Source organism: Malus sylvestris, chromosome 9, assembly GCF_916048215.2.
Source record: "Malus sylvestris chromosome 9, drMalSylv7.2, whole genome shotgun sequence".
NCBI lineage: Eukaryota > Viridiplantae > Streptophyta > Magnoliopsida > Rosales > Rosaceae > Malus > Malus sylvestris.
Window position 1 is genome coordinate 33,195,736 of NC_062268.1, and position 143,291 is coordinate 33,339,026.

At 37.6% G+C, this 143,291-nt stretch overlaps 11 protein-coding genes, 1 long non-coding RNA gene and 1 pseudogene across 18 annotated transcripts; 7 read left to right on the plus strand and 6 right to left on the minus strand.

Moving 5' to 3' along the window:
* The first annotated feature begins 2,805 nt into the window (after positions 1-2,805).
* Positions 2,806-13,139, plus strand: LOC126583058 (homeobox-leucine zipper protein HDG11-like; annotated as a pseudogene).
* A 9,886-nt stretch (positions 13,140-23,025) lies between these two features.
* LOC126583974 (uncharacterized) lies at positions 23,026-23,990 on the minus strand. The gene is made up of 2 exons (XR_007609899.1): positions 23,878-23,990; positions 23,026-23,389 (listed from the first exon to the last, which is right to left on the minus strand). It is a non-coding gene; the product is annotated as an uncharacterized LOC126583974 (long non-coding RNA).
* Positions 23,991-25,163: 1,173 nt separating this feature from the next.
* On the minus strand, positions 25,164-27,399 carry LOC126582158 (transcription elongation factor SPT4 homolog 1-like). The gene is made up of 5 exons (XM_050246169.1): positions 27,229-27,399; positions 27,027-27,118; positions 26,864-26,919; positions 26,572-26,633; positions 25,164-25,527 (listed from the first exon to the last, which is right to left on the minus strand). The coding sequence occupies exons 1-5, from the start codon at positions 27,325-27,327 to the stop codon at positions 25,477-25,479; spliced, it is 360 nt and encodes a 119-aa protein (XP_050102126.1). The 5' UTR covers positions 27,328-27,399; the 3' UTR covers positions 25,164-25,476.
* Positions 27,400-28,196: 797 nt separating this feature from the next.
* LOC126582157 (UTP--glucose-1-phosphate uridylyltransferase) lies at positions 28,197-34,366 on the minus strand. Its single transcript, XM_050246168.1, has 21 exons — positions 34,072-34,366; positions 33,922-33,969; positions 33,678-33,772; positions 33,485-33,575; positions 32,837-32,897; positions 32,630-32,707; positions 32,501-32,551; positions 32,314-32,387; positions 31,789-31,861; positions 31,643-31,700; positions 31,462-31,508; positions 31,316-31,381; positions 30,619-30,651; positions 30,370-30,422; positions 30,222-30,297; positions 30,095-30,151; positions 29,891-29,974; positions 29,710-29,808; positions 29,062-29,166; positions 28,511-28,582; positions 28,197-28,418 (listed from the first exon to the last, which is right to left on the minus strand). Exons 1-21 carry the CDS (start codon positions 34,137-34,139, stop codon positions 28,392-28,394), a joined length of 1,416 nt encoding a protein of 471 aa, XP_050102125.1. The 5' UTR covers positions 34,140-34,366; the 3' UTR covers positions 28,197-28,391.
* Positions 34,367-49,070: 14,704 nt separating this feature from the next.
* LOC126634620 (protein REVEILLE 1-like) lies at positions 49,071-52,249 on the plus strand. 3 transcript variants are annotated; one of them, XM_050305153.1, is made up of 6 exons: positions 49,071-49,545; positions 49,851-49,973; positions 50,200-50,311; positions 50,512-50,573; positions 50,731-51,129; positions 51,234-52,249. In XM_050305153.1, exons 1-6 carry the CDS (start codon positions 49,519-49,521, stop codon positions 51,966-51,968), a joined length of 1,458 nt encoding a protein of 485 aa, XP_050161110.1. In that variant the 5' UTR covers positions 49,071-49,518; the 3' UTR covers positions 51,969-52,249. The 3 variants fall into 3 exon arrangements, with proteins under 3 accessions (XP_050161110.1, XP_050161109.1, XP_050161111.1); XM_050305152.1 differs by having other exon boundaries at positions 49,074-49,545; positions 51,231-52,249; XM_050305154.1 differs by lacking the exons at positions 49,071-49,545; positions 49,851-49,973; positions 50,200-50,311 and having other exon boundaries at positions 50,512-50,622; positions 51,231-52,249.
* Positions 52,250-56,449: 4,200 nt separating this feature from the next.
* LOC126634624 (expansin-A13-like) lies at positions 56,450-58,614 on the plus strand. Its single transcript, XM_050305157.1, has 2 exons — positions 56,450-57,099; positions 57,867-58,614. The coding sequence occupies exons 1-2, from the start codon at positions 56,465-56,467 to the stop codon at positions 58,174-58,176; spliced, it is 945 nt and encodes a 314-aa protein (XP_050161114.1). The 5' UTR covers positions 56,450-56,464; the 3' UTR covers positions 58,177-58,614.
* Positions 58,615-60,126: 1,512 nt separating this feature from the next.
* LOC126634621 (protein ALTERED XYLOGLUCAN 9-like) lies at positions 60,127-61,776 on the minus strand. The gene has a single exon (XM_050305155.1). It carries the CDS (start codon positions 61,542-61,544, stop codon positions 60,435-60,437), a length of 1,110 nt encoding a protein of 369 aa, XP_050161112.1. The 5' UTR covers positions 61,545-61,776; the 3' UTR covers positions 60,127-60,434.
* Positions 61,777-65,601: 3,825 nt separating this feature from the next.
* Positions 65,602-66,606, plus strand: LOC126634625 (probable glutathione S-transferase). Its single transcript, XM_050305158.1, has 2 exons — positions 65,602-65,919; positions 66,262-66,606. The coding sequence occupies exons 1-2, from the start codon at positions 65,602-65,604 to the stop codon at positions 66,604-66,606; spliced, it is 663 nt and encodes a 220-aa protein (XP_050161115.1).
* A 3,069-nt stretch (positions 66,607-69,675) lies between these two features.
* On the plus strand, positions 69,676-76,206 carry LOC126634617 (PH, RCC1 and FYVE domains-containing protein 1). Of its 3 annotated transcripts, XM_050305147.1 has the most exons (9): positions 69,676-69,794; positions 70,365-70,451; positions 71,146-71,235; positions 71,352-71,438; positions 71,541-71,735; positions 71,893-73,950; positions 74,216-74,362; positions 75,030-75,313; positions 75,666-76,206. In XM_050305147.1, exons 1-9 carry the CDS (start codon positions 69,744-69,746, stop codon positions 75,772-75,774), a joined length of 3,108 nt encoding a protein of 1,035 aa, XP_050161104.1. In that variant the 5' UTR covers positions 69,676-69,743; the 3' UTR covers positions 75,775-76,206. The 3 variants fall into 3 exon arrangements, 2 of the variants coding, with proteins under 2 accessions (XP_050161104.1, XP_050161105.1); XR_007627400.1 differs by lacking the exon at positions 75,666-76,206 and having other exon boundaries at positions 74,233-74,362; positions 75,030-75,144; XM_050305148.1 differs by lacking the exon at positions 75,666-76,206 and having other exon boundaries at positions 75,046-75,213.
* A 2,017-nt stretch (positions 76,207-78,223) lies between these two features.
* On the plus strand, positions 78,224-83,236 carry LOC126634619 (NAC domain-containing protein 54). Of its 3 annotated transcripts, none has more exons than XM_050305149.1 (7): positions 78,224-78,392; positions 78,485-78,765; positions 80,436-80,719; positions 80,836-81,192; positions 81,452-81,913; positions 82,122-82,209; positions 82,325-83,236. In XM_050305149.1, exons 2-7 carry the CDS (start codon positions 78,609-78,611, stop codon positions 83,059-83,061), a joined length of 2,085 nt encoding a protein of 694 aa, XP_050161106.1. In that variant the 5' UTR covers positions 78,224-78,392; positions 78,485-78,608; the 3' UTR covers positions 83,062-83,236. The 3 variants fall into 3 exon arrangements, with proteins under 3 accessions (XP_050161106.1, XP_050161108.1, XP_050161107.1); XM_050305151.1 differs by having other exon boundaries at positions 80,436-80,713; XM_050305150.1 differs by having other exon boundaries at positions 78,577-78,765.
* Positions 83,237-89,607: 6,371 nt separating this feature from the next.
* Positions 89,608-101,052, minus strand: LOC126634622 (putative ALA-interacting subunit 4). Its single transcript, XM_050305156.1, has 8 exons — positions 100,631-101,052; positions 100,149-100,207; positions 99,969-100,043; positions 99,747-99,863; positions 99,560-99,630; positions 90,548-90,845; positions 90,157-90,446; positions 89,608-89,867 (listed from the first exon to the last, which is right to left on the minus strand). Exons 1-8 carry the CDS (start codon positions 100,695-100,697, stop codon positions 89,804-89,806), a joined length of 1,041 nt encoding a protein of 346 aa, XP_050161113.1. The 5' UTR covers positions 100,698-101,052; the 3' UTR covers positions 89,608-89,803.
* A 14,895-nt stretch (positions 101,053-115,947) lies between these two features.
* On the minus strand, positions 115,948-120,637 carry LOC126634136 (sucrose synthase 5-like). Its single transcript, XM_050304630.1, has 15 exons — positions 120,305-120,637; positions 119,912-120,066; positions 119,506-119,698; positions 119,294-119,412; positions 118,998-119,214; positions 118,806-118,901; positions 118,543-118,716; positions 118,322-118,438; positions 118,069-118,235; positions 117,748-117,972; positions 117,087-117,653; positions 116,829-116,967; positions 116,642-116,724; positions 116,295-116,324; positions 115,948-116,201 (listed from the first exon to the last, which is right to left on the minus strand). The coding sequence occupies exons 1-14, from the start codon at positions 120,536-120,538 to the stop codon at positions 116,297-116,299; spliced, it is 2,514 nt and encodes an 837-aa protein (XP_050160587.1). The 5' UTR covers positions 120,539-120,637; the 3' UTR covers positions 115,948-116,201; positions 116,295-116,296.
* A 5,410-nt stretch (positions 120,638-126,047) lies between these two features.
* Positions 126,048-132,914, plus strand: LOC126583428 (polyamine oxidase 5-like). The gene is made up of 10 exons (XM_050247774.1): positions 126,048-126,611; positions 126,725-126,840; positions 126,987-127,075; positions 128,075-128,188; positions 128,564-128,651; positions 128,751-128,836; positions 128,932-129,034; positions 129,377-129,474; positions 131,813-132,242; positions 132,427-132,914. The coding sequence occupies exons 1-10, from the start codon at positions 126,572-126,574 to the stop codon at positions 132,739-132,741; spliced, it is 1,479 nt and encodes a 492-aa protein (XP_050103731.1). The 5' UTR covers positions 126,048-126,571; the 3' UTR covers positions 132,742-132,914.
* The last annotated feature ends 10,377 nt before the right edge of the window (positions 132,915-143,291 follow it).

Consider the following 143,291-nt stretch of genomic DNA (forward strand, 5'->3'; position numbering starts at 1 on the left):
CGTCTCGACTTCAAAGCTCCCCCTCTCATAAATTCATGTAACAATTTTCGAATCCTCTCCTTCCTTGAAAAATGTATAGATTAAAAAAAAATCCATTCAAAAAATGAAAAATGAAAAGAAGATTTTTTTTTTTTGGTCAAACGATAGGTTTTGTTAGATTAGATATTAGATTAGTCACCAGTGTGATTTGAATCCACGCTGTCATGCAAGGGCTCAACTCCTTTCCATATCTGTAGTAAAGGGCCACTTGCAAAAAAGAATTCATTTCTTAGTGAAAAATGTTTTGTTCATAATTAATGTTGTCTTAGAAGAATTCGAGCAAATGACTTTTAACAACTTTGCCATTTGGCAGGGAAGTTAGGAAGGTAATGTGAATTATATATTTTTAAACAAAATATATTTGGCATTTTGTTGGAATTAACTTGGCTACTAAACAATTCAGCAGCCACTCCTGCTTATACCCAATCCCGTGTGGATACGTGTCCAAGTCTTGTCCACATCTCCACACGAGATTGGGTATAAGCAGGAATGGCTGCTAAATTGTTCAACAACCAAGTCTTGTTCCATTTTGTTTGCTCCTTGGATTCTTGCTAACGTCATCATTTTCCATTTTAGTTGTGCCATTGTGTAGTTAATTACTAATTAAGTACTCAAATGTGAAACCAAAATAAATTTAAAAAATTTCACACAAGTCGGTGGCTAATATAACATCTAACATAACAAAATCTTTTCATTGTGCAGTTAATTACTAATTAAGTACTCAAATGTGAAACGAAAATAAATTTAAAAAAATTCACACAAGTCAATGGCTAATCTAACATCTAACATAACAAAATCTATTGTTTAACAAAAAAAAACAAAAAAAAAAAATTTAGGCCAACTCTGGACCATAGACTCTAAATTAGCATATTATCTCTTTCTTGATTGGATTCATTTGGTAACAATTTGGGGTCCTTATCTGAACTTAACATAAATTCATATACACCAATTAATATTAATTAAGATTTAGTGGCATTTATCTTCACTTGTAAGTGAGAGGTCTTAGGTTCGATTTTCTCCAAATGCGAATTTGAACCACATTATTACTAACTCATTGTGAGGCTAAACCTATCCCCTGATCCTTAATGTAGATATATCGTTTGTTAAAAAAAAAACATAAATCCATATACATTTTTGTTTAATTTGTATATGTGAGTTCAAATCTTCTGCACTCATTTTGTGTGCGATTTCTTTGGTCTCTATCATTGGTTGATACATGTCCACAAATTTAAATTTCCTTATATTTGTTATCATAAACTTAACACGTTTTCAATCAATAATAGATGTCACAAAGAGGTCACAAAAAAGGTACAGAAAATTTGAACTCATATATTGTTTGGATGGATTATATAAATTAATTGTCATACTACATGTGTGTGTGAAACCTTAAAGAAACCTTCGTCAACTGAATGAAAACATTCGTCGTGAAAACTGTTTAATGAGAGAAACCTTAAAGAATGTCGTTTGCCCAACTTGTGTGGTGCATCGATTCCAGAAAAAGAGCGACAACTCGGTTTATAAATACTTCGACAGGAGAATGCTGATAGAGTTTTTAACGTCTATGTAAATAGGGTCAAAATCACATGAAATACTTGCAAGAATACAAGGATGTTGTAGTATAGATGCTCATGCAAGGTTGTTTTCCTCAAGAACTATTTGGATAATTTATGTAGAAATAATTCCTAATTAAGTACTTAGAATTAAAACTTGAGAAAAGAGAGTTTGAGAGTGGGTAATATTAAAAACGAATTTTAAACAAAAACTAATATAATGGAAGAAAAGAGTTTAAATATCAATTTATAAAGGCACTAGGGTTCCACCATCACCTAGCAATTCTATGTATTTTTACCAATTAGTTATGATTTACATATGCCACTTCGAAGGTTAGGTTTTCCTAACACATATTCTCCTCGTGATATGCAAGCAAGAACATATATCTAACATGTAATCCGTTTGTGATATTCAGATCAAATATAAACATGCAAGACTCATTAAGTTTTATGAAAACCTTTTGAAGAACCTTGCAACCCCTAAGAACGTGATGTTCGCCTTAGGTGAAATTACAATTATTAATCACAAGAAGCAATATTTAATCCTCCGGTGATATTCCGACCGAATTACATCCAATTACTTGTCTAAACATCCTCATGGTGGCCAATCATCAAGAGAATTAGATAGTTTAAAACAGTGATCAATAATTCAAAGTGCGCATGCAATCAATCATAAGCAATTAAATAAAAATTACATATTCATGCTAAGACTCAAGGTTTCGCCCTAGCAGAAAAGAATTAGTTATACATATTCATAATTGAAATCATAGAAAATATTATTAAAAATAAAAGGAATGAAAGCACCTTAAAGTAGAAAATCTCCAAGAACCCTAGCCAAATTCTTTGTGTCTAAAGTTGAATAATAATAAGCGTCCTGTAAAACTATAGACAGCCAAAGCAATATTTTTGCCCAGCCCTTACAAACCCTAAGACATAGGTTTCATATTCCAACTAGGAAACTAAGAAAAATAATAAAAATATCTTAGAAAATAAAACCCTAATTAAACTAGGAGAATCTGCCAAGTACTTGTCCAGCCACGTTTTAGCCTCCGATTTCCTCTAAATCCGGCCCAAGATAGCTTGTTTTAAAGATAAGGACGCTCCAAACACATCTCCAGAAGGCCACGAAACCATCTGATGTCATCTTGGGCTCTAAAAACGTAATTTAAGCTCAGAAACGTTATTTTCCAGCACCGCACATTGCTCCTTTATTTTATCGCCAGAAAATAACTGCTTGATGGAAAAATCCCAATTTTTGATACGATCAAGCTAAGTGACTCACGAACGTCTTCCAACTGGAATTACTCCAAAATTAGTCCATTTGACCACGTTTTGCTCCAGATGAAGTCGAAAGTCCTATATTAAAAATACAATTCAAAGTATCAAAATTCTTCCAAAATATTAACCAGAACATACTAAAAATAGGGTTAAATATATAATATAAAATTCACTTATCAAATGCCTATTTGAAACAAGAGGTAAATATTTGGAACATAAACTGTTTCTATCTATTCATTCTATCATTTAATATAATTTTTTCTTCACTACAATGATGTCTGATTAGGCATATATTTTTTTTGGGGTGTGATATCCACACAACCCATTTTACTTCTCACACACCTTTTTAATTTTTGGCCGTCGGATCGGATGAATTGAAGAAGATCAATTGATAGAAATTATCAATGGGTGTGTGAGAAGTAAAATGGGGTGTGGATAGCACACCCTTTTTTTTTTTTTTTTGAAGCATGATAAGGTAGCCAGCCTTTTTTCTAAGTATAAAGGGAAACCACTATCACAAATTAAATCGTTGGCGCCTGTACTTGGATCGTCGCAAAAATTATCACCAGGATGTTCCTCGAACCATGTGATCGCCAGAAGTCCACCTCTTAATCTCAATCTTACCAATACCGCAATAGCTTACCAATTAAACGAATATGTTCAAATGGAAAAGGCACTCATGAAAGACATTCCGGCCAGTGCCATGAAGAACTGATCAAGCTTTTTCAACTCGACAAGCCTGTGTGGATGAAATCCCTAACTGATAGCAGATATCTCCTCAACCGGGACAACTATGATAAGATGTTCCCAAAAGCCAATCACTTCAGAAACTCTTGTGCTCATGTCGAGTCTTCGAAGGATTCAGGAGTAGTGCACATTAGTGCAGCATACTTGGTTGACATGTTTTTAGATTTCGTTAGTTCTATAACTCGAACTTTTCATTATTTCCTATTTACTGACATACTAAATTTAAAATGCTGCAAAGATCAGAGAAGTTTAGAAAAACCTGCTTCGTTTTACAGAATAAATGGGAAGAACTCTTTCCCACAATCGTAACAAAACCAAGGACAATTGAAGTTCTTGAAAGTGGAATGATAGGAAATCGGAGTGGTTGCTTGCAGTTGGTACATAAAAAGCAATTGTTTGGTTAAGCATGCTAATTATTTACCTGTATCTTTTCACAATTATTCATACATTTCAAATCTTTTAATGCAGATGTATGAAGAAATGCACATTCTCTCACCCTTGGTGCTGTCGGGGGATTTCTACTTTCTTCGCCATTGTCAGCAAATTGAGCTAGGAACTTGGGTCATCACTGATGTCTCCTATAACTTTGCAAAAGGAAGTTTTACGAGACAGCCTCAATCTTGGAGGCTACCTTCTGGATGCATGATGGAAGACATGCATAACGGATACTCCAAGGTTTGCTTCATCTAATCTTCAACCATATAAATATGTCTATATTGTAAATTACTGCTGAGCTATGCTTGTAATCTAATGGGGAAAAGCACTTTAGCATCAATTGTCAATCGTTACTTAGAATACATATCAACATCACAAGTAGATAGTACACGATTATTATTTTCATGGCATTACATGCTTCATAAAATAGCACACATTACAATATTTCTGGTTTGTTTTTAGTTGGTAGAATCGTTTTTAAGTATTGAGTTGGAAAATTACTTGGATTGAGCATATGGCGGTTGACCACAAGACACAAACTCATCAGCTTTATAGAGATCTAATTTGTAGTAGTGTTGCATATGGAGCTGAGAGATGGATTGTTACTCTTCAAAGGATGTGTGAGAGATTCCATTGTTTAATGAACGATTGTGTGTTTGGAGGTAAGCATTCATCAATCACCTCCTATGTTTTCCAAAACTAGAAAATAATAATACAAAGATGGCAAGAGGAGCCTAATTTTGAGTTTTGATGAACATGTTTTCCATTTTTTAGTGGTTACTTTGCCTGAAGGCAAGAGAAGCTTAATGAAGCTTTCCCAGAGGATGGTGAAGAACTTTTGTGGAATGTTAAGCATGGTGGGAAATCTTGACCTCCCCCAATTATCAGAAGTTGACAATAATGGGATTCAAGTCTCTGTTCATAAAAGCACAGAAATAGGACAACCGCATGGCACGATCGTCAGTGTTGCTACTTCTCCCTGGCTTCCTTTGTCGACGCACACTATCTTTAACTTCTTCAAAGATGAGAAAACAAGAGTTCAGGTTTATATATATCTTGATTTATCAGTAATTAAGGGTTGAAATGTGACCTTACTTGCAGTGGGATGTTCTCTCTAATGGAAATCCAGTGCATGAGATTGCCTACATTTCAACAGGAACTCATCCCGAAAATCGTGTATCCATCATTCGGGTAATTTTCTTTCCTTCTTCAACTTTTACTTGCAGAAATCTTTTTGACAAGAAAAGTCCAGAAACAAGAGTTGAACTATTGCTAGTTTGAAGTTTGAGGAAAACATATCAGTCTAATGGTGTTCATTTTTACTAAGTTTAATGCTTTATAAACAGTTTAGGTTAATTGTTTGGAATGGTTTTTATTGAGCAGCCTTTCACCCCGACGGAGGACAACATGTTGATGCTTTAAGAGTGCTACATAGACCCTCTTGGATCCTTTATCATATATGCTCCGGTTGACATGCAAATTCTCAATGTAGCAGTAAGTGGTGAAGACTCTTCTAACATGTCCATACTCCCATCGGGGTTTATGATATCCCGCGATGGTCGTCCTGAGATGGGGGATGCATCTGGTTCACTTCTTACAGTGGCTTTCCACATATTGGTTTCTATTGGAAGAAGCAGGAAGCAGCTGCGGCTTGGAGGTCCAACTGCAGCAAATCAATCAAGTCATATCTTTTGTTCAACGTAGAACTCTTGGCTAAGGCTAGGGCTTTATTCAAGATATTGTTTCTAGCTTGCTTTAGCCTAGAATTAAGGGATTGTGTTTCCTTGTTATTGTAAATAGTTGGTAGCCCTTGTAGGAGTGATTTAAGGACTGATTGGAGGTTGCTTTCTAGCTGCTCCCTTTCCTTTCCGTCCCTTTCTCATATATATGCTTCAACCTTGTAAATGTTAAATATGAAATATACATCCAAAATTCAACATGGTATCATAGCAGGAATTTTAAAATCCTGACTCTGAATTTTTCCATTGCATTTTCTTTTTTCTTCACGCTACGATGGCGGAAGACAATTCCTCTGAAGCTGAAAGCTCTATGGCTATTGCAGTAGGTTCCGACGTTGAGGTTAATCCAAACCAACGTCTCAGTTTTGTCTTGTTGAATGAATTCAACTATCTTCCATGGGCTAGAGCCATATCTCTTGCACTGGGAGGAAGATCTAAGCTTGGATATGTCAATGTTGACACGTCCCGACCCTGATATTCCCCGAATACCAGGATAGACACGTGTTGGCCGACACCTGAGGGTGACGAAAGCCATTAATTAAAAGCTAAGAATAAGAAGTAAATAAGGGTTATGAATTTAAATACAATGAGTTAAAAATTTAGGAACGTGTTCAGAGCATACAACTAACTAGAGCTCTAAAAGAATTAATATAAAATTTAATAAATAAAAGGATGAGGGTCCTACACCGAGAGGACTCGAATATGCCAATGCGAAAGCGTTGAAGTCGGGATCGTATGCCTCAATTCTAAATCCTGAAAGGGGGCGCAAAACAAGGGTGAGTGGACCAGATTTATATATATACATAATACGAAAACAGTTATGAACCATACTAACCCCCAGATTTATATATAATGAAAACTACTAGCATAAATAAGTGATAGGTTTTCTGAAACTCTAGCATGCCATAAAACATCTCAACAGGTATAACGCGGAAAAACATCATATAAATCATCGCGTGTATCGTCTCGTAGATCATCTCGTAAGCGCGGTGTGCTGCTAGTAAGATCACTGAATAATAATATATCTCCCCGCCCTATACCAGCACCGTGGTTTCTGCGCTCGTAGCCAGAGATTACCAACTCCCGGCCCAATGCCTGCTCCGTGTCCCTCAGCCTGTAGCTAGGGATTATTTCTCCCAGCTTATCTGCCAACACCAGATCCTCGCCCCAGGCGGCATAGTGTCCACTAGGTATGCACAAATAGTTATGCTTCTCATAAATAATCATTTCATAGTATAAAGTCATCCATCGTCTATACTATAAAGAGGGGTTTCGAAAACATGTTCTAGCATCCTATCGTCATCCATCAGATAGTCTACCAATTCATGGTTTTTATAGAAAATACGATATATCAAACTATAGCTCAATATAGGCTAATAATTAATTCCTCACCAAAAACACGAGACGAAAATCAACATTTCAGTAAACATGCTTAACATAAAATCAGTTAATAAATTCGTAAGGCATGCATTTCATTTATGCAAATAAACTATAAAAATTATGCAAATTTTAGAAGAGGTCCACTCACAGTACTTCGCCTTCGAAAAGCCGCGCAGCTAGCGAATATGCAAAAGCCACAATAATTGCCTCTAAGCACAGAAATAGCACATTTAGTCAAACTCTACTCAAACGATTGAATTTGGGAAAACGGACTTAAAAAAACGGGTCCAGGACGTCCAAATTAGCCTATGAGAGGTCCCGGACGAAACCTCAAAAAGTCAACTCTAAAAGTCAACGTTGACCGATTGACTGGTCAAAGTCAAAGTCAAAGTCAAAGTCAACTCTGACCGTATACCAAGTCAACAGTCAGAGTCAACGAGTCAAAGGGTCAGATTGGGCTTAAATTTAGGTTGGGCCCTAAGGTTTTTTAAAAACAATTTAAATGAAAGAAACTAAAAAGGAAATGGGTTTTGGGTCTAAAGGGTTTAAGGGAATAGGTTTAGGATTTTGGGTTTTTAGAGTTTAGGTCTTAAAGCCCAAAGGTTTAGGGTTTTGCTACACGAGCTGAAGGCCCTAATTCTCCCAAGGCCCGAAAGCCTGTTCTAAAAGGGTTTAGGATTTCGTGGGGTCTCTGGGCTCGGCTCAGACCTACACGACCCTAAGGCCTGATTTTTGAAAAGGTTTTGGGGTTAAGCAAAAATGGGCTTAAGGCCCGTGGCCTTTTGAGAACGGCCTAAAGGCCTGGTGCTCACCGGAGAATGACACCAAAGCTTCCTAGCTCCGGCTGACTGCAAACCACGACACTAGACTCCGATCTAGGTATCAAACAAAAGCACAAGATGAGAGGAGAAGTTTACTACCTTTGGTTTGCCGTAGAGCGGTCGGAGGTGACCGAAAAATCCTTCCACACCCACGGTTTCGCCGAAAATAGGTGTGCCTTCCCCCGAGTCGATTTCATTCTAAAATCTTGTAATTTAACGAGATAAACTTAATAAATCTCATCTAAACTTCACACTAGAACGAAAAGAAAGGTAAAATCGAACTTACCTAACCGGAAAATCGAAGGAATCTCGGCCAGAGAATTCCTGGGTTCCACTGCTCCTCAGAGTGACGGGAGAGAGAGAGATATGAGGTTTGATGATGATGGTGGCACCGTTGATGTCGGGGAGGGTAGTGTGGAGCTCTCGGGTGTGGGTTGAGGGGTGAGAGATCGGGGAGTGAGGAAGAGAGAGACGGGAGAGAAAGCATAGACAGAAAGAAGAAGAAGAATAGGTCACGGGGGTAGAGGACAGAGAGAGAAATGTGAGGTTTGTTAGGGTGCCACGTGGCAGTTTGAGGGAGTTTAGGAAATCTAGATAGAAGGTCCAGATTTAGTCTAGCTAGGGGACCAAAAACGAAATTTCATTAAAAATTTTAGGGACTTACTAATTTACACAATTATTTGGGGGTTGGGTGTAACAAATGTTGCTATACAAGCGCCTACAGCCACATCTCCTACATTTGAGTCATGGATGTGTAAAGATCAATTGGTTATGTCTTGGCTACTTAATTCTATGGAGCGTAGAATTGCTAAAAATTTTAGTTATTCAGAGTCGTCCATGCATCTATGGGATCAAGTCAAAGAAATGTATTGGAATCAAAACAACACTGCTCGTGTTTTTCAGCTTAAGAAAGACATTGCAAATCTTCAACAAGAAGGCAAGTCATTTGTTCAACTTCTTGGCAGCTTGACGAGTATGTGGAATGAACTTGATGTTTATCGACCTCATACCACTGATGCTACTGTCCTAATCAAGAGAGCTGATGAGGATAAGATCTTTCAACTATTGGCAAGCTTGGGCCCAGAGTTTGAATATCTTAGAAGCCATGTACTTATGAATTCCGAGCTGCCATCTTTCACATGTGTGTGCTATCATTCAAAGAGATGAAGTAAGCAAGAAAGTGATGAACTTGGAGACCAAGTCAAATATGCCTGAAACTAGGGCTTACGTTTCTAATCATAGTCGCACTGAAGGAAAGCCTTATAAAGGTAAAAGGCCTGACTTGAAATGCAACTATTGTGATGTTGTTGGACACACTCGAGATAGATGTTGGATTTTGCATCCAAAGTTGAAGCCAAGCTCATTAAAAGATAGCAAGGGCCCCTAGAAAAGCTTGAATCATCCCTCTTACCGAGCCAACCATGCAGCTAGTTCTTCAACTGAATGAATGATAAACTTTACAGCAAATCCCATTGTATTGATCAACAAGTTCGCAGCCTATCTTCACAAGAAACAGTTGCACAATGACTGTTTGGAAACCTCCATGTCTGAAAGCAAAAATCACATTGCTTTATTGGCAAAGTTCGCTGGATTTCTTGTAAAGACTAACTGTGTTCCACAAGATGATATTCCAGGTATCTTAAGTTCCTTCTCAACTGCTCTTAATGCTAGTTGTGTGCATAATTATTGGATTATAGATTCAGGAGTTACGGATCATATGGCAAATCAACTCACCAAACTGCATGATTTTAAAACAATGTCCATTCCATCTCAAGTGTCAATAACTAATGGGAAATGAGCCTCAGTTGTAGGAAAAGGAAAAATCAATCTTCTTTCAGATCACTTAGAGTCAGTAGCACTTTATGTTCCTTCATTTCCTTGTCAACTTTTATCCGTTGGAACCCTCAGAAAATCTTTAAATTGCCTAGCCATTTTCTCCCCTCACAATGTTGTTTTTCAGGATATCATCACCAACAAGACGATTGGTGAAGGTTTCCTTTTGAATGGACTTTATTACCTAGCCAAAGATTTCAAGACTTCCAAGGTTTTTCAAGCTAGCTCCAGTATACCACAAGTCCAACATCTTTGGCACCAATGGTTGGCTCACCCCTATGAAAAAGTGATGTCTTTTTTTGTTTCCAAACCTGTGCAAAGACAAGATTCAATGTGATGTTTGTCACTTGTCGAAATCTGTCAGATTACCTTTTGATTCATCCTTGTCTAGGGCTAGTAATCCTTTTGAAATCATTCATTTAGATATTTAGGGACCAGTTGTTGAGTCATTTGATGGATATAGGTATTTTGTAACCTTTGTGGATGATTATACAAGGATCACTTGGTTGTACCTCTTAAAGTTTAAAAGTGAATTTGCAAGTGTGTTTCAAGATTTCCATAAACTTGTTGGCACTCAATTCTCATCCAATATTCACATATTAAGATCCGATAATGGCACTGAATATATGTCCAACAATCTGTCACAATATTTGAGCAATCATGGCATTCTTCACCAAACAAGTTGTGTCGGTACTCCCCAACAAAACAGGGTTTCCGAGAGAAAAAAATCGAGACCTTCTTGAGAAGACAAAAGCTCTTATGTTTCATATGCATGTCACAAGGGGTACTTACAGCTACATACATCATCAACTGACTCCCTACTAAAGTGCTAGGTTTCAAATATCCTTATGAAGTGTTGAAGGAAAGAAAGATTGATCTATCTCACTTAAAGGTCTTTGGGTGTATATGTTTTGTTCACACTTAACCTACACACCATGACAAATCTACACAAAAGGGTTATAAGTGTTATAATCCAGACACTAAGAAGCTTGTAGTGTCTAGGGATGTTAGATTCGATGAGTCAACTCCCTACTTTACACAAAAATTGGTTGATACAAATCATGGGGAGTTTCTGCATGATTTCTTTCCATTACCTAACATCCCTTCTTATCAAGAAAAAGTACCAAGGAATGACACTCCAAGCCCACATACAGAGTCTTTATCTCAAGTCTCCGAGCCACTGCCTCCACCACAAGTTTCAACTCGGAGAAATCCCACAAGAGATCACCATCATTCATTTAGGCTTGTTGATTATGTTACCTATACTACAAGATATCCCCTTGCAGATTTTGTCACTTACAAAAAATGTTCATCCTTTCATGCTACTTTTCTTAGTGCCCTAGATGATACTCATGATCCACAAAGCTTTTAAAAAGCAAATAAGCATGATATTTGGAAAATTGCTATGAAAAAATGAACTTCAAGCGCTCCATGACAATGGAACCTGGAGTATTATTAAGCTTCCTCAAAGAAAAAAAGCAGTGGGCAGTCGTTTGGTGTATAAGACAAAGTTCAACTCTGATAGAACTGGTGAGAGACACAAAGCTCGTTTGGTGGCTGGTGGTTTTACTTAGACATATGGAGTGGATTATAAAGAGACTTTTGCTCCAGTTGCCAAGATGAACACAGTGAGAGTATTGTTGTCCGTTGCAGTTAATCAATCTTGGCCTTTATATCAAATGGATGTGAAGAATGCATTTTTACATGGTGAGCTAGAAGAGGAAGTGTACATGAAGTTACCCCCAGGTCACCCTCAATCCCATGATCCTGACATGGTGTGCAAACTTCATAGATCTATCTATAGTTTAAAGAAATCTCCAAGAGCATGGTATTCAAAACTTAGCTCAGTACTTAAAGAAGTTGGCTTTCACATAAGCAATGATGATTCCTCACTTTTTGTTCCAATCGGTTCAGTACGCAAATAGGTTGTTTTGATTTATGTTGATGATCTCATAATGATAGGTGATAATATTGAGGAAAATTAGTCCGGTTTGCTCTCAAAGATTTGGGAACTCTCAAGTATTTTCTTGGCATTGAAATGGCCACATCTCATAATGGGCTATTTCTAAATCAAAGGAAGTACGTTCTTGACCTTCTAAAGGATGTTGATATGGTGGATTGTAAGCCTGCTCGGACTCCCCTTAACAGTAAACTCCAGCACGACATGCAAAGTAAGACTCCCACCAATCTCACTGACTATCAAAAGTTAGTTGGGAAGTTGATTTATCTCACAATCACACATCCTGATATTTCTTATTCAGTGAACATTGCCAGTCAGTTCATGCATGCTCCCACCATTGCTCATTTACGCATTGTTAAAAGAATACTTTGTTATCTCAAAAGCTCTTTTGGTTGAGGTATATTGATGAAAATGAATGGTAACACTGCCATCATGGGGTACACAAACGTTGATTGGGTTGGCAACCCTCTTGATCGTAAGTCAACCACTGGATTTTGCACATTTGTGGGTGGAAATTTGGTTACATGGAAAAGCAAAAAACAAAGCGTCATAGCTCGATCAAGTGTTGAGGCTGAGTATCGAGTAATGGTATCCACTGCTTATAACCTCATTTGGTTAAATGGTATTCTCTCATATTTAGGGTTTCCAAGCAATCAGCCTATGTCTTTATTCTGTGACAATCAAGCTGCTATGCACATTGCTTCCAATCCAGATTCTCACAAAATGACTAAACATATCGAGGTTGATTGTCATTACATTTGAGCACAAGTTCAATCGAAGGTTATTAACATTCATTACACACGCAGTCATGATCAGTTGGCTGATATTTTTACGAAATACCTTCCTACTGCTCAATTTCAGCGTTTATTGTTCAAGTTTGGCTCAACGAACCCCATTGATCCAACTTGAGGGGGAGTATTGGAATAAGCAAGAAGCAGCTAAGGCTTGGAGGTCCAACTACAGCAAATCAATCAAGTCATATCTTTTGTTCAATGTAGAACTCTCGGCCAAGGCTATGGTTTTATTCAAGATATTGTTTCTAGCTTGCTTTAGCCTAGAATTAAGGGATTGTGTTTCCTTGTTATTGTAAATAGTTGGTAGCCCTTGTATGAGTGATTTAAGGACTGATTGGAGGTTGCTTTCTAGCTGCTCCCTTTCATTTCCGTCCATTTCTCCATGTATATGCTTCAACCTTGTAAATGTTAAATATGAAATATATATCCAAAATTCAACAAGCCCCACAACTCCAAAACAAATGAACACGGAGTTAGTGGCAATTGTCAATACTCTTATCAGTTAACGTTGAAAAAATAAAAGTTGCCCTCAACTGTTCTGGCTTGGATTAACATATGCCAAGCTTGTTAGTGGTGTGGTCATCTAATGTGTATAGGCCGTAGGATATATAATCTTAACGGCTTAAGCTACAAGCCCGTCACAATTGGTCGGAGACAAGCTCGTTATTTTGAACCTTTTGTATCAAAAAAAAATTTTGAGACATTTTAGGTAGATGAAGAATCAAGTTTGACAATAAAGGTTTAATATCTTCTCTTGTAAGAAAAAACAATCATTTTTCTTATGTAGCTAGAACTTGGAGGTTTTTTTTTTTTTTTTTAAGTTTATTATTATTAAGGGAAGTGAGAGGACTCGAAAATATTACAATAATTTAGAAGATGAGGAATTTCGATTCGGTACTTATGAGTGAAACTTAACACCCTATCCACTGGAATATTTAATCACATGCAAAACTTGGAGTTATTAATTGGTAAATATTGAGATAAGTTGGCTAAGTAAAACTTTCAAATGTTATGATGTTTATCCAAGCAAAAATAAATTGCATGTGGTCCGATATTCAAGTGGATAGGATGTTACGTTTCTATCTATACGTCTCAACTCCAAAACTCCCCCTCTCATAAATTGATGTAACAATTTTCAAATCCTCTCCTACCCTAAAAAATATATATTTAAAAAATACAAACCATTCAAAAATGGAAAGAAAAAAAAGAATTCATTTCTCATTGAAAAAAGTTTTGTTCATAATTAATGCTGTCTCAGAGGAATTCGAGCATGCATCAATGACTTTTAGTAGCATTGCTATTTGGTAGGCATGTATTTTTAAACAAAATATATTTGGCATTTTGTTTGCTCCTTTTGGACCAGGAGGATCCTCGCCGGATCCTTTTTGTGAGGATCCTGGACGCACAATGTATAATAAACGGATGTGATCGGATGATCCTCAGGATTCTCACAAAGAGGATCCGACGAGGATACTCCTGGTCCAAAAGGGGCAAACAAAATGCCAAATATATTTTGTTTAAAAATATATAATTCACATTACTTTCCTAACTTCCTTGCCAAATGGCAACGCTACTAAAAGTCATTGATGCATGCTCGAATTCCTCTGAGACAACATTAATTATGAACAAAACTTTTTTCAATGAGAAATGAATTCTTCTTTTCTTTTCATTTTTGAATGGTTTTTATTTTTTAAATATATATTTTTTAGGGAAGGAGAGGATTTGAAAATTGTTACATCAATTTATGAGAGGGGGAGTTTTGGAACTGAGACGTATATGACACATAGGACCTAAATCATTAGGCTACGTTTGGTATGCAGGAATCAGAACTTGGAAATGGGAAACTGTTGTCTTTCGCTCCCATATTTGGTACCTTCAAGCTTGAGAAATGATTTCCTGGCACATGGAAAAAATAGTGGGGCAAGTGAAGCCCTCCACCCTTATTAGTAATCACTTTTCTCTATGGGAAACCAAAAAATAGCATTAATTGCTATCATTTTATGATAAATATGTCCTCGCTAATAATTAAAAATGACCAATATATGTGGTTTAGGAAAGAAATTTTGCATTTTCCTAATTAGACATCGTTGTATTGAAGAAAAATTTATAACGACGATATGATAGAATTGTATTGAGAGAAATAGTTTATGTTCAAAATATTTACCTCTTGCGGCTTAGGTGTAGGCCTTGAGGCTTCCAATCAAGAACTAACCCAGTACTCGAATATATGATGTCTGTTTTATTGTTTGCAGAAGTGTTATAACCATTATACTTCTTATTATCTGCGCCTACAGAGCAGAATGAATCCAAATAGGTGCCTTTGTAAGGCCTTAGATGTAGGCCTTGAGGCTTCCCATCAGAATTTCTTCTATACTCAAACGTTCTACAATAATCATAATATAATAGAAATAAAACTGAGAGATAGGTCGATTACTTGCGCCCCAAGTAACTTCGGACTTCTCGTTATCAAAGCTTGTCGTGAATGGGTTACGTCCACATAAGGTTCTTTTTATGCCTTGAGGCCAAGGACTTTTAAATGATCAAAACTCGCATGCCCGAAAGCTTAGAACTTAGATCTGGTTTGAACTGTGAAGACATATTCAAATCGGATTTAAGAACTGAAAGTATCTTTTAATCGTCATCTTACTAGAAATAACTTGAGTGCAACTGGAAGTATACAACATACTGCTAGTTTAATGAGTGAAAAGACATAAACAAAGAGGGTCGAGCAAGGTTTAACCTTGTCGGGCAAGGCTGATCGTCTTGCAACTTCCTATCTTTGTGGTCTATCAAGGGGTTTGAGAGCTTTTAGAAAAGGGGGTAGGGAGATGAGTTTACAGAAGAGATCGATACTACATCAGGCTTAAGACAAGGTAGTAGAGCTATTACAAAGGGATTTTGGTAAGGGTTTATCCCGAAAGGAATGAAGGCTTGGGCTGACTACAGTTTCGTTTGAAGGTAAATCTGGCTTTGAGCAGAGTTTGTGCTTGTATTTGTTTGTTTGATTGAGTGTCCTTATCTCTGATTTTTCTTTCTTCTTTTATAGACACTTCGGCCTGACCCCCTGTAGCAGTAATCTTGCCCGAATGTATTTTGAAGGGTAGTGACTCATCAGCTATTTTACTTTCACTGCCACTATAAAGTACTTTTGGGCTAATTAACTGGCTGGTCTATACCACTTGGTCTTTGGGTAGGTGAGTAAGTGGTGCAAATGACCTGCACCTAGTCGGGAAAGGCCTTTTCTGCCTTCTAGGCTTCAGCTAGGCTTCAGGCTTCTCTCATCATTTTGGGCCAACTTCCTTTTGGGCCAACTTCCTTTTGAGCCCAAAGTTTAAGTTTTAACCCAAACAATGACAAAGCTAATATCGAGTATCCTAATTCATAACCGATGATCAATTGAAAGATCAACACTTACCCAACGTCTAATGTATAAAGAACATTTTTTGTATGCCATATGTAGGTTTGATTATTGAATGAATCATATCTAAATCGCCATATTCAACACTTAATCAGCCATTTAAAGTAGTTCAAAGTTTAAAAATCCAAGGTATTTCAGAGTTTTATGATGCATTCTGCATTAATCTTAATTTCTTTATGAATTTTGAATTAAAATCAATAAAATAGATGCATAACAAAGAATAATGCACAGATTTACCAATTCAAACCATCAATTAATATTCTTTTATTTTTCAGCGCGGCATAAAAACAAACACCAAATGAAATCATGAAAAAACATAATAGATATGATTTAATCAATTCGTGACAAACACTAAATCAACAATGTAGAAATCATGAAATTTTAACCATGACTCCAAAACCATATGCAAAGCAAAAAATTTAGATCTTGAATTTCCTAATTTTCCCAACAATATAAAGTGGAAATTACATAAATATAAAAACCATACCTCGATCCATGAGAAAAACTCAATCAAGAAGAAGATATCAAGTAGAATATCTTTGCTTTTTAGAGACAGCAATAAATATGTTTTCCCCTCTTTGCTTTCGAAGTCCAATATTTATAGACGAAGGAATGACCAGTTTTCTAGTAACCCTAATCACAATAGTGATATTATATTTGGGCCTCACGATGGGCCTCACTTAGTTAATAAAAATATGTTAAATGGGAGGCTTGCCCTTGACCTATAAAAAAGGATAATGATAGCGAGATCAAAATTTTTAAACTAAATTTGCAAACCAATTGACATGATTGTTGATGATTGAATTATTACTAAATATTGATTAACCTGCTTATTTGTTATTGATGACACATTATTTGATTTACAAATTTGGTTTAAATGTTTGGTCTCCTTAGCATTATCTAATGAAAAAAAAACACCCTCATTTAAGAATCACTCTCCAATTCAACCTTGAGGTTTTCTCACTATCATGGTTCAATTGAATTTTACAGCTTAAATTTTCGTATATTCCACAATTCTAAATAAAAGGTACATACAATCCTTGTTACAAAATAAAACAAAAATAAAGGACATAATATCCTTCCTAAAACATGACTCTAATAATTACAAAATATTTACCTTCATTTTCTCCTAAATATTGACTTATTCCAATACTCCCCCTCAAGTTGGAGCATAGATATTACTCATGCCCAACTTGACAAGTGAGTCATCGAACCTCCTACTACACACACCATGGGTGAGAATATCTGCAAGTTGTTCCTCTGAGTTCACAAACGATATTGACACAATCTTCTTCTACAACTTTTCTTGGATAAAATGTCTATCAACCTCAACATGCTTAGTCATGTCATGTTGTACCGGATTCTCAGCAATTTCTCTAGCGGATTTATTATCACAATACAACTTCATTGCCTCCTTTTGTTTAAAACCGAGACTCCAAAGTAACTTCCGTAGCCAAAGAATCTCACACATACCATGTGCCATATCCCTATACTCGGCTTTGGCAAAGGACAGAGATACCACGTTCTATTTCTTGCTCCGCTATGTAACCAAATTACCTCCAACAAATGTAAAATACACAGATGTAGACCTTCTATCATTCGCATCACCTGCCCAATCAGCATCAGTAAATCCCTAATCCTCCTATGTCCATGACATTCATACAAAATTCCCTTACCTGAGGTAGACTTCAAATATGCCAAGATTCTCATTACCGCCGCCATATGATCCACATTTGGTGAGTGCGTAAATTGACTAGCCACACTTACGGCACAGGCAATATCCGGACGAGTGTGAGACAAATAAATCAGCCTTCCCACTAGTCTTTGATATATAACTTTGTCAACTGGTTCCTTATCTGGATAAATCCCCAAATAATGTTTCTCTATGATGGGAGTGTCCATAGGTTTACATCCTAGCATGTCAGTTTCTTTTAATAAATCCAGAACATATTTATGTTGAGACAAGAAAATACCTCAAGATGACCAAGCGACTTCCAAGCCAAGAAAATATTTCAAATATCCCAAATTCTTCATCTCGAACTCGACGGCAAGGTTTTGTTCTAGCTTCATCATCTCTTCATAATCATCACCCGTTATTATCATGTCATCCACATAAATAATTAAGGTCATCACTTTACCACCTCCCCGTTTCACAAATAATGTATGATCCGAGTGACTTTGATAATACCCAATCCTCCTTATAACTTGAGTAAATCTACCAAACCATGCACGAGATGATTGCTTAAGTCCATTAAGTGACTTTCGCAACCTACATACTTAGGTTTTCCCTCTGGTATTGTACCCCGGAGGAAAATCCATATATACCTCTTCTTCCAAGTGCCCATGAAGAAAAGCATTTTTCACATCAAACTGTTTTAGTGGCCAATTCAAATTTGCAGCTAAAGAAATCAGAACTCGTACTGTATTCATCTTTGCTACTGGAGAAAAAGTTTCCTGATAATCAACACCATAAGTTTGAGTATAACCCTTTGCTACTAACCTTGCTTTATACATGTCTACCGATCCATCTGCCTTGTACTTAATTATAAAGACCCATCTATGCCCAACACGTTTTTTCCCTTTAGGTAGCTCTGTTACCTCCCATGTATCATTCTTATGTAGTGCCATCATTTCTTCATCCATTGTAGCAGCCCATTTAGGATCCTTTAAGGCTTTCTCAACTCGGGTTAGTACTTGGATTACTTCTACATTGTTTACCCAAGCTTGGCGCTCCGGGACAAGGCTTGAGCATGACATATAATTAGTTATTGGATACTTCACTTTTCCTTCAGGAGAAAACCTGTCAGGAAGAACATCACGATTTTGCCTTGGCGACAACTTATATGTACTCACAATATTCTCTGGATTAGTTACATGAGTATCAGTGGTACTTACCTCAGGAATATTCAGAGAAGACACATTGGGTGGCCCTATCGAGCTCGAGAAAAGGGGTGTGGATTTGGTAGCTTCTGGTTGCTAGGATGGCATTACTGGTTCGGCATCATGTCGACATTCTGCATCATACTCAGTAGGTTGTTGTCAAGAAGACTCAGCTAGTTCGGCGCTCAGTGGCTGAACTGTACTCCAATTCTCGATAGCTTCTTACCGAGAGCCCTGATTGCCTCTTTGCCAAAAGCTTTCACAACTTTGGTTTTCAACAGATGCCCCCCCCTGAGCTACATATTTCCAACCACTCAAGACCACCAACACTATTTTCCCCTTGGTGATTAGAAGGTGATGGAAAAGTAAACATCCATGGTCATGTACATATGGTGAGTTTTAGGATGGTAGCACTTATACCATTTCTGTTGATGAGCAAATCCAAGAAAAACACACCGGTGAGCACATAGATCCAACTTACTACGATGAATTTTGTGAATATGAACATAGACGACACAACCAAACACACAAGGAGTAAGAGTATTGGTGAACACTACAGGAACAAATTCTGTCAACACTTGGAGAGGTGTACGGAAGTCCACAACCTGGGATGGCATACGGTTGATTACATATACGACATAAGTGACAGCTTCAGGCCAGAACCATTTAGGTACAGACGCACCAATGAGCAAGGCACAGGCTGCCTCTAAGATATGACAATTTTTTCTCTCAGCAACTCCATTTTGTTGTGAGGTATAAGGACCAATGGTTTCATGTAGAATTCCTTGATCCCGAAGAAGGCCTAACAACTTGAAACCAATATACTCACCTCCATTATCAGAGCGGAGAACCTTAATAACGGAGGAATATTATGTGGCAACCATTTGAGAGAAGGACCACACCATACTAACATCACTTTTATTCTTCATCACATAAATCCAAGTAATATGTGTGCAATCATCAACGAAGGTAACAAACCATTTAATTCCAAACAAAGTAGTAACAGGAGATGGCCCCCAAACATCATAGTTCACAATATCAAAAGGAAACAATCTTTTATTCATACTAGGAGAAAACGAAGCACGATGACTCTTCGCGAGAATACATACTTCACAATGTAAGTCTAATTTTTTATTTCATGAAATAAACTAGGCAACATACACCTTAAATACCAAACAAAGCATGTCCTAACCAACGATGCAATAACCAAACTTCTTGTAAATTATTGGTACGGGATGCTCGAACTGCATTAGCTCTGCCAGGAACGACGTCATCCACATAGTATAACCCATCTCTCTTAGTGCCATGCCCAAAAAAATGGATACATAAGTACAACACAATCTAATTGGTCAGTAACTTGAGGAATAGATGAAACAACGAGAGAACAAGCAGACAGTGATGAAGGGGAAAAGCCGACGTGAGGTTCACTGTGCCGACGCCCAAAACCGGTGATGTTGTTCCTTTGGCAGCTGCAATACACTTCCGAGAACTTGTTGTCATACTAGAAAATAAATTCTTATCAAAAGTCATATGATCGGTTGCACCCGAGTCTAGAATCCAACATGTATGATGTTCCATATCAAAGGCTAAAAGAACACGCCCAATACTACCTGGAGTGGTCGGGGTTTCACTAGGAGTGGTCCTAGTCAATAAGCTTTGACTCGGATCATTAGAGGGGGGGCACGGCAGGTGCGACATCCTTGGTGGCAATGGCAACGGATGAACGGCCTCCATTTGCTCCATTCGGCTCATTCCTTGGCACATATCTTTTTCTTTAATTCAAGGAACCATTCAGGTGCTCCATGTTCCTGAAAGCATATATCTTTCGTATGACGGGTTTGCCCACAAAAAGTGCACTTTAAATCATCCTTATTTTCCCCGAGGGAATGGTCAAGAATTGACAGATGATGATGGGTTAAAGGGACGGCTACCCAAAGGTGGCCGTAACACCATAGCCATGGGGGAGGGTCCTCCTTGGTTCATAACACCACTACTTCCCATCATAGTTGCATGGCATTGTGCTTCCTGCCTAACAATGGAAAACACCTCATCCACATATGGTAACAGTTAAGTTCTCAAGGTATCACTATGTACTTCATCAAAGATATCATCAAGCCCTGCTAAGAAGGCATACATACGGTCCAGTTGGATCTCTTCTCAATGTGTCTTCAAGTCAATAGCACATTCCATCTTGATTGGTCTTCTTTGATCTCATTCTTGCCAAACAGCTTTGAGATCAGCATAGTATACACCGATCGGCCTCCTTTCTTGTCGAAGCCGGAATGACTTCACCTTCAACTCATAAATCTGAGAAATATCATACCCATCATAATACGTTCGAGCCATTTCCTCCCAGACTTCTTTAGCGGTACAAAGATGAATGAAAAATCACATGATGGTAGGATTCATGGAATTAATCAACCACCATTTTCACAATTGCATTCCATGTCTCCCAAGCTTCATACTCGACATTGTCCTCCTTGGGCTCTTTGATGCTCCCTGTCACGAACCCTTTTCTTACCATGCCCAACGATATGCATCTCCAACACCTTGGACCAAAGAGGGTAGTTTGATCCATTAAGTTTTACAGTACTCGGTACGGCTGAAGCATCACTCTTAATAACCACCAGATTCACGATTGAACCGTGGGTAAAGCCATGCGCCCCACCCTCCAACTTCAGCCCTAACTCGCCTTTGTCACTTGCCATTGGTCATGGTCATCACACGACACACGTACGTTGCAACAAAAAACCACACAGCACACACGCACAGCAGTCATTTTTCCCTACAGGTATGCAGCGGAAAAAACAACACTTGCAGTCTTTGTTCTCCTTTTTTCCCCAAGACACCAGCAACACAGCAACACAGCGGGATTAGGGTTACAGTTTGGCTCTGATGCCAAATTGAATTTTACGGCTTAATTTTCATATATTCCACAATTATGAATAAAAGGTACATACAATCCTTGTTACAAAAGGAAACAAAAATAAAGGACATAATATCCTTCCTAAAACATGACTCTAATTATTACAAAATATTTACATTCCTTTTCTCCTAAATATTAACGTATTCCAATAGGTTCACCCTTACTCTCTCAAAGAAAGTTATGCCTCTTGTCCAATAAAATAATTCCAATCATATAATTGAACTGAAAGTACACTAGTGTGAAACCCAAGTTTGGGTAAGCCGCGATACACATTGTGTTCTTGTGTTAGATTTACGATCCCATTATGTTGGTACACACAATATTATCAAAGGAAAGTGTTTTCTTCCTTTTGACCGATAGAAATCTCCAAATCATATTAATATTAAACCCCTTTAATTGGAAGTAGGGCTAATTATATTATACTTCTTTGAGGCATTTAATCAAACATATAAGGTGTGTATAAAGACAAGCAAAAGCAGTACGAGATAGATGTAGGAAGACTATCAAACACTTGAGGAGTGATTCATCACCTACCTGTTCCGGCAAATTCAGAAAACATGGGGTTGTTCCTCAATCTCAGTGATTTCTTACACTGAAGATGCGGATGCACCTCCTTACACCTACGGAGCTTCGCCAGTGCCTTGCACCCATATGACTTGGGAACTATAACAGTTTTCTCTTTGATTAAAATTTTTCAAAGGCCCCTAAAGTCACAAGTCACTGCTTCATTGACCCTTGTCGTCCAACTCCCAAGTTACTACATTTTGATGTGGCACTTTGGTGGGCCTATTTTTGCATGGAAAACATATTGATGTCACGTGGCCATTTTTTTAGTTCCTTGTAACTCAATTAAGCTTATTGTTTTCTTAAAATTGATTTTGGCATGCGGTCTTGGATTTAGAGTAGTGCGTACTTTACCGTCAGTACTCAAGTTTAAATCTCTTTTCCCATACTTCAGCTAAATTTAGTTTCATTATTCAAACAAATATTTTGGCCGTCTCCTATTCATCCAAATATGCCCTTCAACTTTTACTTTGTGAAATTTATTCCAATAATTGCAAATTTTGTTACCATTTTGTGCTAAAAGCCCGAATGAGATACTTTCCCAAAACAAAATAAGGCCTTTCACTGTTGTTCAGGTGAGTGATACTTACGAGTATAGGAATCAAGTATCCTAAGTTTGATTTTTATAGCACTATTGCTACACTAGTGTGAGCTCAATATATTGATACCACACTTATTAGTTTGATATATTGAACTCATGAGTCTAATATTTCTAGCTTACTGTAAAAGTGTGATTACTGTATAAGTTTAACATATTAGTATCACACTCACTTTTTCCGACCTACTGTGAATGACCTAACATTACAGGCTGCTATTCTAAGCACATTAGCAGAAAGTTCCTTCACTTCCGAGTTTCAACAACCGTCATTAAAATTAAAAAATAAATAAATAAATACTAAGGCATTTGCTTCTAGTCTTGTAAACGTTTCCGACGGGGTTTTGTTTTTTTGTTTTTTGTCCGATCATGAGGTCGCTCATATACACTTTGGCGGTACGTATTGCATCTGAGCATCTTCGCACATGTTCTGCAAATATATGAACCAAATAAGTAAATTAAAACAATGGAGACAAAAAAGTGTAAGAACTTCTAAACATCCCAGTACAAGCAACTTCTATGGATTTGGAAAGTACAATCGAGTAAAGAATCAGCCATCTAAGGTAGTTCAAGATTAAAGAATCCAATGTATTTCAGAGCTTTATGATGCATTCTAAATTAATCTTAGTTTCTTTAGAATTTTTTAATCAAAGTTGATAAAAATAGATGCATAACACCATTTAGACTGCGAATTAATATTTTTCAACTCCTCAGAAAAACAAATACCAAATCAAATCGTGGTAAAAGCATAATATGTATGATTTAATCAATTCATAACGACACTAAATCAACACTGTAGAAATCATGAAAGTTTTAACCATGACTCTGAAACCACATGTAAAGCAAAAATCTCTAATTTCCTAATTTTCCCAAAATATAAATTGGAGATTAATTGAATATAAAAAAAAAAAATCATACCTCGATCCATGGTAAAACTCAATGGAGAAGAAGATTTAAGATAGAATATTTTTGTTCTTAAGCGGCGACCATATTTATGTTTTCCTCTTTTTGCCTTCGAAGTTCAACGTTTATAGGCAAACGACTGACCAGTTTCCTAATAACCCTAATCACGATGCTGATATTATATTTGGGCCGCACAATGGGCCTCACTTAGTCCATAGAAACATGAAAATGATTGGCTTGCCCTTGGCACTATAAAAAAGCAACCTCACCCTCTTTTAGGGGCCATTCTCCAATTTAACCCTAAGGCTTCCTCACTATCACCACCTTTACTCTCTTAAAGACACTCATGCCTCTTGTTCGATAAAATCAACCCAATCATATAATGAAACTATATCAAAGTGAAACCCAACTTCAAATAAATCACGATACATCATTATGTTCTTGTGTTAGAATTACAATCTCATTTGTGTTGGTACACACAATATTTCCAAAGGAAAATATTTTATTCCTTTTGACCAATAGAATTCTCAACTAGTATTAAACCCTTTTAATTGCAAGTATTTGCACCACATATGACTTGGGAGCTATAACAGTTTGGCTATTGTCTTTTACTGAGATTTTTCAAAGTCACAAATCACTACATCATTGACCCCTTTGTAATCCAACTCCCAAGTTACATGCTATTTTTTCATTTGACACTTTGGTAGGCCCATTTTTGCTATATGGATAACGAATTCAAATTCTCTCAGATCTCGCAGTCCGATGTCGACAGATTACGAATTGGACCATTCAAGAGGAAGAGAAAGGTTCGAACCCTTAGGTTTTGTGAGATAAACCAATGGAATGGACTAATAGAGACCATTTGAATTGAATGTTTCGGATTACTTTGTCAATCAGTTCCGGTCTAAAGAGATCTGGAGAGGATCTCAATTCATGGATAACATATTGATATCACATGTTGATTTTTTTAGTTCTATGTAACTAGAGTTCAACTGAATTTTTTTCTTAAAAATATGTAATATGATAGATCTCTTATTTGCTAAACACTCTATAAGTGATTTAGGTTTGTTGACTTGAATTTAGTCAAGTCAACTAGAACTGTGTTCTCAACCATCTGCACCCAAGATCAAATATCTCTCTCGTACTTCTAAAAAAAATAATTTTGGCCCTCTCATAAACATATCAAAATATGCCCTTCGACTTTTACTTGGTGAATTTATTCCAATAAATGAGCCTGCCAAATTTTGTTGCCATTTTGTGCTAAAAGCCTTTATATAACACTACCACTAAACTAATGTGAGTTCAATACAAGGATACCACATTCATGAGTTTGATATATTAAACTCATGAGTTCAATAAATTGGAATCACACCCAAATTTTCGGTCCATTGAAAGTGTGATTCCTATACAAGTTCAATACATTAATCACACTCAATTTATCCGTCCTACTGCGGAAGGTCTAAGTACATCACAAGCTGCTATTCTAACCACGTTAGCAGAAAGTTCCTTCACTTCCAAGTTTCAACAATCAACTGTTTTCATTAAACCAAAAAAAAAAAAAGGCATTTGCTTCAAACGTTTTCTGACAGGGTCTTGTTCCGATCATCAGGTCGCTTATATACGCTTTGGCGGTACGTATTGCATCTGAGCATCTTCGCATATGTTCTGCAAATATATGAACCAAATAAGTAAATTAACCAAAGAAAAACAATGGAGAATAAAAGTGTAAGAACTTCTAAACATCCCAATACAAGCAACATCTACAGAATTGAAAAGTGCAATAGAGTAAACAAAGCACATGGAAATCGTCCATAAGTACCTCCACACCCAATTTAAGCTCCAAAGCGAACAATAATGTAATGGGACGAAATAGTTTCCAAAAAAAAAATGTAATGGGAAGAAACAAGTTTGCCATTGATTTAAGGGAACTTTAACGAAAAGCACCCGGTACTGTTCACTTTAACGAAAAACCACATTTTTACACTAAAAAGTCAAATCCTGATACTATTCACTTTACCCTTTATTTTGTCCTTATCATTAAAACTTAAAGTTTTCAAACCCTTTTCATTAGTTTTCCTTTGATTTAATTATCCTACTACATCAATCAACGTAACCATCCATGCGAATGGGGTTACCACAGAATTGATCCTCGGGAATGGAACACAAAAAAAAGAAAAAAGAGCAGCTTTTCATGATATACCAAGAGTTTTGAACAGGTCACTACGGAATAGATCATATACCAAGAGTTTTCAATTTTGATTAACGCACTAATTTACACCTTATGAGAAGGAAAAGAAGATGGAGAGCCCAAACCATTAAATCTGTTGCCTCCAACAACAACATTGGATCCGAGGATTCTTTCTTCTAAGGACGTGCTAATATGACAATCTACTTCAGGTTCAACCATGCATACACTACACACATAGGCCATCCATATCTGAGTGGACCATTAAACACTCCACAATCTGCAATTTTTTACTCCTAATGTCAATTAGGGCAGACTTTCAAGTTACTTGCAAATTTGTTTGAAATATATGGTGGCAAAACTGGCTATTCGAAAACTATCCCAACCAAAAACAATCATGGCTCAAATGGTATAGTTAACATATTCGATGAAATAACTATAATACAAAAGACTGGCCAGTGTGGCCACTAACCAAATTTATTTGAAATTGTATAACAATAAAATATAAAAAAACATAGTGTTACCTTCATATCCTCCGAAAGAGCCTCTGAAACAGCGAGTGTGTAACAACCAGGGACAAATTTTGCTGCCAAAAAATCAAAATACATGTTAAAATTTCACAGCCAATTTGAAAATATATTATCAAGTGTTAAAAGAATGCATAGGCGACTCAAACACTGTGGACAAATTCCTAAAGAAAACTGAAATTGCACAAATTACAAAAAATTAAAATTGAAAATGGTGGTCGAAAATCAATGCATCATTCGGTCAATGCAAAATCTTGGTATAAACAAAATTTGTTTGAACCATACATACCAATTCGGAGCCACCGCGCAGCCCAACTCCTACTCGGATCCATTACTGAGATGATCCTAAAATACAAGCAATGCAAATTATGCAATTTCCAATAAACAAAAAAAAATCAAAAATTAAAGAAAAATCAAAATCATCTCAGAGAACGAGAGTACAGAAGACCAACCCGTTGAAATTAGGAGTGGTGCAATCGGTGATGCGCTCGTTGTCGTCGTTCATCTCGAAGAAAGGGCAGTTCTCGCATCCATGTTCTCTGAACTGCATTTGCATTTGAATATTTACTCAGCCAAAACCCTAAAACCTCTGTAATTTAAAACAAAAATTTTTAAATAAAATAAAAAAAGGAAAACGAGATGTAAAACCCTAACCTGATCGTAGGTCTTGACGAGGCGGCAACGGAGGCAAGCCCTAAGCTCGTGGCCGAAGCTCGTCGGAATCTGGGCTGGTTCCGATTGGGCGTTCCTCATCTTCTCTCAGCAAAAATAACAACCACCGGTGTATATTTTTTTTCCGACCCAAACAAAAATCCGTATTTATAAAAATGTATTTAAAGGAATTTGCACAAAAAGCCTGAAGTTTTTTATTTTTGTGCATTAATCCTTCACATTAAATATTGTTTTGAATTAACCACTTATAATTCGAACTATTTAACTAAATGACACCTTCCTTTACTTTCCAATTTCCATCCACAATTCCATTAAAATTACTCGATGGCCCCTTTATAAGCGTCCTAGACCTTAATCCAATAATATATGGTTATTTAACGTTTGTTGTTACAATTTCTCTTTATTGTTGATTAAGATCAAACGGTTGATGATCACAATTTTCTTGGATGAAGTCTAATAGAACACAACTCTTATTTTATTAATTTACCTTAAGAGAAAATATTAAATTTATCGTGCAATCATATTACAACGCTCAAATTAATAACATCATATAACGATGTCACGATTACTCATAAATTTCTCCAACATAAGTGACTAAATCTGGGGTGGAAATTGGAGGGAAGTACCATATTCATAACGGTTCAAGGCTTGGAGTGGAACTTAATTGTAAAACTTCTTAATCTGGGAGTAAAATGCACAAAAGTGAATATTTCAAGGTCTACGTGGAATTTCCTTTTTATATATTATTATTGTAATTTTTTTATGAAAATATGTTTGCTCACCACCTTTATTCAGGAGATAATTTGAAATTATTTAATAAGAGCGGTGTTATCCACAAACCTAGACAAACTATTAAAATAACCTTTGGCGACAAATAAAACACAGAAGATTGCCATGACATGGATTAAAGGGACAAAGAACTACAGTCGAACTACGAAGAACCAAAAGCGTAAAACTAAAAGTTTATGCAAACTTTCATTCACAAACAGTAGGGTTTAACATGGAACCTGCAAACTTCACCAAACTCATGCAGCAAAAATACAAAAAGCTTTTATTTCCCTATCACAGTAACCAAGCACGGCACAACCATAGGGCCCTCGTATTCAACCCGAGGGCACTCTCCGATACATTTCAGGACAAGAAACTTAGAGATCTTCAGGGCCATTGATATCCTGCGCAAAAAGTACAATTAGCACGTATAGAACAGCGACGAATATCAACATAACTTGTAACATATGATGGTGTAGATTGATTTGTGTTTTACCTTGTTTGCAATCACGGCGTTGTCAGGAATTTCTAACTTCACCCCGGATTTTGCTGTGATAGTTACTTTCCCCTTCATTGAATGAAAAATATGGCAGACAACATTACTAGACTTAACAGCACGATAGTATGAAAAAAAGATGCGAAATGAATAATCAAGGTCGAGGTTGGGCATAGACCGAAATAATCCTTCGTGCTTGCCATTGTAATTTGCTGTCTATGTGAAGGGGAATGTGTTTGGTGAAACTTACAACAGGATTTTAAAGGTTTCCAGAACAAATGAAAAGAGATAAATAACGTGCATGGATAGCTAATAATCTATGTTGCAGTCTTGTAGAAATGGACACAAGACGAGATTAATTTCGGCCCACGAATGAGCCAACCAACATGAATTTATATCAAAGTAAACAAATAGTATTTTCCTTTTTTAATCTCCCCATCCAATCTATTGCAACTTAACTAAGATTCAGATATCAATCTCACACTGACGTCAAATTCTTAACCATGAAAAAGACAATTGATGAGAAACAGTTTTTGGCTGTAAGTGCATACCTTGAGAGCAACACCAGCACCGAACCAGACATCACCAGAAACCTTAAGGCTATCAAGCTCAAGGATGCTGGGGATTGACTTGAATCGACTCAAGTAACTGCCAACCTATAAGGAAAGAAATTATCACAATTATCATCAGGTAGTTGGAATCATAAAAAAGGATTAGCTAATTTAATACCCGATAAATTAATAACCTCAGCTAGCCAGTCCGACTTGGGGTTAATGTGCTAAACTAATAATTCATAAAAATTATAATATAATAAATTATAAAATAATCATATAGGTCCAACATAATATATGAATTAATATTTCCTATTGCTATGGCTTATGTTTGTTTGGTTAAATGTTCACAAAATGGAATAATGTAGTACATTGAACAATGTACAATCTATTTTTGGGAAAAATAAGTAGATTCATGAACTTTACTTGGTTTAACAAATACATAGAATTGTTTGTTCATAAAACGAGAAACTAAATACAATGTACAATATTGAATAAAATAAGGAATACCTTGCTGATTAAAGCAAGTTGAGCCTTGTGCAATGGGTACGACTAATTTATCGATTATTTAATATTCTGCTAAATTAATAGATTTCCTTGGTTCCATGGCTATTAATGTATAGATGTTTAACTGTATTAAATATTCACCTTCTTAAATTCAGGCCCCAATTCAATAGAAGGATTTTCTGGATTTTTTCTCGCACTGTTCCGGGTAACAAAGCCGTCTTGTAATGTATAAAGGTCAGACTGCAAAGGAAGATAAATGCATTAGACAAGCCTCAAGTCATTATTAAAGATTCAAAATCGAGTAGTGAGAAAAGGAGGCTACCTGGACAAGAAGCAAATCGGAAGTTGCCTTCACAGGAAGGAATCGAGATCTCGGTACATTGATGCCAATAGCATTATTAAAGAACTGGTCATAGGTACGGATGAGTAAAATTAGTAATTAAATTACTAAAAGATCAATTTCTATAGAAATAGAACTTCAAGCTTTAACTTTTGATAACATCCTAAATGAGTTTTAAAGATGTACCCTGATTGCTGCACCAGCTGCGGTTTCTAGTTGAAGAACTTTGACCCCATCCACTTCCTATAAACAAATCTACGCATCAGAAAACCAGAATCTTGGAACAACCAGGCTTCATATAAAAAAAATATACCTTTGGGTTTGGGATAATTTCCATCTTCAGTGCATCAGCTTCTACTAGCCTTTTAATTGCATTCAAGTTCACCCACCTGAATGTTACTTTGTTAGCACATAATCGTATTCCATGAATGTTCTACAAGATTTGGGTTAATATTACTTACAAATTATTTGTGTTGAAAATTTTGAACTTCTCTATTGACTTGAATTCATTGACCTGTTTCAATGAAAGCACTGCATATCATCAACAACAAACTGTGCAAATGTAATTATCGAAACAGAATGTACTTGTATCTGCAATCTGGGGATTCTAGCTATATTTTACATAGCTGCTATCAGCAGTGAGAACAAGATGGCAGGTTAAATATTAAAGGAGGAGGTTGGGGGAGTGAAAGAATAGAAACAGGACTTACATGTTGATCAGGGACTTGAGCAATTTCCAGGAGCTGCACAAGAACATCAGGTAAAAGAAGAAAGGTCATGCATAGAAAAAGTTTTCAAGGATTTAGCTTCGTATGGGAAAGGAGGCGCTTTAACATTGAATTCATTCCATTGTAAAGAAAAAATAGATTAACCAGAAGAATGAGCTTGGTGGCCGATTTGGTTTTCCTTTGACATTCACTTACTCAAAGAAAAAGGTACAAAACAGGGGAACTGGCTTATTCAACCTTGAACTAGGTCAACTAGCTATCCAGCCAGTTCGACTAGTGTCTTGCACATTGACATTGTTTTTGGGTGGTAAGTTTGAAACCAAACCCTATATGTGAAATATAAGATCATTTACAATTTCATACTACCTCTTTATTTCAACCAACTACTTAAAAAGATATGACTTTACTACGAAGACTAAACTTCTTATTTGAAAACAACGGCTAATTTAAAAAGAAGACAATAAAACACTAATTAAAAATCATAACCACAACTAACCACAGACATAGTTGTCCAAGATAAAAGAACACTTCCTAAAATAAAAGTGGCTTGATAAAGCACACATTATAGAGATGTGAAGTGCCCACCAAAGTTTACAAAACATAGAAAGTTTTCAATATATCATAACCTTATAATTGACACACACAAAAAGAGTACTAGCAATGGATAGAAATCTCATACCTGAACCCTGCCCTCATAAGAAATAAGAGTGCCGCCCTTCACATCGGCCAATGTTTTCGGTGTCACCTGCACAAATAGGAAACATATGTAGAAACAAGTTTAAAAGAGATAAGGTAACTAACCGATACTGGTAACCTTTTATATACCTCCATACAGTATTCATTCTTTTTCTGGATCAAATGCTGTAGAATTTCTATTGTAACCAGTCAGGGACAACAACATCCAAAAGGACTTCTTTTCTCAAACAGCGAATGAGGCAATAATATATCATAAAAATGAAATAACTATAATCTAGAAATGTGCCAATCAGAACAAAAAATAGGATACTCAAGTCAACAACAGCACCCAAGTTGTCCGAGTTAGCAATAAACACGTACTCCTTACCCTGAAAAATAGAGACAAATGCACGAAAGAATTATACCTGGGCTATGAGAAAATAATTAAATGATCACAAAAAGCATCAAGTGACAAACCTGTGACAATAACAGATCAAGTTTTCCACTGTTCTTAAGGGATGGAAACACATCACCGTGGCCAGGAGGATACCTTCATGTGCATAAAATAATCATGAGTAGAAAGCAATGGAATTTGCATGAAACTAGATAAAAATTGTATTCCTACGAAGTACAGGGCTTAGGTGTTTCTTATCTAGACCTCTAAACCAGAGTGCCAAGCCAACAGTCACTCCCATGCCTTATAGAATGGTAAAGAAAAATGATAAAATCATACAAGTAGGATGTCAATTAACTGTACAAAAACACATAAAAAAAAGCTAAATTTAAACACAACCATTTGAACAATAGCAGATACAAATTAAAGGAGACCAATAAAAAATGTACACCTAAAATTGTATGTCTGTACGTATATGTCTCATCTATTTCAAATGTATGTCTGTATAGTGTACACCTATTAAAAGTCCTGCAGTCTCCATAGTCATAGCACTAAATCATAAAGAAAAACAAGTAATATCAAAGGAAGAGAAAAGGTATAAGTTATACCATCCGTCCTTGCCAGTCTGTCCTTTGGATGGAAGTGGCGAAAAATCTTCAACAACCAGACGAGGATACTGACTCTGTACACCCAAAAAACATATAGTAAAAGGTATAAGTTCATTGATTTAAGTATTTAATATGCACACATATGAAGTAAACAAGGTGATCAAGATTCAAGAAAGGTGCCACATACCTGGTTAAAAGTATGAATCTGAACATTTGACTTGGAATACTTCTCTACAATCTAATGGAGACAAGACCTAGTTAGTTCACGGTAAAATTTAAGGACAAAAACAAAAACTACAGCAGTACATTCTCAAACCTTTTGAGTATCGTCATGAGTGTTGAATGAGTTCATCAAAAGCAAGGGAACACTGCTACCATATTTGTTATTGAGATTCTGTGACAGAATTGACAGGGTAAGTGGTATAAACACAAACACACATAGAGAGAGAGAGAGAGAGAGAGAGAGAGAGAGAGAGAGAGAGAGAGAGAGAGAGAGAGAGGAAGAAGAAGACAAGAAGATAACCTCAATCTGGATGACAATCAAGTCCAGAAATGTCAACCCATTTCGAACTTCAATGACAGACCTACATGACAATAAAAATGGACCTTAAATCATTGATGTTATTGAAACGAGATGGACAGTCAGCCATTTATTACATTTTATGTATCTGTCTTCATTAAAAACATATTCAAATACTAACATTGAACCCAAAAAAAAAAAATTCACAATCCAAGATTAATTCAGAATACAAATAACATATACACTTTTTCATCTATGATCTGATATAAATAGTAGCTTTTCATTAAAGGCAAAACAAACGTTTCACTTTATATTATCAAACCTTACAGGATAGTTCTGGTCTACATTAAATTACAAAAGTTAGTTTAGTTTGATCAAATTCTAATTGAATCGTGAGAAACGAATTAAAATTTGACATCAGGATACTATATATTTTAATCCAACTATAATCAGGATGGATTTAAATCTTTTGACATGCAGCATTAACAGCCCCATTTTCCACCATCAGAGCAGTTCATCTAGGAATTTGAATCATTCAATGCATTTCTAACAAGATGAACCACTGCAATACTTAAGCAATAGAACAACAAAGCAAATCCGGTCATATAATACAAAAAGAAAACGCGATAACAACGACATTTAAATGCATACTTGGGGCCAGTGCAACCCATTGTTGTTCCCAAACCTCCATTAAGCTTAAGCACAACAAGTTTGTCCAAAAGCTTCTTGATCTCCTCAGGATCTGCATCGATCAAGAATCCAATAAATCATAAGCATACACAGCTTACAATTAAACACTCGAAATCGAGAATTGAAAATAAAACACAATTAAGATTAAAATTACCTTCAGGAGTAGGTGCCAAGCCATCATAAGGAACGACTACCTCGTCGGTAGGAGTCTGGATCTTACTCCACTCCACATGCTGTGCTTCTTCTCCACTGAAACATGCATAGTCAGATCACATTCCATCAAAGTGCCAATCAAGATACACAAATTCACACAGATTTGAGTGCCAAATTTCTCATCATTTTCTCATCAACCAAACAGAAAAATAAAAAACAAGAAAATTCGATTCGATTCAGTTTACCTGACGTAGCGAGAGACGAGGCTGATGAATCCGTTCTTCTCATTCTCGCTGCAAGAAAGTAAGAGATAGATCAATCAATCAGGCTCAGATCACACAGAAATCATGGAATTCCAGAAAAATGGATCCAACGGGAAACTCGACTGCCATTACCTGATCTGGCTCAGAGAAGCGACGTCAGATTTGAGCTTGTCGACATTACCGGTAGCCACCGCAGCCATTGGTGAAGCAGCGCGAGAGCTTCAAAGTTCTAGAGAGGGAGAGATGAAGGTGATCTGAACTGTGTGAACGTTGAGGAATGAGAGTGACTCTGAGATTTGGAAATTTGGACAAAGTATTTGTAGTTGGGGTGGTGTATTAATAAGTGAGATTTGGCCAAAAACTAAATAAATAATAACCAGGTGGTATTTTTGGAACGGTGAGAGGAATATGCAGGCGAATATGACGGTTTGGTCCAGCTTCGTCAAATCTCGGAAAATAGTAGCGCCCCTTTCACGCAAAGGGAAAAGGGACACCTCACCTCAATTCCCTTCCCCCGACCCACGAGTTTTGGGTTGACGTCTAATCCGCATCTAACTAACCGTCCGAAAGCAGTTGCAAATTCTTAACTCTTCTAAAATCTGTTACTGTGACAAACACACTCTCACGTTACTCAAGTAGCGTTATAAATTTACGTTATGTAATATGATTTAACTAATACTAATGTTTTTTTTTAAATAGGAGGACAATTGATGGTAAGCCATGATTATCCATTTCTTCTATGCCCGGAGAAGCTATGGGAATTTTACTCTATCCGTGGCCACAGTCAAACGGACTCACCAGCTCGAAGTATCAAACTCGTGACCTCACATATTTTTTTGTTTATTGGGGAGCCACAATTTACGGCCTTACCACTGGAACACTTATGTGGTTAACTAATACTATTGTTTAGTTGTATGTTTTTCGTTTGTAGGTTAGATATTTTAAATTTGCCTAAGATGAAGTATTATATTTATGATATTGTTATAAAATAAATCTTTCATATGATATTAATATGTAAAATCATATGTTATGATGCATGTATTTATACTAGTAAGACATGATCCTCTTAATCACCAGGATTAAAAATAAAGAAAACAAAAGAAAAGTTCAAAAAAAAATTTAGTTTTAATGAAAAATGACAAATAATGGTGTATTGAATAGTATCAGAGAAATATAAAAATGTGATTTTTCGTTAAAAATGAATAGTATCAGAAGTGTTTCGTTAAAATTTCCTTAAAAATACCAATGACTTTTGAATTTAATATCAAAATTGAAATTAGTGATGAATCTTTATTCGGTAGGCGATGAAGAAAACAGAAGTACGACGGAACTACGATTCTTATTATCTTATGAAGATATAACTTCCGAAACAATTTTGCCACGTCTAAAGTTTTAAGGCTTTTCTTTTGTTTTTCTTTTATTTTGTTCATCGGGGTGTCTTTTCTAAGTTTTGTTTTTTTCGGGGGTTAGAGGACATGTGATGTATTGGTTGTTAATTTGTCAGATTCAGATATGGTTGTAGAGAAAATAATAAACTCATCTAACTTCATGGTATATTGGCCCATCTACTTTATTTTTCACACCCAACGGGATGAAATGACCATGGTGCCCATCAGTTCCCTTCAAGGCTTCAACGAAGAAGGACCCACAAGTGTATTAGGAGGTTTTCGACCAAAAAACTGTGTTGGAGGCCCAATTGTTTAGCGGCCCAAGAGTCCAACGCGCACAAATTTTTTGTTGCTCTAAAAGCCAAGGCACAAACTATTTCCCCAAAGTGATGGGAAAGAGATCCTCTCCGGATCTCTTCCAACAAGGTCATCGGATTAAGTGATCCGGACTCTTGAAATTTGATCTAACGGCTAAAAACAGGAGCCCCTTTTAAAAATTATAATAATTTTAGCCGTTAAATCAAATTTTAAGGGTCCAGATCAAGTACTTGATCCGGTGGTCTTGGTGGAAAAGATCCGGAGATGATTTCTTTCCAAAGTTTATATGTTGCATAACTCTTTTTTTTTTATGAACAAACAGTATTATCTACACTAAAAGAAAAGGGGCAAACTTAGCATCACAATGGCCAACAATAATGTGGTTCAAATCTGCCTCTCACATACAAATAAAGAGGAATATCACTAGATCATAGTAAAAAGTGATTATATGTTTCATAACTTAAACATAAAAAAAAATGTATTGATTAGAATTTTTCTTTGTGTCTCATTAACGAATTTAACGAAATCAAAAGGTTCAACACTATTTTAATATGAGTGCTGTTATACTCACCTAGCATCTCTATTTTTCACCCGCTTTAGAAGAAAGATTTTATTAACAAATTTATTCTTGTAAATGACCATCAAAGACATGTTAATCATCTATGTTTTGCCACATGAATATTAGTTATTAACTCAGAAAAAATAGATAAAATAGAATGAAAAGGACTTGAGTGAAAAATGTCTTGCTCCTAATTAATGTTGGTTTCAGTGCTAAAGTTGGACTCTGGATAGTAGGGGTGGGCACTTGGAACCGAAAACCGAAACCGAAACACGAATCGAATCAAACCGCACCAAACGGTTTGGTTTTGCGGTTTTGAAACGGTTTCGGTTTCAAAACCGAACCGCGGCACACAAAACGGTTTGGTTTCGGTTTTGAGTTTTCAAAACCGCACCGAAACCGAAACCGCACCATATAATAAATAAATGTTATATAACTTATATTTTAAACTTTTCAACTAGGTTATAACTTATAGGTTTGTATTATGGCAAACTTAACCTTTCAATTGGGTTGTAAAGTATTGTGAATGGTGATCAAGTTCAATTTTAGTAGATGTGATGCATAAGGATTTAAAGTTTAAACCCTTTGATGCATTGGATGTTGTCTCAATTTTAGTAGTTGTCATTTGTTGCAGTTTTGGTACAAGTTAGCTGCACTTTTGGTGCAGATTTTTGTTTCTGTTTTGTGCAGTTTTTTTGTGCTGTTTTGGTGCTGTTTTTTTATGCAGTTTTACTGCATTATTTTTTGGTGCAATTTTGTGCAGTTTTGTGCAGTTTTTGGTGCAGTTTTGCTGCTGTTTTTTATGCAGTTTTATGCAGTTTTGATGCAGTTTTTAGTACTGTTTTGGTGCTGTTTTTATGCAGTTTTGCTGTTTTTTTTTTTTTTTTTTTGCAGTTTTGACTCTTTTTTGCTGCAATTTTACTGCATATTCATTAATTAATATACGAAGAAAATAAGACCGTCTTATACATAAATAGGTGTATATTTTAAATTGTACATTTTTTTTTCTCAAAAACCAAACCGAAACCGTTTAAAACCGCACCGCACCGAACCGAACGGTTTGGTTTCATTTCGGTTTTGGCTTCAAAACCGCACCGCAAAATGTTTCGGTTTCGGTTGTGGTTTCACTCGAAACCGCACCAAACCGCACCGCGCCCACCCCTACTGGATAGTAACCAATCTTAGGAATCCAATTATCACCTCTGATCAACAACTCAATTATGGGATTTTCAGGGTTGGGATTCCTGATTTCGAATGAGTCCCGCTCATGGAAGAAAATGCCGATAATATCGGCGAAATATCGCCGATATTATCAGTTTTTCGCGCAATGGATATTTAAATAGGTATCCAAATGGTTTTCGACAAAATATCGCGATATTTTTTGAACTGCTACTCGGAGAAGAACGCCGGAGCTTCTACAGCTCCGGGCGACTATAAAACAGGACCCTAGACTCCGATCTAGATATCAAAATGAAATAGAAGACGAGATGAACGTTTTTATATATTCGGTTTGGGTGAAACGGTCGGAGGTGTTCGGAAAGTTCGTCGACCACCCACGGCCTCGCCGGAGATGGTGTGCCTATTCCCGAGCCGATTTCGTCCCAAAAACCTTGCAAAAACACGATTTTGAACTTAAATTTCACATATAAGGTTCAAATTTCACGCATGCAAGAAAATTTATGAGCCGAAGCTTACCTTACCTAACCAGAGAAATTCAAGAAACTCACCGGAGTTCCTGCGTTCGCCGAGTGCCAGAGACGAGAAGGAGAGAGAGAACGATGAGGTTGTTGATGTTGATGGGTGTGCGTGTGTGTATGTGGGTCTCGGACCCTCGGTGCAAAGAGAAAGGAGAGAGACGGCGCCGACGAGGGAGGACTGAGGAGTAGAAGGCGATGTGGGTCTCTGTGCGTGTGTGTGGGAGAAGGATCGAGAGAGTGGGAGATCTGTGTGTGTGGGAAAATGGAGAAGGGGGAGAAGAGAGCTCAGAGAATAAGAGAGAAGGATCGAGATTCGAGAGAGAGATACGTATGCGTGTGAGGTCTGTGTGTGTGTGTTGTGTGCGTGTGTGATGGCATGTGTGTGTGTGTGTGTGGTTGGGTCATCTCATCTGACTCACCTGATTGATTTTACAATCACTTTTTACAATTTCAGACCATGGACAACAAATAATAGTGCTTTAATAATGAAACCGTGTGCCACTGTGGTCTGTGATATTTTTTCACATGCAAAACCATGTGCCACTGTCTGTTATATTCTTTCACCTTATCAGAGGTGGAGTATCAGAGGCATTCAGAGCATTTTCGTTTCTTCTTCTTCCCTTACCATTTTCAAAGTCATTCCAGATCTATTCCAAAGCTTGAACACAAAGGGTTCCATATTTAAGGTAAGTTTACAAACTTATATTTATATTATTGTAATTTATACAACAACAAATAAATTTGTATGGACTCGTATGTTAATTTTTTTAAGTAATTAATACTTGCATGTTAATTTTTGTAAGTAATTAAGTAATGTTAACAATTACATGTTAATTTTTTTAAGTAATTAAGTAATGTTGTATAATTATTCCATAGGATAATTTTAATATGTTTAATGTTATTTATTATTTTATTTCCCTTACCATTTTCAAAGCCATTCCAGATCCATTCCAAAGCTTGAACACAAAGGGTTCCATATTTAAGGTAAGTTTACAAACTTATATTTATATTATTGTAATTTATACAACAACAAATAAATTTGTGTAGACTCGTATGTTAATTTTTTTAAGTAATTAATACTTGCATGTTAATTTTTGTAAGTAATTAAGTAATGTTAACAATTACATGTTAATTTTTTTAAGTAATTAAGTAATGTTGTATAATTATTCCATAGGATAATTTTAATATGTTTAATGTTATTTATTATTTTATTAATATTAGGTTTTATTATCAAATTGGATTATTATTCATTAATATTAGGTTTTTTTAATTATCAAATTGGATTATTATTCATTAAATTAGATTATTATCAAATTGGATTATTATTAATTAAATTGGATTATTCATTAAATTGGCTTATTATCAAATTGGACTATTCATTAAATTGGATTATTATTAAATTGAATTATTATCAAATTGGATTATTATTCATCATTATGTTTTATATTAGGATTATTTTTTTATCAAATTGGATTATTATTCATTAATATTAGGTTTTTTTATTATCAAATTGGATTATTCATTAAATTGGATTATTATTAAATTGGATTATTGTTAAATTGGATTATTATCAAATTGGATTATTATTCATCACTATGTTTTATATTAGGATTATTTTTTTATCAAATTGGATTATTATTCATTAATATTAGGTTTTATTATTCCATATTATTTTTTTAATTACTTAAATTTTTACAATCATTTTCTTTACTTCGTATTTAATTCTTCTGTAGAATAACTTTATTATTTAGGTTCTCTTATATAACCGTCATCACTACTATATTTTTTGGCCAAAAAATATTTGTCTAATTTTCATGAAAAATAAATGTAGGTGCGTTTAAGATGTCCAGTGGAGCTACTAAACGTGATCCAGCTTGGGAACATGGAGACCCAATAGACAGAAACAAACATGGCACAATTTGCAAATATTGTGGTCGAGTAATGAAGAGTGGCGGAGTGACACGACTTAAGTACCATCTTAGTGGATTAGATCTAGCAAAAAATGTCCAACGATGCGATAATGTCCCCCCAAAAGTGAAGGCATTCATCAGCATATTATTAAAAAATAAAAAACAGCAGAAGGAAAAGATAACACATGGAATGGAAAATATTCGAGCTGGGCTACGAGGAGAAGTCATTGGCCAAGCGGTTGACAGTGATGATGATGACGATGAGGACGAATGTGATGATGACATGGGACCTGAAGAACGACGCAGTTTGAAACAAGCATTACGTGCCTCCAAACAGTCAGCATGGGAAAGAGAACACCTTCATAAAATTCCTAATAGAGCACAAGGTTCCGGGATAAGTGGTGGTGCACAAATGAGACGGGGAGGCAGTCTTAGAGAATCACAACCAACACCACCAATAGCCCCAAGTTTATATAAGTCATCCAAAGCACGTCAAAAGAGTGTTTGAAGTTATTTCACTAGAGGTAATGTGAAGGAGGGAATGGGGCGTCTAATTAGCAAGTTCTTTATCTATGAAAATGTCCCTGCTGCGAAGGCATCATCACATCATTTCAAAAATATGGTAATGAGATGTCAATGGGCCGGTGTTGGAGTACAACCTCCCACTCCCTATGAGATAAGAAACAATATTTGGATATGGAGTATAAAGACATTGGCGAGTATGTTAACAAGTTGAGGTCAAAGTGGGAAACTAATGGTTGCACAATCATGTGTGACGGATGGACTGGCCCGACTAGATTGTCTATCATAAACTTCATGGTATACTCCAAGGGAAAGACAATTTTTTTGAAGTCTGTTAATGCTTCAGACCATATAAAGAACTACAAGTATATTTACAAATTATTGAGGGATGTAATCATGGAGGTGGGAGAGCATAATGTTGTCAAAGTCGTGACCGACAACGATTCTGCATTTGTCAAAGCTGGAAAAAAGTTAATGAAGCATCATAATGTGTTTTGGACATCATGTGCAGCACATTGTATTGATCTCATGTTTGAGGCAATGGGGAAGAGAGAGAATGTTGCTACTGTGGTAAAAAGAGTTAGAACGATCACAAATTATATTTACAATCACGGTTGGTTGTTGGCAAAGATGCATGAATTTTGCAAAGGAGAAATTATTCGTCCAGCTACCACTTGATTCGCCACCAACTATATTGCATTAGACAGCCTACTTAAGAAGAAAGCAGGGTTGAAGCAACCATTCACTAGTGACGATTAGGCCAACCACAATTTGAGCCGCTCAAGTACAGGTCGTATGGTGGAAAGTATAGTGCTTGATCATGCTTTTTGGACTCAATCAGAACATGTGTGCCAAGTGTTTGAACCTCTTTACAAAGTTTTACGGATCGTTGACACAAAAGTGTATCCTACTATGGGGGCAGTATATGAGTTGATGCGTGTAGTGAATGATGAATTGGAAAGAAAACATGCTGCAAGGTGGGTCATAAAGATAATTGAAGACCGATGGTATAAAACAGTATACCACGATTTGCATGCAGCAGGTATAAATTATGTCATAATTTGCAATTCATTTCTTTAGTTGCATAAGTATTATTTCTCTTATTAGAGTATGTGTTTCTTTGAACAACATATTATTTGAATCCCCGATACCAATACAGACCCGGTGTTGAAGATGATGGTACCCTTATACGTGTTGTACATAATGTATACTCTAAATTAGACCCTGCATCACTAGCAGTTGGCCAATTTGGAAATGAGGTACACAATTACTTAAATTATAATAATTACTTTGTTGGATTAAGCTAACATGATTTATTGAATTCAGCTAACATGGTTTAAAGATGCAAGAAGAACTTTTGGAGAACCAAGATCAGTTGTTGCTCGAACAAATATGTCTCCTAGTGAGTATAAACATATTTCACTATAAGTTTATAATAGAATTTGTTGGAGTTATTAGGCTTATCAACATTGTTTTTCATTGTAGCTGAATGGTAGATCATGTATGAGACCGATGCACCAACTGTGAGAAAGTTAGCAATCAAAGTATTATCACAAATAGCTTCCTCATTGATGCGTAAATTACTTGACACACAAATTAAACCCTCTTTTTGACAATTGTAGTATAGATGTAAGTAGGGTATCGTTCTAGGCCGGGGATTAGGAGGGATTGCTAATCTATTCTAAATTAATTTAAAAATATTAAATAAGACTCAAGGACACAAAATTAGGCTAAAAACTCTAATAACTCGAAACACACTTAAAATGACTCAAAATAATGAAAACAATTAAATTAAACACTAGGAACTGAAATGGACGGAAATTAAATTAAAAGACTAACAATAAAGAAAACTAACTAAATAATATAATTTGATAATGGATGGGTGTTTGGTTTTGATGAAAAGTAAATTAAACTTAATTAAATTACATAATTGACAAAAACATAAAATTAAGGTAAAATGATAAATGACGGACTAGCTAGAGGGTTCTTCTCCACACATGTTATACTTGCATACAAAATGATTTCCAGTTGCTTTTCGATAAGCTATGAATACTCAACGCCCCAAATTAACCGTGAATTGCACTAATTAACCCTCAGTTTTTCCACAAGTTATTGGGTTGGATGATTGCATACGACAACCCAAAATATTCCCTACAAGTTCCCTACATGAGTTGCATAATAGAGATACAAGCAAGAATCATTAAGTTTTATGAAAAACATAAGCATTGACGGGACACTCGTTACTATGATTTGCATGAAACTTATGCCAAGAATTTACTTAACGTGATTGTGACTAGCAACCTTTACTACTTGTGAATATAAGTTCATAACGATTAGGTGAAATTCACTTATATTCTAGCATCAAATTCATGCATGTAAATTAAGCGTGCACTCTCAACCAACATACACAAATCAGTTTTTATACGAACGGATAAGTAAATTGAATTCACAACTTATAAATCACAACTTAAGGTAATCAATTCATATTACAAATATATTCATGGTTTTGAATTAACCTCTAGCCAAAATAAAATTAATTACACATTATTAAAACAGAAATAAAATAGAAGTTTGGAAAGATTAAACCGAAAGAGGATCTGCTGCGTTCGTGCCCATGCTTGCCCTCTCCCTCGCTGACTTGCTTTCTGTTTATCACCTGGACTGCACTGCCTCACTTCTCTCACTACCGCTGCCCAATGGCAGCCCTCGTGTTCTCTGTCACGCTGCCAAGGCAGCGTTCCTTTTCGCGTCAATCCTCCCCTGTTTTTCTGCGCCTCCTGCGCTCTCTGCGAGCTGCCCAAAGGCAGCGCCTCTTTCTCCACCCCGCTGCTTCACGCTGCCCAAAGGGCAGCCCTCTGCCTTCCACCAATTCCCCCCCCCCAGCTGAGCTGCTCAACCGTCAAGGCAGCTATAAGCTGCTTCTTATTTCCTTTTTTTTTTATTTTCTGTCAGTGCCCTTCTTTGTTTATTCATTTTTTTCTTTCCTTATTCCTCCATCATCCTTATTATTATGCCGTGTCCTGCTTTCCGTCCCCTTTCTTTTATATATTTCCTACCCACTGACTTCCTGCTGCTTTATTCCTCCACCAGCCTTTTGCACCGCCCAAAGCCTTATTGCCACACGTTGCAAGCTGTCAAAATCCCTCCTAGCCGTTGCAAGTGCATTACCAGCTGCCTTTCCACCTTGCAAGTTGTTGCAAACTTTTATTCTCCTTTTGCATGTTCTGTTATAAGTGGTCCGATAATTGAGTATAGAGAAATTCCATCTGCCAATTTCTGATCAGAATCCCCAACCTAAAGCACATGCCAGCTCTCAATTAGCAAATATGATCAGATGAATATGTCGATCCCATAAGCCATCTTTAGACTAGTAATTGTTATGCGACAAAAGGTTATTAGGATTGATTGGGGAATTGAGATAAGATCTATGATATGCGAAAAAAAGTTATTAATATTAGTAATCCATACAGAATTAAGTTCACAAGTGACTCAACTCAAAGGTGAAAACACAAGGTTTTGGGCAACACAGGGCCTTAACATTTCTGTTTGAACCAACACTAACCACGAAAATAACGTAAATAGATCTCATTTGTGCTATTTTATTTTCTTTGCATAACAAATCCTATAAACACAAAAATAACGTAAATAGCTCAAAAATATAAGGAACTAACTAAGAAAAGACGGGTAAATTTGAAGTAAAAATATATATAAATATGATCCGATCACTCATCTGCTTGTGAAAGAAATTGGAGCACATTTGCACTCATACACACAAAGCAAAGAAATAAGTTGGCTCATAGTAGCTTGGAAAAATTAGTTTATTGCTACTACAACATGAAGCTTCAAATTCGAGATAAGGAAGCAGAAATAGATCATGTCGACCGTGGTGACCCACTAGATGTGTTTGATATTGTTGGTGAAGATGATAATACAGAGGGTAACCAACTTTATCAATGAATTAGACCTCTTCATTTAGATAATGATAAAGACAACCCAGCTCCCAGAGTTGTTGAAGAAGCACGTAATGAAGGGATAAATGTAGAAAGAGTATTAGAGGAGGAGGTGGAATCTAGCAGTGTTGACTCTTTGGAAGAACTTTTGCACCCAAGACCAAGAAACACTGGAATTCCACCTTCTTCCAATCCTACACAACCACAACATCGTGCTGATACTAATGATAGCTCTAGTACAAGATCAGGAGACTCACCTACCATCGGAGGTGGGAATGATGAATGATATAGTGGAGCTGGAGGTAGTGGTGGTGGATATGGAAACTATGTTGGACCACCTCCCGGATTTATGAGCCCCTTCACTGGTGAGGCAAACTTCACGCATGCAACACATGATGATGACCATGGCAATAGGCGGGCAGGACCAGGAATTGGTGCCATAGGGAAAGACTATACTCGTAGAGAAAGAGGCAAGGGGATTTTGTCAAGTCAATAAGATGACTCGTTATCTAGAACTTCGGACTCTGTTGGAGTGGGAAGTAGTAACTATGGTAATACTCATAACCAACCATTTCCCTACCCTTCATATCCCATTCCTGTTGGGATGGAATCGAGCGACTCATAGAAACAATCCGAGACTCAATCTTCAAATGATTTTGCTTATGGACAACGTCAACCAATCTCGAATCCATATGGGTGGCATGTTAACAATTACATGCAAAACTATTTTGGGGATTTATCATTTGATAACTACTCTTCACAATACACTCACTCTACACATAGAGATGATGAAGATAGTGAAAAATTTGAACCTCATAGGAACTTTATGTGGTACTAAGTCACTCATGAATCTTACCATGCAATGTATAAAGTGTAAAATATTGTACTAATTCATTATATATAAATGATTATGGTGTGTTTAGACTTCTTTCATTAATTACTACATATTTTCTACACTCCCAATGTTTGTCAGCTCGCTATATAATCAACTTGATAATGTTAAATCCATCATGCAATGCATTTCCTTCCAATTTTTTTGTGATAAACTAATAGATAATTGACTAAATAAACATCCTGCAAAGTTTCAATAAAAATTTCCAAGTTTTTCTTACAATTTCCGTGGTTTCCATGTAATTTTTTTCGATATCGATATTATCCCGATATTTCCATCGATATTTCCGTGTTTTCGGACTACCGATATTTCCGATATTACCGATATTTAATACCTTGGACTCCCGCTTGTTTATTGATTCCTAAAGTGGTAGTAAAAATTCGAATCACTTGGAATGAGTGCAATTTTTTTTCATCTCGTTCCATTCTCCTTATGTAAACACGCCACGTGGCTACTCAAGGATGAGTAAGAAGTCCTGCTCAAAACTCTTTGTATTCTCATCACATAGTTTTGTTCATATGATCAAAACTATTCATATTATGAAAAATCTATGAGAAAAAAAATAATAAAAAATAAGATTGTTTAGTAAATACATAGATGATTTATAATACTTTTAATTCATTTGGTACAATAGATTGACTAAACGATCTTATTTTAATTTTTTTTTTTTGCAAAGGTAGTCTAGCATATAATATGAACAGTTCTTATCATAAAAACAAAACTTTATAATTTGAACATGAAGAGTTTTGAACTTTTGAGTAGGAGTTCTTATTTATCCTTGAATGGCCGAGCATTTGTTAGAGTAAAATTCTATCATCTCTTATTTTCATCCTCTTTCCTTCGCTCCTCTCACACTTTGCTCGCTGGAGGGTCGTCTTCTTGCTGTGGCTGTCGTTGGACTGCCGTGAGAGCGTGGGTCGGATCAATGGACGCCCAACGAAGGGCCTTAGACTCAAAGGTGAGATCGCGGTCACTGAAGGAGGGTAAGATTGTTGTGTGTTTTTATACTTGTGTGTGGAAAAGGGCCTTAGACTCCACTCTCCAAATTATCTTGCTTTCTTAGCATATGTCCCCAATGCCCCCAATGCTGAAGATCAAGCCTCGAAGGATGCCCTAATCAAAGGTTGGAGGAAGACTGAGGTTGAACATGACTTTAAAATTCATAGCATTGGTCGTTTCGCATCTCATTTGTTGAACTTACTAAAATCATATGGTAAAGACATATTGCTAAAACATTTACGTCAACAATTGAACTTAACATCATAGAACAGATTGATCAAATAAAAGTGTTTGTTCACATCTATTTTACTTCACACATTCTTGGTAATCTTTAGTTATCGATCTTTTTCAATTCATTTGATCTGACAGTCGAAAATTAAAAAATATGTATAAAAAAATAAAAATAAGTGTGCGAATCACATGAAAATGTAATGAACTAAAATTTTAAAAATTAACTATTTCAACTAAGGGCTTGGGCCCATGAAAAACCATTTGAGATGCGACTGTAAGTCGAATCAGTGTGAAATATTAATCTTTCAACAAATTAATATATAGGTGTCTGGAGAATTCGCAAAAGGAAGGAGATTCTCTTCAGATCTCTTACAATTCACAAATTCGGACCATTGAAATTTTAACGGCTAAAGTTATTATAACCTTTAAATGAACTCCTGTTTTTACCTGTTAGATCAAATTTTAAGAATCTAAATTTATAAATTTGATGAATTTGATGGAAAAGATCGAAAGAATCCGTTGAATTCAGCCACAGAATGCCCTTTGTGCCAAAAATTGAGCCAAGATCCAATGACAACGTCAGCTGGTAGGCTGGTAGTCAGTGTGAAAAAAGAAAAAGGAGGCCACCAGTTTCAGCCACAAAGCGCATATCTAGTCGAAAGATCTTGAGCCCCTTGTTGGAATTATGACTGGAGCTTTCCAGCTCTGCGACACCTGGCAAACCTCTATTATTACCAAAACAACCTTCTAAAACTTGTGGACAGAAACGATTTACCGGCTTACTATTATTATACCCATGGGGTGGGGCTCAGCTCAGACACAGAGGCCTAGAAGCATCGTTTGGTTCCTGGACACGTGGCGGTGGACAATGGATCCTTTGGCGGTCAGTGGCGATGACGTGGAAAAAAGCGCAGGAAAGAAAGAGAAAGTGCACCTGCTGAGCTCAATCTCCTACTTTCATCCGCACATCTTTGTTCCTTTTTTTTTAATTTTTTTTATTTATTTGGGATTTTTTTTTAATGTAATCCACAACTCCTGGCCTACCTTTTGTTTTCTCTGTCCTCCTTGCAAGCTAATTTATGGGAAAGGATTATCCCTTCCTCCTACTTCATTAAGTTTAAGAATTCGGATGGTTGAAATTTGATGAAATGATTAAAATTATTATAATTTTTAAAATAAACATTTGTTTGTAACTATTAAATCAAATTTTAAAGATTCGAATTCTTAACCTATAAATAAAAAAGATCCGAAAAGAAACTCCTTCCTATTTTATAGGCTGCCAGATATTTTAACTATTTATCCACACCACAAAATATCATCCGGACTCCGGAGCATTTTTCAATTTGTTTTTGTTTAGGTTCTTGTGCGAGTGGTGAAGTAGTGTACTCGCTTCATGCAATTTCACACTTGGAATTAACTTCTTTTTTTTTTCATTTTAAATTTTTCGCTCAGCAGCTTTCGAACTAATATATGTATTTTCTAGGAGAAAGCAGGACCGAATTTTTTTTTAAATGCTCTATAATTTACAAGCTATATAAAATATTAAAAAGAGGGAGATAATTTGAATCTGAAATACAGTGAATTAAATGAATGCAGTTTCAGAATTATAGTTAATTGTCTTTACTCTTAATATTTGACAAATAATGGTTAAATTTATAAAGAACTATGTAGTGCTAACGAGATTAGATATTAGTTCAAAAATTGTGACAAACAAAATAAGTCTTGTTTTCTTGATTACTTGGTGATTGGAGATATATTCTTGTTGGATTTAATATCAAGAGTTGGGACTAAAACATTTAACAAATATTTATTTACTCTCCACTTTTAATATCAAATATTTGAAAGAAAAAAAAAGTTAGGTCACTCAAACATGTAAAGAGTTATTATGTTGCGCTCCAAGCTTAGTATGACAAAACAACAATTATGGGGTTGAGACATATTTTCTTGAAAACAAGAAAGTTGTAATTAATAAATTATCCTCATAATAGTGAAGAATATCACTTGTAGTAAATAAATTAAATAGAAGAAGATGATTTGGAAATTCTCTTTCTCCAAATTATCCAAAGTGAATGATGATTTGGAAACTTTTGGAGATAGAAGTGAGTTGGCTGATGGAGAACGTGACGTGTGAGCCATTCAAGCGCAACATATTTAGCCAGTTTTGACTGAATTTTCTCGCGCCAAAATAAATCACAAGTAGGGGAAGACAAGACAGATGTTCGTCACGCGTCGATGGCCTTCTTGGTCATGAGCCACATGATTCCATCCCATTCTCGACCTTTCTATTTTCTCACAAAACAAAAATAATAAAAGAAGTCCATGGAAAATTCATGTGATAAAATCCGTTAAAATATATAATTTAAATAGAAAATTTCGTTACCTCTGAATGTGTAACAATAGTGTCAATAAATTTTTTATAATTGGGGCTATTTTTCAAAGAGTAATGTTAGAGAAATTAAATTTGTAAATTAAATTTGATAAACTAAATGATATAGAAGTTGATAAGTAGATTATTACTTAAATATTAATAAACATGCTTATTTTTTATTGATAACATATCATTTTAGTTTACAAATTTAATTTACAAATTTACTTTTTAATTTTCCAAATACTATTTCAGCACGATGTATCCAATTCATCAAGGGGCAAAAAAAAAAAAAATCAACGGCCACAAACCCTACACCTATTCAACTCTCTCTGTCTCTTCCTCCTTTGCCTTTCTCTCTCCTCCTCATTTGCTTTCTTCTTCATTTTTTCTGTACTTTTTTTTTTCACTTGGGTGTTTGCTATTTTTGGCATCCAAGTGAAACCCAGTTTCTTGTTTTTTTATCGGAAGCAGGAAATCGACTCCAATTTTGGAGGACCGGAGAGCTGAAAGCAAATACGGAGGGGTTGAGATTGGGACAGTGATAAGAAAATGGGCCGGGGAGCGTACAGAACCGGTTGGTTGAACCGAAAGAGTGTAAATTTATGATTATTTTCTTGCTGTATGAGTGTGGGGAAGACAGAGACAAGAATTTGCTGTGGTGCTTACAAGCTGAAGGAGTGAGGAGAAACGGTGTCGTAACGGGGAGAGCTGAGGAAGAGGTCAACTTTGCTTGGTGGGTGGATTAATGGGATCTTCAGACATGGCTGCTCAAGTACGTATCCACAAATTACTAAACTTATCTTATAATATAACCTCCATACTCTGTTTTATTGAATTTTTTTTTATGGATCACTGAAAATTCCCTTTCAGTTGGGATTTACTTTTTCTACTTTATGAATTTATGTGACCATCCTCTGGATACTTTCTACCTTATGAATTTATTTGAATTTGGACAATTTCTGGTAATTTTTGAAGGGGAGGATGAATTGAAAGAACCCTTTTTATGATTCTGTACAATTCTTTAAAAAGTTAGAAAATTTAGTGTTAGATTTTTAATTTTGAATTGTTGTTATGTAGGAGCAATTTGGTAGTACTGGATCAGATGGTGTTGTTTCAGCTGGCAATGGGATCTCACCGAGTGCTGGTGGGGTCCAGTTGAAGGATGATCAGTTCTCTACTGGAAATGACTTTACTCCCAAGGTTTCAATCTTTTGCATTCTAATATTTTCAATTTTACTTTGTTCATTTACTTTTTGACAAAGCGATATTCTAGACTACTCGAATCTAATTTACGGGGAGGGAGATTCAAACTCGTGCGAGAGCTAACAAACTGGTCTAACGACCCGCATCTGCATTTTATTATGGTGATCAAAATCATGATTAATTGTTGTAAAGTACAACCTTCATTCACTTTCGATTTTATTAGGTGAGAAAACCGTACACAATCACGAAAGAGAGAGAGAGGTGGACAGAAGAAGAGCATAAGAAGTTCCTTGAAGCTTTAAAGCTCTATGGTCGAGCCTGGCGAAAGATAGAAAGTAAGTTTTGCATTAAAAGCATAAAAAAACAGTATATTAATTTGTTTAGAGTTACTGTAATGGTATCTCAGATGTAAAAAGCTGGCTGAGATTGCACTCGCATGCTTGTTTGAACAGATTCGATTTCTGAGTTTAAAGCTTAAGATGTTAAATAATAGCATCCGTCTTACGTTTACTGAAATATTCTGTTTGAATGACAGAGCATGTTGGCACGAAGACTGCGGTTCAGATTCGAAGCCATGCTCAAAAATTCTTTTCTAAGGTTAGTACCCCCATTTTCAACCATAATATCTATATCCCCATCTGTTAATGTAAGTTAAACTCTATTGAATCAAGGCATGTAAACCATTCGGGGAGGAGGGTTCATGCTTTCTTGCTTGATGTTTTGTTCAGACTCCTCAAGTCTTTCTTTCCTGTAGGTTGCTCGTTACCCGAATGGTGGAAATGCAACCTCGGAAGAGCCTATTGACATCCCTCCTCCGCGACCAAAAAAGAAGCCAATGCGTCCTTATCCCCGAAAACTTGTACACCCTCTTGATAAAGAGACCTCAATTGTAGAGCAGCCGACAAGGTCTGCGTCTCCAACTTTATCTGTTTCGGAGCAAGAAAACCAATCTCCCACATCGGTATTATCAGTTATTGGTTCAGATGCAATGGGTTCAACTGATTCAAATACACCCAGTGATGGTTTATCCCCCGATTCATCTGCTGCTGGTGTCAATAGTGAGAACTTAATTCATTCTGAGCCCAACCCATTACTCGAGGAAAGCGGATCTCCAATAGACAATTGTTCACTTCCTAACAAGCAATTAACAATGGTATATGCTTGTTCTTTGGCATATCTTTCAAATTTTCAAAAAGATTAAGCCTTTTATTTGATACTGATACTCTACTGGTTGTGTGTGCTGATTATATCCAGAAGCTCGAGTTATTTCCCACGGATGATGTTGATGCTAGTGGAGGTTCAGCCAAGGAGGCATTTGCCCGAAGCCTTAAGCTCTTCGGAAGGACTGTATTAGTCACAGACTCCCACAGACCGTCTTCTCGAGCTGCAGGAACTTCTCAATCACTGCCTTCTGATGTGCAGGAGGAGAAACCTGTACAGACATCATTACCATTTAACTTTACCGATATGGAATCTGCATCCGGGAATGTAGAACATGTTTGGGATAATTTTCCCAATGGAGGACATCAAGGCATCTACTTCATGCAATTTCAGAATCAAAACTCAGATGCAGTAGAATCTGGTACTAATGCTTATCCTGCACCGTGGTGGACCATTTGTCCGCCTTTTATTCCATTCCATAAGCAGCAGCAGCAGCCAGTGAATGAACATGTTGATTCTAAGAAAGTAGATAGGGAAGATTCTTGTACCGGTTCAGATGCCGGATCGGCCAGTGATGAGGAAAATCGTGACAAAAACGATGAGACGCAGGGCGATCATTATCAACAGGTTTCTGATAAAGACCGAGAGCCAAACTCAGTTCTTCAGTTTAAGGCGAGCGCAAACTCAGCCTTCTCGAAAATAAGAGCAAGCACTGGAAAGTATAGAAAAGGATTTGTACCGTATAAAAGGTGTACGGCCGAGAGAGATGCCAAGTCCTCCACAGTGGCAAGTGAAGACGGGGATGGGAAAAGAATCTGCCTTTCGTTATAGCGTCCTCCTGTGTTAGTCAAGACTCAAGAGGCCCTGCCCTTTTTTCACAGAACAAGTTAGGAATCTGGTCGGGTACCGTCACCGTAGAGTTGAAGACCACCGTTACTGCATAGTTGAAGACGACGTTTATCATTTTTGAGCTGCTGGTACTAATAAAGCCTTCGTATTGTTACTTCTCTTTTTTTACTTGTTTGTTTGTAACTCTGAATTTCTTACTTATAGACTCGGTACTGTTAATGTTAACACTAATGAGCACATAGTGAACAAACAATTGTTCTTCATGTTTGTGTGGACAAGCCCTTGATGATGATCCTGGGATGCATCAACACCATATTTTCGCCATACTATTTGGGGCATTGGTAAACAAATGAACCGATGGGCTTCGACTTCTAGCCTACTCAAGTGGCAACACTCACTAGGCACAACCCAACACTCAAATTTGCCCATAATCGTCGCTAGAGCAAACTTGCCTGAAGTGTTCAAAAGGCCTGCTAACGAGATTTTAAATGGCGATCGTGTCGTGTTCTGATATACCCGATATCTTAAAGAATTATGTTGTGTTTGTGTCATTTACGAGATTGTATCCAACATTTTAATGGACCGTGTCGTGTCAACCCTGTTAAAATCAACGGGTAATATGACTCAACTCGTTAAATTTAATGGGTAATATGACTCAACCCATTTTACCCGTTAAAGAAAATATATGGGTAAATTACACAGTAGCCCCTCAGGTTTTGAGGTTTATTACAACCCCATACAACAACTTTAAAAAATTTCACTTTCATACCTCAAGTACTATTTTATTTCAATATAATACATCCGTTAGATTTTCCATCCATTAATCCGTTAAATGCTGATGTGGCTGCAATATTTGTGCCACGTGGCTACCAAATGTCTGCCACGTGGCAAAAAAAAAAATTAAAATTTTTTTTTTAAACCTGAATTTTCTCAACCAAAAAAAAAATTCAAAAATTGAAACCCACATCTGCAACCAGCGATCAGAAGGAGGAAAAGAAGGAGAAGAAGGAGGAAAAGAAAAAAAAAATTTGTCCCTCCCCCAGCGACCAGAAGAAGAAGAAGAAGAAAGAAGAAGAAGAAAAAGGAAGAACCCCCCCCCCCCCGGCGACCCTCCTCCCGTACCCCCTCCGGCCCGACGACCCTCCTCTCGTAACCCCTCCGGCCCGACGACCCTCCTCCCCTCTCTCCCCCCCCCCACCCCCCACGCGCCCAGCGACCCTCCACTCTCCTCCCATTCCCCCCTCCCGCGCCCAGCGACCCCCCCAGCGCCTAGCGTCTTCTTGTTGTTGCAGATTTGGGTTTTCATTTCCCCCCTGCCCAGCGACCCCCCCGGCGCCCAGCGTCTTCTTGTTGTTGCAGATCTGGGTTTCTATTCCCCCCACTCCGCCGCCCAGCAACCCCCCCGGCGCCCAGCGTCTTCTTCTTGTTGCAGATCTGGGTTTTTTTTTTTTATTTTTTTTTATTTTCTTCTTCTTCTTCTTCTTCTTCTTCTTGCAATGGGTTTCTATTTTTTTTTCTTTTTCTTTCTTCCTCCCTCCTCTTCTTCTTCTTGCAGATGTCGGTTTCAAATTTGTTTTTTTTTTTTTTTGAGAAAATTCAGGTTTCTTAAAAAAATTTAAAAATTATTTTATTTGCCATGTGGCATATATGTGGCAGCCACGTCAGCATTTAACAAATCAATGGATGGAAAATCTAACGGATGTATGATATTGAAATAAAATAGTACTTGAGGTATGAAAGTGAAATGTTTTAAAGTTGTATGAAATTGAAATAGACCCCAAACCTGAGGTATGAAAATGTAATTTACCCAAAATATATTTTACTTTAATAAATAAACATCATACTAAATTATTAAACATGCAATATCTACATATCACATTATCACATAAATATTATTTCAAAACATAAAAATGTATTTGTCTTCCAAGTATTAAATACCCCGAAATAAAAGCCTAATAAAAAAAAAACATTAGTATGTTATTACAAAATATCAAATGTATAAAGATATGCAAAATGAATGGAGTTTTTTTTTTTTTTTTGGAGCGTTTCTCAAACTTTAGAACCTTGTCAAAGAGACTCTTGCACGCTGTTCTTTTGACAACTAGACACTTCAATTTTCATCAATCACCAAAGAAATGGTATTGGAACCTTGCAATTAGCTGGGAATTTGTATCTCGATTTGCAACCTTGTAGTTGGGTTATGGGAGGAGTTGATGGTGGTGGTCGTGATTCATCACTAGTGCGGCGGTGCCTGGTAGTGGTGGCTTGGACAACGAGATGAGATAGCCCGTGATTATTGTAGTGGCTTGGACGACAAAATGAGACATGGAGATGGCGATGGGAGAGAGAGAGTGAGCGTCGACTTCGAGATAGAGGGAAGACAAATGGAGTCGAGTTGGTACTGAGAGAAAGAGATAAAGTGAAAGGGTATTAGAATCCAACGGTAAGGATTTAATCTCACTTATATGAGATTAGATCCTATACTATTGTGGTTGGTTTTTTAGTAATTCAAAATTACCAAATTAACATTTTTCTTAACGGATTATTTTCAGGTAAATTTATTCCGATATGTTATTTAACTGGTGATATGATAATAATCCGGTTAGTTAACATGTTGATCGAAAATTTATTTTTTTGTTTTATTTCATTTCAAGTTAAAATAAGTTATGTAATAAATTGTCAAGTATCATCTCAAAATCAAATGTGTAATTGACTTAGATGAGCTGGATAATAACTCTTAAATCAGTCAATTACGGACGTCACGTTTGCTTTAATGAATCATCTTCGACCATGAGAATGTAATCATTCGTTGACCAAGTAATTCAAGCTGTTGGATTTATGCGAGAGCACTTGGCTCATACCATGCCACAAGGTTCCGGCCTTTTCTCTTTCTTGGTTGTAGTGTCAGTTTTGCGTTCGAAAACCTGTGTCATTACACGACCCTGGGGCTCTCTAAAGCAGGTCAGTGGCCCTTCTTGCGCTCTTTTGAGTCTTATATCATTTTTAGTCACACTCACACACCAAGTGAGGTTCGGGCTCGTACGTGCTCAATGAGCCTTATTATTATTTTTTTAATACATTGATATTTTTCATTACACAATCTTGGGGCTCTCTAAAAAGCAGGTCATTGACCATTCTTGTGGCCTTTTGAGTCTTGTATCATTTTTAGTCACACTCACACACCAAGTGAGGTTTGGGCTCTTTTCGGGCTCAATGAGCCTGATTTTTTTTTTAATATATCGATATTTTTATATTAAAGAGAATGAGAATTCAGTTAATGTCACATCTTGATTTGGACATCCATCACACCCCGAACTCGATTTAACCGTAGCACGATATTGTTTGTTTTGGGCCCCGGCCACGCCATCACGGTTTTGTTTCTGGGAACTCACACAAGAACTTTCCAGTGGGTCACCAATCATGGGATTACTCTCGCGTGAACTCACTTAACTTCGAAGTTCCAATGGAACCCAAAGCCAGTGAGCTCCCAAAAGGTCTCGTGCTAGGTAGAGATGAGAATATACATATAAGGCTTACAAGATCCTCATCCCTGGGTGATGTGGGATCTTACAGTTAAGCTACATATAGAGCAGCATTTGGTATCGAATTCGCCATCCACAAGATTCGAACAAAAAACCTCTCACTTTCAAGTGAAAAGTACGAAACTATTTCGAAGCTCGTTTTAAGCACCGTGACAATTAATTAAGCTAATTAATTAAATTTCAATCCCTATCTTAATTAGTCACATTACTTATTTCAATAGGAATGTGATATTCACACTCTGTTTTACTTCTTACACATCCTTCTAATTTTTTTCCATTTGATCGAATGAACTGAAGAAAATCAACTGATAGAAATTAACAAAGGGTACGTGAGCAGTAAAAAAGTGTGTGTGGATAGTACATTCCATTCTAATATCGTATAATGGACATAACAAAGGAGAAAGCTCGATTGCAATCGAAAAGGAGAAGACTTGTTCATTGACGATAGATGACATGTAATACTATGTTAATGGTATTTCATTTATGTAAAAATGAGATTTTTAGTTTGGGCTAGCAAATCACTTACGACTACGATCTAGTGATATTCCTTTTCACTTACTTGTAAGTGAAAGGTCTTAGTTCAAATTCGTTTTTACCGAGAATCGAACCATATTATTGCTAGTCCATTCTGAATCTTAACTAACCCCCCAACCCTTAATGTATATAATATCATTTGTTAAAAAAAAAAATTAAACTAGTAATAATGTAGTTCAAATTGTCTATTTTAATATCAAAATGAGATTTTAAGTTGAACTCTCACAAATTACTCATTTGATATCAGATTGTCTATTATAATATGATTGCATTAGAAAATGGATTAATAATATAGACAATTAGAAGACAATTAGTGGTGCGAGCCGCAACGTGATTGACAGCGTCCATCCCATGAGCCTAAAAAGCGAAAAACATCATTTAAATAAATAAATAAAATGCAAAATGTTTTCTCTTTCCGTTTTTACCTGGACTCTGTCTCTCCCTCTCAGTCTCACTCACTCATTCACACTAATCCTTCCTCGAACGAGAAAGCAAATTAATAACGCCGACGACAAAAGGCCGACGGCGTTAAAACAAAGAACGGCAGAAATGTCGCCGCCAGCTCTCGCCCTGTTCCTCCTCCTCCCACTCGCGCTCGCCTCCACCGCCCTCTCCCACTCCCACTCCTCCTCCCCCTTCCCCACCGCCTCACCCTCCCTCTACGACTGGACCTCCGCACGCGCCACCTACTACGCTGCCGTCGACCCCCGCGACAAAGTCGGCGGTGCGTGCGGGTACGGAGACCTCGAGAAGGCCGGGTACGGGCTGGCGACGGTGGGGCTGAGCGAGGCGCTGTTCGAGCGGGGCCAGATCTGCGGCGCGTGCTTCCAGGTCCGGTGCGTGGAGGACATGCGGTGGTGCATTCCTGGGACGTCGATTATCGTGACGGCGACCAACTTCTGCCCGCCGAATTACGGGTTCACGGCGGAAGGCGGGGGCCACTGCAACTCGCCGAACAAGCATTTGGTGCTTCCCATCGAGGCGTTTGAGAAGATCGCTATTTGGAAGGCTGGCAATATGGCCGTCCAGTATCGTAGGTTGGTCCTTGGGCTTCCAATTTTGTTGCCCTCTACTTTACTCTTTCATATCTTCATTTTCTTTTTTTACCTTCTTTCTTTCTCTGCTTAAAATATAAATATAATTTTGTTGTCTTAAATGTGATTATTATTGTAAATGACGTATGTATAACACGAAAATTCCTGCAACGAATAACGGAAGGGCACGTGAACAACGAAATTTTGATGTCTACAGTATTGAAAACGGTACCATACCATTAATATTGTTGTCTAAAGGGATTGTGTCCTGGGTTCAAACCCTTCACGTCGCCTAATGTAGCTAAGAATAGGAATATCGCTTGTGATAAACTGCTGTAGATACGAGGAATTCCTTCGAAAAGGTGGTCTGGTATTTGACGAAGATCTTTCAATATATAGGCTTTAGAGATCGATTTTCAATGCTTAGTATGGCGTATGGTAGTTGCAATTTGGCAAGTGATTTTGCTTAATTACTAATGGAATATAAAGGTCAAAGAAGGTTTTCTGGTTGCATATTTGATGGAACAATGTTCGATTTTCAAGATTCACACACACCATGTCAGAAATTGGTGGCACCTTGGCATATGCTGAGGCATGGGAGCTCGCTCACCAGTCACCACACAAATGAGGCATCTCACCTCATATTTTCAAGAAAATGAGAAAACATTGTCCAGAGTTTCATTTTTTTGAACTAAGAAAGTGTTAGTCTGCAGTGCAAAATCCCCTTTTGTGGTTTTTCCTCTTATTTTTGTTCATTGTGTTTGAAACAGGATCAAGTGTAGAAAGGAAGGAGGAATTCGTTTCACCATAGATGGTTCTAATATCTTTATCTCAGTGCTCATCAGCAATGTTGGTGGTGCTGGAGACATTGTTGCCGTGAAGATCAAGGGTTCAAGAACCGGCTGGCTTCCAATGGGACGGAATTGGGGCCAAAACTGGCATGCAAGTGCCGATTTACTGAACCAACCTCTTTCTTTCGAGGTCACAAGCAGCGATGGGCGCACAGTTACATCTTACAACGTTGCTCCCAAGGCTTGGAACTTTGGGCAGACTTTTGAAGGGAAGCAGTTTGATTCTTAAAAGCACTGTTTCAACGAAATCGTGCAAGAGAGACCAGTTTTGTATATCTTCCCTTTTTGTTGCTTGTTCTATTTTTCTTTTGGTAATGAAGTACAGTTAGATTGCGGATGATGTTGTTGTACAAAGACCTATGCCGAAGCTTAACTATTAAAGGGGCCCGGAATGTAAACTGATCTTGAGGTATAGGTTGCAGAGTATGCTGGTGCTCAGGGATGCACGGTGATAGAATCGCAAGGGATTGAGATAGAACTGCTCTGTTGCCACGGTAGCTGGGGAGGTCTCTGGAGCTGCACAGCGGTCTGATGATGAGAGGGTGTACTGGCGGAGTGTAGTTTGTAAGTACTGATAAATTGCTTGGTTCTGCTTCTGGTGTGGTGGTTCATGATTGAAAGTTCATGATTGGATATCAAATTTATTGCGGGAATTTTCTTTAGGTTACATATAGTTTTGTTTGGCATGTTTGCAATTGTGCTTGCTGCTCACAATGGAGCAGCATGTCTATAATCCGTTGTCATTCTCAATCGATAGCGATAAAGTCCCGATAACTCCCACGAACCTAACGATTTGTTTACTAACCTGGAATGAGAGTGTCGCGGAGAGGAGTCATTCCCATTTCAGAAAGAGAAGCAAATCCCATCAACTGCACAACTTAAGTTGCATCTAACGTATGCATAGCTGCATGCCAAAGCAACCATTACCCTAAACTGCTACATAACCATACTTTTCTAAACTGTTCAGCCAGATTTGACCTTCATATTCAGTACTGTAGCACACACGATCCATGGTACGTGCAAACCAAGAAACACCACGAAATTTGCTCCAGCAGAAGCCACGATAAAGTCGATTAAACACTCGAAGATCCACATGGGGATGTAGGACAACACAAAAGAAAACACAACACAAAAGTAACATGATTTAACTTCGGATTGGCCAGGCAAAAACACAATGATGTAGGACAAGCAACCATAGTGAAAAGGTAGAGAACACTAGCATCAGACTAGAGGGGATCCTAGGAATCGCACCTACGGTTAGATTGCACCACAATCCTTGAGAGAAGCTTATACTTGCTAGAGATAAGAGTTCGTAATGAACCTTGAAACACCACTGCATATTAAGAGCAAATACGGAGCTAGTACCTTCCATTCCAACCCACTTGTTAACTGTCCTTGCATAACCAGGGTTCTACGGCAAGCCAGAAAACTTTAATTTCTTTGGTACCTAATCATTTATTACTGTTTTCCCTTGTCAGTTTAAAGAATAAGACCCTAAATACAAACATCTTTGGATTAACCATCCCAGAAAAACGTCGAGTCCATCAACAAGGTTTCGATCCAAAAAATTATTCTTCTGGATGGATAGTTTCTCCCCCTTTGTCTTCTCTTCCTCTTTGTATCTCATTACTAAAAAAGCCAAGGAACTGTATTTGAATTCAACTTCCAGACGGGATGAACTTAAAGCCAAGACTATTTTACTATCTTCACAAGCATATTCAATATCATCCTTCTAACAGAAATTAATGACGTTTTCCCATCCGATAAATATACAAGTTCCAAGTATATGTTCACACTTGGAGGCAAACAATATGATGCCAATGCAGCCAGCTAGTTCACGTTGTAGTATTTTGGAAGGTGTCACTAGTATTCTATACAAAGCAAAGTTATACTTGTTTAGCTCTCCTCTACAATTTCCTAATGAGAATACAATTTATGTGTCAACTTTAACAACTTTTCCTAAAGAGAGCAGCTACTTTTATGGATACTTAGTCCATAAACCTTAAAAACAGGTAAAAGCTACAAGCTTCATGTGCACTGGATTTCTTACGAACGATAACAGAAAATAACTTCAAAAAAACATGGTGCAAAACCATAAAACTCGCTGCGGAGTTAAAGCTAGCAAAGAATCGTGTCTGCTGTGATCTACGAAAGTGTGAAAAAAAAAAGGGACATGTACTTTCTATCCAGGAAGCTCTTTGTGAATTGTCTTGAGTATAGACTACACAATACAAGTAAGTATATTCAATATTCAGATTAATGCAAATCAGATACAAATGAATTTCAATCTCAATTGCTATCTCACATAAACTATACCGAGTTTTCCGAGGCCAAGAGAGAAACCTGGCAGAAACCGAAGATGCAAGATAAGAGGAGGAAGCAAAGGAGCCAACCAACCTCCCTGACGAATCAAAAGCTCACTCCATATGGAATCAAACCAGTGAGCCGGAGCAGGACATATACCAAGAGAAAACAAAAAGAATCAAATCAAAGCTTCTGGTGAGACTCGATGAGCAATGCATTTAGCATGATGTGCAGCACTGCTTCGTAAACACGCATATCATAATGCATTCCATCAACCGTACATCGAACCCCGCAATTCCAACTCAGGGACTCAATGTCCAGTAACCAAAGCGGACCGCCGGACTTCCGCAAAAGCTTACTCTTTTGAAGCTCCTTATCATACTCACCCCGCATTGCATCAGTCATCTTCTCCCTCTTCTCCTCCGTATTCAACATCGAGTTTATCAACGTGGGCATGCCAACCCAGAACAAGTGTGGCGTCCGGGCCGAACCAGAGCCTGAAGCCGAGCTGGTTTCCGGCTTTTCAGAGCCAATCGCCGGCGAAACTGGCAACAAGGACTCCGCAGATCTCCTGAGTGATTGCAGTTGAACACGGAAATCTGAAGCGTTGGTGAATTGCAGCATGTGCCATAGCCCAGAACCCATCACCAACACATCCGGGAAGTTCCGATTTCGCTTGAACTTCGACACCAGATTGGTCAAATTCACAGTATAAGGAGCCCAGATGAAATCCAATCGCATCCCAATCTCGCCCACCACAATCTGATAATCACTGTGCCTCTTGAATAGATCCTTGTTAACCTTCTCCAGCGGCCCAGAATCCAGAACCAGGCTGAGCAGCGAAAGCGCCACCAGCCTCGCCTGAGAGTCTCCGGCCACCACGACCCACGAGCCGTTGAGCAGATCGGAGGCGTCGAAACGACCCAGCTTCTGAAATCCACATGCAGAAACGGCGAAGGAAGAAGGCCAAGCCCAGGACTTGTCGTAATTGACGGTGTTGCTGTCGAGGGCGTTGAAATTGGGGGAAGGAGTAACCTCCCAAACAACGTCGTGGAGGTGGGAGAGGCAGGAGTCGCGGCGGTTCTCGAAGACGACGACGGAGGAGACCGTGGTGACGAAGTCGTTGACGGAGGGGAAGTAAGGGCTGAGGTGGACGCCGATGGCGAGAGCGATGAAGAGAGCGCCGCTGAAGAAAAGCATCTTTTTGCGGCTGAGATGGTATCCGGCCATGGCCATTGGGACCAAAACGACGACGCACGCAGCCAGCACCCCGAATGGCACAGCTCCTATCATGCTAGTGTTACTCTTCTCATCATATCAAACATCTGATCGGACAAGAAAGTATTTGAATTTTCGGTGCCTTGCGAATAAATCAAATATTGTAATTCTGTACAAAATTGACTGTATTTTCATTGACCGACTTTGAAAGGAATGTTCCAACGACGACAAAACAGAGGAAGGAGGAGGAGGAGGAAGTGGAGGCGGGGCGGAAGAGGAGGAGGAGGAGGAATACTAATTTCCAAAATGAAAAGGACAAAATAAACGGTAAATTGAATAGTAAATTAAATAGTACATAATTAATTTTTTAATGTAAAATATGGTTTTTTGTTGAAGTGAACAGTACTTGGTGTTTTTTGTTAAAGGAGGAGGAGAGTGGGTGTTGTGTTGGGTGTGGTCAACTTTATTTTGATAACATCCACTCACATTAGTGGAGCCCAATAACAAAGCAAAATGCAGGCCGAGCCCAATAAAGTTATAAACTATAGTTTATGACAATAGAGCCCATATAAACCAACATGGGGATAAAATAGACAGATAATGTATGCCAAAAAAAAAAAAAAAAAAAACCCTCGAACGCAAAACTGGATAAGCGAATAAAGTCATTTTTTCATGAATTCTAGGTGGTTGTGGAGGGATTAAGCATTCCTTTGAATACAATGAGAAGATTATTTTTTGTGGGTATTGCCACGCAACCCCGATCACCCTAAGCTAATTGGTTTTTCCATCTTCATTGATAGCCGCATAAATGATGCCATGTTTTTTTTCCCCAGATTACAACCATGTGTTTTGTTTTTCACTTATCTTGATCTTGTGTAAGCAGTTGTGTCACATCCCGAACTCGATTCCGTCGTGGCACGATATTATCCGCTTTGGGCCCCGATCACGGCCTCACGGTTTTGTTTCTGGGAACTCAGACGAGAACTTCCCAGTGGGTCACCGGTCCTGGGATTGCTCTTGAACGAACTCGCTTAACTTCGGAGTTCCGATGGAACCCGAAGCTAGTAAGCTCCCAAAATGCCTCGTGCTAAAAAGAGATGGACATGTACATATAAAGCTTAGAGGATCCACTCCCCTGAGCGATGTGGGATGTTACAGTTGGATAGCTTGAGTGGTAAGGATTCTTTAAAATGAATTCGACACCCGTTTCAAAAGCAAACTTTTTAAAGAGAATTTTAGCTTCTGCATGGGAATGTGCGCAGAACGTCGTTTATGGTCCTCGTATCGCTACCTTTCATCGCAATATTGGTAGTGGTTTCTTCAGCATCAAAGTTTCGTTCCAATAACTCTTCGGGTGGCGACTATTGGACCAGGCTTGTGGTGTTCATCACGAAGGCTAGGGCGTTAGGAGAAGTCTGGCGATTTGGGCGACCTCGGTGGTGGTTGCCTGGTTTTTATGGTGGCTTGGCGGCGGCTTCAATATTCGTCCTTCAGATGAGATTTTTTTTTTGGTCTTTTTATATGTCTAAACCACCTTAACTGATTTTCTCTCATCTTACTTTGGTGCGTATTTACAAGAATAAAGGCGACGTACAAAATTGCATGAACTATAGGCAATGGCGGAGCCATAAATTCTGCTCATGAGGGGCATTTCAAACACATAAAAGAAATCAGATTAAATATAGCAATATGATTACTTCTAGAAAATTTAAAATTTTTTTATTGGCACAGAAAATTTATCAAACAAGAGTAATGGAGATTTAAATTATTATGAAAAATTAAGTATTGGGATGATTATATTATAAGAACAACACTTATTTACGAGCTTCAATAAAAAAACAAAAAAGAAGATTCAAACAAAAATTTAAGGCCATAATTCAAAACTATTACCATGAGATTTTCCTTTCAACATAATTGGATTTTCCTCTAATTTGAAATTAGTTGTTATATGGTAAACCAAAAACCTAATTATAAGTTTAGTTTAAACTAAAAAAAGCAAAAGGTTGTTGATGTCAATGAGTTTCGAACCCATGTGATGATGGGATTGTCAAAATACACTAACCATTTCAGGATAGGCCTAGGCCTAGCCTGGCCTCCATGTGGCTCCACCCCTGACTATAGGGGTATTAACTTAATAAGCCATACAATGAAGCTTTGTGAGAGAGTAACTAAGCATTGATTGAGGCAATAGACATGGGTCTTGGACAATCAATTAGGGTTCATGCCAGGACGCTCAACCATGGAGGCAATCTATCTCTTACGAAGATCGATGGAAAGATATAGAGATATGAAAAAGGATTTGCACATGGTATTTAAAGATTTGGAAAAAATGTACGATAGGGTCCTAAGAGATATTCTTTGCGGATTTTAGAGAAGAAATGAGTATGAGTAGCATATATCCAAGCTATAAAGGATATGTATGATGGAACAATGATTGTAGTAAGAACTCATGAAGGACAAACCGAAAGCTTTCCCATAACTGTAGGGTTACATCAAGACTCATTTTTAAGTCCTTACCTTTTTGCATTGGTAATAGATGAGTTAACATGACATATTCAAGAAGATATTCCTTGTTGTATGCTTTTTGTAGACGATATAGTGTTAATAAATGAAACTCAGGAAGGAGTCAATGTGAAACTTAACCTTTGGAGAGAAATGCTGGAATCTAAAGGTCTTCGCCTAAGTTGGTCAAAGATAGAATATATGGACTGCAAGTTCAGTGCGAACGAAGGTTCAAATGAGTTAGGGGTGATGATTGAAGATCAGTAAGTACCAAAAAGTGACAGCGTTCGCCACCTAGGATCTATCTTACAAAAGAATAGAGAGTTGGATGGAGATCGCAACCATAGAATACAAGCTTGATGGATGAAGTAGAAGAATGCATCGGGTGTGTTGTGCAACTGTCGTATGCTACTAAAACTCAAGGCAAATTTTATAGGACGGCAATAAGGCCATCAATGCTTGATGGCACGAATGTTGGGTGGTGAAATATCAATACGTACATAAAATGAGTGTAGCGGAGATGAAAATACTTCGTTGGATGTGTAGGCACACGAGAAATGATAGGATTAGGAATGAGGATATCCGAGGTAAAGTAGGAGTAGCCGAGATTGAAGGAAAGATGAGAGAAAATCGGTTAAGATGGTTTGGACATATGAAACAAAGGCCTACAGATGCTTTAGTTAGAAGATGCGATTACGAGACAGAAGTTCAGGGCCGAAGGGGTAGAGGAAGACCAGGAAGACTTGGAAAAAGACTCTAAGAAAAGACTTGGAGTACTTGGATTTAACGGAATATGTGGCACATAACCGAGTGCAATGACGTTCTAGGATTCATACAGTCGACCCCACTTAAACCGAGCGCAATGGCGTTCTAGGATTCATACAGTCAACCCCACTTAGTGGGATAAGGCTATGTTGTTGTTGTTGTTTCTTGCTTTAGGGTTTTGTGTCGGCCCAGGGGGTGTCTTAGTTGTCCTCTTTTATTCATCAAAAAGAAAAAGAAGATTATTTTTAATCATTCATATATATAAAATAAATAGACGGTGTGAAAATGTTAATTGTTATCAAAATTGTTAAATTGTGGGAATAGGTGACTGGAAGAAATGCAACCGTAATGTGGAGATTATGTTTTAGCTAATGATAAATAGGATAAATGGTTACAAAAACTACGGTAATCACAAATTGGTGGACAAGCAACTTAACTTCAGAGCGGCTGGTTTGTTCTTATTTTGTAATTTATATTATGGTTTCTCTGCAGACTAACAAAGAGATACCAACAAATAATTAAGAGATATACCTGTCGATCAAAACCTGAAACTTCTTGTGAGCCGGCTTTCTAGCTAGATATATACTCCATACTCTTAAGACAAAACCTTTCTTGAAGCATAATTAGCTCCAACTGACAAACACTTAACGCTAGTTAACATGTATTAAATTAACAAACTTACAAGAGTTTATCCTCTTTGGAGGGCAAAACAAGAACACCTCACAAAACATCGAAAATTCCATCTCCTAATTAACAAGTATTTAATTAAGAACACACACTCCCTATAAATTCCTCCACATCTTCTTCATTGTGTTATATACCTCAAACTCTAGAAAATCATATACACAGGAGAAAATCGATAGAGATGTCGACGGAAGATGTTGTTCTTTTGGACTGCTGGGTTAGCCCTTTCTGCATGAGGGTGAAAATTGTGTTGGAGGAAAAGGGCATCCAATATGAAGAGAGAGCTGAAGATCTATTTGGAGGCAAGAGTGAGCTGCTCCTCACATCCAACCCGATTTACACCAAGGTGCCTGTGCTGCTTCACAAAGGAAAACCAGTGTGTGAGTCAAGCATCATTGTTGGCTACGTTGATGAGACCTGGGCTTCTCCACCATTGCTCCCATCTTGCCCTTATGCTCGTGCTCAGGCCAAGTTCCAGGCCGACTACATTGACAAAAAGGTTAATTGGTTTCTTTTATATACTTTTTGAGATTTGATTAGGTCCTCTCTTCGGTCGATGTTTCTTTTTTGTTATCAAATTAGTTTACTAAATGATTCGGATTTTTAAGTATTCAAAATCTACGTTTGCTCACTTTGAATCTTATTTATTTTTATCAAATAGTAACATGAGGATACACTAATGGTGAAAAAATGAGCTTTTTAATCATTCAAATATGAACTTGCATTTTTAACAAGTAACACAGTATTACTGTCGTATCATTGAGTAACCAAACCTTGATGACCCAATAGTAAGCAGCATGTTTGTATATATAGGTCTAACTTCATGATTGTATACATGAAGCTGTACGATGCAGGAAGCAGTATATGGAGGACCAAAGGAGAAGCACAAGAGGTAGCTGTAAAAGACTTTATAGAAGTCTTAAAGCAGCTAGAGAAATTTCTCGGGGACAAAGATTTCTTCGGTGGAGATAGCTTTGGTTTTGTTGACATCATAACGATCGGTATAACGAGCTGGTTCTCTGCATATGAAAAGTTTGGAAACTTCAAGGTTGAAGACCACACACCAAAGTTGTCTGCTTGGATTAATAGGTGCATGCAGAGAAAGACAGTAGCCAAAGTCATTCCAGACCCAGAAAAAGTCTATGAATTCGTCATCAATCTCAAAAAGATGATGGGATTTGAATAGAGATCGATAATCCTTACTTCGTTGATGATCGGATTTACTAGTACTTTGTGTACTTGATCTCTTAATTTCTGTTCTAATACTTTGAAAAATAAGGAACAAATAATCATGCTCCTTCTTGATCAGTCGCTGTATTGTACGAGAATAGGAAAATGAGTCTTCTCAAGGGGGACAGTTTGAAAACTTTTGTTTTCAGCTAAATAAATGGAACTTTGTGACATGTTATGATTTTGTAATTTTGGCCTCTCTCTTTAAGTAAAGTTCAATGTTGCAGTGTTTTGTAGAATATCGCTTGCATTTAAGAAAATTGTGGCAGTGTTTTGTAGAATATCGCTTGCATTCAAGAAAATTGTTGCCGTAGTGTCTTCTGTATTTTTCTTTACTGTACTACAATGTTTGAAGTTGGATGAATTTGCTGTATTTTTCTGTTTCTTTTGGTTTTAGATGAGTTTGGTGTCTTTCTGTATTTTTCTTTTAACCTGCTAACCCCTAACTCAATACTTTTGTTCTACCTTTATTTTGTATTACTCACTCTCACTCAAACCACCTCTTAGGCTCCTCCTCTCTCTTCCTCCAAATAGCTCTCTCTCCTTTCCGACGCTGAGACTGTCGAGCCTTTCATTGCCCAATCGTTGAAGGTCTCGATGCCAAAGTTTTTCAAGGGGTGGGATATGTGAATTATCCAATTGAGATAAGGGGAGAGCTCCATTTGGATGCATACACATATATGATCTGAATGATTCTTTGTAAATATGATCTTCAAATGAAGATTAAGAAATTGAACCATTATGATTATGAAATTTATATGGTGTATGTACATTATCCATAAGAGATGATATATGGCGCACAGACCGACTATAAACACTAATTACAATTTCATTAATTGAAAAAAATTGTCATGACAACTTTATAGGACTATAGTTCTGACAAACTTAATTTATAATTCTGAGTTACAAGCAACATAAATAGAGAGCCAAACCGCAAGTGGCAAGGTTCCCATCAAATTTCACCCCTCCTCCAACTTCAACTTCTGTGCTATCTGAAGGGCATGTGGGTGCTCCCTTATACAAATCGATGTAAATGGAAGATTTGGTTAAGATTACTAACAGGATATCCATGTATAAAAAGTCAAAATCAATTTTGTCTTTGGGGGCAGATTAAGGAGTCAAAATACAAACTTGATTTCATTTTTTAAGGTACCCTTAATTTTGTGCTGATTCATCCCTAACTGTGCTCCTATAATTATGCATCCCGAAACTCCAACCTTTTCCCATTAGGAAAGCACTAAAATATGGCGTTACAGAATCAAATTTTATCAAATCTATATTTAAAAAGCAAGATTATGACCAATCAGTACTATAGTTTGGTGGTCTTCCTTTTCCCATTAGGAGAGGTTTTAGGTTTGAATTTTGTGGATGACGAATTTGATACCAAAATAGGTTGTCCATTGTATGACTTAGCCGAACTCCCTCTTACGTAAAAATATTGATGTACACCCAAAAAAAAAGAAGAAAAGATTATGTTATTTTCAATTGCTCTAAGCGAGGAAAAAGGGTATTAAGGTACACCAAAAAAATAAAATAAAAGATTATGTTATTTTCAATTGCTCTAAGAGCAAGTCCACCGGAGCCAACATTGCCCAGCACCCAGTCCAAATATCAAGCTGAGGGTCAGTCCATTTCCAACCTACAAAGTTGCCTAGCACCCAGCCTAAGCCAGGCAACAGACCAGCCCATTTTTGACAGACCCAGGAGCCGGCCTATTTGGCTGGCCCGTGCATGACACTCGCGCATGGCCGCGAGTAGGGGACAAGGGGGCAGGCGTTGTCAGCCCACTTGTGCTTTAGATGTAGTCAGCGACGTGGCATGCTCAGAGCTGTTGGATTTCCAACGGTAAAAAAAATTTAAAATTTACTTTTAAATTGGACCGTCCTATCACAGATCAACGGTCCACTTTTTTACCCCTCCAAAAAAAGGACCCAACGGTCAGATTTATGACCGTTGGCCACGTGGCAGATCCTTGGCTCTTGAATTTGAATATTTTTCAAATCCAATGGTCCAGATTAATTAACTACATTAAAATTAATTAAAAATTATAAAAAAATACATAATTTTTTTTTACAATACAGTAAAATTTTAAAAAAATTATTATTTTTTCTATAAATACCTAGCCTTCATCTTCCACCTTACACCACATTTCAATATTTTCTACACTTTCTATACTATCTACATTTATTTTCTACACTTTAAGAGAAAAAAATGTCTTCATGGAAGATCATTGAAGATGTTACGTTGTATGAATGTTGGGTTCACACTACTCATGACCCGATTATGGGTAATGAGATGGATAAGCAAGAAATGTGGCGTGTCGGGATTGGTTGAAGATCTTAGCGGAAATCTATTCACAAAATAGTACGTTCGGATAATGACACGTAGCATGACGAGATTGGTTAAAAATCCTATCCGAAATTAAAATTATTTTATTTTTTTATTCTTTTAGAAAAAATTTAAAAATATTTTAAATGAGCTGGGTGCTAGCGTATTTTGTAGGGATGGAGATTGTTTGTGCCAGCGCATATTTTCACTGGGTGCCAGCGCATTTTTTTAGGGGTGGAGATGGATAAATGAGCTGGGTGCTGTCACAAAGTCCTTAGGGGTGGACTTGCTCCAAGCGAGGAAAAAGGGTAGGTTGCATAATCACCCCAGTATCAAACATTAATGTGTAATTTGACTCGCTTAATCTTCTAATACATTAGAAAAATATTTGGTATAGGCTGCATAATCACCCCAATACCAAACATTCATGTGTAATTTGACTCGCTTAATCTTTCTAATTGTGGACATTCATGTGTAGTTCCACTCACTTGTCGTAATCATATAACAACCAATGCAGTCCTACAAAATATAAAACAAAAGGAAAAAAACACCATAAAGGAAACATAATATCTCACTCATTTTTGCCTCTATTATCATTATTATTGCTTTTTTTTTTTAAAAAGTTTAAATTGGTCAGACTGATTGACCCTTCAGTGCATTCTTGCTTCTCACACATTCTCTGATTCTGTGGGGAAATTCAAGCCTTTCTTCTTCTTCTTCTTCTACTCCTCTCTTTCTCTCTCTTTCTCTCTCCAAAAAACAGAAATGGACGAACATTCTTTGTCAACTGTTGCATTTGACAGAGCAGTACAACAGGTTTCCTCTTCTTACCCTTCTTTTTTTCCCTTTTCCTTTTTCCTTTCTCATCATATCCATCAATGCATTTAAATTCTGCATTCTTTTACATCAATTTTCTTTTAATATTTATGGGATTTAGTATCGTTTATTGGTACTTCAGAAATTTTCTTGTGGTACAATTCACATTTCTGTTCAGTTGTTTAACCATATATCACTGAAGTCTGGAGATACAACTGATTTGAAGCTTTTGTTTAATAAAATAATCATATTTTAATTGCAGTTCTTTAAGTTAGAAATTATTTTCTTTGAAGATATCTCTTTTGGGATTTCAAATAGGTTGCCAGTTGATATGAATCCATAGAACCAAAAGTTGTGTGGGGAACCATCTACTTGTTAGAATAATATAATATTTTTAAGACTCTAATCGCATGTTTACCGTTATTTTGATAATATTGTGAATTTTAAGTAAGTTGAGTAAGAAATAGATTGAAGTCTTTGAGTCTTCTCTTCCCATTTTCCCAAGCTCTCCTTCTCTTCTGATTTTCGCTTTATGTCCGGTAAAAAAATTCCATTTTGATGTTTGAACAGGCAGTTGTCTCTATGAAGAGGGGTGCTTATCTGCTGAAATATGGACGAAGAGGGAAGCCCAAGTTCTGCCCTTTCCGGCTTTCCACGGTAGACTTCTGTACTGTAACTTGGCATCAATGATTTCAATATGTGCAATCTTCATGTAGCTCTGGATCAATGCTCATGAAATTTGATCGAGCTGTCTGTTTCTGCAGAACACTACTTAAGTGTATTATTACAATTATCTTTTGGTTGGTAACAAAGGTGTCCTCACCCCAGAAAAAATCCCATGGGACTGACTCTCATGGGGTTAATTTAAGATTTTAGACCATTTTCTATGCCATATTATCAAACAACTTGCTAAACCTTTCTACCCTGTGTAACATTTTCTTGGCCAACCGCAAAACCTTTGTTATAGCTTAACTTTTACATATTTGCAATGTGGTGATTGATTACCAGGAGGGTGCTGTAAGATTTATAGTCTACATTATTGCCAGCTTGGAAAACGTATTTCTCGGCAATTGTTTTGAATATGTTCATAAAAATCCAGCACGAAGAGGAACTATTTTACATGCTGATGTCCTATTTATCAAATCTGTATGATCTATTAATCAATATTCAACTTTCATGCTACTTGCATTGCTACTCTTTTTTGAAGTTAGAATTGGAATCTGACAATCAATTGGTTCGTTTCCCCTTGATAGCAGTACAAACGTTGATCCAGTTATTAGTTTTTGTCCCTTTATTGCTATCAAGCAGAGTAACGATAGATACCTGAGTTTCACTTTTTTCTGGATGTCAGGATGAGAAGTTTTTGATATGGTGTTCCAGAAAGGAGGAAAGGCAATTGAAATTGAGCTCAGTCACAAAAATTATACCCGGACAGTGGACAGTATGTAATTCAGATTGAAGTCAGATTTTAACTTGTTTTATTTAACTCTTAACATCACACATTGTTTAGCAATATGCTTCTTTGCTCTATATCATAGGCGGTTCCACTTATGACAGGTTAGTTTACGGGGGAAACTGGAACCAGAAAGGAAGGGTCAGTCATTTTCAATTGTCTATGCACACAGTGAATGTTCACTTGATCTGGTAATCTGATGTCTCGATTTAAGTCTATTTCTTCAATGCCTTAAGATCATTAGTTCCTTTGCTTATTGTATCTCATTAATTTTTATTGTTCATTTTATACAGATGTGCAAAGATGAAATCCAATGTGATCTTTGGATTTTAGGGTTGAGGGCTTTAACATCCCTGCATCGCCATCCTAGACCACTTAATAATTTGGGGAGTTTCAGACAGGTGCAAAGTTGTCTAAATAGTCCGGCAGGTCTTTTTAGGAGAAGGCAAACTCTTGGAATAGTGGATGATGACAACGAGTTCTCCCAGGTTTTTATACCTTTTACTTTTTTCTCGTTTCTCCAACTATTCTATTGTTCAATCAGTAGCATATCAATATCTGAGTTTAGTTTTCATTTAGTTAGACCATGTTAGGAGATGCATTTTTAACCATCATTCAATTTTTCGTCTATTGATTTTTTTGAAGGTGAAAAGCGTATGCGGGAGTCCTACTTTAACACTATCTGAGAGGTGTATTTCTGATGGCATATCTTTTTCTTCTGATAGCTTTTATTCGTCGGAATCAGTCCTATCAAATATGCAAAATGTAATGGACATCTCAGTTCCAGATTCTCCATATTTTGGATCAGATTATCTCAAGAGGAGGCGAATATATTCTGATGCCGACTGTGAGCCTCACAGGTTTGTTTCCTATGCCTATGGAACCTCAAGAATTGAAAAGGACAATATTTTGAAAGATGTCATGATCTGGGGTGAAAGTATTGGAGGGAATGTAAGTGGATTGCAAGCAGATGCTTTACTGCCTAAGTTATTAGAATCAACTATGACAATGGATGTACAGAATATATCTTTAGGAGGGAAGCATGCTGCAGTAGTTACGAAGCAGGGGGAAGTGTTCTGCTGGGGTCACGCTAAAGGGGGAAGACTAGGGCACAAAATCAATATGGATGTGAGCAACCCTAAACCTGTTGACTCCCTTAATGGGATCCAGGTGAAATCTGTTTCGTGTGGTGAATATCAAACATGCGCTCTGACACATTCTGGTGAGCTCTATACATGGGGAGACACAAGTTGCGGTGCCAGTTTAGAGGCCGAGGAGAAGAGTATCAGTCAGTGGTTACCGCATAAACTTTCTGGTCCGTTGAATAATATAAATGTATCATATGTCGCTTGTGGGGAATGGCATACAGCTATGGTGTCCACTTCTGGGAATTTATTTACATATGGAGACGGAACCTTTGGGGTACTGGGGCACGGAAATCTTTATAGTGTTTATCAACCAAAGCAAGTTGAATCTCTCAAGGGTTTATGGGTAAAATCTGCTGCGTGCGGATCATGGCACATGGCTGCTGTAGTTGAAATCATGGTCGATTTTCTCAGGTCCAATTCAATTGGTGGGAAGTTGTTTACATGGGGTGATGGGGATAGAGGGAGGCTAGGACATGTGGATCATGAGAAGAAGCTTTTACCAACTTGCGTTGGGCAGCTTGCGGATCATGATTTTGTTCAAGTTTGTTGTGGAAGAATGTTGACTGTTGGGCTTACCAATAAAGGTGCAGTTTATACAATTGGAAGTTCAGTACATGGGCAGTTAGGGAATGCTCAAGCCAAGGATAAATCAATCACATTGGTTGAAGGGAAGCTTAAGGAAGAGTTTGTTAGAGAAATAGCATCCGGTTCATATCATATAGCTGTTTTGACAGCCAGAGGAAATGTTTATATCTGGGGAAAGGGGACTAATGGACAGTTGGGATTAGGTGATATCAACGATCGTAGCACACCAACTTTTGTGGAGGCTTTGAGAGACAAGCAGGTAGAAAGTGTTGTTTGTGGATCAAATTCAACAGCTGCAATCTGCGTTCACAAATCTATTTCTGTCAGCAACCAGTCAGCTTGTTATCGATGCAACCTACCTTTTGGGTTTACTAGGAAGAAGCACAACTGCTACAATTGCGGTCTTCTATTCTGCCATTCGTGTAGCAGTAAGAAGGCTATGGATTCTTCGCTGGCACCCAAGAAAGGCAAGGCTTTTCGAGTCTGTGATTCATGCTTTAGCAATCTGCAGAAACTTACACATTCATGTAGATCATTCAAGCAAGAAAATCATAGTAGCATAAAGCTATTGACCGAAGAAAAGTCAGTCCCAGACAGGAAAGAAGAAAAGGCTGGAGAAACACCTAAGTACGGTCATCTATTATCTATCAAACAGGCTTGTAACAAGAAACGCCAGTCTGGTGTGAGGACCACCACCATGAAAAACCAAGAAGGAAACAAGCAGCATCTAGAACCAGCTTCTTCTTCCTTGAGCGAAGAGCCACGATGGGGCCAAGTCTCATGCCCTGATCTATTTAAACCGTATTATAGAGAAAATTATACAGCACTTAACTCTCTGTCAAAAGATCATTTATCTTCTGTCATCCTAGTGCATTCAGAATCCCCAATGTCCGGTGCCAGTAACGCAGAGAAATGCATATCCACGTCAGATGAGATGGTTATTGAAGAAATACAGCGGCTGACAGTTGAGGTGATTCTATCTTATTAATTTTGTTGCTTATGTTCGTATCCATTTTTATTCTTATTCTTTGGTGTATGCACACACATGAAAACTTGTCAGTGTTCAGTTCCTAGTTTTGAACTTACAGTCACCATTTAGGCAATTAGGAAGGTATGGTAAGTTTTACTACTTTATATAAACTTTTTCTTGAACTGATGTTTGCATGCTTTCTATTAGCTGTATAAAATATATTTTTATACTCTTTTGCATCTGTCGTTCACTTTGCTCATAGTAGGCACACAACCTTGAAAGGAAATGCAAAATTGGAAGCCAGAAGATTCATGAATGTGAGCAGAAGACTGAGGAAACATGGTCTCTGGCAAGGGATGAAGCGGCTACATGTAAGGCAGCAAAGGAGGTTATAAAAGCTTTGGCGTTAAGGGTAAATGTGTTGCTTCTCCTAAAAATTAAGGGGTTATGTTTATAAAAATGCTGTCGATTTTCACTCTCTGACTTTCCATTTTGCTTTTGAAGGAAGTTCATGTCTGTTTTTTACGACTCGATTTTCATTTTTGTTCCTTGTTTTACAGTTGTCACACACTTCTCTATGGCATGGAACTTGTAGACATTGTACTTGCTGCCTTATCATTCGATATTATTCATATCTGGCCCTTCTTATTATCTGTACGATAACAATTCTACCTTGTTTGTGCACACTCATAATCCTACTTCAGTTTCAATCTCTTCGAGGGCCATTTTGCTTCTTTCCTTGGATCTTTTTCTGGTCGATGAATTTTCCCAAAATAATGAATCTTTCTATATGGATCTTGTAACTCCCCCTCTATCCATCCCTTATTTAACTTTTCTGAAATGCTTTCCTGATACATAACAACGAGAGTTGCTTCACATGATTTTAAAGTTTTAAACATAAACTTACCTTAAATACAGCTAATGAGAGTCTTATATTCTCACTCCCACTTCTTTGTAGGCCTTCTAGTCACTAAATTGGAAATTTATCATGCATCTACCTTGCATTTCTTCAAATGATTAAAAAAACCACAATATTCAATTTACAAGATCTGAAAGTACATATAATTTATTTTGTACAGCTTAAAACTATTTCAGAAAAGGCGTCTGCTGGAAAGCAACCAAACAATGGTATAGATACAAAACTTCCTCAACTCACGCCACTGAATACAAATACAAAACTTCCTGAAGTAGATAGTGTATCGGATTCGCCTGCTGTGTTGTCTGATACGCCGAAGTCAGAACCCCATGGTAGAGAAACTAAATCGGCAAAGCTTGAATGGGTAGAACAATTTGAACCTGGAGTGCATCTCACGCTTGTTGTCTTGCCAAATGGACAAAAGGGGTTAAAGCGAGTGAATTTTAGGTATTTTCTATCTGAATCATTCCATGTCTAGGTTACCACTATTTTGAAAATGATCTTACTGGCTATACTTGCGCATTAATGATGTATGTTAGACTTGGAATTAATAATTGAAGGTAACCAATACAAGTTTGGGACGTATCTTCATCTTATCAATTATTAGGTTTAGTTTGTTTACGAACATTTCCATCCTCTAGATTAAAATCCGTATTCATCTCTTTTCTTCACAGCAAAAAGTGCCTACTTCTTGTCCTGTTTGTTGCCTTGTTATCCAAAAACACTGTATATATGTTGGTGTTATAATCTTATCAATTTAAACTGGACTATCGTTGCTACTTGACGTTGTGTTTTGCAGCCGGAAGAAGTTCACTGACGAAGATGTAGAAAGATGGTTGGAGGTAAATCAAGGCTTGATATACCAGAATTATGGCATTGAGGGATATGAGAACTCTACAGAAGATTAACCTTTAAGGGCTGATCTTTAATTACATGCCCTTTGCATTTGGACGTGTATACATCTACAGTCAATTGGCAGGCAGATTTTTACGTAGATTAACGTTGCAGGGAAGAAAGTTTTTGTGTTTATGCATTGGCTGCAGTCCATATGAAGTATCCTGCATGTGTAATCCCCATGTACAGTTAGTGAAACCCTAGTCTTCATTGACAATATGTGGCACCCTAAAGGATAAAGCTCTCATAGCCAAAACAACTGGAACTAAGAGAAATCTGTGAGTTTTAACTTTAAATTTTCCACATTGCTGAGTTTTGCAGGGTTCCATTTTTCAGTATGTGGTTGGGCCTGTAAATCTCGGTGCAAAACCATGGACCCTTGTAATTGTTGGCATTTTCTTCTTGGGGCCACGGCCTTCTGTATGCATCTAAGAGATTTTCTATTAGAGCGTGAGCATATAAACTAAAACCAAATGAAAATAGAAGTGAGATATCTATGTTAATTAAATCACTAAGGAAATAGTTCATTTTCATTGTTGTACAACCATAACACGCCATCTCATGTGGGACAACTCTCAACACTTTCTTTTTCGATGTGGGACAACTCTCAATACTTTCATGATCAATGTCACCCAGGTGATCATATAATCCTCTATCCATCACCAGTATACGAGTCAATTTGAAAATATGTCTCTAATAGGTTTATTAATCGAGATAAATTTTGGGAATTGTTAACAACACTTCAAAGAAGTCATCCTACACTTCAAACTGTTGGCAGTCCCACATCGGTGGGGGGAAGTCAACAAGGATGTCTTTAAATATGATTACTCTACTCTAACTAATACTGAGGCATTTTGTGGTAAAACCCCACACCTGACGGATTGGGCAGGTGGTAAAGTTTGGGACAGTATCGGTATCGTTAGAGTGAGGCCCCCTGGGTCCATCTATCTAAAAAAAAAATTCATGGTATCAGAGCCCACGGTTATGAGCCCGTGCAAGCCAAGGGCTTGTCACAAGGAAGTATGGGCTTGGAAACAAGCTTGGACTCTTAACATAGAGCCAACCTCTGAGTTCTTAAGAGGCACTTCCTGAAAAGACTGAAATCAAGTCTAGACTCCATTGGAGTCAACCTCTGAGTCTCAACTCCATTGGAGTCAACCTCTGAGTTTCAATTGCCAATGTGTGGTTACACGTAAAAATTCATGGTATCAGAGCCCACGGTTATGAGCCCGTGCAAGCCAAGGGCTTGTCACAAGGAAGTGTGGGCTTGGAAACAAGCTTGGACTCTTAACATAGAGCCAACCTTTGAGTTCTTAAGAGGCACTTCCTGAAAAGACTGAAATCAAGTCTAGACTCCATTGGAGTCAACCTCTGAGTTTCAACTCCATTGGAGTCAACCTCTGAGTTTCAATTGCCAATGTGTGGTTACACGTGAGGGGGCGTGCATCGATGGTGGAAGTCAACAATGGTGACTTTAAATATGATTACCCTACTCTAACTAATACTGAGACATTTTGTGGTAAAACTCCACACCTAATTGGATTGGGTAGGTGGTAAAGTTGGTAACAATATCGATGTCGTTAGAGTGGGCCCCCCAGGCTTGTCGATCTAAAAAATTTCAACACCAACATATAGAAATACTTATAAGAGAGGAAATACATTTGATAGGAGTGCATGATGGCATTTTTGGTGTACCTTTAACAGCTCCTAAATTTTTTTTGGGTTTAAGTTTCTATAAACATGTTCTATGCAGTGGTGGGTCCTAGAAATTTTCTTCTTGATGCCAAAAGGCATGAATCTCGCATGCCATCCCGAGTTGCCCTTGGTTTCGTACTGACTGAGGACATCAAATGAACATACGTGTATGAATAATGGAGAATAGGCGGAGTTACATACTTTCGCTAATAAACTTAAGCCCCCTAGTTAAGTAATAGCAGTTGAATTAATTATAATAGAACCCAAAAATTTGATATGTAGCAAAAGGAATAGAAAATTAAAAAGGAAAAACTGTTAGTTGGGTTGGGTAGCCAGGTTATACCAATGACTAGAAAAGACGAAAGGAAGATACTGATAGTTTTCCAATCGGTTCTTATTAGAAACAAAAAGAGAGGAAGGAATGTTGGGGATGAGCATGTGAAAAGGACAGTCTTGAGTTATAACGCCGCCGAAATTCGTTTCCACGATTTCTCGTTAAGAAAATATACTTGTTTGCAGAAAAGGCCAGTAATGCCTCCGTTAAGACTCCAAACGTGGACAATAGGTTCCAAGAAAGGACAAGATCGAAGCATGGGATCAATGGAGAGAGAGAGAGAGAGAGAGAGAGAGAGAGAGAGATGGATTAAGCTTGTAAATAAAGATGGGAGGAATCATGATCATGTTGATTGGTTGAGGAAAAAGAAATGTGTAAAGTTAAAGTAGCTAGAGAGGAAATATCAGGTGGGGGTGGGGTGGCAGCCTCCCCATCTTTATTTGCTTGCTTTTTCCATCGTTGCCTTTTTGTTCTCTTATTTACTAAACCCCAAGCAACCTACACATTCCAACCTCTCTCTCTCTCCCAAGTTTTCGAGTTTCTTTCTCATTCAGTTCTCCGCTTTGGTTCTTCATCTTCTTCTTCCTCTCCTAGCTAGCTAAGGTTGGTTTTTGCGTGTTTAATTGTACGTACAATAGTGTATTAATCATAAATTCTCTAATAACTAGGGTTTTGTTGCTGATTGATTGTTGCAGGGTGTTGTGGTGTGATTCTTGATTTTTATTGACGGGATTTGTCATCCAAGTTAGCTAGTTATTAACATTTGTGCCCTTTTATTATCATCAAGGGGAAGAATAAGAAGAAGGTCCATCTGTATACATGGCTCCTGTTTCATTGCCTCCTGGTTTTAGGTTCCATCCCACAGATGAGGAATTAGTTGCTTACTACCTCAAAAGAAAGATTAATGGCCGTAAGATCGAATTAGAGGTCATCCCTGAAGTTGATCTCTACAAGTGTGAGCCATGGGACTTACCAGGTACTCCCTCTCTGAACAGTCTTTATAAAAATGGTTTTTCTAGTAGTGTATTTCTTTCCCTTTTTGTTCATTGTTTTATTAACTGCTTAGCTTGTTAATTGTTCAAGTACCTAAGCTAATGTTTTAGGCTCAAATTTTTGGAAATGATTAATTGAGGTGAAATAACAATTATTAACATGAAGATATGACTCCATAATTGAATAATTGATTAAAAGCAGAACAATTTCAAATTGGCCCTGAGTCTTTAAAATTGTTTACTTCCCCTACAATTCCTTATTTATAAATTTGTTTACATATAGCAGTCCAGTGTCAAAATATTAAAATGAAGACGGGGACTTCAAAATTGATTAAGGGCGATGCTTTATGTATAAAAGGAATTTGATATTTTGCCTCCTTTAGGCATGCTTATCCTTTATTTGTATTCAACTATATTTAAGGGAAGAAGGGAGAGTTCGAAGTTATGAGAGGAGGAGGGGGGGTTGTATGAATAGAAACTCAACACTCTATTCATCAAAACTACCACAGGGTGGCCCAGTAGTTGGGGACAAATTCTAGGCCCGTATTTCACAAAACATGTGTTGGATTCAATTCATGGCATTGGTGAATTGGGGAGTGCTGTAATGTCTCTTTGAGTCTTCCTTTCCCGAATGGTGGATTGCCGTGGTGAAGCCACCAACTGATTCTTTTTTTTAAAATAAAATAAAAATTCTATCAACCAAGATATTGAACCACATGCATATCGCAATTACTTAACAATGAATTAAGTACATGTTTATTTTGGTAACTAATGATGAAATACTTCCTTACTTATGAGTCAAATATGCTGAACTTTTAACCTTTAAATATCCATTAGCGCTTATTAAATAATAATAATAATAATAGAGTGTAAAGAAACTTCAAACCACCGACACATGGTCCACCGATCTTTAGGGTTCCTGTTGTGAACACCAAGTTTTAAAGTTAGACAGAGAAAGAACCAAGTCAAAAAGCTAGCATGGAAAAAGAAAAGGATTGCTTTTTGTGTGCGACTGGTATGGGTTGCTTTTTGTGTGCGACTGGTATGGGTTCCAAGCAATGCTTTCCAAGTTTACATGCACTTCTTCCTTCACACCCTTTTCCACAAGGAGTGTTCTTAATTATTGGTAATAGTTAATAACTAAGCCATGCAACATGGGCTTAAATTCAAGAATTTTATGCTGCTAGCCTGCATGTATGTTTATTCCGGTTGCTCTTCTAATGGTGACATATTCTTTTGTCAGCAATTCATTAGATAAATGGTTCATTTTATAAACACGTGATAAAACATCTTTTAGATATATAGATGATGTCATTGGGACTGTGTCTTGGTGAGAATTTCTCTTCCAAATGAGTGTGTTTTTATTAATATTTGCATATGTCATTGGTATGATTATTATTTTTGTTGTTATTTTTAAGGGAATAATGCTGAGGAGACCACAATTTTGTACTATGTTTTCATGACATCTATGTGTCACATCAATAATTAAATTATCTGAGTAGCAGATCATGCATGTGGTCTCCCGATAATTTCTTTCTCTGCTTGAACTTACTCTTACAAATGCATTGGCAATGCTGTCATTGTACAATGTTATGGTGTTTTTAATAAATCATCTACGAAAAGCAGCCAAACTGAAATATTAACAAATATACAGGAAAGTCATTATTGCCCAGCAAAGATCTGGAGTGGTATTTCTTCAGTCCACGAGATCGAAAGTACCCTAACGGATCGAGGACCAATCGTGCTACTAAAGCTGGATACTGGAAGGCAACGGGAAAGGACCGCAAGGTAAACTCACAGACGCGTGCGGTTGGCATGAAGAAAACCCTAGTTTATTACAGGGGAAGAGCACCCCATGGCATTCGAACCAATTGGGTTATGCATGAATATCGCCTCGACGAGAGGGAGTGTGAAACTGCACAAGGCTTGCAGGTTCAGGTTCTTTTTCTAATTCTTTCTCAAAATTCACAATTAATTTGAATTAAATTTCATGGTAATAAAACCCTCGTGCAAATTAATTATATATAATTTTAAACATATATATGCATGTACAGGACGCGTATGCGCTATGTCGTATTTTTAAGAAGACTGCAACGGGGCCAAAGATAGGAGAGCATTACGGTGGCACAAGTACTACCAATTACCAGCTGACCAGTGACCACTCATCCAGCGTTAATGAACTATATTCTGATGGAGGAAGATGTGAAGATTTCGAGAGCTCAAGTTATCCGATGCAAATGCATAATGCATGCTCTTCATCACCAAACTTTGTTCATAAAAATTCACTTGATGACATGGGTAGAAAAAGAGATGGAAAATGGACACAGTTCTTATCGAAAGAGGCATTTAATTGCTCGTCCTCATTTTCTCCATTTCTCAATCATGAAAACATTTCATACCCTCCATCTAAGGTATTACTAATTTTTATGTCAATATATAAAGTTCTATAGAGAAATTACGTAGTACAAATTTCGCCATGTTATTATAAAAGAAGTGGTCCAATGTCCTAGTGAATAGGCTGTTAGATTTCTATCCATGTGTCCTGGGTTCATAAATCCTATTTCCTAAATTATTGTAATAGTTTTAAAAAATAAATTACTAATTTAAACCGTAAAAAAATTCAAATAAGAATCGTATGTTTATATTTAACAACATACGTCCTATTTGCAGGTTGACATAGCATTAGAGTGTGCAAGGCTGCAGCATCGACTCTCACCTCCTCCATTAGAAGTGGAAGATTTCCCTCAAGTTGGACTCAACGACTTCAAAACGATGCAATACTCAAATCCTGCACTTGACACCACAAGTACTGAAACTGATGCTTTGCAGGAAATTCTTTCAGTTGCACATGTTTCTCAAGAAATGGTCAATCAATCCAGTAATCATGTGGATCAGACATGGGGTGGAAACTACGCTCCTCCAGCCAATGACTTTAGCTTTATGGTTGATCGAGATGCACATTATAATCAGATTACTGATCACTTGAATTCTATGAGATATGTGGATCAAAAAACATGGGGAAATTCGTATACACGGTCAATCGAGATTGGAGACCTGAAGGATGATTTTAGGATGGAGAATACAGCTGAGAACCTAAGGTGGATAGGAATGTCAGACAAAGATCTGGAGAAGGTACATTAATTTACAATTTAACTTATCAACTTACCATCCATCAGACTTGGCTTGCATAAAAATATAAAACCAGCTTATTGAAAGTGCAGTTTGACTAAAAGTCAATGATCTCTTGCTAACCCTAGTGCTAGGTTTCCATTGAAATGCATTACTTTTATTTGTTATTTCTTGATATTAATATACATTCTCCTTTTCTGATATTGGATAGAGCTTCACGGAGGAACACAAGATAATTCCAATAGAAAACACTTCATCTTTTCGTAAGGAAGAAGAAGAGCAACATTATGAGGCTCAAGGTATATATATATACAAGAGTTGTATTTCTTATCTTTCTTCTCCAAGGTTAATTTGCGCTTAGGTTATTGCATTTCTTCTTTATTTTCGGCTAACAAATTAAAGATACGATTACAGGAGGACCTGGGCATCGTAGTGGCATAATCAAGGAACTCAATGATAATGAGGCAAACGATGATGATTTCTCACTTAGTTTCATCAATGAAGACCCGAACGAGAACTTCCTCCATGATGGAAACATGGATGACTATTCAACTTCTCCAAGCTTCGAAGTCATCGAAGAAGTTCAAGTTAATCACGGCATGTTTATTTCAACTCGGCAGGTGGCTGAAACATTCTTTCACCAGTTAGTGCCTTCACAAACAGTTAAGGTCCATCTAAACCCAGTGTTCGGCCAGAACCTTTTGGTAGAGAGAGTTGTTACACAAACAAAGTCCAAGGATAGAGGTTCTTTCTTTGAGAGGTTCAAGGAACTTGTGATGGAAAAGTTTGACGGAATTGCCAAATCAACAAAGCCATGGAGGAAAATTGCAAGCACTCTTGTTTGTGCAGTTACACTTATATTGATGCACATGATCATCTATCTTGGGCAACATATGGAAGATGAGAAATTCATGGATGCCTTCGCCACAACTACAACTGCAACGATTGTGGAAGAAAAAGGCAATTCTAACATTAGCAAGAAGGAAGGACTTGGATTAATTAAGTGGAGCAACAAAAAAGAAAAGGTTTGCTTGGTTAATATAAGAGATGGGAGTACTTGTAGTGTGTTTCTGAAGAAGATGGGGATTTTCCTCACAGTTTCTTTGGCTCTTGGTACCATGTGGGCTAACCACAATGTAATTCCCTCTTGAACTCAACCATTTTATTTCGGTTCTAACAATAGTTTGTCTGTTTGGGAGAGGGGATAATTCAGCCTAACCCATAGCTATAAGTTCAAATATATCTTCACAATATGTATTTTAAATTGACATAAAATCATGTAAGAGTTGATATTGATTTATACTAAAAGAGATTTCCTTGTTTTCATTTTACTTTCTTAATCATGCCAGAGGGGAGCATACTTTCTGACCATGTAATTATAATACATGGCAAATTTTGATTTGATAGTAGTATTACTTAACAAAGTTTAATGGTAAGCTAAACTCTACACAAGTTTTTCTCCTTACAAGTATAATGTGGGAAATCACTAGTTTCATTATTTGTTATTATATTTGGTTTTTTAGATTGACGCTAAAACCACTGAAATTACCTATAATATCCCCATAGTGGAGACTGGGATACAAATATGTGTAGCAATTTGTTTTCCTTTCAATTACTTTGGCAAGTTATTTGATCCCCTCAAATGTGCTAGTTGTGTTTTGAATCAGAGAACTTTACAACCCATTATGTTTCTAGTTAGGTTAATGATAGGGATACCAAATTTATGAACTAAATTTTGTAAATCAAATGATATGGTTGTTAATGATTAGATTATTATTTAAGTGTTGATTAACGTGCTGATTTCATATTTGTGACACATCATTTAATTTGTAAATTTTGGTCTACCTAGCATTACCTTTGTAGTTAATCCATTTCTTTTATTTTATAATTGAAGTCAATTGTGGGAGTTATAAATTATAAAACACGCATCCTTTCTCTTAATGGTCCTTGTCATGAATTCCACTATTACAATTACTACTAGAATTAACAGCTTGCCCGACTAAACTTTGCACGATGGAAACTAACTCCGTTGGGCAAAGGTCATAAGCCCGATAGAATACTTGGTCGGGCAAACCTGGACGCCGTTTTGGTTTTTCTTAGAATCTTTAGGTGACGACCCCATTTGAACGGGTAAAATGCATTCGTCGGGCAAAAGGTGTGAAAAAGATACGAAAAAGAAGTTAGAGCACCCGATAACTTTTATACAAAAACACTCCACGTTCCCAGATGCCTTAGAGAAGTGAACGACAAGGAGTCACCAGATGGGTTGAAAATTGAAACAGAAGAAAGAGGAGAGATTTAGGATTCATTGAAATAGATTATACTATATAGTAATACTAAGCTAGCTAGCTAGCTAGGTTTTACTTTAGTTAGTAGGGCGAACATTGATAACATTTGGAAACCTTTAGGAGACAGAAGATTGTAGCAAGGCAAGAATAATTTCGTCGGACAAGTTTTTGGCACTAAGAAGAAACTTGGCACGAAATTCGTTGAGGCTTGTGGGATGAAACTAGGTTCTGTCAGCTAAGCGGAGTTGCCCGACGCATTCTTCCGTCGACTAAAGCTTTCATTATGTCGTTTTAAGGACCACACTGACGGGTTTAAAAAGAGAAGTAAACGATGCTATACTTGACGGCGGTGTATAAATTGTATGATGACTCTCCCCTCCCGGCCGCTGCTTCTCCCTGCCCCTCTCTCTCTTACACACAAACACACACTCTCCTCCATCTCTCCCTCTCCCAATTAATTGAAGGTTAGTTTATTTTTATTTGTTGATTAATTTGTTCTTCGAATGTGTGATTAATTAATTTTGATGTGTGTGGCTTTGTGATTGGATTGGAAGTAAATTCAAGTAAAAGTATATATTTCTCTTAATTATAAATAGTAAGTTTGAATTTATTTAATTGTGATATTTATATATGCTGGAATTGTGTATGATGTGCAATTTTGAGTTTGTTTAATTCATTTGTGGCATGAAATTCGGTAAAATTTCATAACTATTTACACGAAGTTAATTATGCTGATTAAATTCGTATAATAAATTCGAAAAGCACCTTAGGCCTGTTTGAGATTTTGTTGGATGCATGTGTAGACGCCGTATGTGACTCCACGATCTAACTGAATCTTGAATTGTCCAGTTCAGACAGTTTAGGAGTGCACTAGTATGTGTTTTGGGTTTGCGATGAGCCTAAGTTTTGTTTGTGAAAAATTCGTATTCCCCTAATGTTCTTCAAGTGCATACTAGATATTTGGCTGTAATATATACGTCGCACTTAGGGAATCCTGGGGAGATGCTACCAATTTTTTTACAACTAAAAATAGTTGAGAGATTCGCAAACTGCAACAAGGAAAGTGGACTTTCAAACGGGACATGATCATTGCCGAAGGCAAAAGGGGGCAATGAAGTGTATTTGAAATCATTATGATGACTAAATTATCTAAATATAGGCGCAATAGACAAGGAGTGGATCAGTCTGCAAAATAGAAGTTAATATTTGGATGGGATCGTCAATTTTATTCAATTTGCAAGCAACCATGTCAGTGCTTAGAATCATAATAGGTGTCCTTGCGTGAAATATAATAATTGTGTTTAGATGACAGTGGACGAAGTCCAATTTCACTTGTATTCAAATGGGATGGTACACACTTACTCCAATTGAACTTATCATTGAGAATTGCCCATTACAACGTCAACATGTTCCGGGAGTTGGAAAGTTTGGCATGAACATTCTACATATTTCCATGTTAATGACGACCAAGTGATGGACATATTGTGAAACCCCACCCCAAAGTTAATTGTAATTTCACATTTTTAAATTTATGAAATTACCTTTTTGTCCCCTATCCTTTACCTAATTCGGATTCCCTCTTGGATTTTCTCTTAACACTCTCTCTCTTGGACTGCCATGTGGTAGCTCCCCCACCCATCCATTTTCTCTTCTCTCTTCTCCCCCGAGTCTCTCTCTTTCTCGCACACTATCTCCTTTTCCCCGAGTTACACACACACCCACACACCCAAAACCAGGAAAACAACGGCGACGGCTACACCACCACGTCCACCGGTGTCGACTCTTTACCTCCCTCCTCCTCTGCGAAGCCTAAGAAGCCCAATAAACTTTCCCGGCGAGCTTTGTGGCTTTTGAGCCAAAATCCGGCCAACTCTAGCCACCTCACGACGTGATATAGGTATGAAACTCTTCCTTTTTTGAAACCCTTTAACCCAAAACCAAGGGCTTCGGCCCATTGAGCTAACCCAATCCAATCCTTTGGGCCAAGCTTTCAAGTCCAAAACCCATTAGAACCCAAACCTAAAACCCTTTGAACCTATGCCTTTGGGCCGTGTAGAACTTGGGCCTTTGGCCCGTTGAACCCAAACCCAAACCCAGTCGGATCCTAGGAACCCAAGCCATTCGTGGGCCTGCGCGTGGACACACGTGAAGGGTTGTTCGTACCGGTGCTTGGAGCACACGCGTCGCCAATGACTTTTCCAGCCAACTTTCTGGCGACCCACGGCTACGCATGGCCACTAGAGCCGCCACCTTGCGGCTGCGCGTGGGGGTATCCAAGGTCCCCCTTGTGTTTTTCGACGTCTTGAATCCGTTTATGACATCTATTTTCTGAAATTCAATCGGTATGACAGAGTTTTATTAATTGAACCCTTCATGTGCTTAGGTGCATTTATTAACTGCGATTTCCTTTTTCGCACAGGTCTTTGATGACGGATTATTTGTGAGTGGACCCATTCTAAAATGCATATTTTACTATTAGAAATGCATACATGAAAAACATGATTTAATGGTTATATTTTACGAAATGCTTTTGAGTAAATTAGATTTACACTTTATGAAATATCATGCTTTACTAGAATATTTTGGAATACCATACTTTATCGATTTTTATGAGCTTTGTAGTATATATGATGGATGACTATATACCATGAAGATGTTTGAGATATGATGCTTGAGCTACTAAGCTTCGATGAGATATATATATATATATATATATATATATATATTATGTTGGAAAGATTATATTCAATGTTTTGTGCTTATTTAGTGGTCACTGTTCTGCCTATGGGCGATGATACTTATATTGGCGTCAGCCGGGTGTTTGTAGATGTCTTTGGCTGGGCGTTGGTAGATGGCTTCGGCCAGGAGATATTTATATTGGTTTTGGTTGGGCGTTTGTAGATGGCTTCAGCTGGGAGATACTTATATATGGCTTCGGTTCGGCATTTGTAGATGGCTTCGGCCGGAAGATACTTATATATGATACCACTAGTTAGCACACTATATGATATATGTTTTATGAAAGATTTTATGGCATGCTAGGGTTTTCAAGAAACCTATTACATATTATACCATTGAGTTTTCATAAAATTTTGGGGGTTATTACGTTGATGAATAACTGTTTCAGTATTAATTATATATCAACTTGGTCCACTCATGTTTGTTTTGCACCCCTTCAGGACATATAATGAGGCATACGATCCGAGCTACGAGGCATTCCCTACCAGTGATACCGCGTCATCCTCTCTACTTTGACTTCACTTGTAATAGCACCTTCCGCTTGTATTCTGAATTAGATATATGCTCTGAACATGTCATGCATTATCACTATATTTTTATTGACGGCTGGATACTATTATATTATTTTGGTAAAGTTTGCATTTGAATATTATATTATGTAGTTCGAGTGAAATTTATATGCATGTTTTCTCATGTTCTCAGCATATGCATTCATTAAATGGATTGAGTCACTCTCGGGTGTCGACCAACATGTGGCCATCCCGCTGTCCTCCGGACGTTGGGATCAGGGCGTGTCACATATTGAATGATGCTTTCCCTAATAGTTTACTCAATATGGATGAAGAGTCATCCACCGACCCTGAGAAGTACGATAATTGTACCTTGGTTGTGAAGATTTTTCTGTACTAACATCAGGGGTGGTTGGAAAGTAGTACAATTCATACTTCATAGAAATATTTTGAACTTACCTATGCATGATGACGATGAGGATACTGACGATGACCAAAAAGTTCACCAAGAGGCTTCTTCTGCAATCACCCGAAACCTTCTTGGAGTATAGAGCAACCACATCGTTGAACCACCATTCGAGATGGAATGTGTCCCCGAAATTGAAATAGATGCATTACCTATTGACCTCGGGTGCCAACCACCAACTCAGCGGAATTCCTTGATTAAAGAAAGCAGCAATGACTCAAGCAGTGAAAATGACATTGAGAGGGACAATAAAGAAGGACAATAAAGAAGGACATGAGTATACCAACAACAACCGAGTGTTTAGCAATGTACGGTTACTGTGTAAATACTACAAGATTTAATTTTGCTCTTTTAAGTACAAAGCCTTGTTGCACTTACTTAACGTACATAAAAAAAAAAAAAAAAGACGTTACGTGATGGAGTTGAATTCCATCTGTTAAACTAGGATTAAGATTTAATCTAGTAACTTTACTGTTTTGCTTTATATTTGAATGGATTATTATTTCGTATACTTGACAAATTGTGCATAATTGGCATCTAAATGTGTAGGATGAAGGAGTTGTGAACATAACTTCTGAAATGTGTGATACTGATAGGGATATCTTATCTGCTTGGAGCCTACGACCAGCTTGTGCATAACAATAAAGTGGTTGTTGCATTTCTCTATTTCAATTTGTGGCCGTGGAAGTTTTCCTTCTACAAATTTTTTAACATTCTTCTGCTCCATCAGTCTATTGCTTTGGTAAGTAAATTGTTTTTGAAGTTCAAAGCTATACAAGGGTTAAATTTCTTCAAATATCATTGTTAAATTTCTTATTGTAACATGGGCCAACGGCCCAAGTAACACTACTATTATTACTTTTTAAATATTGTCATGGGCAATTAAAATGGATTATTATGTTTCTTAAGACTCTCCATTGATTATTATCTCAAAATCTCCATTTTCTAAAGGGAAAATTGCACAAATGACACCTTAATTTTTCACTTTTATGCATTTGCAACCCAAACTAAAATTAAGCAAAGCTAACCACCCATATTTAAAATAATATATAACACGCAACTTAAGTTCAATTTTATCCACAATTTCGTTAAATTTAATCATGTGCTATGCCGAGCTAGCTTTTTTAGGCTGACTTTTGAGGATGTTACTTTCACATGATATGCACAAGCCAACATTTTGATATGCATAAGACGCCTCCGAAAATTCCACCATTGCCTGCCCATTGCAAATGTTGGAGGCCATTCCAAACAAAAAAGTAAGGTATCATTTTTTGTTCTAATCGTAACCTTTACCACATCTTTTGTAATTTCTTTCAATATTGATGATTAACCAACTCCTTTTTTGGCTGATCCAATCGTTCGTGATAATCATGATATAAATTGACTGATAACGGAAAAATAGTCGTTTTTGTTTTCACTTTTCATTATTGTTGTAAATCGACAACATTCACCTAAAAAATTGAATGGTGCAAGTTACGCAATCAAACTTTCATGAAATTTACCTAAAAAAAAAAAAGTTACCTAATCAAACTTTCACGAAATTGACCTAAAAGTTTTGAAGTCTGTGAGGTTAATTTTAACTTTTTTAGTATGGGGTAGTGAAGCTTGAAAGTCCCAAAAATAGAAAACCTGCAAGTCTGTAATCCAAAACAAAGTTTAGCAATTCGTTCAAAACGCAAAATATATGCAATGCCATTGCTTGAAAATTCATATTATACACAACTGCAATGCAATATTTACACCAATTAGTTGTTCTGAAGATCTATAAATAGAAATACAAATTAAAAAATTCAAAGAACAACATATATAAATCTCGACCTGGCCAGCCTAATGGCAAAAAAGATTGCCCAAAAAATGCTTGAAGCGGATACTAACATCCATAGACAGACTTCTAGTATATGTGTCCTCCTGGTGCACCTTTGTTCCAAGACAAGTACGATGTATCCCCAAGAGGCCTGCACAAAATGGGCGAATTTTTTTTTTCAAGCACATCTCGCTTGAACATAGATACAACTGAATAGTTGTCAGCCTAAACAGAAGCGAAGCAAGGCGAATGATTCCTAAAACATTTTACATCTGATCCCCAAATTTAAAAACATAATTTTCCATAAACTTCAGCACATACACGTTCTAGACGAACTTTTCACAATTTTTTTTATTGTTATTGTATTATCGGACCTTTTCGAAGACAACCAAGTTTTAGTTGATAAGCAAACTGTAAGACCTACTAACCAATTCACATACCTTGGCTTGAAGAGATAAAGAAGTAAGAAGCTTATAGCCAAGAACAAACACAGTCCACCAACAGTAAGGTATGCTATGCCTAGTAGACAATTCTTTCCGCCAATCCAACTTGCGGTTGAAAGTACCAGCTTCTTATTGCCACCAAAGATGTAGGTGTTATAATTATTCTCTATTGTCACAGTTACTACGTCATCGGCTTCAAGGTCCGCTTCTATTTTCCCATATAGTTTTCTGAAAGTTGGCAGTGCTGAAGTTCGCATCCAAACCATAAGATCTTCTTGTTCACTCAGCTGGTTGATTGCACAACAAGAAAAGAATATAAATTCAAAGAAATATAACAAGGATATAAAACAAGGGGAACATAAGACAGAAAGTAGGTGCGAAGATTTACAGGTATGCTAGAATTCAGTTTTGCTCCTCCAATCAAACCTCCGCTCTGAAAATTCTTAGGATAGATGTCTGAGCCAAATTTTTTCTTAGGGTCACTTTTCCATGTGATGTCCTTTTTGCTGACCCCTAGTTGTTTGTTATTCACTGAAAACTTGTATGTGTCGTTAAACAAACTCCATGCAACTAGACCACACGGAACAATTGCACCATTTGCTGTATAACGTTCAGGAGCACATGTATCTGTTTTCTTTTCATTGGACTTGCTCCGCAACTGACCGTCACTTCTACTTTTAACATATCTGGATACAATATTTCACATGCCACATAAGAAACAGAGTCATAGTATTCAGAAATGCAGAATTACAAGAGGGATGGGGGAAAATGCTACACAGATGTAGGCAGTAAAGGGTTAATGGAAAAGGAAATCAAGATTAGGTGCCAATCTCCTGCACAACATGTATATTTACATATGTTTCCACTTTTTAATTGTCAATCAGGTGGCATCATCTGTCCATATAGTCTGATTAGACAGAGCATTATTTCGAATCCGGTGGCAGGTGAGGGTTTTAACTTGTTGAACATACCCCTCTAGAATAATTAACTTGTTGAACATACCCCTCTAGAATAACCTACACTATCCCCTAGGCTATGTTTTGGATTCCTTTTAGTTTCAGATAACAATTACAGTTCATCATTCGCATTTATGCGTATGTATCCACGTATTGCAGGAAATTTGAGTACCTACAGAAATTGAGTGTGTTTGTACGGGAACCTTATGTTTATTTTCAGAAGTTTGGTGCACAGTACTGGCAAAAAGAAACAGAGGTTTCATGAATTTTCCTACCTTAAATACTTCTAGTCAAAGTCGGGATATTATATATGCAACTCCATGAGTGATATGTACCAGAACAGTCCTGATCTCGTTCTTCTCTCTTCTCATCCACAATAGTATTTTCCAGATGCTCTCACCCTCCACAATCTTTTACCTCCAGGAACTTTACTCTGTAAGACTTATTCAGATGGTGAAACGATTTGAAGCACTTAAAGGTTCCATCAAAATTGAAACCATTGAAGTACATGTTTGGAATTTGGATTTTAATAGTTGGAAAGTATTGTTTGCTTTACCCTTAAGCTTTCATTGGTGTTTTATTCTCGTGGATAACTTGTCGGTGGAGGAGAATAGCTTTGCGGAAACACTTCCAAATTAATATGTAGATACTTTATTTCAGATAAACAACAACAACAAAGCCTTTTCCCACTAAGTGGGGTCGGCTATATGAATCCTAGAACGCCATTGCGCTTGGTTTTGTGTCATGTCCTCCGTTAGATCCAAGTACTCAAGTCTTTTCTTAGGGTCTCTTCCAAAGTTTTCCTAGGTCTTCCTCTACCCCTTCGGCCCTGAACCTCTGTCCCGTAGTCACATTTTCGAACCGGAGCGTCAGTAGGCCTTCTTTGCACATGTCCAAACCACCGGAACCGATTTTCTCTCATATTTCCTTCAATTTTGGCTACTCCTACTTTACCTCGGATATCCTCATTCCCAATTTTATCCTTTCTCGTGTGCCCACACATCCCACGAAGCATCCTCATCTCCGCTACACCCATTTTGTGTACGTGTTGATGCTTCACCGCCCAACATTCTGTGCCATACAACATCGCTGGCCTTATTGCCGTCCTATAAAATTTTCCCTTGAGCTTCAGTGGCCTACGACGGTCACACAACACGCCGGATGCACTCTTACACTTCATCCATCCAGCTTGTATTCTATGGTTGAGATCTCCATCTAATTCTCCGTTCTCTTGCAAGATAGATCCTAGGTAGCGAAAACGGTCACTTTTTGTGATCTTCGCTAGATTGCTCCGGTCATTAGTGTGGATAAGTATATAAATGGATAGAGATAGGAAAGCAAACATAAGATGTACGTGGTTCACCCAGATTGGCTACGTCCACGGAACAGAAGAGTTCTCATTAATTGTGAAGGGTTTACACAAGTACATAGGTTCAAGCTCTCCTTTAGTGGGTACAAGTGAATGATTTAGTACAAATGACATTAGGAAATATTGTGGGAGAATGATCTCGTAACCACGAAACTTCTAAGTACCGGAGTGTGGTATCGTCTTGACTTGCCTTATCTGTCTCATAGGTAGATGTGGCATCTTCTCTGGAAGTACTCTTCCTTCATCCAGGGGTGGTATCTTTAACTGGTGGAGATGCACAAGGTAATGTATCAATTTCACTTGAAGCTTACTTGTAGTTTCAGGCTTGGTCAAGCGTGATACAAACCATGTAGTAGGAGTCCCCCAAGTCGCCGAGCTAGGGGATCTGCTGAAAGAGGTGACAGACAAGGTAAGTAATCAGAGCTCCGGCTGATTGTTCACATTCTCCCTATCTTGCAGGCAGCATGAAGGATAAAGAGAAGAAAAATGAGAATAGATGATATGGGATACTTTTGCTTTTGAAGAAGTAACTTTCCACAGGCTTATTCTTGAACTGGGCTGGAGGGTTTTCTGGTTTCCTCCAGAGTATAAGGCTGACTGAAGAATTTGAGGGTCAAAACAAGTCCATCAAATCTAGAGTACGTTCGACCCTGCTGATATGGGATACTTTTGCTTTTGACAGAGTAGTGGATGTATCGGCACGTGTGCTGTTACGCTTGTCTCCACATGCTTCCTTGTATCCTTCTCACTTGCCCAATCTGTTCCTCAGGCAGATGCGGTATCTTCCCTGGAAGCATAAGATGTTGAAGATGAGTACTCGAGAGCAATGCCAGGTAAGTAATCAGGTAAAGGGTTCCAGGCAGTCAGTTCCTGGCTGGAAGCTTGATTCCAAGTGCTGACTGATTGCTCTCTTTCTCCTTGTCTTGCATGTAAGAACAAGGCCAAAGGAAAAGACAGGGAAAAAGCATGATATGGGATACTCTTGCTTTTAACCCTGATGATATGAGATATTCTTGCTCTAGTATAGCTTGTTTACAAAGGTATTATCAGGGGGAAAGAAAGCTGAATATTTCGAAAGACTTCGTTGGGAGTGCCCTCTCAGATAAGAGGAAGGGTTGAGCATTTTTGCAGGTTTGCCTGTCCGTTGGGGATGAAGGTCGACATATATAGGAGTCTCCCTAACATCAAGTAATAATGCTATTCCTTTACCCTGTTTGGTCATAGCACGGTAGTAAGAGCTGCCAGCTTCACATGTTTTAACTCTGTCAGAGCATTTTGAAAAAGTGGTCTGTGGTATCTGGAAAGTTGATGTTGCGTATGAAGATTACAGACAAGCTTTATCCAAGGAGATCCAGCTCTTGAAGTTGGGAAAGTGGTGCCTCTTCGGTTTTCGAACAAGCAATCCTGTCGGGGATCTGGCTCTCGAGATTCGGAGAACGATGCCTCTTCGATTTTTGAGAAAGCAATCCTGCTGGGGGTCTGGCTCTCGAGATTCGGAGAGCGGTGTCTCTTCGATTTTTGAGAAAGTAATCATGTTGGGAGTCTGGCTCTCGAGATTCGGAGGGCGGTGCCTCTTCGATTTTGGAGCAAGCAATCTTGTTGGGAGTGTTTTCTCGAATGTGAGTAAAAGTTGGGCATGTTTGCTAGTCTACCTTGCCACGAAGCACAGAGGTTGACACACAGGGACTTTCCAATTATCCAGCAGTGGTACTGTTCCTTTACCCTCTCTTCGATTTTTGAGAAAGTAATCATGTTGGGAATCTGGCTCTCGAGATTCGGAGGGCGGTGCCTCTTCGATTTTGGAGCAAGCAATCTTGTTGGGAGTGTTTTCTCGAATGTGAGTAAATGTTGGGCATGTTTGCTAGTCTACCTTGCCACGAAGCACAGAGGTTGACACACCGGGACTTTCCAATTATCCAGCAGTGGTACTGTTCCTTTACCCTTGTGGGTAATAATATGGTAGCTAGACCTTCAAAATTTATGTGTCTAAACTTTGTTAGTGTTGTTTCTTTGCTATTCTTTTACCCTTCTTGGTCAGAGCGATGTAGTGGGAGCTGCAAGCTTCACGTGTCTCAACTTTGTCAGAGAACTTTGGCAAAGTTATCTGTGGTACCCATGAGCTACTGTTGCGTGTGGGAAGTGGGTGATTGAACAGTACGATTCATGTGCTTTCTACTTCATCAGAAATCTTCGACATAATGCCCATAATTTCTGCAAAACTGAGTGTGCGTGTGACAGGTGCTGACAAGGCTGGAAAAGTAGGTGCCTCTTCGATTTCTGAGATCGGCCCTCGTGGTCTCTGAGCAGCCTAGCTTTTGAGAAAGCAAGCCTCTTCGATTTCTGAGATCGGCCTTCGTGGTCTTTGAGCAACCCAGCTTTTGAGAAAGCAAACGCCTCTTCGATTTCTGAGATCGACCCTCGTGGTCTCTGAGCAGCCCAGCTTTTGAGAAAGCAAACGCCTCTTAGATTTCTGAGCAAGCGCCTCTTCGATTTCTGAAGCTTTGTCGATTGCAGATTTTTATAGGGGCTGACATTAAGTTCCAAAACACACTTGAATCTCCACCAGTAGAAGCTCCATTCTTGCACTTCTAAGATCTTGATTTGTCCGACCTCTTCTCTCTTCAACACCTTTGAAAATGTCTGGCCCCTCCGACCGTCGTTTTGACTTGAACCTTGTTGAAGAGGCAGCCCCGCATTCTCCAGACAACATATGGCGCCCATCCTTCGTCTCCCCTACTGGTCCTCTTACCATTGGGGATTCCGTGATGAAGAATGATATGACCGCTGCGGTAGTGGCCAGGAATCTTCTCACTCCCAAAGATAACAGACTACTTTCCAAACGGTCTGATGAGTTGGCTGTTAAGGATTCTTTGGCTCTCAGTGTTCAGTGTGCAAGTTCTATGTCTAATATGGCCCAACGCCTATTTGCTCGAACCCGCCAAGTTGAATCATTGGCGGCTGAAGTGATGAGTCTTAAACAGGATATTAGAGGGCTCAAGCATGAGAATAAACAGTTGCACCGGCTCGCACATGACTATGCTACAAACATGAAGAGGAAGCTTGACCAGATGAAAGAATCTGATGGTCAGGTTTTACTTGATCATCAGAGATTTGTGGGTTTGTTCCAAAGGCATTTATTGCCTTCGTCTTCTGGGGCTGTACCGCGTAATGAAGCTCCAAATGATCAACCTCTGATGCCTCCTTCTTCTAGGGTTCTGTCCAGTACTGAGGCTCCGAATGATCCCCCTCCGGTGCCTTCTCTTTCTGGGGCTCTACCGACTGCTGAGACTTCTCCTAAGCAACCTTTGTGAAGGCTCCCTTTTGTTTGTTTATTTTGACTCATGTATATGTACATATTTGTAACTTATCGGGGATATCAATAAAAAAGCTTTCCTTCATTTCAACGTATTGTGTTAAATACACCAAAGCCTTCTTCGCTAAGTTATTTGAATTTTCTTTTGTTGAAGCTTGTATGTTGAAGCTTTGTGAGTGGAGCATGTAGCTTGAGGTAGTGTTCCCTTAATTTTCAGAGTGAGGAAAACTTCTCGGTTGGAGACTTGGAAAATTCAAGTCACTAAGTGGGATCAACTATATGAATCTTAGAACGCCATTGTGTTATATCCTGTGTCATGTCATCCGTTAGATCCAAGTACTCTAAGTCTTTTCTTAGGGTCTCTTCCAAAGTTTTCTTAGGTCTTCCTCTACCCCTTCGGCCCTGAACCTCTGTCCCATAGTCGCATCTTCTAATCGGAGCGTCAGTAGGCCTTCTTTGCACATGTCCAAACCACCGTAACCGATTTTCTCTCATCTTTCCTTCAATTTCGGCTACTCCTACTTTACCCCGGATATCCTCATTCCTAATCTTATCCTTTCTCATGTGCCCACACATCCAACGAAGCATCCTCATCTCCGCTACACCCATTTTGTGTACGTATTGATGCTTCACCGCCCAACATTCTGTGCCATACAGCATCGCCGGCCTTATTGCCGTCCTATAAAATTTTCCCTTGAGCTTCAGTGGCATACGGCGGTCACACAACACGCCGGATGCACTCTTCCACTTCATCCATCCAGCTTGTATTCTATGGTTGAGATCTCCATCTAATTCTCCGTTCTTTTGCAATATAGATCCTAGGTAATGAAAACAGTCGCTCTTTGGTATTTCTTGATCTCCGATCCTCACCCCTAACTCGTTTTGGCCTCCATTTGCACTGAACTTGCATTCCATATATTCTGTCTTTGATCGGTTTAGGCGAAGACCTTTAGATTCCAACACTTCTCTCCAAAGGTTAAGCTTTGCATTTACCCCTTCCTGAGTTTCATCTATCAACACTATATCGTCTGCGAAAAGCATACACCAAGGAATATCATCTTGAATATGTCCTGTTAACTCATCCATTACCAACGCAAAAAGGTAAGGACTTAAGGATAAGCCTTGATGTAATCCTACAGTTATGGGAAAGCTTTTGGTTTGTCCTTCATGAGTTCTTACGGCAGTCTTTGCTCCTTCATACATATCCTGTATAGCTTGGATATATGCTACTCGTACTCCTTTCTTCTCTAAAATCCTCCAAAGAATGTCTTTTGGGACCCTATCATACGCTTTTTCCAAATCTATAAAGACCATGTGTAAATCCTTTTTCCCATCTTTATATCTTTCCATCAATCTTCGTAAGAGATAGATTGCCTCCATGGTTGAGCGCCCTGGCATGAACCCGAATTGGTTGTCCGAAACCCGTGTCTCTTGCCTCAATCTATGCTCAATGACTCTCTCCCAGAGCTTCATTGTATGACTCATTAGCTTAATACCCCTATAGTTCATGCAATTTTGTACATCGCCCTTATTCTTGTAGATAGGCACAAAAGTGCTCGTTTGCCACTCATTTGGCATCTTCTTCGTTTTCAAAATCCTATTGAAAAGGTCAGTGAGCCATGTTATACTTGTCTCTCCCAAAACTTTCCACACTTCGATTGGTATATCGTCTGGGCCTACTGCTTTTCTATGCTTCATCTTCTTCAAAGCTACAACCACTTCTTCCTTCCGGATTCTACGATAGAAAGAGTAGTTTCTACACTCTTCTGAGTTACTCAACTCCCCTAAAGAAGCACTCCTTTCATGTCATTCATTGAAAAGATTATGAAAATAACCTTTCCATCTGTCTTTAACCGCGTTCTCTGTAGCAAGAACCTTTCCATCCTCATCCTTGATGCACCTCACTTGGTTTAGGTCCCTTGTCTTCTTTTCCCTTACTCTAGCTAGTTTATAGATATCCAACTCTCCTTCTTTGGTATCTAGTCGCTTATACATATCGTCGTAAGCCGCTAACTTAGCTTCTCTCACAGCTTTCTTCGCCTCTTGCTTTGCTTTTCTATACCTTTCACCATTTTCATCGGTCCTATCCTTGTATAAGACTTTACAACATTCCTTCTTAGCCTTCATCTTTGTTTGTACCTCCTCATTCCACCACCAAGATTCCTTTTGGTGTGGGGCAAAGCCCTTAGACTCTCCTAATACCTCTTTTGCTACTTTTCGGATACAACTAGCCATGGAATCCCACATTTGGTTAGCTTCCCCCTCTCTATCCCACACACACTGGGTGATTACTTTCTCTTTGAAAATGGCTTGTTTTTCTTCTTTTAGATTCCACCATCTAGTCCTTGGGCACTTCCAAGTCTTGTTCTTTTTTCTCACTCTTTTGATATGTACATCCATCACCAACAAGCGATGTTGATTAGCCACGCTCTTTCCTGGTATAACTTTGCAATCCTTACAAGTTATACGATCCCCTTTCCTCATTAGAAGAAAATCTATTTGTGTTTTTGACGACCCACTCTTGTAGGTGATCACATGTTCTTCTCTCTTCTTAAAGAAGGTGTTGGCTAAGAAGAGATCATATGCCATTGCAAAATCCAAGATAGCTTCCCCATCCTCGTTTCTCTCCCCAAAACCATGGCCACTATGAAAACCTCCATAGTTGCCTGTCTCCCTGCCCACGTGTCCATTTAAATCTCCTCCTATAAATAACTTCTCCGTCTGAGCAATTCCTTGCACCAAGTCTCCAAGGTCTTCCCAAAATTTCTCCTTCGAACTCGTATCCAACCCTACTTGAGGTGCGTACGCACTAATTACATTGATAAGTTCTTGTCCTATTACAATCTTGATTGCCATGATTCTATCTCCTACCCTCTTGACATCTACAACATCTTGTGTCAAGGTCTTGTCCACGATGATGCCAACACCGTTTCTCGTTCTATTTGTGCCCGAATACCATAGTTTAAACCCTGAGTTTTCTAGATCCTTTGCCTTACGACCAACCCACTTAGTTTCTTGTAGGCACATAATATTTATCCTTCTCCTCACCATAACTTCCACTACTTCCATAGATTTTCCCGTCAAGGTTCCTATATTCCACGTTCCTAAACGCATTTTGCTCTCTTGAACTCTACCCTTCTGTCCTCGCTTCTTCACCCTCCCCCGTCTAATAGGATCAAAGTACTTCTTTTGTGTGTCCCGTGTAAAGTTGATAGGAGCATATGCTCCCAAACAACTTTGAGTGGAGTCGTTCGAAAAGAAGTTTCTATAGCCCCCTTACTCATTTAACACTGCATCCGGGTGCCGATGGAGATACAACGACCCTTGTGGGTCGTCAAAAACACAAATAGATTTTCTTCTAATGAGGAAAGGGGATCGTATAACTTGTAAGGATTGCAAAGTTATACCAGGAGAGAGCGTGGCTAATCAACATCGCTTGTTGGTGATGGATGTACATATCAAAAGAGTGAGAAAAAAGAACAAGACTTGGAAGTGCCCAAGGACTAGATGGTGGAATCTAAAAGAAGAAAAACAAGCCATTTTCAAAGAGAAAGTAATCACCCAGTGTGTGTGGAAATCATAAAAAATCTAAGGCTCCCCAGCTTACGCTGAGCACAATTTAAAGCTCGCAGTTTCTCTTTGACCATGTTAGCAAACAGAAACTAGGCCTCTTCCATGAAAATTTTATATCAAACAGTCATTTCCATGTCCATGCCACATATTCCATGAAAAATGATACTTGACTTGATACTTTTTACATACCGGCGATGATTCTGATAGAAGTGATCAAGCTGGTAGTAAATGTAAACGGGAGATTTCATTTGTTTCGGAATCTGAAAAACCACCGGTAAATGCACATTTTTAGTAGCATGTATCATCATCCTAGAAAAGCAGAGAAACACTTTGCAAAATTAGCCTAAACTCAACACTGGCAGAGGATTGAACTTACCGTCACTCTCCTAATACATGTCTTGTTAGTTTTACTACTCTGAATATATGCAAGCTTATTATCCACATAATTAGGAGGAACGCAATCTTTATCATAGTGGTCGACGATTTCCACCACCTGCATGTTAAACAAGGCAAAGTTTGGTTTCAGGCTCAACAATAATCAGCCGCCACCAGCCAACTTCATGATAAGCACTACATAAAGGATACGAAGATATATTACATGCTCTGATGCAAATAAGGAAGCAAATCCAATTGGTAAAAAGACAATGCCGATTGCAACAAATATTAGTATGACCTGAAATCCGAAACGGAAACATATTAAGAAACCCAAACACACAAAACTGAAGGAAAAACCTGTAACTGAAAAGAAAAATTCATCAAAATGTAGGGTAACCTATACCCATGCTGGTGTTAAAATTGGTTTGCAAGCTGGAAGCTCTTGCTGTGTGAACTGGGAATCTGAAATGCATCATAACAATGCACCAAGCATATTACTTTGGTTAGAATAACGCTTAAACGCCAACGGAAAGGGAGTGGATTGAACAATTCATAATGCACAATGACAATCCAACTGCATCTATTTTTATCTGTTTCATAAATATATAGAAATATGTTGGTCGGGTTGGGGTTCCTCCACAAATCAAACAAATTACACAATCAAGCGTCCAAATAAATGTTAACACAAAAAAGAGCAATGAAATTTGAAGAAGAGAGATGCTTGGCTCCACAAGATTATGGAGGATTTGTACACAGAAAGATTGCGTGACAAATTCACGGAACTTCCGGCTTATGTTTGAAAATATTCATTTTATAAGACACATGCATTTATGCAACACAGAGGAAAAATTAAACAAAAGGGAAGTTAGAAACGTATGAACGAACATTTGGGTCTTCTGGACTTCTTTTTGGTAGAGGAAGTTAAATCCGAGGCTCCATCTTTTGCATCCATCTCCACGATCCCCTCTCTCTACAATGCCACTATTATTCACACAAAATATTTGATCGATTAAGCAAAATTGGAAACAACCCTTTTGAAAATTTGGTAACTTCCTTTGATCTCCAGCAAATTTGGAAGCATGGGAAGAAACAAAACTTTTGCTCTTTGTTCGTTAATCTGGTATTCCAACCCACCCGTGTTTTATATTTTTTTAATGTTTTTTTTTTGTTGGTATTTTTGTTGCTTTTTTTGGGTAGTTGATTGGTGATTTGGTGTGGAAGGTTGTTAGGGAAAAATAATGGAACGAAGGATATGATGTGGGTAGTGTGTTGTGTTTTGGTTGTTTTTGTTTCATTTTGCATGAGCGCAACACCGGTCTTGTAGCTCCTAAATCTCGAACTAGTCGTCCCACCATTCATATATGTCTATTCTTATGCACTCTGATAGAGATTTTTACTACTCATGTGAACGGGCTTAAATTTCCTATTTTACTTGCAAGAATCACAAGGTTATTGTAGTATAAACGGATTTCGCAAGGTCATCTCCACAGGGATTATTAAATAATTCGAACTAATTAGATTTCATTTAATTATTGTAAAATAGAAATTGAAGTGATTGATTTTATAACCTAATTAAAATAAAAACGAATTTAATGAATTAAAATAAACAATCTGCAATATTAGGACTAGAGAGAAGAAAACAGTTTTGAGAAAATCAAATTAAGAAAGCACTAGGGTTCCACCATCACCTAGCAATCCTCTAAATTTTTACCCATTACTTATGATCTATACATGCTACTTTGAAGGTTAGATTTTCCTAATTCATATTCTACTTGGAACCTCCAACATATAACTTATATCTAACATGCAACCCGTCCGGACGTTCGGATCAAATCTGAACATGAAAGATTCATTATGCTTTATGAAAATCCTTTGAAAAACCATGCAATCCTTAAGACGTGATATTCATCCTAAGAGAAATTACAAGTATTAATCACAAGAAGCCAGCGTCAATTTCAGGGAACATTTCGACCAAAATTGCATTAAATTACTTTTCTAAAAATCCTAATGGTGATCAGGCATTAAAACAATTAGATAGTTTTTATCCCGGTGATTAACAATTCAAAGTATGCATGCAATCAATCATAAGTAATTAAATAAAAATCACATATTCATGCTAAGGCTCAAGGCTTCGCCCTAGCAAAAGAAATTAGTTCCGCCTATTCATAATTGAAATCATAGAAAATATTCTTAAGAAAAGGATTGAAAACACCTTCAAGTAGAAAATCTTCAAAACCCTAGCACTTCTCTCTGTCTCCAATATTGCATAAAATAAAGCGTACTGAAACTGTAGATGGCTAAGCAATATATTTACTCAGCCACCACACAAACCCTAATCCCCCTAAAGACAAACATAACCCTAAATTAAAATAGTAAAAATTCGTCCAAAATCTGAACAGCCACGTTTTGACCCATAAGCTGCTCCAAAACTGGCCCAATATAGCTGGATTTAATGTTTGGAGTATTCTGAACACTTTTCCAGAAGGCCACGAACCCATCCGAGGTCATCTTGGGCTCCAAAAACGTCATTTAAGCCCAAAAACGTCATTTTCCAGCACTGCGCACTGCTTCTTTATTTCATCGCCAGAAAATAACCGCTTGGTGGAAAAATCCCAAATTTTGATACGATTAAGCTAAGTGACTCAAAAACGTCCTCCAACTGGAATTACTCCAAAATTCGTCCATTTGATCCTGTTTTGCTCCAGAGGAAGTTGAAAGTCCTATATTGAAAATACAATTCAAAGTATCAAAATTCTTCCAATATATTAACCAAAATATACTAAGATTAGGATAAAATATATAATATAAAATCTATTCATCACACTCTATCGACCTTTTCATCGGACTGCATCGAGAGGTTGATGTCCCTTTTTCTTCTTTTTATCCTACTCTTTTTAATTTACTAATTTATTTTCGGTTGTGGTTATTCCAAACGCTGGCTTTTCTCTTTATCGGAAATGATTTTCGGATTTGAGTTCCATTATTTTGGTCACTAAGTAACAGAGGATTCAGATGTTTACTCATTTGTTTAGTCTCTACTCTTGATATCAAATCAAATGTTACGTAACCATACACTCATTGGTTACCTAATGACCAAAAAAACATTATTGCCACACTTTTTTTTTTTTTAAATCTCTTTGTACTTATGTGATTATTTGTAGCAATATGATTTATTGCTTTTCAAAAGGGGGATAACTAGTGGCAAACTACGGTTATTCACTCATTTCAAGCCCAAAGAGGCTATGAGGAATTTCATCCTGTCCGTGACCACAGTCAAGCAGAGTTTCTATCCATTTGATTGAATAATTCAACGGTGTTCCAAGTAACATTGAAAAAAGATATTTTTAATTACAAATTTTAATATTTAAAATCAAAATTGTTCTAATTCCCAACTTTGTTAATACAGTTTGAGTCTCTTGACAGAGAACACAATTTTAAACCAATGGGGGATGCTTTCACAGGAAAGAAGATGAGTTTCAGGAGGGAAAGACATATTCCTTATTCTCTTGGATAAAAAGTATATAAAGAGGGTGGAAAATAGCCGATTAGGCAAGTCACTGTTCCACTATTTCTATGGGTGAGTTTTTTTTTTTTATTTGGTCAATATTGGTGAGTTTCTTCTTCTAGTTGGTTTGTTTATGAGAAATTTCATTTGAACCCAATTAAAAAAAATTGTCTACCAAACTTCCAAATTCACCCTTAAATAAATAAAAAAGAAGAAACAATTTTATAAACCCAAACTCAAACAACAAAAATTTCTCTCTCTCTCTCTCTCTACACCCATTTTATTTAATCCGGTGAACTTAAGCTTAACGCCAGCAACCCTCTCCAAAACCGTCGACACCCACCATCCCCTTACACTTTTATTTTTCTATTGTTATTATATGATAAAGAAAGTACCTTCTTTATTTTTCTAGCACATGTTAGGTGGTGTTTTATTGTTTTTGAGCGGAAATTTACAATTCATTTTTTTTCTTGTTAGATCTCTGTTTTTTCTCTAACCATTAAAAGTTTCTATCGTTTTCAATTTGGTTTAATGTTCAACAAATGGGTGATGGAGTGAAAATGCACAGAAGCCTTGTGGTTGTGGGGGTTCGACTGTTTTTTTTTTCTTTCACTAAAATCCAATGTGTATAACTTATCAAAATTAAGAGAAATCAAAGATGTAAGCCAGGAATTCAAGAGAGAAGAGGGGACATATGAAAAGTAGTAGAGAGGGATCGTGGTTGCTAACGATGTTGGAGAAGAGTTGCCATCCTTAAGGTTGGGTTCACCAGATTAAATTAAAAGGGTGTAGAGAGATTATTGTTGTTTGTGTTTTAGGGGTATAAAATTAATTTTTCATTTTTATTTATTCAAGGACATATTTGGAATGTAAAACCTCTCATGTTACCACGAACCTCAGACTGAGGACCTTGAAGCTCGACAGTGGCGGAGTTCACTATTCACACACTCTCCGACTTGCTCCGATGTAAGTGAGCTTCGAAAACCCTTTAAACCTTTCCCTTTGGTTCCCATGATTCACTTCTGATCTTGTGTGTGTGCTTTGGATGAAGAAACCACGAAGAAGCACTCGGGGAAGGCATTCCAAGTTTTCCAACGAATGGACCGACTGTTGCAGGTGTTTTCCGGCCAACTCCGACCACCACTCGCCTCAAAATTGGTATAGATATCTTCCTTAGTTTCTTGTTTCACTTTGGTATTTTATTTGGTGACTTTTGGTTAAGATTCGAGCTTCACCAGAGCTCGAGAATCCTTTAGCCGATTTCCGGCCTTCCCCTTCAATAGGGTCCGGTGACCCAACCCAAATCCTTTAAAAACTAGGCCCTGGGCCGAGCTTTCAAGCCCAAAGCCCTTTGACCCACAACCTAGGGCCTTCGGCCCTTTTAACTAAAACCCTAAACGCAAACCCTTTAGGGCCTAGCCCAAAAACCCTCATAACCCAGGCCTTTTGGGCTGAGCAAACTAGGGTTTTCAGGCCTAAACCCTATTCAGCCTAACCTAGTAGGCCAAAACCCATTGGACCTAACCCGGTCTGACCCAACGACCCTTTGACCTGCGGTTTGACCCGACCCGTTGACTCGCGGTTTGACCCAATCTAGAGGAATATTCTTGGAATATTCTATTTTGTTGACTTTTTCAAATTTAACCGAGACCATTCTTATGGTAATTCGATGTCCTGAATCCGTTTCTGACATCCGTTCTCTCAAATTCAATTGTCATAATACAGTTTTATTAATTGGACCCCTTATGTGCTTAGGACAATTATTTGGGGCGTTTTCGTCTTCGCTAGTTTGCGTGACTCTTCAGCGGCCAAGTATTTGTGAGTGGACCCTTTCTAAAAATGCATGTTTTAATAGTAGAAATGCATACATGAAAAACATGATTTAATGATTATGTTTTATGAAACGTTTTATGTGATAACATACTTATTGATGCTAGTTTGAATTATTACTATTTTTTCTATAACCCGTGTTCTTTATAGAATATCTAATGGATGACGAAATAATATTTAGAACATGTTTTGAACACCTCTTTATAGTATAGATGATGGATGACTTTATAATATGAAGTTGACTTTGAGATATATGTTCAATGGTTTTGTACTTACCTAGTGGTCCCTATTCCACTACGGGGCGAGGGATAGTTTTCATCACGGGCGAGGTTATGGTGTTGGCATAGGACCTAAAGAAATAATCTCTAGTTACAGGTTGAGAGACACGGGAAGCTGGCACGGGGCCAGAAGGTGATTTTTCTTTGGCAATTGGCACAGGGACGAGGAGCTGGCACTGGGGCTGGAGTGAGATTGGACATTCACTAGCGATTACTATATATACGAGATATGTTTTGAGACATTGCACGACATGCTAGGTTTCGGAAAACCTATTTTATTTATCATGCTATATGAGTTTTCATAAAACTTTGGAGGTTAATATGTTGATAACTGTTTTATTATATCTATATCAACTTGGTCCACTCATATTTGTTTTGTGCCCCCTTAAGGACTTAGAATCAAGGCGTACAATCCCGGCGTCAAGACACCTCTGCATCGGCATCTTCGAGTCCTCTCTGTGTAGGACCCACTCCTTTGTTCATTCAATTTTTATATGAATTCTTTTAGTGTTCTAGATTAGATGTGTGCTCTAAACACGTTCCTTAAATGCATATTCATTATATTTAAATTTATAATTCTTATTTGTTCCTTGTTTTCAGCATTTGCATTCAACAAATGGCTTTCGTCACCCTCGGGTGTTAGCCAACAAGTACCTACTAACACACCTCGACCTAAATCAGGGCGTGTTGGCCGTCACGTGAGCGTGAAGTAACCATGTGCACAGTGCGGAAGCAATAAAGATATAAAGGAAATATGAAGGAATAAAGACCAAACTACTAGCAGTACTAGCTAAGATAGAGTGCTAGTGCGAGATTAAATATGAAATACACGACCAGAGCATAAATATCCTATATGCAGTCAAGCAGGACAAGTACTAATTATTCGACACCTAAAGGTGATCTTACATTTATGATGTTCTGTCAGAACCACCGTCAAAATCCCACTGAGCCACCAAGCACTGCTACCTAAAACCTGGAGGGGCGTAAAACAGAAAGTGTGAGTAGGCAAAAACAAAGTTTTTCAAAATCATTTCATTTCTCAAAAGTTCTAACCACTCGCCGTAAAACCTGTATAATCTCCTAGAAAATAATAATAATAATAATAATAATCTGTATCAGAAATCATACTCAAGATGAAAATCCATAGAAGTATATCATGCCAAAGTATCTCAATGAAATGCTATAAGTAATCCATGCAAAATATATTAATATCAAATATCACATCAGCCAAATCCCTCTAACTCAATCTGCACGGCTGAGTATATAGCTCATAACCAATCTATCAAAATCAAATTAAATCCTGCACACGAGTTGGAACCACCTAAAGTGGTCTGTACGACAGGACTAGGTGTAACATAAATATGCTCTAGTGCTACGATCACATGAAGACTGTGTGAATAATCGGGGGTCACCTACGAGTCGGAACCACCTAAAGTGGTCTATACGACAAGCATGTGCACCTAATTTGGATCCAAGGTGAGCATATGGTGCAGAAGGGGAACATTACGTGAAGGACTGTGCCCTAACTTTGGGCGGGAGCATTAACACCGGGGTGCAGGTTTATGAGCTCTCAATACATCACATCATATCTCACATAATTGAAGCAATCTCATACCTTTAATTATAAACTTACCTGTGCGTCCACAACATCAATCATAATTATATGCAACTACTAATGTATAATAAAATAAACCGGGATACTTTGCATGGAATTTCAAAAACGTATAATCATTCAAATTCATTTTCTTGGAAAAATCTCAAGCATATAGGTATATACGGAAAACCAAAAGCCCACTCACTGATATGTCGAAGGGTCATAGCCCCTGAGCCTCGATTGATGGCGCTCGTCCTTAGGATAGGTCTCACCTATATGCGAATAACTGAATAAACGTTATTTAAAGCACATACACAAACTAGGAAATAAATTCTCATACAATGCTCAAATGGGGTATTTGAATATACCAACATGACCTACTCAACCTCAGGAACATCCCTAAATTTTTAGAAAAATTTTCCGACCACCCAAGCACTGGCGAAGGCACGGCCAGACGCGTTCCTACGCGCGGCCAAACCCTAATTGAGACTTAACTGCCGTTAGGAATATTCCATTAAAACCTTAACAGAAATTAATGGTGTTACCTGACACCGTTAGAATATTTCGTCAGACTTGATGGAATATTCCCCTTCGTCTTCCTTGGATGGCCGGAGATCGTCGATGGTGCCAGTTTCTGGAAAAACAATCAAACCTTCATATCTTCTTTGATTCTCAACCAAAATTCATAAAATTTATACCAATTTGAATCTTAGGATGAGAGGAACAAAACCTTACCACTTTGGGGACCTAAGACCAACGGAAACACGCTGGAGAAACCTCGATAATCAGGCCAAACTTGAAACTTGTCAAACTCCACTTCCTGACGTCCAAAATACTTCGTTTTTCTTCTCCGAGCTTCACGAAGATGTCCTAAAGCTTCCTAACGGCTTAAAATCTCCTAAAAACCTCACATTCACGATTGCATGAAACGTGCTCAAATCGGAGATTATGGTTTTTCGAGGTTTTCACGTCTAACCATCACCACCATTCGACTCCTAAGCTTGCAAGGAGTCCAAAAACATCAATCACAACCTCGATCTATGAAGTTTGAAAGGGTTTTGAGGGTTGTCTGTACAGGTTGTACGGAAAATGGAAAGAAATCCGAAGGAGGGAGGAGAGGGAGAGAGAGAGTCAACGGGAGGGTGATAGTGAGGGTGTGTTTGTGTGTGGTCCAGGTTTGGCCAACCAAACCAAAAACAATTAAAACCTTAAGTTCTAATTGTTTTCCAAGTACTTAGGAAAGAAAATAATTGGTCCGCAACCACAACTTTACCCACACAACACCACAAACGTTTAAGGGTATAATAGACATTTCACACCGTCGAAAAATTTATTTCAGGACGGGCTGTCACAACCTACCCCCTTAAGAAAATTTCGTCCTCGAAATTTCCATACAACAATAATCAACCGCTAATAATCATAAAACAATCTTGGATACATATCTCTCATCCGATCCTCTGTCTCCTAAGTGGCTTTTTCCACCGAGTGATTCATCCAAAAAACTTTCACTAAGCGCACAGTCTTATTTCTCAAAACCTTATCATTCCAATCCAAAATAGTCACTGGTTCCTCATCATAAGTCAAATCCGGATTAATTTCTAGTGGTTGAGGAGGTATTACATGAGAAGGATCGGAGATGTAATGACGAAGCATAGAGACATGAAAAACATTGTGCACTTTGGATAACTCTGCGGACAACTCAAGCCTGTAAGCAACCTCACCGACTCGCTTGGTGATCATATATGGTCCAATTTACCTAGGACTCAGCTTGCCTTTCTTTCCAAATCACACAACACCTTTCCATGGTGATAGCTTCAAAAATACCTAATCACATACCTTATACACCTGATCCGTGGCATGTCTGTCTGCTAGACTATTCTGTCGATCCTGAGCCTCTTTCAGGTTAGACTTAATCACCTGAACATTCTGCATAGTCTCATCCACGATCTCAGGGCCCACCAAGACTCTTTCACCACCTCTGACCAACATAAAGGTGTACAACAAGATTTACCATAAAGAGCCTCGAAAGGTGACATACCAATACTTGAGTGAAAGCTATTGTTGTCGGCAAATTCCATCAAATCCAACCATTTATGCCAAGCTTCACCAAACTGCAACACTGAAGATCTCAGCATATCTTCCAACGTCTAAATAGTCTTCTACGATTGTCCATCTATTTGATGATGATATGCTGTACTATAAAATAATCTCAAACCAAGAGCTTCCTGGAATACCATCAAGAACTTAGAAGTAAATATAGGATCACGATCCGAGATAATACTAACTGGGACTCCATGGTACTTCACAATCTTCGATATGAATAATTCAGCTAATCGGCTTAAAGAATACTTCTCCCTCACAAGAAAAAAATGTGCTGACTTAGTAAGCTGATCAAGTATCACCCAAATGTCATCGTAACCATTCTATGTACGAGGAAGCTTGTACACAAAATCCATAGTAATATTTTCCCATTTCCACTGTGCAACGGGAAGTGACTACATCAATCTAAAAGGGTTCTTTCTTTCTATTTAGACTTGCTGACAAATGACACACCTACTCACATATTCAACAATTTCTCTTTTCATACCCGGCCAATAATAAAATGGTCGAATAGTATGATACATTTTTGTACCTCATGGATGCATAGCATAGGCTGAAATATGTGCTTCATCAAGAATTGCCTTCTTTAATTCCATATTATTTGGCACTACATCCTACTCTCCTGCATAAGCATGCCATCAATTTCTTGAATTCTGAAGTCTTTCTTCTTCCCCCAATTCCTCGCTTGAATTATTTCCTGGGTCTCTTCATCATCCATTTGGGCTTCAAGTACACGATCAATTAAAATTGGCCTGACTTGAAAATTTTCAAGTAAGGCTTCCTCTCGATCTTCCACTCCTAACTTCACTCCAGTGGACCTTAAATCCACAAGAAGAGGAACATGACAATCATAAATGGCATTAAGTCTAACTGGAGTCTTCCTACTAAGTGCATCTGCCACTGTATTTGCACGACCAGGGTGATACTTAATCGTGCAATCATAATAATTAAGCAACTCAATCCACCTCCGCTACCGAAGATTAAGATCCCTCTGAGTAAAAAGATACTAAAGACTTTTATGCTCTGTGAAGATCTTACATTTCTCACCATAAAGATAATGCCTTCAAATCTTCAAAGCAAAGATGATAGCTACTAACTCCAGATCATGGGTAGAGTAATTCAACTTATGAGGTTTCAATTGTCTCGAAGCATAAGCAATTATCCTACCATGTTGCATCAACACACATCCCAAACCATTTAGGGAAGCATCACTGTAGACCTCAAAATTACCACTATCATCTGGGAGTGCCAAAACAGGTGCATGAGTGAGAAAATACTTCAATTGATGAAAACTTTGCTCACAATTATCATCCCACTCAAACTTAACTTATTTTCTAGTCAACCTCGTCAATGGAAAATCAATGACTGAAAAATCCTTAACAAACCGTCTATAATAGCCTGCTAGGCCAAGAAAACTCCGTACCTCAGTGACGGTTCGAGGTTGCTCCCAATTCTCCACAGCTACCATTTTCTGAGAATCCACTTGAATGCCTTGAGCAGAAATGACATGTCCCAAAAATGCCACTTGATTCAACCAAAATTGACATTTGCTAAACTTAGCATACAACTGAAGTTCCCTTAATTTCTTCAACACCATAGTAAGATGTCAAACATGCTTTGATTTAGATTTAGAGTATACCAAAATGTCCTCAATAAAAACAATGTCAAACATGTCTATATATGGCTGGAATACTCGATTCATCAAATCCATGAAAGCTGCTAGTGCATTCGTTAATCCGAACGACATCACCAGAAACTCATAATGACCATATTGAGTCCTAAAAGCTGTTTTAGGAACATCTTCACTGCTGATCTTCAATTGGTAATAACCAGACCTCAAATCAATCTTAAAAAACACACAGGCACCTCGAATCTGATCAAACAAATCATCTATATGTGGCAACGGATAACGATTTTTAATTGTTACCCGATTTAATTGCCTATAATCAATACATAGCCTCTAAGTCCCGTCTTTCTTTCTTACAAACAAAACTGGCCCAGGGTGAAGTACTAGGCTAAATGAAACCTTTATCGACTAATTCCTACAACTGGACTTCCAATTCCCTCAATTCAGCATGAGCCATTCTATATGGAGTCAAAGATATAAGATCTGTACTTGGAAGCAAATCAATAGTGAACTCCACATCTCGGTCTGGCGGCAATCCAGGTAAATCATCAGGGAATACATCAGGAAAATGCCTGACTACTCGAACATCCTCCACACTACTACGAGCAACATCATTCAGTACTCAATGAGCTAAATATCCCTGACAACCCTTCGACAACAACCTTTTCGCCCTTACAGTACAAATAACGTCATGTCTCACCCCACTACGATCACCCACAAAAGTAACTTCAGGTAATCCACGACGATGGAAAGTAACTGTTTTCCCGTAGCAATCTATATTGGCATGATTATAATGCAACCAATCTGTGCCTAAAATCACATCAAAATCAACAATATCTAATGGGATAAGATTAGTTGGCATAACTACCTTCTCCACCATCACTGGACATCCTGGATATACATAATCAACATAACATTTCTCCCCTCTAGGCATAGCAAACTCTAAATCATACCCTAGAGGCGTAGGATGAGGTTGCGTCACTTGAGCAAATGTATGAGAAATGATAGAGTGCGTAGCACCACAATCAATTAAAACTTTAGCAAAGTGACCAAGAATGTTTAACGTACCCATGATCAAGTTTGGATGATTCTAAGCATCTTGCAGAGATATATTATTAATATGTCCCTAGGCTTGTTGTCGTCCCCCACGACCTCTAACAGCTTGATTACCTTGTCCTTGCACACCTCGCCCCTGACTCGGTTGACCAGATTGTCTTGAAGATCCTGCACTGCTGGAAACAATCTCTACCTGCTGGGGCTATCCTCCATGATACCACTAAGATCCACCAGCTGGAACGGAAGGATACGGTGTATACCCTCCATGATACTGAGAATACCCACTCTGGTAATAAGAATCCTACGAATACTGATACTGCCCTAAAGCATAGGGAGCGGCATCGCTCTGCTAATGGTAAGCACCACCTCGACCCATTTGACCATAATTACCAGACCCTGGAACTTGCTGGATCAGTGCTGGTGGTGGCATAGGAGGCTGATAGGGCCTCTGTTGATTCTGGGGACAATTTATAGCTCTATGTCCCATCTGCCCACAAGTAAAACATCCACTGCTACCTCTCCTACACTCACCAAAATGCTTATTATTACATCTGCGGCACAAATGAGCACTTCTTCTTCCAGCATCACCCTGCCTCTGGAATCTAAAACCTCCTGAAAATCTACCACCTCTCATTTGACCAGTGGCACAAAATCCTCCGCTAGAAGAACTGGAACTAGTTCCACTTCTCTTAAAACTCTGAGTTGTGCAAGGTCCTTGAGAAGACTGACATTTTCCCTTATCATTTCTCATCTGATTCTCATTCTTTTCTTCTTCTTCTTCACTTTCACTGGGCATATTTTCTGAGTCCTCAATCCTCAACAAAATCTTATAAAACTCCTGGTAAGTAGCACAGGGAGTCGAGGTTGCTATAGAACGCCATTTCTTTTTAGTACCCAACCTGAAACGACAGAGCATCTCAACCGGATTAGCAGCAACCTCCGGATGATAGCGCAACAAGTCAGTGAATCTCCTATAATACTCATTTTCCGTCATCTTCCCCTGCTTTAATTGAGTAAACTCTTGCTTTTTGCGATCAATATACTCAGGGGAATAAACCTTTTCTGAAACAATTGTTTAAATACTTCACAGTCCGCAATTTCCTCTGGGGTCAACTGATAAGACTTCTGTCTCCACTAGGATGCAGGTTCCTAACCCAAAAACCAGGTAGTCATCTCGACCCACTTATTAGGAGGAAGATTTTCCTGACTCTGCATTACACGGAAAGTGTTCTCAATATGATTAATCCATTTCTCCGCTCATTCACGTCCTTCATTCCCTATAAAATGATTCAGCTTTAGATTATACACAGTCTTAAGAGGTGTCATTTGGGGAGGACGGAGCGAAGATTGAATAGCATTAGCTATAGCTTCCCCTAACTAAGCTATATCAGGGAAACTAGGCTCAACAGAAGGACGTGGATCTCTACGAGGCGGCATAATTCTGACAGAAGACATCAAAATAATTAGAATTTCTCAAGATATGCAGGACTGCAAACCTAAGGCTCTGATACCAAACTGACACACCCCGACCTAAATCAGGGCGTGCTGGCCGTCACGTGAGCCATGTGCACAGTGCGGAAGTAATAAAGAAATAAAGGAAATACGAAGGAATAAAGACTAAACTACTAGCAGTACTAGCTAAGATAGAGTGTTAGTGCGAGATTAAATGTGAAATACACAACCAAAGCATAAATATCTTAGATGCAGTCAAGCAAGACAAGTACTAATTATTCAACACCTAAAGGTGATCCTACATTTATGATGTTCTGTTAAAACCACCATTAAAATCCCCGTGAGCCACCAAACACTGCTACCTAAAACCTGGAGGGGCGCAAAACAGAAAGTGTGAGTAGGCAAAAACAAAGTTTTTCAAAATCATTTCATTTCTCAAAAGTTCTAACCCATCGCCGTAAAACCTGTATAATCTCCCAGAAAATACAATAATAATAATCTGTATCAGAAATCATACTCAAGATGAAAATCCATAAAAGTATACCATGCCAAAGTATCTCAATAAAATGCTATAAGAAATCCAGGCAAACTATATTAATGTCAAATATCGCATCAGCCAAATCCCTCTAACTCAATTTGCACGGTTGAGTATATAGCTCATAACCAATCTCAATCATATCAAAATCAAATCAAATTCTGCACACGAGTCGAAACCATCTAAAGTGGTCTGTACGACAGAACTAGGTGTAACATAAATACGCTCTAGTGCTACGATCACGTGAAGGCTGTGCGAATAATCGCGGGTCACCTACGAGTCGGAACCACCTAAAGTGGTCTGTACGACAAGCCTATGCACCTAACTTGGATCCAAGGTGAGCATATGTTGCGGGAGGTGAATATCACGTGAAGGACTGTGCCCTAACTTTGGGTGGGAGAACTAACACCAGGGTGTAGGTTTATGAGCTCTCAATACATCACATCATATCTCACATAACTAAAGCAATCTCATACCTTTAATTATAAACTTACCTGTGCGTCCGCAACATCAATCATAATTATAGGCAACTACTAATGCATAATAAAATAAACCGATACTTTACATGGAATTTAAAAAACGTATAATCATTCAAATTCATTTTCTAGGAAAAATCTCAAGCATATAGGTATTTATGGAAAACCAAAAGCCCACTCACTGATATGTCGAAGGGTCGTAGCCCCTGAGCCTCAATTGATGGCGCTCGTCCTCAGGATAGGTCACACCTATATGCAAAATAACTAAATAAATGTTATTTAAAGCACATACACAAAACTAGGAAATAACTTCTCATATAATACTCAAATGAGGCATTTGAATATACCACCATGACCTACTCAACCTCAGGAACATCCCCAAATTTTTAGAAAATTTTTCCGACCACCCACGCATCGGCTAAGGCACAGCCAGACGCGCCCCTACGCACGGCCAAACCCTAACTGAGACTTAACTGTCGTTAGGAATATTCTGTTAAATCCTTAACAAAAATTAACGGCGTTACCTGACGCTGTTAGAATATTCCGTCAGACTTGACGGAATATTCCCCTTCGTCTTCCTTGGATTGTCGGAGATCGTCGCCTGCGCCGGTTTATGGAAAAAAATCAAACCTTCATATCTTCTTCGATTCTCAACCAAAATTCATAAAATTTATACCAATTTGAAGCTTAGGATGAGAGGAACAAAACCTTACCACTTTGGGGACCTAAGACTAATGGAAACTCGCTGGAGAAACCTCGATAATCTGGCCAAACTTGAAACTTGTCAAACTCCACTTCCCGGCATCCAAAACACTTCGTTTTTCTTCTTCGAGCTTCACAAAGATGTCCTAAAGCTTCCTAACAGCTTAAAATCTCCTAAAAACCTCACATTCACGATTGCATGAACAGTGCTCAAATCGAAGATTATGGTTGCTTGAGTTTTTCGAGGTTTTCACGTCCAACCATCACCACCATTCGACTCCTAAGCTTGCAAGGAGTCCAAAAACATCAATCACAACCTCGATCTATGAAGTTTGAAAGGGTTTTAAGGGTTGTCCGTACAGGTTGTACGGAAATGGCAAGAAATCCGAGGGAGGGAGGAGAGGGAAAGAGAGTCAACGGGAGGGTGATAGTGAGGGTGTGTTTGTGTGTGGTCCAGGTTTGGCCAACCAAACAAAAAACAATTAAAACATTAAGTTCTAATTGTTTTCCAAGTACTTAGGAAAGAAAATAATTGGTCCACAACCACAACTTAACCCACACAACACCACAAACGTTCAAGGGTACAATAGACATTTCACACCGTTGAAAAATATTTCGGGACAGGCTGTCACACCTACCCTGGTGTTTGGGGAATATCGGGGTTGGGGCGTGTCATGGAAGTTTGGTAGACAAATTTATTTAGTTGGCTATAGAGATAAAAAAGCTGGGTTCAAATAAAATTTCTCTTTGTTTATTTAGGGTTGATGTGGATTTAAAATTCTTAGTTGGTTTAATTGGATTAATTTGTTATGGAAGATGAATTGAAGAACTGAAAAGGGTATAATAATTTAGTTAGAAAGTTTAATTACCAAGTAATATTATTCAATTCATCGCATACGTCGCTAGTTGGGTAGAGCAACGTGTCCATTCTATACACCAGAGTTCAAATCCCCCTCCCCCTAAATTAAAGTACATAGTAGAGAATATCATCTTGCCAAAAAAAAGAAAATTTTATTGAGTTTATCGTGCATAACATTCGAAGTGCCATTGAACTAAACACCAAACCTTTGGATTGAAAATATTGAATTGAAAACAATACAAGCTGTAAATTCGGTATAATTTTATTGCACAGAAACAAATTTTCATGCTTCAATGTTTACACAACAACAATTCTTCTTTGCAAATGATTAATAGGGAATTAATGTTTAGGAAACAGAAGAGGTAGCATTGCAGTTGGAAGGTCAAATGGCAATCCTCAATCAAGCTCCCTTTATTTGACCTTAACTTAGGCTCCAAACAACCTGAAATTATAAAGGGAAGAATTTTTCAGTTGTTATGTTGGCTTTAGTAGAAGGATTGAAAACAAGCCGTTTGTGGGGGATCTTACTCTTTACCTTTAAACTCGAAACTGTGAGCGTCTTGTGCTGCACATCAACGATTTGTTATTAGTTTTGAATGAATGATACAATGTGATTAGAGAAATAAGAGAGGTTATATTAACAAATGCAGAATTATATATTATGTGAGTTTTACAACAATATGTAGGCATTTTACATGTGTTTATAAACTTCGTTGCTCAGTTTGTTCGAATGAAATATGTTGAGATTGATCATAAATTATGCATAACACTAGGAAAGTATAATCATGGATTTGACACCTCTTATTTATATTTTCAATTCTTATCCATGAGGACACACTTATTGTTATCGACTCAGAAAATTGCTAACTTAGCTGAACATGCCTTAATGTGGTCTTTGGTTTGGCAGTTGGCTTTGGCACTACTGGTTGTTCAGGTTCATCACTTGGGATAGGCACATTCTTCACCTGCAACAATGCCAATGAAAATCAGCGTCTAAATCTCGAACTTAATTAAAATAACAATAAAGTAAGGGATGCATTCTATTATATAAGAATAATTTGTAACATACCAAGCTTCTATATTGGAGATTGAAGAACATCTGGATGTATCTTTGCTTTGCCTGTTTCTGCTCTTTGTTCAACTGCCTCCAGAACGTATAAGTACTCCCCATGTTCAACACCTTGTTTGCATATATCTTCCAAGTGTAGCTACAAAATTCCAATAACTTGTTTTATATTCCACTCGAGAAGATGTTGGTTTTGTAACTTTGTTAGAATAAGAATGAACTTTAAGAAAACAAGCAGGGATTTAGAGGTCGTGTACTTACCATTCGTATATGCGCTGCAAGCCTGCTTTTGAAAATCTGTCCCAGTATGCAGCATCAGTCTTAGACTTCTCGAAGAAATCAGCGATTTTGTTGCTTGCTTCGTCACCGTTGTTGGGATCAATATGGAAACCAGAGATCCCATCAACAATGATTTCAGCCGGGCCTCCTTGGTTGGTTGCAAAGGTGGGCAATCCACAGTTCATTGCCTCTATGACAGTCAGGCCGAAAGCTTCATACAGAGCAGGTTGCACAAAAGCTCCCCTTGTGTCAGCGATACAACGGTAGACCTCTCCATTTCGGTTCCTATCAGTCTGCGCTGCTATCCATCTGATCTGACCCCTAAGTTCGTACTTCTCTATCAGTGTATGCATCTTTTTTATTTCTGCAATTTCTTCTCTGTCTTTTGATTTCGAAGGGTCAAAGAAGCCCCCAACTACAACAAGGTTAACCAAATTTCTCAGCCTCTTGTTCTTCCCATACCACTCAACCAACCCAGTAATGTTTTTAACAATGTCCAGCCTTGCCATTGAGAAGATGATAGGTTTCTTTCTGTCCACTAGAAATCCGCTGTTCAAAAACAGTTCGGGTTGATGTTAGACTACTAGTGAATAGTAATCAGCATTCGAATTCCAAAAGAATGATTTGCTAGTCCAGAACTTACATATGTTCATTGTTATCCTCTTTACTAAACAGTAGTTCTTCAATGGCAGGATGGAATGAAGTGAGCCGTTTCTGCTTCTCTGCGTAGGGGAAATAGACAGACTGATCAGCCCCAGGAGCAGCAATGTTGAATTTGGGATCAAATACATTGATGCCTGAAACAACTCTGCAGAGCCCCGGAAACGTAAATGCTGTGTGGCTTTCATATTGTCCCGGTCTGTCTTTGCTGCAAAGACAACATCCAAGTACATTGTGGTGTAAACTGTAATGCAATCATTTGGTAAGGGTTTTGTATGTATGTATGCTGGTTAATTTTGCTAACCTTCCAGCAATTTCCTGGTATGTGCTTGCAATGACAAAATCTGTAGCATTCATGGATATTGTGTCAGCAAGAAATTGGCATGAGAAGTGATACTTAGGATCTAACTCCTTCCAGTTGATGTCTGAATCTTCGTACTTGGTCTTCTCCAAAGCATGAGCAATAGTTGCCTGGTTTTAGTGCGCTATGGGTTAGTAAATACGAAGTGGGAGAAAAATGTGTTATGGTTGTATTTATAAGATAAATGAACAGTGACCTGAGTTATCCCAAGTTTATTAGCCATGAGAGACGCCACCAAATTCCCATCTGTGTAGTTTCCAATAATAAGATCTGGCTTTCCTTCCATAAGGTCGAGGATTTTGGCAGTAGCATCCTAGTAGTTTGAAAGAGATGCAATAAATTATTAAGAACATAAAGCACAAAAATCAATTAGTGAACACTCTCAAAGCATGGATTTAAAAATCGATAAAAACATGCCTGTGTAAACAATTCAAGGTAGGGATAGATGTCAAAACGAGAAACCCAACAGCGTAGGATTCCCTTCTCTGTCCTAAATGGCACCCTAAGAATGTTAGAGTATTTTGTGCCGTTGATTGGTTCCAACTCCTGGTTGCACTTAGTTCCCCTTGCTTCTGGTATGAGTCGTGTCACCTATTGTAGTGAACAATTGTAGTTAGATAATTCTAAATAACTGAACTACCTTAACAAGCAAATCGTCCATAGTTGTCGATGAAACTCACGACAAGAATTTGAGGCTTCACAGTAAGTCCTTGTTGCTTAATTCTCACAAGCAATTCTTCCTCCAAAGCTTTCACTTGATCAAGAATGTAAACTACCTGTTTTTGATAGTAGAGTTCATAAACATTTGGCTCACCAGCGAATGCCAATTGCGTGGAGACTTAGCTTAACAGATACAGTATTTAAACTTTTACCTGCCCACCAGTGTCTGGCAAGCCAAGAACATCTGCTTGACCAAAGTAGCCATGAGGAGAGAATATTACAACATTGAATATTGTGGGAAGCCTACTGAAAAATCTGTCCATGATCAACGGGTCTGGAGCCTGTAGTACTTCCGCAAGTATTCCCATTGTCTCCTTTGTTCTTTCTGCAGTGTCTCCCCAACCCTTCTCAAAGCCCCACTCCTTAAACCTGTAAATGACGTTCGGTTTCAGATTGAAAGTTACATTACATGATCCGCCGACGGATAGAACATGAGAGGAAGAGTTACCTTAGTTCAAAATTTTGGAATGGTGTGTCCTTAGGAAGCGCTGAGAGGTGCACATCTGTTACAATCAGTGCTGCCTGAAGCTTTGAAGCGGTGTTGAGGGTCTCATTTAGAATAAGTTGCTGTAAATTCAAAATCACATAAACTATGTTTCAGACCTTATCATTAGAACGAAATTTGAATTCGTCTGCATCAAATTACTATGATTCCCATACTTCTCCTTGATGATTTAGTGAAAGTAAGTAATCCACAAGGGGTTGTGCATTCTCCAGTTTTCCAGCTAGCTTTGAAGTGGTGAACTTGGTAACATAATTGATTCCATTTCCGATCGAGGAAGATAGAGTTAAGTGAGGAGTAGAGAAATCAATTGCTCTAAAATCTACCTCCAGTGCATTTTCATCATTTGACCTGCAATGGAAAGCATAAGTGCATTTTCATCATTTTTCTTTCTACACCTTCTTCTGGGCTAACTTCCTTTTGAGCCCAAAGTTTCAGTTTTAACCCAAACAATGGCATTGTGCTCATCCCTTGCACCCAAAATCCCCATCCGTAGATTTGAGTAGTTTAGAATATTGCTATGTCAAAAAAGAAAAACTTGAAAAAAAATAAAAAAAGATGTACCAGTTCTCATCGTATAAAGTTTCTTTGTATTTCAAGAAGTCTCTGACAGTGATGCCCTCAATTGAGAGGTCCTCAGAGCTGACCTTAACAAATTCCCAGTATCCTGGATTTGGTCTTATTGAAAAGACAACATGTGGAGGAATAACAACAGCTTCCTGTGGATTATATTAGGTAAACATCTAATTTAGTCAGAAGTAAAACCAATTGTTTATAGTTTTAGGGAAAATTCAATGATGCTTCGAGTATCCTGTACCCTGGACTTTTTACCCGCCCCTTAGATTCTAGTCATATAATGGTCTAACGGTTCAAAATTTTACTTAGTCCAACCCCCCCCCCCCCCCCCCCAAAAAAAGGAAGAACATATATATAAAAAAGAAGTGTTTAATTAGAAACCTGAGTTGAACATAATATATAGCCAAGAACACCCTCCAAAACTTGGGTTCTTTCAGCTTTGTCATCGATGACTGTCTCCATTTCACTCATCAAATGGTGGAGCTTTATTATCCTTCTTCCTTTCTCGATGTACTTAGCGAAGCACCTCTTCATGTGGTACCGGCTCTGCCTTCGGGCATCCGGCATGTTATCAGCTATGGACTCGGAGCCTTTGATAGCTGCTGCAGAAGCCATTTTTTGTGTAAATATTTTTCTTTTTAAAGAAACAAAGGTTTCAAATGCTTAAAAGATGAAGCAGTTTGAGGTTTCTTAGGTTATATTTCTTCATTTATAGGCGGCTTTTGGACTCCATTACGTACAATGTCTGTGATGCGGCTGACTTGCTTATGTTGCAGATTGCTTTTGGTTTCGTCAAGAGCTTTAGAAATGTGAACTTGTTTTGGTGATGAAATGTGTCCAAAAAGAAAAGTGGAAGAAAGATTCACCACCAAGTGAGGAGAAGGAAAAGAAAAGAATTATTCACTTCAAAATTCATTACAATATAAAGGAAAGAACCAAAAGAAAAGAAGATCACTGTAAAATATTCTGGTGTTTAAAGTAGGTGTTTCTTTCTCACCTAACTTACTGGTATCATTCTTTCCCTCTTTCTGTCTTGTTGCATTGGTTGGCATAAGAAAGAATATCGAAAGATGGTATCATCACGATATATAAGTTCTAAAAATTTGTTAGTCTGTGTGAAGTATTTGTATAAGGATAATACTCAGGTAGGATCTTTTTATTCACGCTCTGATACTGTGTGGAGTTGTAATTGTATTGATATAAATATATACTGATCTTTGATTTGGAGTACAAGTAAACCTAAACCCACATAAATTTACAAAACTTAGTCAAACAGAATTCTAACTGGATTCTCCTACACTGACATATGAATAATGTTAGGGACAAATTTTTAAACAAAATTTACAAATGTCATCAATAGGAGATGCGCACTTGAATCTCCACGCAGTTGTATTTTTTATGGGTTTGATTTGGTTGGAATCATGACGACTACAATATGTCAAGGATGTCAAAACTGTACGTGGAAATAAAACAAGAAACACAGGCTCGTAACACATAACCTCTCCGAAATTAACTTGTGAAATGTCCGGCATAAAATGAGGGGAGGTTTAAGGTTCAAATCTTATGAATAGCGAGTGCCGTACTAGTTTGTAATGAATGGCTGATGACTTGTTCAAATATAACATTACAAATTTACAAAATAAATTATGGATGTATGTCATACTAATAATGATTGACTGGCCGACTTTTTAAATATGACATACAAAATAAAGAGAGAATAACTAAGATTGAAAATAGAAGATATAAAACGGTTGTGAAAATCAAATCTAATGGTTAAAACATCTTCCAACATGACAGACAAATGAAACATACTCAAGTTTTTTTAGGTAAAAAAAAAGAACAAAGAAAAGCCTGTAAGGCAGCACAATCTTGAGAAACATACTAAGTTTGATTTGCTTTTAAAATAAGGAACTATTATTGATACTCTAAAAATCTCATTTTGCACTTCAAATTTTCTATAATTAGAAAGAAAAATACATATGTGAGGATGTAAATTGAGAATTTTAAAGTGTGAGTAAAAGTACGCTTTCAATGTTATTAAAATGAAACAATAAAAAATCCCATGATTATCGATGTCATCATCCATTCGCAGATTAATTATCTTGATTTTTTGCATAAATGGAACCACAAAAACACCATGAAATAGGTTGGTTAACGTGGTTTGTGTGGATGCAAATTTCTTCCTCCTTGATCTTGGACAATTTTGTACCTACAAAACAATTAACACCTTAGGTTAAGGCCAAGAGCCTCACGCGCCCACAATGAATGGGGGGGGCTTTGGCCGAAGAACCTCCGATGCCAAAGTTAGAATTTAGAGAGAAATAGTGTTTAGAGAATTTTGGGATTTTTGCCAAAGATTTGGAATTAGTGTTTGGTGAAAATGGGAACCAATTTATAGGAGGGGAAAGGATGGCCAGCCACTTAGTAGGGTTTTAGGTTTTGTTTTGGTTTAATTAGCCAATTAATTGGCTAATTAAACATAAAAGGAAATGCTTTTGTGGTTATGGAATTTATTGGCTAATAAAAAGGAAGAAATGGTGAAAAAGGTAGAAAAGGTGATGGATGAGGTTTTGAAATGGGGATAGCCGGCCCTTTTGTGGGAGTTAGGGTAAAGTGAAAGGTCTAAATGCTAATTAAGGGAATAATTAGCTAATTAACCCATTAATTAGTTATTTATCATTATTTTAGAAGGAATGTTTTAGGAATTATGGAATAAGTATAGTATTTAGCTAATTGATTAGCTAAATAATGAAATAGGAAATATATGAATAAATTAGGTTTTAAGTTGATACCTATTTTGGGCACTTTTGACTTGGTTGAGGGATGATTGCCCGCTGCTCGTGCGTAGGAATCCCAGTATGCCTCAAGGGTATTTTTGTCCTCTTTTACCCAAGAATCCACGTGTCGCCTTGTGATTATTTTTGGCTCCACAGTTTGATTCTTTATTTTGATGAATCTGAATATTTGATCGTTTGCCTGATTGCTTCTGCTTAATTTGCTTATATTAATATATCACATATTGAGTAATGGGTGGAATTTGACTTCCTTTTTTTTTTTTCTCTGTCAATTTTGTGTTTGCTAATATTGAGTTAAATGTTGATTCTTAATTTGTACATTTGCGTCTTAAAATGCGAGACAAGTAATGTTTTTATCTTCTCTCCTTTGATTTTAATTTTTATGATATTTAATGTAGAAATAGATTTTTCATGTAGGGCCCACTACAAAGGCTCGTCTAAAGCCCCCAAATTCTCAGAGCCGGCCATAGGTAAATTTCTACTGCAAGTTGCTTATAGCTCAGATTATTAAAAATATTTATCTTTGTACTTTGAGGTCTCATATTTGAATACTCATCCCATATTTTGATATAGATTATCAAAGGGCTGGACGCGAGCCAGATTGGGCTCAAAATTAAAGGGACTAGACTAAATCCGTTTGCAAATGAAATGGGGCGGGCGGGTCCTTTTCTTTTAAAAATGAAACCGGACCTTACGCGATTCGTTTTAATGAGCCGATTCTTACGTGTTGACGGTTTTTTTTTTTTTTTTTTCTTTTTTAACTTTCTTTTAAAAATGAAACCGGACTTAACCCAATTCGTTTTAATGAGCCGATTCTTACGGGCTGATGGTGTTTTTTTTTTTTTTTTTTTTTGTTAATAGCAGCAGCAACAACAAAGTAGCTGCTCCAGCAAGTTACACCAACAAAATGAGCTTTGCCATTCTTTTTTTTATGTCCAGCTGCTCCAGCAAATTACACCAACAAAATAACAGCAGCAACAACAAATTAAGCAGCAACAACAAAATTTATGTCCAGCAAGTTACAAAGTTCCCCAAACCATGGAAATATAGTTGAATATCAGAGTGTGCAACTAACAAACGAACAAAGTAACTATAAACTAATATGATTTTATTAACTTAAAGAAAGATTGTCATGACAACTACATAACCCAAGAGATTACATTGCGTCTAACTTAATTCTCAAACTAAACTACAAGCAATATTTATAGAGAACTAAACCTAAGAAACCCTAACTTGGATGGGGCTCAATTCCTAAACTAACAAGGAAAATCCAAATACTAAAATAAAAATAAATACTAATATTTTCCAACAAATATTTCCCTCTCAAAGCTCAAGCTCGTCTGCAAACCAAGACAAAAGATGGAGGTAATAGCAAGAGTGAGGATCCTGAAGATCCTCAAATTACATCCGTTCATCATACATTGTGCGGTCAGAAATCATTGTAATTTTTTTTATTCAAAATTGAATATAAACAGTACCTGATGAAAACTGACCGTACAATGTACAATGAACGGATGTGATTGGAGGATCCCCGGGATCCTCACAAAGGGGATCCAACGAGAATCCTCTCGTATAGCATAATGCAAAACACAGTAAATAACTATTACAATAGAAATCAAGTGGGGATATAACTATTTCAATCTTGTTTTCACACTAATAAATTCTGAAAAAGAAAGGATTTCTCATTACAATTTTCATTTATAGACAGCATTTTGATTTTCTAGACAAGGAAGTGGAAGTTTCTAGACAAGAAAGTGGAAGTTTTTATAATTAAAAATAAAAAATAAAAATGTAGTCTTAGCTAGTCTACACTAAACATTTAATAATTTTAGTACTGCTTAATCCATGTCAAGCTAACTTAACTTAGTCCCTAAAAGTTAGTCTAATTTGAGATATTATGGTGCCCCAAACACATTCTTATTGTTTTCTCTCTTATTTTGTATGTTTTGGGAGGATTTGAGATTGAAATGTTTTTTTTTTTTTGTCTAAAGGTAGAATTTTATTGAATTTAAATACGAACGGTTACATTTGCATCTTCTGTTAAGATATTAAAAAGAAACTCGGGACCTAACTCATCCCATCCAAGCCTCCCGCCAAGCTTAATTATGTGTGCCACCACCACATGAGCTGCAAGATTGCATTGTTGAGGGGTAAAGCAGAACCTCACCAACTGGAACAAGCTCGCCATCCTCCAAATATCTTGGAGATAAATATCAAAAGTCACATCAGTCATGACCTCCTTGTTAAGCATCTAAATCAATCCCTTTGAGTTTGATTCCATCACCAATCTAATTCCAGGCTCCATAACATCACTACCAATAATCATCTCCATTCCTTGCCTAATTGCCTCCGCCTTCGCCATGATTGCAGCAGCATTCCGTTCCCCACCCACCCCTCCCGCAAGCTTAGGTATCCCAACAAAGTCCCGAAGCACCCATCCAACCCCACCCACCTTCGTATCATTCCTACACTTCCAGATTCGCCATAAGCCAAATACCACCTGCTGCAATATTAAGTCTGCATCCTCATCCTTCTCTAGTCGCTCCACTAATCTCTACCAACCCTCCAAAAAATCCGTCACCCCCATATACACCATATCCATTTGCAGTGACGTCTTAAACTAGAACGCATTTTTGAACTCATACCAAAAGAAGAGGTGAGCCTCGGTTTCATCAGGCACACCACAAAATTCCCACTTATTCACAACTCAAATCAGCCGTCGCTCCAAATTATGTTGAAACGTGTTATTTGAATTCATATTTATCGGTTTATAGAGTAGCAACCTAAATTGTTTTTAGATTTGCAAATCCTATTTGTCACCTTCACAATTAATGTCATAATTGTTGCCACCATCGTTAATGTGATGTACCATGAGCAAAAATGCATTGATATGACAAGATGGTTTGATTCGAGACAATGAGTAATATGGGCAAAATATTGTCAGAATTTGAAACAAATGAGTATTAAGTAATATGATATAAACACATTGTTTATTAACTATACAATTCAAATTATTGAATTCTATATAAACATGATTATTTGCCGTCACCGTAATAAAGCATCAGATGTTATCAAAACAATATTGTATCAAACCTTACTATCTGTTTGCCTACTTTTAATATCTCCTCCCTCCTTTTTCTCTACCAACTTGTACTTCAATTTTGGCGGCCTTGGCCAATATGTTTCCCGCAAAAAGGGCAAAAAATAAAAAATAAAATAAAATCCATGAGTAAATGAGTTTCACGAGTGGAACGCAGAGAGCGGGCCGTTGCTTATAATTTAAGAAAAACCGGACACAAAAAAAAAAAATTAATAATTTAATAAAGAAGAAATTAATAACAAATTTAGAATCCTTTCGGCTGATAAACGTTGAACAGATTGCGTCCAAGTTGTACACTGCTGGATCCGGGCTCGAAGATTCCTAAAATATTCCCCCAGTTGGCCATCGGCGATCTGGGTTGTCTTCTTTCGTCGCCTTCATTGCCCCCCGACCCAAAAGGGAATTCAAAAAAATTTTACTTGCCATTGTTGCAGAGAAGAGAGAGAGAGGGACGATTCTTCTTATTCTTTCCGTTTCGATTTGTGGTAGAGAGAGAGAGGAGAGAGAGCATATGTGACATGATAAATGACATGAGTTGGTATGAGAAGCTGCGTTGTTGTTGTTCTTCTTCCAATCTCAGCCGCATAATTGCAGGCCTTTTAATCTTCATTCTTTATCATTCTTTCCAGTTAATCTCCAAGATTCCTATACACCCTGAAAAATAAAAAAACCCACCATTCAGAATTCCAAATTTTATTTGAATTAATCATTCAATTCAATTCTTTTCAAATCCCCATTTTCTTGGAAATTCCAATGGACCCGAAGGATCCGTTCTCTGCTGATTTCTTTGATGGTATGTTTTCTGCCTTTGAATAATTTGAAGCTGCATTTCAAATTTGGGTGGTTGTTATTTTTTATAAAGTTTGTTGCTTTTGGTCTGAAAATTGTGATATTTGTGTTGAGTAGGCTCTGTTTTGTCTCACATTGAGAGGCAACAGAATGTATGCCCTTCTGTTATTGTTATTGGTGGCGGTATATCAGGGATTGCTGCTGCCCGTATTCTCCATGATGCATCTTTTAAGGTCAGTGGTCTGCAACAATTAGTATTATCCCTCTATGTATATGTGTGTGTATATGTGAATATGTTTAGAGCCCTAAAAAATTATTGAAAAATTGTATCTTGCTTGATTTCAGCAATGCCTTAACGTTATTATCATCATTTTGTTAGGTGTTTTTGCTCGAATCACGGGACAGACTTGGTGGCCGGATTCATACTGACTACTCATTTGGTTGTCCAGTTGATATGGGAGCATCATGGTAAATTCACTCTTTTGAACTTTGAGGAATTTAATACCTCCTTTTTTTGCATGTACGCAGGGCTTTGGTTCCCGTGGCATTCATCTATTCTTTGTTTAATTTGTATGATCTATCTTATTCTTTTTGTATGATCTTTCATTGCCGCTGCTTGATTAAGATGAACCCCTGTCTCATTACATAGATTCATGTAAACATGGAAATGTTGAGAAATAAAAGAATTTCGTTAATGTGAATTTCCTAGGTTATGAGCGTTACTCTTGGAAATTACTAAGTGATGATACCCTGTGCTTGCCACATTTCTTTTGTCCTATGTTCTACTTGTTCCATATAGCCTACAACTGGTCATTACCTCAAGCCATCGCTTACTCTTTAAGCATAGAAGCTTGTTCTATGTGGACTAAACAAAGAAAGAACCTTTCTTTCTCTAGCCACTATTATATGGAAGCAAGTAGAAAAATTTGGATTTGCTTGCTGAGCCACCCATAAGATAAAAATTCTGTCTTGTGTTAACGTTTATGAATCCCACCCACTATTATATAAAAGTAGAACATTTTTTGGATATGTTAACACGTATGCTCTATGTTCTGTATTTGAATCCTATTTACATTTGCTTGCAAATGCGTTCAAGAATCTGCATGCACACTCACAAGCAATCACAAAGGCAAGAAACTGTAAATTGTAGATGTTATTACAGAAAATGAAATGACATTGATGATTTCGATAGCCAAATGCGATTTATCAAAATTTTATGTTTGTTTTCTTCTCTCGTCTATTTTATTCGTCAACATGAACTCTGCTTCTTTTATTATAAATTGGGTCTTGGAGTATGTACGCTTGTCTCATTGTTCAATGAAATCCTTCCTACTAAAAGTTTAACTAGAGGTTTTCAAAAGCTGCTGTCCCTTCTAGTTGTGCATTGCATTTGAAGAACCGAAGCAGTTTAACTTAGGTTGATGGCTTATTAACTAATAGTCCAATATTGTTTCAATTTTATTTCAGGCTACACGGTGTTTGCAATGAGAATCCTTTGGCTCCACTGATACGCCGCCTAGGACTTACTTTATACCGTACAAGTGGTGACGACTCTGTGTTGTATGACCATGATTTGGAAAGGTAAGCACATCCTTGATTATTTACTTTCCTTCTGAATGGACTAGAGATTTATACTCGTATATGTGTTGAGCACAAGTTTGAAAGGGTAGACATGTCTTCCTTTTATCTAATTGATAAAAATTAATTTAATCTTAGGATGTCTTATTTATTGGGAATGTTCCATTTAATGTCATTGGAAGTGAGATTAGTATCACTTTCACTGCTTCACATAACCCCATTAAGTTCCTTATGTATTTATTATATTTTACAATTTTCATCGTTGAGGTAGCAGAACAAATTGAATTCAGGCTTTAACTTTTGCATTCTTCAAATTTTGAAGTAGTGACCATTTTTTTTGTAATCAGTTCAGTCTGAACTATTGTTTTTACGTTCCAGCTTTGCACTTTTTGATATGGATGGCCGTCAAGTTCCTCAAAAGATGGTCGTTGAAGTTGGTGATACTTTCAAGAAGATTCTCAAAGGGGTAAGAAGACTGCAATCTGGGTTCTTTGATTTTTTGGGTAATTATGAATCCAGCTCAGCTGCAATCTGCAAACTAACTTTTCTTATTTTATTTCTCTAGACTGAGAAAGTAAGGATTGAGAATTCTGATGACATGTCCGTCTGTCAAGCAATTTCTGTAGTGATGGATAGGCATCCTGAATTAAGGTATTAGAAACAAAGTAAATTACGACACATTGTATTGTATTATGCTTCATTCTTTGATCTATTAGTCTTACTGATTTAACTCCCAACACATCTAGACAAAAAGGACTTGCTCACGAAGTGTTACAATGGTACATATGTCGAATGGAAGCATGGTTTGCTGCTGATGCAGATGTAATATCGCTAAAAAACTGGGATCAGGTTAGTTCAATACCTAAACTTTTAGCTTTATTGCGGGCAAAAAACTATAGGCGCAATTCCCCCTTGACTCGATCTTAAATTGAATTATGGAATTCTATACCAGAGCTGCGGAACTAACGACTCTATAGAATTACCAACTTTTACACGAATTTTCACTCTTTTGGGCCGGTCTCCTTACAATTGTTTCCTCTTTGTTAAATACCTTGGGAGTTGGGAGAGAGTTCTCTAATTGGGAATGAATTGTATTGAGCCAGATAATTGATGGTTGGATGCATTTTAGTCTAGCTACCTTTGAGTTATCTATTAATGAAGGCTTACAAGTTGAGGGTACTTGTTGTAAAGGAGCATGTTCTATCTGGTGGTCATGGACTTATGGTGCAAGGCTATGACCCAATAATAAAGGCTCTTGCAAAAGATATTGATGTACGCTTGAATCACAGGTATGTGTCTTGTACCATAATTGACAAATGCTTTTGCTTAAGTTGGTGTGGTGTGGTGTGGTGTGAGTGTATTGTGATTTGTAAGCTATGCAAACAAAAAACTGACATAATTCCCTTGTGCTAGCAACATATATGCATTTTGTTGAGGTCAAAGACAGTAAATCTGATTCGAACTTACATCTTTGCTGTGATTCCCTCAAATTATAAATATAGTTTATTCATTCCTTGACAACCTTTGTTGCATGGATTAGCTTGTTTATATTACAACAACAACAAAGCCTTATCCCACTAAGTGGGATTGAGCTTGTTTATATTAGATTTTTAATATCGTTTCGTTAGGGCCTACAAGTTCCAAACAATGGGGCTTCTTTGAGTTTGGGTTGTACTTCTACTTTGCTCATATTTACTGGGTGATAACTAGAATATGGTGGCTGGCTTTCTGGTTTTGCCTAATTCTACTCCATCTTCAGTCCTAACAGATTCAGATATCTAGTCCTAAATTTGACTTTTAATGATAGGATATAATTTTGAAATATGCAATCTATATTATTACAGTATTGGCTCTCCAAAGAGATATTTGACACTAGAGTCTTCTATGTAAGACAGTTTATTAGATTTTTTTTATTCAACCAATCATGATAAATACAACTCGAATCTCTAATAAGAAGAGAGCTGGTACTAATCTCTTTTAAAACAGTCGAAACAAAAGCCTATGGCATATCCGTATGAGTGCCTCATCCTCAAGGCTCAGATGGTGTCTATGTTGGTTATGACAGTTTTAGGTCTGGATGGATGTATAACACAAAAGGTTGTACTTTCTTGTCTCTTCACTTCAACTTGAATTGTCACTGCTTATTCTTAGTGACAATTACAAGTGAAGTTGTGTGGTTTTATAGTCAAGTAAGCCAATTTATAAGTCCTAGACTAACAATCTCCCCCATTTGGCTTACCTTGACAAAACCACACGCCTATCAACCTCGCTTGCATACACTCAAGCCTCAACTACCCAAACTGAACCAAGTGTGCCTTCAAAACGCAAAGAAGCATCTCTGGCAGAACCATTAGATTTCAACAGTTAGAAACCAATAACACTTGGTTTGTTTATCAAGCAAGGACTCATGCCCCATGAAATTCCTAATACATTCTCCATTCGAAACATCACTTCTGCTATTGTCTGTACTTGCAAAACTTAACAAGATATAAATGTCCATTTTCCAACCAGAGGTATTGCATATGGTGGTGCTATCCACACACCCATTTTTACCTCTCACACACACCTCTCGATTTTCGGCTATCTGATCGAATGAATTGAAGATCAATGGACAAAAATTGAGAAAGGTGTGTGGGAGGGAAAGAGGTGTGTGAATAGCATTACCCTTTTGCATATATTATGGTTCACTGTTGAAATCTGCTCTTTATTATCTTGAAATATCAATGCTTTGGTTACCTTGTGTATTTAAGTTTGTAGTTTGGTTTTCAACTTGTGTGATAATTGATAACACATTAGTAGTGTTATATATATATATATATATATATATATATATATATATATATAACTATTAGGTATTAGTTTGTGTGTGTGTGTGTGTGTGAGAGAGAGAGAGAGAGAGAGAGAGAGAGGGAGAGAGGTGGTAGGAGGTAGCCAGATGGGTCATGATATTAAAAATGGTTTGCTAAGAAGCATACAAAGTTGTAAGGCAGAATTGCACGGATCTTCCATGTGGTCACAGGGTTGTCTCAAGCAGTGTTAATTTATATCCAAGTGCATATGGGGCTAACACTCTTGGTTAAGAAAACACGTCAAATCATGGTCCAAAAGGTCACTTAAAGTCTATTTTTCGCCCCTACATGTGAGTGTTGTGTGCAAAAGACTAGGGTATGATTAACAACATTTTCATCACATGGCACACATTAAGACAAAACCTATGATCACAAGGATGATTATACATTTTGGCCAGATTTTGAAGTTATTATTTGTACTCAGTTATCCATAGCTGTGCTGTAATATATTTGAACATTCAGCTTTTATCAGCTTTGGTTGAGCTGACAGTTTCCTTCGTCCGTAAATAATCTATGAAATTATCTTCGCTTGGATTAAGTTTTCATTGAGTTCGAAAATACTTTGATTATTGTGATGGTTTATATAAAGACAAATTCAGACTTCTGCTAGTCAGTATTACCAATCCTTTTGTGAACGTATCCTTTTTGTGACTTAGGGTGCAACCTCTTACAAGAACTTATGCTTTTTGAGTTCCCAAAAGTAAGATAATGAAGTTATGAAATTCTCACATTCTTCGGTTAGAATACATTTTTAATTTTTGTGATTCTTGATAAGCAGGGTGACGAAGATATTGTATGGGTCTAATACGGTGATGGCCACAATTGAAGACGGAAGAAACTTCATTGCTGATGCGGCTATAATAACAGTACCCCATGGGATTCTTAAAGCCAATTTGATTGAGTTCGAACCCCAGTTGCCTGAGTGGAAAGTTGCTGCAATTTCTGATCTTGGTGTGGGCAATGAAAATAAAATTGCCTTGCGATTTGAGAAAGTTTTCTGGCCAAATGTAGAGCTCTTGGGTATTGTTGCACCAAATTCTTATGGATGTGGTTATTTTCTCAATCTTCACAAGGTCACAGGCCATCCAGTCCTTGTATATATGGCCGCTGGAAGGTTTGCATATGACCTTGAAAAACTAACAGATGACGCTGCTGTTAATTTTGTGATGTTGCAGCTTAAGAAGATGATGTCTGATGCCACTGAACCAGTAAGTTCATTATTTCCAGATGTTTCTCAGTTTTCGGTCAATCTCCGTATTTTCTCAGTAACTAAAATAGTGACAGAGTCCTGATAATATCAACCAATTGGATAAAAATTTCGTCTCAAGTAGGTGTTCAGGAGTCGATGGATACAAAAACTGTGGACTTAACTTTGGTTGGTCTCTGTTACAGGTTCAATATCTGGTATCACGATGGGGAACAGACGTGAATTCTCTTGGATGTTACGCGTTGGATTTGGTTGGAAAGCCAGGAGATATATACGAGCGGCTTCGGGCACCTTTGGGTAATCTATTTTTTGGTGGGGAAGCTGTTAGCATGGACCACCAAGGATCTGTACACGGAGCTTACTCCGCAGGAGTTATGGCTGCTGAGAACTGTCAGCGGCATCTGTTACAGGAACTCGGAAATTTGGAGACCCGTCAGCATGCTTACCTTAGGGATGAAGTGCTTGAAGGAACAATTCCCATCCAAATCTCAAGGATGTGAATCATTCTGGTACATGAATGAATGATAGGATTTACAATTTCAAAGTTATTGATCTAATTTAATTTTTTGGATTGATCAAGGAACCCTCCTTTGCAATGTTTTGAGAAAACACCTATATGTTACAACTTACATCTGGGGCAAAGAAAACCCGAAGACCTGAGTCTCTTCCTCTACCTTTTCTCCTCCTTTCTTTGTAACCTTTTGTTAACCCTAAAAACTACCAAGCCTACGTGGCACGCAAACCAAGTAATTAATAAGCTAACTACGTCCTTCGGTTGTATGTGTGGCGTGCCAACTTGTCGGTCGAGCTCGGCCAACGAGTAGAATGTGTTGATGTCGTGTTGGGCGTTGCTGACTTCTTGATCCTGCGACTGTGGCCAAGGAAGGAATACGTCTTGGCCTTTGGGTTATAGAGCCTAAAGATAGGCTGCTAGTTTTGCGAGGTTTAATATCAAATTCGGCTTTCAATATGCCGAATATAGTAACCTATAACACCTCATTTTGCCGAGAAGGCTAGTGAGATGACCCATGCCAATAAGGACTTGAAAATCCCTCTTGATCGAGACTTGGATAGATAATTAGTCGACCTCGACGCAGTGTTGTTTATCCAAATTGAAGGTGCTTCGCGGTTTGCTGATTCTACAGCAAAAGTGTTGTTTATCCAAATTGAAGATGTTACTGGTTGCCTTCACAGTACTGTTTATCCAAACTGAAGATGTGTTGGCGGAAAAAGAAAATAAAAATCTCAAAGTTGTTGAGAGGTTTTGTGTAGAGCGAGAGTTTGTGCATGGCAGTTTGTGTGTTAAATTGGAGGGGGCTTGAATGTTGTTCACGACTATGTATTTAAAAGCAAATGTTGTGTGGCGCGGCCAGATAATTTTGTAGAGTCCAACTACAACTCTAATTCCCTGAATTGAACTTGATCCGCGTCAGAAGCCAAGGCATATCCTTCAAATTGATCCATGGGATTTGTTCGTAGACTTTTCAAACTTAATAAAAGTTAGGCTTATCACATCACATTAGAAACCAAACCCATCTAGGCTTATTTCATAATCTTTACCATCAAAATCTTTACCAATGCATGCATCCTGATCCCCACCAAAGCCAAAACATCCAAATCAGCTTGAATTGTGCTGCCATGTTGCCAGTTGGAAATACATATCTCATCCCTCATAGTCAGTGGCGGATCCAGGATTTCAACTTAGGGTGGTCCCAATCAATGTTTTAAAGAACTCGCCTCAGGGCGCGCCTAGGGCGTCCTTGAGGCTGGGCGGTGAGGCAAACGCCTCAGTTTTGCTGGAGTAGGCGAAATGCTTCGCCGGAGACGCTAAAGCGGCGGAGGCACGCCTCAAGGCATCCAGGCGCCTTGTCAGACCCTTTTTTTTTTTTGAAAACCATCTAAACTCAAAACGACGTCGTTTGGGTAAGAAACTATCTTTTGAGTCAACAATCACCCCACACCTCTGCAACTAAAACTCAATTCTAATGAAGTTTCAATCTTACTGTTAACATTTCTAGCTAAGCTCCTTGGTTGTATAACTTGTATTCAAGGTTGAGACTTGTTCGATGCTTCAAAACAAACTCCAAAATCAGAGTTTTATGCAGTAATGTCAATTACTTGCTAGTAATCACACTGTTGAAACTTAATTGTCTGCGGTATGAACTAAATTGAAGAAAAACTGACACATGTTTGGGTTACATGATGCAAAAGAACAAATGCAATACATCCTGTTTACGGCTACATCATGCTTTAATAGAGATGCAAACAGACTCAACTCAATATTAACAAACAAACTCTTTACACTTGGACTTTGATCCAACACAGTTGATTTCCCAACCTATCTTCCTCTAAATTCGCTAATTCCAAGAATGCAAACAGTCTCAACTCAATCGAAGAAACACTTGTAAAAGCATCCAGTTTCATGGAAAATGTAACTCTATTCACTCCAAGAATGCAAATTCTACATGCATGAATAAGTGAACACAGCTAACACAGAATCAAGACTTAATTTTCACAATTTACAACATCAAAGTTTAAACCTTTTCACAAAAATCATTCGAATTGCCCTCTCAAATTCTCAATCACACAAAATATCATCTACAACTACATATGAAAAAAGCAACAGATTATTTAATGGACAGAGTCAAAGAGAGTACAAACCTCTTCGACCAAGAAGAAGATGAGCAACCTCCAGAGTCCAAACCAAAGCTTTACACAGAGAAAAAATGCAGAGCAGCAGAAGGGTTACAGATTGATGCCGTGCAGAGTCCAGACCAGCCTCCGATGTCATCGCTCGTCGGTGCAAGTTGCAGAGAGTGCAGAGAGTTGATCGATGCCGTAAGGTACAGAAACGGGGCAAGCGGCGGACGATTAGGTATTCGTAAGGTGAAGGTTCTGTCGTGTGAAGGAACCAATGCTCTACCGTGTGAAGGTTCTCACGTGAGGTGAGTGAGTTTATAAATTTTTTTTAATGATTTGGCTCAAAACGACGTCGTTTTGGCCAAGTCATTAAAAAATAAAAATTGGCTTTCTTCTTCCTCCTCCGGTTTTGCACAGAGTGCGGCAGCCATGGCTGCTGTTCTTCTCCATCACTGCCCAGACTTGGGTTGTCCTTGAAGATCCTCACAGCAATTTTTCCTAGCTTCGGGTGGTCCTGGGACCACCTTGGTCCCTTAATAGATCCGCCACTGCTCATAGTAAATTATTATTAAAAGATAATTATGATAAAACACCATAACATTATCCTTTAATAATAACAAAATAAATTATCTCCACTTTTCATCTGACGATATGAAACTATGCTCACTCAACAGTCTTGATTGCACGGACCGATGATGTAAATTTGGGTCCAAACACCTTCGTTTCAGCAACTCTCAACAAAACCCATGCATGTCGAGTTTGACCTCCCATGGAAGTGCGAAACCTAACGGTACTCATACAAGAAGTGCGAGTACGAGCTCGACAAATTGAAGCAAGTTAAGAAGGGGCAGCTCATTCCACTCATGATTAATGAGTTTGTGGTTAATTGTTTAGTATTGTGTTTTGGCGTTATTGTTTCAATGGATGTGAGGGCAGAGTCGGGTGGTGGAGGACAAAGAGCGGGTTTACAAGGTCAACGTTCTACCACAATTGTGTTGGCGTTGATATTTGGTAGATATTGTTGACATGATATTATTATTTGATACAAATACACTAATATCAAATATCGTCATTTGCAATTGTTCTCGTCGTTATGGGTATTTAGTGTGCCATTTGACTCGCTTGTAACATAACACCAACTTTGACTTTTAAGGGCCCGTTTGGTAGGTTAAATGAGATTGTACCTTTGGGATATGATTGGATAGGTAGGGACTTGTAAGACAAGATTTGTAGCTCATGTATAAAGATAGGTTAGATAACACATTCTACTGTGAATTCATAACCCATTATGTTTAGTTATATCTATTTCACATTCTGATACAACAAACAACAAACTGGACTCAAGGCCATTTTAATTGGCCACGCCTTATCCCATCCAGCCTACTAAACATGGCCTAACTGTTTGCGATAAAATCGAACTCCTATGTAACCTTAGTCCCTTAAGGTGCGTTTTTTTGCACTCGTTAGCCTTCATTGGACTAGACAGGATTAAAGATCTGTCTAGTACCGTGTTTGTTACTCAACGCGGATTAGCTTTAATGGTACTAGTCGGGATACGCGTTGACTAAGGGCCTCACTAGAAGTTCTTAGCGAGTGCACTTTGCATCCTTTCTCTCCCTTCCTCTATCTCTTTGAACCGACAACCCAGACTTGGATCAATGTCGGCACCACCCACTCCTTTTCGTCGAGGTGACAAAACACTCCTTGGGTAGTGGATCAATTAGAAAAGGGAAAGTTTATTTGATTATCGCGATCAATTAAGGGCTGGGGTTGACGATGGTGGCCCGAACGATGGAACCTTCGAAGGTTGGGTTTGAAGACTGAGTTCGAAGACTAGCGGCCCAAAGGCTAGGGTCGACCACGGCTGCACGAAGGTGAGGAAGATGGATCTGTAACGCCATCAATTGGATTTATTGATTTGTGGTTGTGGCGACGGCGTCGTTCAATTTGGGGAGCAACACAATTTCTGGGCTCACATTTCAGAACCTCACATAGCAATGGACAAAAGGATTACAATACAATTTTTTACCCAATTTTTTTTTTTATTGGGTGGCTTTGTGAGAAATTTATTATTATGTTTTAATTCTGATAAATTGTTTGGTTTTGGTTTGAATTGGGCAAGTAGAGAAAAGTGGATTTAGTTAATTTCAATTTTCCTTCTATAATGAATCTAGGTTGGTTAGTTTTTGATGTCGTATTATCAAATTCATTTGTTGTGATTGTCCAAATAGGTTTATTTTTCATTGATTTTCATTATCCTGCTTCTTAGTCTGACACTGCACCAAACGCTTCACTAAGCTACTTCAACTTAGTCTAGTCTAAGCCAGTCCAGCTTAGCCTCTGAAGCTAGTCCAGTCCAATACAGCCCAGTGCAACAAACACACCTTTAATAAACTAGGAATACTACACTATCAATTACATAATAGACAATAAATAATAATTGATAAGTTTTTTATTATTAGATGACATGGTATCAATATGAAATTACAATTAATTAATAAGAAAACCAATAAAGAATAAAACTGAATAAAATAAAAGTAGAAGAATATTAAAAAAAAACAATCTGTAGTCGTCAGGGAGGGGGAAACACATCCCGCCCTTTATCCACCTGCAACCCATAGCCAATGAAAATCATGGCATTGTGCCTTTCAACCAATCTCTTACGAAATCAAAGCAATTTTTTAAAACAATACCAATCGAGAATGTGAATTGACAAAGCAGCAACTTCATGATGATTCTATTCTTACTCTCTGCTACCTCACAACCTAAAGTCAATTTCTATGTTAACATTATCAAACATTATGTTAAAAATATGAAATGACATAGAATCTATGGATAGTCCCATTTAAAAAAAAAATATCTCCTTAACATTTCTCTTCATATAAAACTTTGACACACGCAACAATGATTGAGAAAGTCAAGGATGATCACCAAGATACTATATTATGAAATATTATGAATCAATCAACGATATCAGGACAAATATATTGTAATTGATTACATTCCTATCTTGATTGAAAGCCTCCACATCACCAGACCCCACATTAACCCTCAATTTCCAGCACTTATTATTTTTGAATTTGCAATAATTTATTTTCATTTCTGTTGATATTTTATATCAATTGATCGAAAAGGGCAGTAGGTTCTGATGGCATGAGGACTTTAAACAAAAAGGTAGTCATGTTGTGAAAATTGTAAGAGCAGTTCCACCCTAACCTAATAGGTTGGCACCCAGCTTGAAAAATGGACCACTCTCTCCTTTTTTTGCTCCACCCTAGCCTAATAGGCTGGCACCCAGCCCAAGCTAGGCCACAGGCCGGCCCAGAATCAACAGACCCATGGGACGGCCTATCTGACGCCATCGTGGCGTTAAAGGGAGAAGGACGGGAGGACGAAGTGGAAGACGCGGCCCTGGGTGCACTTGACGCCTTGCCATTAGCAGTAGTCGAAGTGCTCGTTGAGGGAGTAGAGGAGCTTGATGTTGAGGTTAGCTTGGGATTTGAAGGACAAGAGGGTGGCGGTGGGAATGTAAGGGAAGTGGAGGGGTGGACGGCGGTAGCGACGAGGAAGAAGGGTGGAGATGTTGAAATTAAAATAATTTTAATAATAATAATATTATTTTATTTTATTAAAAAAATCAGAAAATAAAAGTTAAATTATTATTTTATAATAAAAATTAATAATATTTTAAGAAAATTGGCTAGGCTATTTAATTAGTTTTAGAGGTGGATATGCATTTGCCAATTCAATTGTTCATGGGGTCTATCACTGTTCACTGAGTGGATTAAATGGGTTGGGTGCCAGCGCAATTTTTAAGGGTGGACTTGCTCTAAAGAAACAAGCCTATGTGCCTCCCTCTCACGTTCACTCCCACACTTCCAGATTTTACGTTAGATTTATTTTTATTTAATCTTTCCAAGTCTCAATTTTATTTTATTGGGTATTTATAATCCATGTCGTTTATTGATTGAAATTCTCCACATCACTCTTAATTAGGACACTTGGATATTATAGAATCTAAAGGTTAAAAGAAGTGAAAAAAATAAGAAGTAGATTAAGGGGTGGTGCTATCTCCACAATTATTTTTACTTCTTACTCACTACTCTCAATTTTCGATCGTCGATCGAATAAATTGAAGAAAATTAATAGGAATTAAATAGTGAGGGGCTATTCCTCCTAGAACAAAAGGATCAAAACCCTCCACCTGCGGACCATATTTCTTAGTATCATCTTGACATTCGTTGCTAAACTGTTTTTTATTGTATGAGAGGTAAAAAGAGGTGTGTGAAAAATACTATCTTAAATTAAATTCAACCGGGGCTTAAAGATTTTGGACTGTGAATCAAATAGATGCGCGATGCGGTTGTTGAATGTACGCCTCCCTGACAATGACTATATTTCTATTTTACTAGATCTTTGATTCCACTTTAACAACAGAGAAAGAACATGAAACAGTCTTTGATTGATTTCTTAGAACTTCCCTCACTTGTCACCTTCTGTAGTCAGAACCATTGAACCGACGACAATAACTTTTGATACGAACAGTGATTTACGTGAAGACTAACGGTTAAACTATTCATTAAGCTTTGAATCTTAACCTAAAATAAAATATCACCGTCCCATCTTGAACGATATGTACAATGACTAGTAGAGAATTATTTGTACAGAATATAGAAAATTATACTCAAAACAACCATGAGAAAATCCTGATTCAGCCGCCAAAGTAACGTAACTTGAAAACTTTGTCAAAAACTAAGTTCATTTAACTGACGTCTAGAGACACTGAACCTAATATAAAAGCTGCCACAACGACTATGGGGATGTTGTTATAGCTGGCGTCTATGGGCATGCACCACTACGTGCAAATCAAGGCGATCTACTTAGCCCAACCACTGGATGTGCAAAACCCCACCCATATGTCGCTAAATCTGGTCGCCTATCGATGCGCCGATCCGACAATATTGACGAGGAAGAAAAACAGTAAACAGAGAGCAGAGTTTGCCGAGATGCAAAGAATAATGAGGGTGTTAGACGAGAAATAAAAGGACAATGCATGAAACGAAAACTTGAAAGTTAAACGACACTTTTATTTACTCTTTATATAAATCCCATATGAATTTCTTTCACGTCTCTTCTATCATCCTTTCTTCACCATTCAAAATGAAATTATTATTTCACCAAAAAAAAAAAAATTATTATTGAAGGAACCATCAAATAATAATAAACATAATATGCATGCATAATAGTGGCAGAGCCAGCATGGATCATTGGTTGTCCTTGATCTCAACAACTTCAAGAACCTTATGCATATTTGTTTGTGTATTCTATTTGACCCCTATAAAAAATTAAGGCAGACTAAATTATAACTTCCTCCTATTTCTATTTTCTTCTATCATATTTGTCTTCATTTTCTCTCTTCTTGTGTACGACTCTACTGTGTGCACCATCTGCTCGATGAAATACCTTAGTTGACAAGCTTTGACAGTCTACAACACTATTCCACAATATCCTATATCCACCCTCGATAAGCATCTACAAATAATAGTAGTTGTCGACATATGTTGGTATAAGCCTTCAGCATATGTTGGCAAGAAATGATACGTGCCTACTAGGTGCTCCACAAAATGGCCTAATGAAATTTTTTTGTTGATATTATACCCCTATTATTTAAAAATCATGACTACGTCACTGGTACATAAACTCCATGTATAAAACTAATTGTGCTTACTTTCAAAAGTTCAAACGTGGAATTTTCTAAGGTTTTCAGTAAGTAATTTCAATCTTTGCTCATTCTATTTGAATTAATTTGCACATGCATGCCATACATGTCGACTAGATATTGTTTTTGGTCCGATTCTAATTTTTTTTTTTTTTCCAATGAAGCAGATGCCGGTTAAGAACAAATGTGCGAAGTCGTTAATTTAAACGTTTAACAATCCATCAGTCAAGGAATAATATGAGCAGGAAACCTTAAAATAAAATAAAGAGAGAGAAAAATCAAAGATATGAACCCCAGTCAAGTGGAGAAGTCCTATCAATAACTCATTCGTTCTCTGTAGGCTGCAACCTAATAGTTAAAAATTAAAAGTTATAAAGTTAAATTTAAAGTAAAACTATTCTCGATGTTAAATATCATCCTCAATACATATTAAATAAGATTCAAATATAGCGTTTAAATTCAAATACCTAGTTATATATGACTATTCGAGTTGAATACAAAACCAAATATGACTTTACACTTAACTCTAAGGTCACATATGGTTTCTATTTTTCTAATACGTCGGAGAAAGATTGAGTCAATTTGAAGTTAAAAATTGTTTTTAACTTTAGCTTTTAGCGTGCTTTAAAGATAAACTTTAATCCCAAATAGCTTCTTTTTTTTTTTTTTTTCGCGGAAGCCTCTGTCAATGTGCTATAAACTCAATCTTATATATATATATATATATATATATATATATTTTTTTTTTTTTCTTCTGACCCATATATTATTTGTTGTTTGACGTATTCTTCGCACTCTAATGTAAATAATACGAGTATTTGATAAGTGAGAAGCAAAGGCACGAAAAAAAACCTTTTAATGATTTTAGCAAAATCCTAAAGATGAAAATCACACAATATAATTTTAAAGGCATGAAATGTCACATGTTATTTTTTGTGCAAAACATAATACGTGACATTTATTAAAGTGAAAGATTCAAATACAAAGTTAATACAAAAAGTTGCTAGCTGTTTTTATTAAATTAATTAACTTGAACTACAAAATACAATGCAATAACTTGAGGAGATATTATTAGGTGGTATTGCTGAGTCGTAGTACATCTCCCCATATGGTTCTCAATTTGTACTACTAATACACATCATCAACAAACTTAAAATCCTGTCGTTTAGCAGATAACACTACGTTAAAGAATTCCCCTTTTGTTAATCTTTGTGGCTACGTCGTCGCCTCCTTGACATTTGACCACCTCCTTTCCGGTGGCATGGCAATGAAAGTGCAGGAAAATGATACAATAATGATGAATCGAGGCGCTTCCTGGCTGTTTTCCTTAAACTCAAGCAGTGGCTTGGCTTCCACCATCGCAACCGTCAGTCCGTCAGTCAAGCTTTTGGGTGGCGCCGGGCACATAGTGATTAATCTTGTTTTTGGTTTGTAACGACAGAATTAACGGTATCAACTTATGTATATTAGTTGTACACATGGGGAAATTTGAGTGGAAATGTATTATCCCAGGCAGCAATGCTAGCTGGTGGTACTATATCTCAGTATAATTTCTCAGCAAGGCCCGCTGTTAGATTATCTCATGATTGAAAATATAAAGCCCTTGTACTAGAAATGAGTTTTAGCAAATTGAAAATAATTATAAATATAGGAAAATAGTACTAAAAACGTGTGTTAAATTTCTATTTTCTTTTTGCCGTCTAAGAAATTAGTACATTAAGCTTTGAACAGTTCAATGCGGTTGGTTTCTTTTACTTAGTTAAAGCAATTTAAAAAAAATATTATTATTGTTTCCGAAAGTGTTCAAATCTATTACAGTAATTTAAGGGATTGAGGCTTTTCGACCTTGGATGCATGATAGAAACCCAACATCTTATACACTGGCTATGTATTCACTTACTCAATTTTTTTATACTGTTTTGCTACATATATATGGCACTTACTCGAATTTTTCATGATTGAAGGAATATTGTTTTGCTAATAAAAATTTGACTTTTTCTTTAATAGGGTATAATATTTTTATGAATTTTTTAACAAAAATTGGATGGTTAGTAACAGAGATAAACATGATGGCTAAATTTGTCAAATTGAAAACATATGTACTAAAATGGCCAAAGCTATAACACATACCATTTTAACATTTAAGCCTACAATAAAAATTACATTTTGAAACTTCATGATCCATTTTGACGAGGAATATCCTACTAAACTTGTACAATGTTAAATGTATTTAAACCTATATTTTATTGGGGCATTTTGATCACAAAAGAAAATCCCCTACTGTAAAATCAAGTCCAATTTCATTTGATTTGTTAGTATGCACGTTTTGCCTCTTAAAATAAAACTAAAAATATATTTATTTGTTAAATTTGAATTTTAAAATGCCTTAATCTATTTTCCAATAAAAAATATTTTAAAAATCCATATACAACAAATAGGATAAGTTTATCAAGTATAAATAAAAAAACATTGTGAGTGGTAGCTAAAAAAGCTAAAAACCTGTAATGTAGATAATATAATTAATCTGTAACGAAGGTATATAAAGCATATGAGATAGGCTATGAACCAAAAACCTATGTTATAGGTAAACAAAAAAAAGTATTATCTACCTCCAGATATACGCTACTATATAGGAAGCAAATACTTTATACCTATAAAGCATATGTACTCTACTTACTATATAACAAAATT

Excerpts from the sequence above, each read along its gene's own strand:
- LOC126582158 (XM_050246169.1), bottom strand. The coding sequence starts at position 27,327 with ATGAGGAACGCCCAATCGGAACCAGCCCAGATTCCGACGAGCTTCGGC. Across the intron at positions 27,119-27,228 it reads TCGTCAAGACCTACGATCAG|TTCAGAGAACATGGATGCGA; the intron begins GTTAGGGTTTTA and ends ATGCAAATGCAG. Across the intron at positions 25,528-26,571 it reads CTCTTTCGGAGGATATGAAG|AACATATGCGAAGATGCTCA; the intron begins GTAACACTATGT and ends ATATATTTGCAG.
- LOC126582157 (XM_050246168.1), bottom strand. The coding sequence starts at position 34,139 with ATGGCTGCGGTGGCTACCGGTAATGTCGACAAGCTCAAATCTGACGTC. Across the intron at positions 32,898-33,484 it reads ATGGGTTGCACTGGCCCCAA|GTCTGTCATTGAAGTTCGAA; the intron begins GTATGCATTTAA and ends ATTGTCATGTAG. Across the intron at positions 31,382-31,461 it reads AGAATGAATACTGTATGGAG|GTGACACCGAAAACATTGGC; the intron begins GTATATAAAAGG and ends CTATTTGTGCAG.
- LOC126634620 (XM_050305152.1), top strand. The coding sequence starts at position 49,519 with ATGGGATCTTCAGACATGGCTGCTCAA. Across the intron at positions 49,546-49,850 it reads CTTCAGACATGGCTGCTCAA|GAGCAATTTGGTAGTACTGG; the intron begins GTACGTATCCAC and ends GTTGTTATGTAG. Across the intron at positions 50,312-50,511 it reads AGCCTGGCGAAAGATAGAAA|AGCATGTTGGCACGAAGACT; the intron begins GTAAGTTTTGCA and ends TTTGAATGACAG.
- LOC126634624 (XM_050305157.1), top strand. The coding sequence starts at position 56,465 with ATGTTTTCTCTTTCCGTTTTTACCTGGACTCTGTCTCTCCCTCTCAGT. Across the intron at positions 57,100-57,866 it reads ATGGCCGTCCAGTATCGTAG|GATCAAGTGTAGAAAGGAAG; the intron begins GTTGGTCCTTGG and ends TGTTTGAAACAG.
- LOC126634621 (XM_050305155.1), bottom strand. The coding sequence starts at position 61,544 with ATGATAGGAGCTGTGCCATTCGGGGTGCTGGCTGCGTGCGTCGTCGTT.
- LOC126634625 (XM_050305158.1), top strand. The coding sequence starts at position 65,602 with ATGTCGACGGAAGATGTTGTTCTTTTGGACTGCTGGGTTAGCCCTTTC. Across the intron at positions 65,920-66,261 it reads CCGACTACATTGACAAAAAG|CTGTACGATGCAGGAAGCAG; the intron begins GTTAATTGGTTT and ends GTATACATGAAG.
- LOC126634617 (XM_050305147.1), top strand. The coding sequence starts at position 69,744 with ATGGACGAACATTCTTTGTCAACTGTTGCATTTGACAGAGCAGTACAA. Across the intron at positions 71,736-71,892 it reads ATGACAACGAGTTCTCCCAG|GTGAAAAGCGTATGCGGGAG; the intron begins GTTTTTATACCT and ends ATTTTTTTGAAG. Across the intron at positions 75,314-75,665 it reads TTAAAGCGAGTGAATTTTAG|CCGGAAGAAGTTCACTGACG; the intron begins GTATTTTCTATC and ends TGTGTTTTGCAG.
- LOC126634619 (XM_050305149.1), top strand. The coding sequence starts at position 78,609 with ATGGCTCCTGTTTCATTGCCTCCTGGTTTTAGGTTCCATCCCACAGAT. Across the intron at positions 81,914-82,121 it reads CAGACAAAGATCTGGAGAAG|AGCTTCACGGAGGAACACAA; the intron begins GTACATTAATTT and ends GATATTGGATAG. Across the intron at positions 82,210-82,324 it reads GCAACATTATGAGGCTCAAG|GAGGACCTGGGCATCGTAGT; the intron begins GTATATATATAT and ends ATACGATTACAG.
- LOC126634622 (XM_050305156.1), bottom strand. The coding sequence starts at position 100,697 with ATGGATGCAAAAGATGGAGCCTCGGATTTAACTTCCTCTACCAAAAAG. Across the intron at positions 99,631-99,746 it reads CATGTATTAGGAGAGTGACG|ATTCCGAAACAAATGAAATC; the intron begins GTAAGTTCAATC and ends GTGGTTTTTCAG. Across the intron at positions 90,846-99,559 it reads TTCTATCAGAATCATCGCCG|ATATGTTAAAAGTAGAAGTG; the intron begins GTATGTAAAAAG and ends TATTGTATCCAG.
- LOC126634136 (XM_050304630.1), bottom strand. The coding sequence starts at position 120,538 with ATGGCTTCTGCAGCAGCTATCAAAGGCTCCGAGTCCATAGCTGATAAC. Across the intron at positions 118,717-118,805 it reads TGAAGCCTCAAATTCTTGTC|GTGACACGACTCATACCAGA; the intron begins GTGAGTTTCATC and ends TCACTACAATAG. Across the intron at positions 117,654-117,747 it reads GAGGATAACAATGAACATAT|CGGATTTCTAGTGGACAGAA; the intron begins GTAAGTTCTGGA and ends GTTTTTGAACAG.
- LOC126583428 (XM_050247774.1), top strand. The coding sequence starts at position 126,572 with ATGGACCCGAAGGATCCGTTCTCTGCTGATTTCTTTGATG. Across the intron at positions 128,652-128,750 it reads TCAAGAAGATTCTCAAAGGG|ACTGAGAAAGTAAGGATTGA; the intron begins GTAAGAAGACTG and ends TTATTTCTCTAG. Across the intron at positions 129,035-129,376 it reads CGCTAAAAAACTGGGATCAG|GAGCATGTTCTATCTGGTGG; the intron begins GTTAGTTCAATA and ends CTTGTTGTAAAG.